This window comes from Artibeus jamaicensis, unplaced genomic scaffold (assembly GCF_021234435.1).
Source record: "Artibeus jamaicensis isolate MK-2021 breed Jamaican fruit bat unplaced genomic scaffold, CSHL_Jam_final scaffold_474, whole genome shotgun sequence".
Lineage (NCBI taxonomy): Eukaryota > Metazoa > Chordata > Mammalia > Chiroptera > Phyllostomidae > Artibeus > Artibeus jamaicensis.
This window is the reverse complement of record NW_026522046.1, coordinates 23,275,896-23,420,074: the sequence shown is the minus strand read 5'-3', so window position 1 is coordinate 23,420,074 and position 144,179 is coordinate 23,275,896.

Below are 144,179 nucleotides of genomic sequence, written 5' to 3'. Positions count from 1 at the left end.
GGAAAGGAAACTGGGACTCAAATCAAAGCAGTGGACCAGAAGGAAGAAAAAAATTACCAAACAGAAAAGGATGAAGAAACAAGAATTCAAAAAAATGAGAAGAGGCTTAGAAACCTTCAGGACATCTTTAAATGTTCCAACATCCGAATTATAGGGGCACCAGAAGGGAAAGAGAAACAGCCATGAGTGAAAAACTTATTTGAACAAATAATAAAGGAGAACTTCCTCAATCTGGCAAAGGAAATAGACTTCCAGGAAATCCAGGAAGCTCAGAGAGTTCCAAAATAGTTGGACCCAAGAAGGAACACACCAAAGCACATCATAATTATATTAGCCAAGATTAAAATGAAGGAGAGAATCCTAGAAGCAGCAAGAGGTAAGGGGACAGTCACCTACAAAGGAGTTCCCATCAGACTGTCAGCTGATTTCTCAAAAGAGACCTTACAGGCAAGAAGGGGCTGGAAAGAATATTCTAGGTCATGAAATCCAAAGGCCTACACCCAAGATTGCTCTATCCAGCAAAGCTTTCATTTAGAATGGAAGGACAGATAAAGTGCTTCTCAGATAAGATCAAATTCAAGGAGTTCATCATCACCAAGCCCTTATTACATGAAATGTAAGAAAAAGAAGATAAAAAAGATGAACGGTGAAAGGACAGCAAACGCACAGTCATTAAGAACCACACCTAAAACAAAAGCAAACTAAGAGGACAGCTAGATCAGGAGCAGAACCATAGAAATGAAGATCACATGGAGGGTTAGCAACAGGGGAGTGGGAAGAGGAGAAGGGGGAAGTAGGTACAGAAAATAAGTAGCATAGATGGTAGGTAGAAAATAGACAGGGGGGAGGGCAAGAATAGTTGGGGAATTACAGAATCTAAAGAACTTTAGACAGGTTGTCATAAACTAAAGGGGGGAAATGGTGGGGGAGGGGGTATGCAGGGCAGAGGGGAATAAAGGGGGGAATAGAACAACTGTAATGGCATAAGCAATAAAATATATTAAAAAATAAACAACACTATAAAAAACAAAAACAAAACAAAACAACAAAAAAAGAGAAATCAAACCAATCCTGGCTATTAGTGCCACTTCTTTGCAATGAATTAGCCAGTGCCTTGACTGATCAACTTCTACACAATTTCTTAGTTTACAAATATTGTAACAGACCAGTTTGTTAAGAGTCTAAAACTCTTGCAGAACACATCTAGGATAGGAGGATTCTGTGTTTGTTAAAATATCTAGGAACTTCTCATGGTAGTTGGTCTTTGAAACTTACAAAAAAATAGAGCTTGGAATGTGACAGACCAAGCCCATGATGACATGACTTCATTTTCACAAACCTGCAAGAAGCTTTACTTTTCAAACTTAACCTCGTGCTGTTTTACTATGGATCTAACTCATGGCCTACCTAATTTAAATCTCACCAACTGACTCCAGTCCACTTTTACTGAATGGCACTAAAAGTTTACAAAATAATTACACAACCCGCATGGGTATCTGGGCTCAGCAAAAAGAAACACTGAGTGACTCCCAACAAATGGTATTGGATTTGTGCATGGAAGGTTTATTGGCTGCTACCTGTAAAACAGGACAAGTGTTATAGGCATCTCAGTACCTGGTGCCTATGTTCAGTACAGTACCTGAAATCACCTGGGGCCCATTTTGATGTGCCATTTTTCCTTTCTCAAAAAACAAACCCCAAATAACCTAAAGTAAATCTTTAGGTTAGTAAAAACAAGAAAAGCTGGGGATCAATTTGAGACCCCAAAACTTAACTACTTAGAATTGTTGGCTTATCTCTTCTTTCCTAAAGTGTCCTCATTTTCTGCTTTATGAATAGTGAGGGCATGTGCTACATGGACTAGTTCACACATTGACAGAAGAGCAGGACAGTGCATTGAAGCCTAAAAAGTTCATGAGATGAGAATGGTGTAGGTATTATATTAGTTTATTTAGTCCTACAGACTTTTCTAGAATCTTTATTATTTCTAAAACATCTGGCAAACAAATAACTAAATTATTTAATATAGGCTTTTCACATTGGGAATTTGATCTATTTTCTTATTTTATTTTGAGCATTCTTTGCTCTTGTATTACAACTGAATTATACACTTTGATCATCATTCTTTTTGTTAGTATTTACTTGTATTTTAGTGCTCAAATGTATTATCTTCAGGATCTTAAATGATCCTATATGGCATCTTTTCTGTCAAATAATCCAATAAATTGTCATTCAATAAGAAAATAACAAATAATCATGACTCAACAAATAACAATACACATTTGAATTGATCTTGACCCAAGATAAAAAATGATCTAGAATAGGCTGGAGAATGACAAAAAATGGGAATTGATAACTAAAACCAATATAATTTCTAGTATCAATCTTAAAAAAATACTTAAACCAGATTTTCCTCTGCCTGTAAACATAATTCTTTTACTCTGAGTTAATAATGATGAAACTAAGCATATATCCTTCTCCTTATTTAAATAGTACTGAGACCAAGCACAAGTTAGTTCTTTCTCCAGAAAGTACTTTCTCCTGAAATATAAGACTAAAACCAACTAGCATGCTCATTAAGATCAACACCTTGCTTATCAAAGCTGCTTCAAGGTCATTGCGCTGCTGTGCCCATAAATTCAAAGCTAATATGTCATAATCTACCCTCTGTACCAGATCTGTGCACTACAAAATCTGCCTTAAACTCTCTCAACCCAAGCTCTGAAACTTTCCTATCATTTCCTAATTTCCTTCTTTTGAGATTCTACTAAGACTTAGTCATCTTGGCGTTGTAACTTATTGCAATAAGCTTAATAAACTCATCTTAGCATGACCACTATGTCTTTCTGGTGGTGTTTGAGAGAGAGAGCTTCAGTTTCTCTTACCTCTAGTTAATAGGACAGTCTTTAGGGTGTCTGAAAACCAACAGGCTTGCATAAGAAGGAAATATTCTCGATCAGATTTGCTAAATAAAGGCTGAGACACTTTGCTTCACTGAGTAATCCTACTGAGTTATTTTGTCCAGAAGAATAATTTTCAATCTTTTATTCTTCAAAATCATTTTTGCCTTTTATTCTTATAGTTGAGGTATGAAAGCTGCTTCAATCTCTCAAGGCCATACATTTCTGGATTATCTATTTCTCTTTATTTTTTTCTTCAAAGCATTACGTTTTTTCCTTCTTTTGTATGTTATATATGTATCTTAGTCTATTTAGGTTGCTATAACGAATGTCATAGACTGGTTGGCTCAAACAACAAACATTTATTGTTTATAGTTCTGGAGACTGGAAAGTCCAAGATCAATATGCTGGTTCTCTTTCTAACTTGTAGATGGCTGCTTTCTTTCTGTGTCCTTGCATGGCTGTAAACATCCAGAAATGACTCTGCCTTGTTTGGGGGGCAGTGAGAGCATTTGCTTGGTTAATGCAGAGTTGTTTTAGAGGTTAAAAAAATTAAAGATGAGTAGGGATGTTGGAATGGAGCAGAGGACCTTTAATGCTGCTAGAGTAAGCCTTATTTGAAATCCACTTAAATCGCATTGATCATTTACTGTCACTGTCTCCTTATAATTTTATTCTCTTTATGCTGCATAGATTCCGGCATTTCAAGAAGAGGTACACAGACTCTGAAAGGGGGATTAATTGGAAAGGACCTATTATATATTCATTATGCTCCTCCGATGTCAGCAGGAGTTTTCTGGGTCGTTGGTAGTTGTGCGCATAATGGCTGGAAGATTGAGTCCTAATTACTAAGACCAGCATTGCAGAGCCACCGCCAAGTACAACTTTGTTGGAACATAATATCTTTGTCTGAGGTAATTAGACATTACAGATAGGTAGGTCACTTAAAAATGTGCAGATACAACTCTGATTTTCTTTCTTCAACTAGTATAACTCTAGTATTTAGATAATGTGGCCTATCTTTTAAAATAAGAAATTGGTAATAAACTCTTTTAAGAGATGAAGTCTATTTAAATTGAGAAGGCAGTCAATTCATAATGCCCCAGTGTTCACATAGGGCTCCATCATAATAAAAAAAGTTCGTTTTATAATTTTGTATCACAGTAAGCTGAAATGTGCTGCAAAGCAATATTGTAAGCCATTTAGTGATGGTGCGGAGGACAGAAATAATGGGATTCAATCCTACGTTCTTGTGAGTGATTACTTCTCACTAAGGGTGATTTAGGATGTTCTTTGATGAGAAAAATAATCATGACTGTTCAATTGAACCTTTCCTAGAGTTGTTTACAGTAAACTCAAATTGAAAACTATTCATATTGTTACACAATTTTAATAGTGGTGTTGTCATCTTTGATTGCTCAAAGATGCTGTTGAGTTGAAACTTGCAATGATTATATGACTTATATGTAAAATATATTTTATGTATAATGGACAATCTTCACTCACCATTCACTATATATTTGCTAGGTAGTATGCTGAGAAAAATACCTTATGAAATTGAAAGAGTATTTGAGTTCTTTTTCTTTCTTACATTAATGTTCTTATTGATAAATAAAGAACCACATACTTTATGAAGCAGATTGGGACACATTTGAAAATCAAAATGACATTATCAATAATTATTTTGGAATAATATAGATTTGAAGTAGGTGCCTATTGATAAATTTACATGGATAACTACAACTGGTAAGAAAAGTGAAAAATTAGGCCTAATTTTAATTTATCATTTACTAAACATTTCTACATGTCAGGGACTCTATTAACATGCATGATCTCATTTAATTCATAGTCCATACAAGGTGGTTATTATTGTAGTCATATTTCAATGAAGATAATATGGCTTGCAGATGTTAAATAATTTCTCCAAGATTCCATGTTAGTAGGTGGCAAAGACTGATTTTAAATTTAATGCATTTATATGGATTATGGGAACTAACACTATAGGCAGTTTGACAGAAAATACATAAGTAACCCACAGTTCTATTCTATCTCTAATATCACTATTATAATTAAAAAATTATTTCTTATCTTTTTAAATGTGTGCTATTTTTCAGAATTAAGAAATTAATACCTGAGTAATAACATATTTGATTTAAAAATATAAACAGTACAGGAAAACATAAATGAAAAATAAAAGGCTCTATGACTACTTATATTTCATACCCCAAACTTTATATCCAGAAGTAATCATTTTAATAATTTTAGCATTCACTTCTTCTAGAGGTTATCTTAGTAACTTTAGAATAATATCATTCCTAATTTGTGATTAATCATTCTTCATAGCATTTTATGACTAAAAGTTATTAGTTTCTTATTTTTTTAATTTGCAAGTATATGATTTTAATTATTCTATTGATTACTTATGTAACTTTTTATAGTAAATATATACTTTCTGATTATAAAGTGATATGTAATCATTGCAAAATCAAAAAAAAACAGGTAAAACTATAGGGAAGAAGAAAAGGTCACCTGAAATCTTATATCTCTATTATACCATACATTAATATTTTAGGGGCTATATTTCATGTCATTCTTCATCATTACATTAACATACACATACATTAAAAAACAACTATATGCCTATTTTCACATAATTAGCATCACATGGACCCTAGGTTGGGTTTCCTGGGGGACCGATTCTGAGAAATGGTTTGTGTGCAGGAAATTAATTAGAGCATGAAGGAGCAAGCAAAGTGGGATGGGGCCGTGGGGGAAATTAAATTGTCGTACAGTCACCACAAAGGACTCAACCGGTCAGGAGGGAGCTGTGGAGTCCCCCATGGTGACACATTGAAATAGGAGGGCTGGGACTGTTTACCCCTTTATCAACTATTCACTGGGTCCCCGACTGACCTCTCTCAGGGAAGGAATATAATCCTGTAAAAGGAAGCACTGTTTTTTTCTTTTGCTACTTTCACTACTTCTGACACCAGAATTGTGAGTTTTTTCTACACTAAGCTATTTTCTAAGAATTGGAATAATAACTGTATTATTCCATTGCATGTTGCTTATTTACCTCTTGATTTTCATCTCTAAGCTTAGCTTTTGGTATTTTGATCTATGTTTCTGTAAACCACATTTTCCAGAGGGGTCAATGTTTGTATCTCTTTTTACCTATTTGATAAGTGTCTGAATCCAAACTCATGAGTGGAACTCCAGACCAGTATGTACAACTGCCACCTTAATAACACCACCAGCTTTGGTGCCTGATATGCACCTCAAATGTCACATATCTACTCTGAGCTCCCGAAACAGCTCAGGATATTCTCCTCTTGACAAGCCTATTTATTGTACACTTTTTTTTCACTCCCATTAATGGCAATTCCTTTCTCACAGTTTTAAAGTTTGACAATAAGATCATAAGGTAATATATTATTGGTAATCTAATATATTTCTAGATTAATGCAGAGAATGAGAAATTTTCACATTGCATTTCAAGATTTTTCTTCTGTGATTTTTATATTCAGGTCTATTGCTCATAATTCTATTGGTTTCTTTGCCTTTTATAGCCATTGATAATACTTCTTCATACAATAAGGTTATAACTCCTTTAGCTCTATTAAACATAATGATTTTTTGAAAACCATTTCTCACTGAATTAAAATGCTAATATTGTCACATATTAAATACATATGTATATATCCTTGAACGACACGGGTTTAGATTACTTAGGTCTACTTATATAGGAATATTTTTCAATAAATAAGTACAGTACTATAAATGTAATCTTCCTTATACTTTAAAAAATATATTTTATTGATTATGTCATTACAGGTGTCCCATTCCCCCCCTTAATTCCTCTCCACCCTGCACACCCCCTCCCACTCACCTTTCCTCTCTTTAGTTCATGTCCATGTGTCATAAGTTCTTTAGCTTCTACATTTTCTGCATTACTCTTGCTCTCCCCCTATTTTCTCCCCACCATGTATGCTACTTATTCTTTGTACCTTCTGCCCCCTTCTCCCCTTTCCACTCCCTTTTTGCTATCCCTGCATGTGATCTCCATTTCTATGGTTCTGCTCCTGATCTAGTTGTTTGCTTAGTTTGCTTCTGCTTTTGTTTTAGGTGCAGTTAGTAATTGTGAATTTGCTGTCATTTTACTATACATGTTTTTTATCTTCTTTTTCTTAGATAAGTCCCTTTAATATTTCATAAAATAAGGGCTTGGTAATGATGAACTACTTGAACTTGACCTTATCTGAGAAGCACTTTATCTGTCCTTCCATTCTAAATGAAAGTTTTGCTGGATAGATCAATCTTGGATGTAGGTCTTTGGTTTTCATGACTTGGAATACCTCTTACCAGCCCCTTCTTGCCTGTAAGGTCTCTTTTGAGAAATCCACTGACAGTCTGATGGGAACTTTTTTGTAGGTAACTGTCCCCTTATCTCTTGCTGCTTCTAGAATGCTCTGCATTTTAATCTTGAGTGATGTAATTATGATGTACCTTGGTGTGTTCCTTCTTGGGTCCACCTTCTTTGGGACTCTCTGAGCTTCCTGGAAGTCTATTTTCTTTGCCAGATTGGAGAAGTTCTCCTTTATTATTTGTTCAAATAACTTTTCCACTTGTTTCTCTTCCACTTCTCCTTCTTGTACCACTATAAATTAGATATTGGATCATTTAAGATGTCCTGGAGGTTTCTAAGCCTCTCCTCATTTTTTAAAATTCTTGTTTCTTTATTCTTTTCTGTTTGGTCATTTTTTCTTCCTTCTGGTTCATTCCATTGATTTTAGTCCTAGTTTCCTTCCCATAACTATTGGTTTCCTGTTCATTTTGCTTCATTTCACTTAGTGTAGCCTTAATTTTTACATCTAATTTGCCAACAAAAACCAATTCTGTGAGCATCCTGATCACCAGTGTTTCGAACTGTGCATTTGATAAGTTGGCTATCTCTTGGTCGCTTAAAAGTATTGGCTCTGGGGCTTTGATCTATTCTTCTGTTTGAGCCTTTTTTCCCCTGTTTTTGGTCTGGTCCTGCCTGCTACATAGTGAGAGGCAGAGCCTTAGGTGTTCACCAGGGCGGGGCAACCCACATCACTGGGTTGTGTTGCAGTATGTGGGGGCGGGGTCAGAGAGGGAGCAATGGTGCTTGCCCAGCTTTCTCTCAGATTTCGGTCCCCACTGCAGCTTCCCACAAGCAAATTGGGCCCTTCTGGTGCTGGCTCCCAGGTGGATGGGCTTGTGTACATTCTAGGACCCTGTGGGTCTCTCCAACGAACTCTCATGTGAGTCTGGGAGCCTCTCCCAGCATCTCAACCCGTACAAGTGTTTTAAATCTGTACTTTTAGGCTTTATTTCCTATAGCTAGGGCCCTGGGTTGCGCAGTTTGTCTCACTGCCCATTTTTTGCCTGGTTTATCTGCGTTAGCAGTCAACCAGCTGCCTTGCACATCTCACTGGGTTTGCTGGATTCCTCCTTGCACCCCGGTTGGCCAGCCACTGCCTTTTTCTGCTGGGATCCCACTCTGCCAACTGATGACTTTGCCCCTTTTACAGGTTTGGATTAATGGTTTGTTGTCAAACTTTGGTACAGTTCAATTTTCTGTCTGTTCTGGTTGTGTTTTTGTTTCTAAATCTTTGTTGTTCTTAAATTTGGTTGTGTGAGGAGGCACAATGTCTCCACCTATGCTTCCATCTTGGTCCGAAGTCCTAATTTTCTTAATGATATTTTCTTTATCTTACTTTATTGTAAGATTACAGTATGTAATGCAACCTACAAAATATGTGTTGATCAACTGTTTTTGTTATGAGTAAGGCTTATGGTCAATGGTAAGCTATAAGCAGTTAAGTTTTGCAAGAATCAAAAGTTATACACAAATTTTCATCTGTGTAGGGGGGTTGGTACCCATAACCCTTATACCATTTAAGTGTCCGCTGTATATATGTACAAGCATGTGCACACATACATACACAGATACACATACTGGTATTTGGCATTTATTTCTTGGCTCTCTCTTTGGTTTTCCTGAATTATTTGGCTATTACTAAGCTAATATGATACTGCTCTGATAGAATGGTTTAAAGTATATTTTACTACATAAGTACTATTTATCCTGCCCCAATGCTTACCCTGACTAGCTTGTTTTTCTAGTTTTCTTATCTATTTCTGACATTTAGTCTGACATATGTTGATATCATTGTCTAATTCCATAATAGCCCACGGGATTATATTTGAAATTCTATTACATTTACATATAACACAGGAGAATTAATAATTTTATATCTGATCTTACTATTAAAAACTGTATTTTTTCATTTGTTGAGATATTGCTTTATATGTTTTGATTAAATCTTTATTGCTTTTTTATATAAACCCTGCCCCTTAATTATTAAATACATTTCTAGGTATTGCATGATGATGTAAAGAATAAACTTTTTTCTTTCTAACTACATATCTAGATACTAAAAGGGAGAATACAGAGAGTTAAGTATTTTTGTATCTTTAAATTGAAGCATCCATCTAACCAAATTCCTTTATTCATTCTTTTTAAAAAATTAATTTATTTTAATTGTTGTTCAAGTATAGTGTTTTTTACTCACATTCCAGCCCACCCCCACAGTGCTCCCCACCTCCCTCCCATTTCCACTCTCTTGAGTTCTTTTCCATATGTCCTCTACACTTGTCCCCTGAAATTCCCTCCCCTCTGGTCACTGTCAGCCTGTTTTGATTTCAGTGTCTTTGGTTGTATTTTGCTTGTTCGTTTGTTTTGTTGTTTAGGTTCCTGTTAAAGGTGAGATCATATGGTATTTGTCTTTCACTGTCTGGCTTATTTCACTCAGCATAATGCTTTCCAGTTCCATTCATGCTGTTGCAAAGGGTAGGAGCTCCTTTTTTCTTTCTGCTGCATAGAATTCTATTGTGTAAATATACCATAGTTTTTTTTTTAATATTTTATTATTTATTTATCTTTAGAGGGGAAGGGAAGGAGAAAGGAGGAGAAACATCAATGTATGGTTGCCTTTTTGTGCGTCCCCTGCTGGGAACTGGCTTGCAGGGAACCGGCCTGCAACCCAGGCATGTGCCCTGACTGGGAATCGAACCGCGATTGTCTGGTTCGCAGGCCCGCGCTCAATCCACTGAGCTACACCAGCCAGGGCTAGTTTCTTGATTCATTCATTTACTGATGGGCATCTAGGTTACTTCCTACAATTGGCTATTGTAAATTGTGCTGCTATGAACATTGGGATGCATAGGTTCTTTTGGATTGGTGTTCCAGGGTTCTTAGAATATAATCCTAGCAGTGAAATTGCTGGGTCAAAAGGCAGATCAATTTTTAGTTTTCTGAGAAAACTGTTTTCCATAGTGGTTGTACCAGTCTGCAATCCTACCAACAGTGAACTAGGGTCCCCTTTTTTCCAAAACCTCTCAAACGCTTGTTTGTTGCTTTATTTATGATGGCCATTCTGACCTGTGTAAAGTGGTATCTCATTATGGTTTTAATTTGCATCTCTCTGATAGCTAGTGATATTGAGCATCTTTTCATGTGTCTCTGGATCCTCTGTATGTCCTCCTTGGAGAAGTGTCTGTTCAAGTCCTTTTCCCATTTTTTAATTGGGTTATTTGTCTTCTTAGAGTGGAGTCGTGTATGTTCTTTGTATATTTGGAGATTGAACCCTTGTCTGAAGTATCATTGGCAATTATGTTTTTCCACACAGTTGGTTGTCTTTTTATTTTAATACTGTTTTTTTAGCCATGCAGAAGCTTTTTATTTTGATGAGATCCCATTTGTTTATTCTTTCCTTTATGTCCCTTGCTATAGGGAACATATCAGTAAAAATGTTACTGTGTGAAATATCTGATTTTCCTGTCTATGTTCTCCTCTAGGACTTCATTGGTGTCATGATTTTATTGGTGTCATGACTTCATTGGTGTCACCACCTTGAATTTATTTTTGTGTATTGTGTAACTTGGTGCTGAAGTTTCATTTTTTTGCATTTAGCTGTCCAGTTCTCCCAACACCATTTGTTGGAGAGGCTATCTTTACTACATTTTATTTTGCTGCCCGTTTATCAAATATTAATTGACCATAGAGACCTGGGTTTATTTCTGGGCTCTCTGTTCTACTCCATTGATTCATGTCCTGTTTTATGCCAGTACCACACTGTTTTGATTATAGTGGCCTAGTAACACAGTTTGGTATCAGATATTGTGATCCCTCCTACTTTTCTTTTCTTTCTCAAAATTGCAGCAGCTATTTGGGCTCATTTATGGTTCCATATAAATTCTTGAAGTGTTTGTTTTATGTCTGTGGAATATGCCATTGGTTCTTTAATAGGTATTGCATTGAATCTGTAAATTGCTTTGGGTAGTATAGACATTTTGATGATGTTAATTCTTCCAATCCATGAACATGGTATATGTTTCCATTTGTTTGTATCTTACTTGATTTCTTTCTTCAGTGGTAGTTTTCTGCATACAGGTCTTTTACCTCCTTGGTTAGGTTTATTCCTAGGCATTTTATTTTTCTTGTTGCTATATCAAATGGGGTTTTTCCTAGATTTCTGCTTCTGATGATTCATTGCTAGTATACAAAAATGCCTTTGATTTATGAATATTAACTTTGTATCTGCTGTTTTGCCAAATTTATTTATTAGGTCAAGTAGTTTTTAGGTGGAGTCTATAGGATTTTCTATATATACTATCATGTCATCTGCAAACAATGACAGTTTTTTTTTCCTTTTTGATTTGTATGCCTTTTATTTCCTTTTCCTGTGTGATTGCTGTGGCTAAAACTTCTAATACTATATTAAATAGAAGTGGTGAAAGTGGACAATCTTGTCTTCTTCCTGATCTTAGTGGAAAAGCTTTTAGTTTTGCCCATTGAGTATGATGTTGGCTGTAGGTTTCTCATATATGGCCTTTATTATGTTGAGGAATGCTCCCTCTATTCCCACTTTGCTGTGTTTTTTTTTTATCATAAATGGGTGCTGTACCTCATCAAATGCTTTTTCCACATCTGTTGATATGATCATGTGCTTTTTGTCTTTGCTTTTGTTTATGTGAAATATTATATTTACTGATTTGGAAATATTGAATCATTCTTGCATCCCTGGGATGAATCCCACTTGGTCATAGTGTATGATCTTTTTAATATTAATATATTGTTGGATGCAATTTGCCAATATTTTGTTGAGGATTTTAGCATCTATGTTCATCAGCAATATTGGCCTGAAGTTTTCTTTCTTTGTTGTGTATTTATCTGGTTTTGGGACTAGGATGATGCTGGCTTCATAAATAGAGTATGGGAGTCTTTCATCATTTTGGATTTTTTGGAGTAGTCTGTGAAGGATAGGAGTTAGCTCTTCTTTAAATGCTTTGTAGAATTCTCCTGTGAAACCATTTGGTCTAGGGCTTTTGTGTGTCAGGAGTTTTTTGATTACTGCTTTAGTTTCATCTATTGTTATTGGTCTGTTCAGGCTTTCTGCCTCTTCTTCACTGAGTTTTGAAAGATTATATTTTTCTAGAAATTGTCCATTTCACCTAGGTTTTCAAATTTATTGGCATACAGTTCTTCATAGTACTTTCTTACAATCCTTTGTATTTCTGTGGTGTCGGTTATAATCTCTCCTCTTTCATTTCTGATTGTGTTTATTTGGGTCCTCTTTTTTTTTTTTCCCTGATGAGCCTGCTTAAAGGCTTGATGATTTTGTTTATCTTTTCAAAAAACCAGCTCCTGGATTCATTCATCCTTAAAATTGTGCTTTTTGTCTCTATGTCATTTAATTCTTCTCTGATCTTGGTTAGTTACTTTCTTCTACTTGCTCTGGGCTGTCTTCTACTTGCTCTCGGCTGTCTTTGTCCTTGTTGTTCCTCGAGTTCTTGTCGGTGTAGGGTTAGGTTGTTTGTTTGAAATGTTTCTATCTTTTTTTTAGGTAGGCCTGTATTGCTATGAACTTCCCTCTCAGGACTGCCTTCGCTGTGTCCCATAAGTTTTGGGTTGGCGTGAGTTCATTTTCATTTGTTTCCAGAAACTTTCTGATTTCTTCTCTAATTTCATTCTTAATACATTCATTGTTTAATAGCATGCTATTCAATCTCCATGATTTTGAGGGTTTTGGGTCTTTTCCCTTGGGTTTGGTTTCTAGTTTCAGTCCCTTGTAGTTGGAGAAAATGCTTGATATGATTTCAATTTTCTTGAATTTGTTGAGGCTTGTTTTGTGTCATATTATGTGGCCTATCTTTGAAAATGTTCCATGTGCATTTGAAAAGAATGTGTATTTAGCTTCTTTGGGATGAAAGACTACATTTAAGGTTATTATTGATAGGTACTTATTCATTGCCATTTTTGTACCTGTGTGTCTGTACCTCTCTGTCTCTATTTTACCTCTTTTGTATCTCTCTGTCTCTTTCTTTTCCTTCTTTTCCTTAGAGCAGTCTCTTTAGCATCTCTTGCAGAGCTGGTTGATGGAGGTTTATTCTTTTAGACTTTTGTCTTCAAAGCTCTTTATTTGGCCTTCTATCTTGATTGAGAGCCTTGCTGGGTAAAGTAGCCTTGGTTGCAGGCCTCTGGTTCTCATTACTTAGAATATTTCTTGCCATTCTCTTCTTGGAGTGTTTCCATTGAGAAGTCAGCAATTAACCTTATTGGGGCTCCCTTGTATGTTACTTCCTGTTTCTCCCTTGCTGCTTTTAAGATTCTCTCTTTGTCTTGGAATTTTGCCATTTTAATGCTGGTGTGTCTTAAAGTGGGCCTCTTTGGGTTCCTCTTGTTTGGGGACTCTGTTTCCTGGATTTGTGTGACTTTTTTTCTCATTAAATTGGGGAAGTTTTCCATCATTACTTTTTCAAATAGGTTTTTGTTGTTGTTTCAGTGTGTGGTTGCTTTGGTGCATCCCCTGCTGGGAACTGGCCTGCAACCCAAGCATGTGCCCTGACGAGGAATCAAACCGCGATCTTTTGGTTCACAGGCTCATGTTCAATCCACTGAGCTACACCAGCCAGGGATCAAATAAGTTTTTTATCTCTTGCTCTTCTCCTTCTCCTTCTGGTATCCCTATTATATGGATATTATTGTTCCATATTGGCTCACATTTCTCTTAATCCCTCTTCATTCTTTCGGAGCCTCTTTTCCTTTTCTTGATCTTTCTACTTTGTCCTCCAACTCACTGACTGATCTGATCTTCATCAGTCCTGTTTTTGATTCCTTCCACTGTGTTCTTCAGTTCAGAAATTGTATTATTCATTTCCTCTTGGCCTTTGTTGATAGTTTCTATTTCCTTTTTCATGTTGATATAGTTTTCAGTGAGTTCATTGTAGTTTCCTTGTAGTTTCTGGTAGCTCATTGTGAGCTCATTGAACTTCCTGATAACCAGTGCTTTGAATTCAATATCTGATAGCTGATTTGCCTCTATTTCATCTAGCATTATTTCTGAGGCTTCCTTCTTTCCTTTCATTTGGAGATTTTTTCTTTGTCTTCCCATTGTTTGTGAGATTTTTCTTGTTATCTTCAGCTTCTTAAATTGGTTCCCTGGGTCTATGGTGTGAACTTCTGTGGTAGAATACCTGTGAGATTCAATGGTGTAGTCTCCTTGATTTCCTGAGGTCACTGGTCTTGGGCTGTCATTTAAGTTGGATCTGTGTTTGTCTTTGGGTTTGATTGTTGTTGAGTCTTTCTTTGGTGGGTCCTTCCCACCAGCTGGTTAACTAAGGGTCACTCTGTCCACCACCTCTTGTATTTTGTTGTGCTGGTGAGGGCAGGTTGTGTTGAAGCTAGTTGTTCTGTGTGTACAAGGTTTTGAGGATTCTCTTTTGCTCTTGTTCAGTTGTTTGTACTGGGTAGTTTCTCCAATATTTAGTTGTATTTCCAGATAGGTCCTGGATTGAGGTTTGTGCAGTTTCCACTCCCTCCTTCACCTTCTTCTGTTGTTATCTGTTGGTGGTTCCTTTGTTTTGGGGTTTCCTCTTCCAGTGGGTATCCTGGTGTTCACCATTTCCACCTACTATTGCAGTTGCTGGTCTGGTTTTTCAGTGTCCGCTACAATTTTTGGTCTCTTATTTTCATATATGCTGGGGTGCTGTTGGCAGTTTGCTCTGTTCTTCTGTGGATTGGCTAGGTTTTTCTCCCATGTGTAAGAGGAAGTGGAATCTTCTTTCTCCTACTCTGTTGCCATCTTCCTTCTCTCCCTTTTTTCATTCTGATAGGTTTTTTCTTGTATAATTTTTGACTTTTTACACATATACATTCCTATAATCAGCAAATATAATTCTTTTTTTATTAAATTGGGTATTGATTATTTAATTTTTAGTGCATTTTCAAAACTCAAGAGCAATGCTGAGTCATTATGATGATAGAGAACATTCCTATTTGTGATTATAATAAACTGTTTTACTATTTAAAATTGTTTGCTTTTGTATTTTGGTAAACCCCTTCTAAGCAATTTCTTTCTATTATTATTTGGTTTACATTTGATTATCTGATTAACTTTCTTAAACTTCATTTTTGCATCAGTAATAAAATATTTTTATTAAAGAAAAATGTTTTTTCTTCTTTAATTTATAAGATAATGAATTATGTTGATAGATTTCCTCATTATGAACCACTCATTGATTTCTGGGGTAAACGCTGCCTCAACTCTGTGTTTGAGTTCTGCGGAGTTCCTTGGGGGAAGGCCATCTCACCTGTTATGCTCTGTATTGTCTCTTCCTCTGTTCTCCCTTCTCCAACAATTGGCAATCTGCCTTATTCCTAACTTAAAGCATTTCCAAGTTATGCTTCTGGTTGCTTGTTTTTTAATGCTATGCTCAATTCATCCTTTTAAAACATCTTTTTCTCTATCATTTATGCTAGGCATATAATTTTTTTTAGTCTTAGGCATGTAAGGAAGATAGACTTAAGTACGTAAGGGAGATGTGCTCTTTTTGTCTTCATGCATGAAAATTGTGTGGCTAGGTTTGACTCCACATCTTTTGTAGTTTGAATGACATGTACTAAGTTTATACAATATGCTGCTTTATTATTATTACAGTAGTAATTACCTATATATAGGAATAAAGATTAGAGACTGAAGTGTAATTAGTGTGAAAAGCCAAAAGAATAAGATTATAAATTTAAAAATCTGGAATGACCAGCATTATTGTACTAGTGACTGGTGTCAGAAGTGGGCATGGCAGGTATGATCTAAAATCAGAGACTTGGATCTTTCATAAGGTGTCTCCCATACATTTTCTTAGTCTAAGAACTAATTTTTGTGCCCTCATTGATAAGGGTCAAATTATTTATGCAAGGATGGGTGAGTGTGCCAATTCCAAACTTTTGAGTATGTATTTTTGTGTGTGTGTAACCAATAATGAAAATGGCTTTATGAAATAGAGAATTGTAAAAATGTTTTTAATATTATACTGTATTACATAGTATTATAGACATACTGCATATAAGGATAAAAGCAAGATCATTCAAAGCCTACCTCTATTCCTTCATTTAGCATTTGCACATCTGTAAAAAGAGCAGATCTGAAACATACAGAACAGTTAGTATGGCATATGTACATATACATATTGCCATTGACTTCTGACTAATTTGTAAGATGCCAACAACTAACATACACAGATATTATCACAGATGCTCCTTGAAACATTAACTCTGACCCCTATAGAAAGAATAAAAAATTAATTAGTAAAATTTAATCAAAATAGAATGGATAAAATTTAAGTGTAAATAAAAACTGGAGTTCAGGTAAATGCTTGATGTTAGTTAATGTATTAAGTATTTAGAATATGTATAATTCCATACTGGTTGAAGTGAATAATTTTGCCCTTTGTCCAGAAACAACCTTTTAATCTCAGTTAATTTTGTTTTATATTTTATTAGTATTTGTTAACACCTAAAACATTGCTTACAATTTACATGAAATTTTGCAGCTATGAATTACTACTCTCTAGAATTATATTAATTTTTAACCTTTTTGTTATAGGATAGTACCCCTTAAACATCTGTATCACACCAGTTTTAAACTTTAATATTTTGTTTTTACTTGACCTTCACCACATGGGGTAATTATATAAGTCTTTTCATTTCACGTGCACCTGAGGTTAGCTGTACTGGACAAAGTTGTGTCTTACTTCTGTGTATGTGTGTCTTGACATTTGATATGAGTTAATGTAGCATAAAAGTCCATAATTTTAACTTAATTAATTAAATTAAGAGTGTGGAGTATTGTATATTTGTATCAGTTTTTTAGGGCTGACATAGCAGAATAATACCAACTGCAACAACAGAAAATCAGTTTCTCACAATTCTGAAGCCAGGAAGTCAGAGATCAAGGTTTCCGCAGGCTTGATTTCTCCTGAGGCCTCTTTATGTGCCTTGTAGATGCTGCCTTCTCTCTGTCTTCACACAGTCTTCTCTCTGTGCATGTCTGTGTCCTAACTGTCTAAGGACACCAGTCATATCAAATTAGGGATCATCCAAATAACCTAATTTAACTTAATAGTTACTTCTTTAAAGGCTCTATCTCCAAATTCAGCCACATTCTAAGAAACTGGGTTTTGGGACTCCAGCATATGTGTTGTAAGGGGGATACAATTCAGCCCATAATAATTTCATTAACATCTATTAGCAAATTATTATTTATATGGGATTAAAAGTAAATCACCTAAATTTTGTCATTTTTTAAATTAAAAACATTAATAAAATCTCCTTTTGTTTAGATAAAAGTATACAACATTTAATAAAGGAAAATAGAATCTTTATGTTACCTTTTAGTTTTGAAATTTTACTGCATTATTTTTCTCATTTTCACCTACTTCCCATAAGTGGATATGCCTTTTTTTTAATTGTTAATATCTGGGAATGTAAAGTTAGAAATCTTACACTTGAAAATATGATTAGAAGAACTGAGCTTTTATATTTAAAAATGGCAACAACAATTATTCATGAATAAGTAGAAGAAAATATTTAATCAACAATTTGTATGAATAAATATTTATTTACTTTAATTTGTCAAATATATTGGCTTACTGAAAATTATCTGAAATAATTTATCAAAATTGTTAAATTTTAAAGGAAAAAATAAGAAAGTATTTGAAGTACATTTAAAATTTAAAAGTCATTTTATTATATTTAATAATTTGAAAACACTGTGGGATGTTTCTTTGGCACAGTTACATTTGAATAATAGGTATTTTTCAATTTTTAATAAAAAACATTAACAGATTTTTAAAATTCCTGTTAACTATTGTGTATACATTGTATCATTTAATATACAAAAGATATTTGTAGTGCATATTACTGCCTCTATTTCACACATGAGAAAACTGGGGCTCATTTAAAAATTTGAGAAGACAGACCTGTGTACATTACAAAGCTAGGAAGTGTCAGAACTAAGATTCCAAAGAAAGTCCTTTTGTTTTCTGCATCTGCTCCTTTAACTACCTTGCCAAAGTAGGACTATGGTTACCAGAATCCTCAGGTATTAAAAGAAAATCTCAAGGATAACCAGGCCAGATATGGGAAAATGTAGAAGCCTACTATAGTAGTATAATGTGATAAATTCTTAGAATATGGCAATTATACGAGATGTAGCAAGAGCGAGGCATGGCAAACAAGAGATTCAAGTATAGACCCATATTTACTTAGTATGTTTGAGAAGGATGTAGCCTGAGAAGACAAATCATGTTTCTGATCCCGATTAGTGTTCTGTTGTCCAAAGAACTGTAAAAGTAAGTACTTATAAAGCAATCAAATGATTGAGAAATAGTGTTCCCAACTACGGTTATTTTAAGCACATTTAAAAAATTTTCTGTCTGGACACTTGGAGTGAAAAATCATTAAAAAGAGTGAGAAAATAGTACCTAGATTCACAAAATCACTGTCAACTTTCAGCAGGTGAGAGACATTGAAAAAAAATGAGTAATGGAGTTTCATTTGTTTCCAGAGTTTCATGTGTTGTGATTGCTGTGGGTAACCATGTCTTCCCATGGAAGACATTATCTATGTGTATGTGCTCTGTAGTCTCACTAAGATTAACATCAAGGACCAAAGTAGCAGCTTTATTTACAAGTGAGTCAAGTGTCTGGGGAACCCTGCTGTGTTCTCCAGTGGCAAGGATGGGATGGAATCCAAGCTGGACGATGAAGCTAGCAAAAGCTGAATGATCATTTGCTGTGGGGAACTTCAGGTATCTCCTGGGGTTGCTGGTGGAGGACCAGGCAGGAAGGATGGCCATCAGCAGTTAGGGGTCCCCTTGAGAACAGCACCTCTTACCCAGTCCCAGAAATGCCTTGTACTGGATTTGGGTAAATTCTAATAGGAATCACACATTGACATTTCCATCTTTATACACCCTCTAACATCTTTTGTTTTACATATGATTGCTTAATCTACAGCACAAAATATCCTTCATGTTTATATAGAGCAAACATCATGATAATTTGGTAATTAATAGGACTTGTCCTTATGTTTTTAGCCTTCTTTCCTTCCTTCCTTCCTTCCTTCCTTCCTTCCTTCCTTCCTTGTAACTTCCTACTCTAGTCTTCCCCTGACATTTTTTAAATTTATAAGTTAAAAAAAACTAGATTTCTTTAACTTCTGTCCTTAGCATTCTTCTTATTCTCTAAAGAATATTTAGATCTTCAAACTGTTATACTTTATACTCTATTGCATCTTTATATCACCTGTTAGTTATTTTTTCTTGTATAAAAATATAAACTTCCTGTTTTGGTGCTTTCTCTTATATAGGAAGATTAATTTTCCATCTGTGCCTTTCCTTAAAATATCTCTGCAAAAAAATTTTTATGCCACAGTCCTCTCATTCTTTATGGATACTCTGCAGTTATGGTTGATGGGATAATAATCAAGTCCCAGCTCTTTAGGCTAGAGGGTTATTCTTTTCTTGGTAATGTTTTATTTATTAAAAAATACAGCAAGTAATAAAGGAACTGAAGAAGCTTCACAAAGTAACTAAAGGTTGTTTCCTGAAATGTTTATCATTTTATGTATGTGTACTATAACAAATAACAATCAAGAAATTATTGTCTTACATATCTATATGCATACATATGCAAATTAATAAACTACCAAGAAATTACTAATGTTTCATTAAAATATTGTCTAAACTACATTACAGCCTGCTACAAACAATATTTTGGTTTCACAACCAAATAATTAAAATTATATATAAAAATTACATGGTTGCTATCCTTTGCACTGCTATTATAATATATATACTTCCATTCTTGTAAAGCCTAAGGCATTGACTTTTATAATAAATTTGCTAGCTTATCTATCACCCAAATAGTTTCTCTTCCTTCCCCAGCTCAGCTTCTATTCCTTTCTCATCAAGCCTATCCTTTTCTTGGGTAATTTTAAAAATTGTTTATATCTATTGTTGATTTTCAGATCCTAATATAAATTTAGGAAATTCATACAAGATAATGCTGGGGATTGAAGTAGCAGTTTATAAAAAATAGATGCTACATATATTCTTTTTATTGTAGTAAAATATACACACCATAAAATTTGCTCTATTCACCATTGTTAAGTGTATAGAATGGTAGTGTTTAGTGTTAACTGTATGCACATTTCTGTAACAGATCTTCAGAACCTTTTCACCTTGCAAAATGGAAACACTCAGCCCATGAAATAGAAACTCCCATTTCTTCCTCCCCAAACTTCTGATAATCACTACCCTACTTTCTGTTTTTATGAATTTGACTGCTTTATCTCATGTAAGTTAAGTCATATATTATTTCCTTTTTTTTTGTGTGACTGGCTTATTTGACTTTACCGAATGTCCTCAAGTTTCATCCATGTGGCAGCATGTGACAGGGGGTTCTTCCTTTTTAAGTCTGAATAATATTTCGTTGTGTGCATATACCACACATTGTTTATCCATTTGTCTGTTGATGGACATTTGGGTTACTTATACCTCAAGGGTGTTTTGAATAATGCTGTTATGAATGTGGATGTGTGAATAGCTGTTTTCTTCAAGAACCTGGTTTCAGTCTGGGGGGCGGTATACACCAAGAGGTGGGATTGCTGGATCATAAGGTACTTCTATTTTTATTTTTTTTAGGAAACACCAAACTGTCTTCCATAGCAGCTGCATCATTTTACAGTCCCACCAACAATGCACGAGGCCACCCTTTCTCCATATTCTCACCAACAATTGTTATTTTCCGTTACATGTTTTCTTAAATGAGAATTTACAATGTGGAATACTCTCTCCAGGGGTTATCAAAAGGGTAACATCAAAATAACCTTTTTGAAACATTCAAGCATCAGAAATTTAATGCCTTTCCTTACCAGTGAGGAAATGGAATAGCACACTTCACATATGGGTAAGGCACAAATGAGTGTTTTGATCTTAAGGGACATGAATGTCCTTAGGTATTCCATTAAAACTCCAGTCCATGAGAAATTAACATCATGTGTCTGTTCTTATTATGTGAATTGTAATTTTCTGTGTCCCAGAACACCAAGAGAGCAAAACATCAAGAGTGAAAATCTTTAGTTAAAAACAATAAAAAAAATTATTCTAGGTTGAATGCTGAAAATCTCATGCAGCAATTAAGATTCTTAGGGTGAGAGGAGATGTTTTAGAAAACTCTTGCCCAAACCTAGGACAGTTAGTGATGTCAGATATGATAAATCTGACACCTTTTTTCCTGTTCCAAGGCAACTCTTTAAAGTGAAATAAATAGTCATGGCAGCTTATGCTGACCCATTTCTTTTATGTTTCTAAGATTTCTTTGTTCAATGCCAAAATAAAAGGAAAAGAAGTTTAATGCTTGTGATTAATGGCTATGTTGTATAAAGTTACATGGTATAATTTATGGGATACCTTCTCATGCAAACACCTCAAGGCTTTGTATAATAAAATAAAAAACATATAATATAGAACTGATACATAAATTAAAAAATCTAATATCAATGTTGTCTTGGTTAAAATAGTACAAGTTTTTCTTCATTACCCAAATATAAGCATTTACTTAATCAAAAATTTCCATCTCTAATCTGCCTTATCTATTATCTTAAATTTTCATCTCAATCTTGAGTTTTTCTTGAATTTTTTCATAGTCACAATATTAAACTCATTATATAGTCTTAACATTTTAAGCTTGTCAAAAACTTAGAACAAATATATTTAATCCACAGACATACAAACTTGGTTTAGAGAGTTTCTTTATTTTCTATTTCCATAATTTGAAGGATTTGTTGGCATATAAGACATAATTTATAGATTATAATATTTTATATACTTTTGCCTATAGAGTTAATATCTTTGTATTTAAACATTATCTTATGGTGCCATTTTAGGTTTGTATAGCAGTGTATGCTTTTTATAGAATCTTCCCCATTAATTTTATTTTAGCATCCTCACCATTATTCTACAGAGAAGGAAGGGCAACTATTATTACAGATGTATTTATGGATTAGGAAATGAAGCCAGAGGACAGTTCAGTGACCTGCCCAATGTCACTCAGTAATTTAGTGGTAAAGGCAGAGCTGGAGTTCTTGGCTCCTGACTTTGATACAGAGTGTGTCTCATTGTACAATGCAGCTCTAGAGCATCACAAAATGTGACTGATTTAGAGGAATAATTTCCAATTCTATTGATAAGGAAGTACATTATTTATCACATTCTGAAGTAAGCCTATTTAGATCAATTTCCTCTTCTCACCAAGGGCAGATGGCTTCCCATAATAATTGTAAGCACTTTTTTGGTATCCAATGTCATGGTCTAGATGACAACAAAAGCAGGACACCTGTCTTCTCTGGTCCAATGGCCTCTGCTCGTTGGGATCTTGCAGCCTTTGAAGTTGATGGAGGGGCTGTAGGACACAGAGGTATCCATGTTTTGTTTTACTGGAGCATAGAGTTCTCTTAAGAGTCAAGGGCATTGCCAGGAGTTGGGAGGGTAGCATAAGCCATTTGGATGAGATGAACCTATTCAGATAGAACTTGTGATACAAATGTTTGTAGCACAGAATTGGGACAAGTCATTCTGAGTTAATAGACTATTTTGGTAGAGTTGAGCATTGTATCTTTCATTCAATATTAACTATATCACAGATTAGAAGTGAGAAGTTGAGAATGGGAAAAAGTCGATTTCACTACTTCTGTACGTCCAGAACATACAATAACCATGCTTTCTCCTCCCTTGTATAAACTATGATTATCAAAGTCACCAGTGATACCATATTGCCAAATCTAATAATCAAATTTCAGTTCTCCTTTCACTCAACTTACCAGCAGCATTTTCTGTAGTTGATTACTCCAGCTTTCTTGAGAATTTTTCTCTCATGTGCCCTTAGGATACTGTTATCTTTTGGTTATCCTTCTATCTCAGTGTAGAGACTGTTCATTTTTATGATCTCCTGATCACTCTGATGGCTTGGGGACCAGACTTGGAAACCTGGTTTTTCTCTTTCAACACTCTATTCTCAGGTGATACCTTCTTGTGTCATGGAAGGAATCATTATTCATATGCTGTTGATTTCTAAACTTGTATCTCTAGACAGATACCTCTCATGGCAAATATAATGTGCTCAATATATGTTTGCTTAGTAACTTGTGAGATTAAAAGAATAAAGGTAATTTGAAAAATTATGTCAGTACAATCAAAATTATATCAAATCTTAGAAACCAGTAGACTGTACTATGGAAGAAAAAGACACTTTGGGTCATAGAAGTATATTATGTGAACAATAACATGAAAAAATAAACTGGCATCATGATTATCATCAACAAAGAATCGCGCAGGGACTAGTCATGATTTATTAGGAGACTAAACTATTCTCCATCATATAAAAGTGGTAAAATAAGAATGGGCTGTACAAACTGATTTGTATTGTATATCAGCAGCATTATGGCATTGCCCAGGAGATGAAACAGCTGACACTAAGGGAAGTAGTAGGGTAAAAAAGGAACCCAAATGCCAGGGGTTTTGAGTCTGTAAAGTATGTGAACTCAGATACGTTTCAGAAGTTTGGAATGCTCCCGCTGACCCACTCGTCAGAGTTCACCTACTCTACCTCTCAGTATTACCATAGTGACTGGTTGTCAGGTGAGCAGGCGAAGCAGAGTGAGCCCTTAACAATCTTCAGCCTATGACATGGGAGACCACCTAGAGATGCAAATAGAGATGGAAGCTGTCAACAGCAGTGTGACTGACTGAATGAATGCATTCGAAGAGGAGAAGGGACCTATTCCCTGCTTCCTCTCTGAGGCCTGAGAGGTTGAAAGTCCTGCCATTGAGTATTTTGTTGGGTGTATGCAGAAAGTCCTGAGGAAATTTCATGGGCCCCATGAGACTCAAAAGGGTCTAGGAGCAGTCAAGTGTTGTTCATATGATCCAAGAAGCAACCACAGTGGAGGGGCCCCTGGCCATGGCACAGGCTCATTGGTGCTGTCTGTATGACTGAAGGCTGGGAAGGAAGGCCAGTGGTTTAGGGGATGCTAGCAGGGGTCATCGTCAGAGCTTGTTTGTCTCACTGCAGACCAGCATGCATTAGATAGATCACTAATTCTGATGACTCTATAACCAATTTGCAAAACTAGGTTGATAATCTACTATATGAAATTTTTGTATGTAATTTTTGTTTCAGTTCTGTTTCTTCTGTATGGCTTTATCATTTGCAAAATTTATTTTTGTATTGCACCCTGAAATAAGATGGTGGATTAGACTATTTCACAGCTGGCAAACACAGGGCCCGCAGGCCAATCCGGCTCTCCACCTTGTTTTATCTGGCCCAACACCTTGTTTCTACCTGTTGGCAGTGCTGAGCTCTCGCTTAACTGTTAAGGAGTAGTTACATTTATACAGTCCTAAAGTTACATTTCACCCTTTGAAGGCAACTGCAAGGCTGATGTGGCCCCTGGTGAAAATGAGTTTGACACCCTCGGTCTACTTGATTTACATGGTCTTGGTCCTCACAATGCTTCCTACCTTAATTATAGAGAGGGGAGATGGTTTGCCAGATAGTTCTCAAAGAGGGAAACATGTTTTTTCAGGGTGCAATTTTTCTTCCTGTTTCCTACCAATATCCTCTGAAAACTAGGATCAGCTCTGGTTATACTTGAAAATTAATCTATTGATTATAGCTGTGCTCTGGTCCAAGGTCTCAATGGATGCCTTCTTCACAGGGAGAGCAGAGCAGATGGAAACAGTACCAGTAGTTCTAAGTGGCTGCTGCTACTTTTTGAACTAAATACTAAAAATGTTCAAGGTCATTTATTCTAGGTTATTCATTTATTGATTGACCAATCAATCTCTTTGTATTCCCTGTCACATTTTGATACACCATAAGATGTATGCCCAAGCACTTGGTATTTATGGTCAACTTCTGTAGAATTATAAAAGGGCACTTAACTCTCACTTGGATGTGGGGACATAGCTGTGTGCATCATATTTCTAATGCATGTTCACACTCCTTTCCAAAAGAAAACCTACCCAAATATTTGGACCTATGGTTTCTGCATAGGCTAATCTTGTCCTTTATCCCCCCTTAGCCCTTGTCTGTGCTTCTGCCATTAGTTTCCTTCAAAATTGTACTTTATCATTTGCCAAAGTTCACTGCACATTGGAATCACCTAAAGATCTTTAAAAACTTCTGATGCCTGGCTCACACTTAGACATTCTAATGTGATGGATAGGGGTTGGGATGTGAGCACTGAGAGTTTTAAAGCTCCCCAGATGATTCTGGCAAACACTGGGAGCGGCCATTGTACTCTCTTGCTTTATATAGGAGCAGTTACACCTAACTGGCAATAAAGAGCCAAGTGTTTCTTAACTTTTATTAGGGAAACATTATTTTCTCTAGAATTATTCTTGCTATAGTAAAGAACAGCTGAAATTCAGGTGGTGGAGGTGAGTAGTGATCGAGTTACCCAATAACTCATGGAATTGAGTCTTATAAATCCAGGGTTGAGTCTTATAAACAGCACGGGTAGTGGGTAGAAATAGGGTGCAGCTTCTAGGGAAAGGAGGAACCACTAACTCTCCCTGGGTTAGAGCTGCCTTGGAGATTCAAAGTAATATAAGATTAATTTTCATTCACGTGTTATACCCAAAAGTTGTTTTCTCAGGTACTTTGAGATGAGTTAGCATGGAAATGACTTAACTTTACAGCAGTTGATTTTTGTCAATAGTTTTCAGAAAGCAAAGACTCCCGGGAGCCCTGTGTATTTGAGACTTCATTTGGAAATTAGATGCCATACTTGTACTGGCAATCTGCTGTATCCTTTGAGATAATATACCAAATTTTCTTGCTTGAGCTTGTTATTCCCTATGCCTTTTCTCCAATCCTTAATTTCTTTGTGCCTGGGGACCACAGTTATTGAAAACAAAACAAAATATGAAACACTAGGACTTGATTGTTTTAATGAGGCTGGGCTGGTCTTGTTGGAAAAACCTAAAGGACTGCTGTTAAATTCCACTATTGATTTATGAGGACAAGTTTTCAGTTGTAATTTCAGTTCTGATTGGATGAGAATTCAAATTATGACTATGTCTTGAGAAAGTTATTAAATCAAACATATAGAAATTACTCTGAGATGTAATGCTATTCTTCTCTGTGCCAAATATGCCTGAGAAATATTTACCCATTCCTTTTAAACACGAAACAAAAGGAGTCATTGTTTGGGAGAACCAAGACAAATGGTATGTGATTACAAAGGAGGACTTTTCTTCCCACACTAATTAACTCACACATCCCTTTGAACTGGAGTGCAACCCTTTTGTGGTCTGAATTAATTTTCTTCTGAGGGTGTGGGAAGCTGCTGTTTTATCTTAAGACTAGAAAAACGATTTCTCTATTTGGCCAAGAAAGTTCAACATGACCAGAGTGGATATCTAAATAAGTAAGAATTTCTTTGTGAGTCTTTATGTGTCTTTCTTGGGAAAAGAACATGTGCCATGTTAGGAAAAATAAATGACTGATATTACTTCAGGAAAGATAAGTACAACTGCCTCTTAGTAAACCATTTTCTGGAATGCCTGATCTAAAATTGGGGTTTGGTAAGACAGAGAGCTGTCCAGACTATCCAGAACCTCATTATTCCTTATTTGGCTGTTTTTCACACTTGCGTTTTGATGTTCACTACATTAGTGAAAAATGCATGAATAAAAGTATAAGAAATTATTTCAACTCAGTCACTTTTTGAAAATAGCAATTCCATTATTTTATCTCTTTAAATAGTGATGTATTCCTCTTAATATGGAGCAGTTAACCCTGGCTTCCCAGAGTAAATTTTAGTTAATTTTCAACCCATGAATCTTAAGAATTGTTCTTCAAGTGCAGGTTTTTATGTTTTCTGTGGTGTCAGATTGTCAATATGGAAGACAACCTTCTATGTCATCAAACTTTAATGTCCGATTTCAAATTCTAACTTTTATCTTAAAAGTGAACTAAAAAGTTTGACATAAGAAAGTGATAAGTAGCCCTGGCTGGCGTAGCTCAGTGGATTGAGCGTGGGCCTGCGAACCAGACAATCGCGGTTCGATTCCCGGTCAGGGCACATGCCTGGGCTGCAGGCCAGTTCCCAGCAGGGGACACACGAAAGGCAACCATACATTGATGTTTCTCTCCCTCTCTCCTTCCCTTTCCCTCTAAAGATAAATAAATAAAATATTAAAAAAAAGAAAGTGATAAGTAACATAAATGACAAATTTCTTCCAGAGTTTGATTTTCTTCATTTACAACTATTTAAAAGTACTAACTGAAACAAAATTTAACAGAACAAATTCTGTTAAAAATAAGAAAACATTCCTAGATGGTTTAAAAAATTATTACAATGAAGTTAAAAGTATTTTTGTTTTATTTTATATACATAATTTCTATATAATACATGTATACATATATGTGAAACATGTTTATGTGTTTATATATGCAAACTAGTATTTATACATATAGCAGTTAGGCTACCCTTACAAAATACCATAAGCTGAATATCTCAGAACAAGAGAATCTTATTATCTCACAGCTCGAGGCTGGAAGTCTGAGATCAAGGTGACAGCAGGGTCGGTTCCTTCTGAGGCAGAGAGGGAGGATCTGACCGAGGCACCATCTCTAGCTTCCGGTACTTTGCTGGCCATCTTTGGCTTTCTTTCACTCGTGAAGCACCATTCTATCTCTGCCTTCATCTGTACCCGGTATTCTCCAGGTGTGTGTGTCTGTCTCTAGGCTTAACTTGCCTCCTACTTATAAAGACGTTTGGCACATTGGATCAGGGCCCATCCTAACGCCTCCACGTTAACTTGGTCACCTCGGGACAAAAGATTGCCTCAGAAACTGTGGCCGGAGATGTTTGAGTAGGGGCGTAGGGTAGTCCCAAATTAGAGCAGTTTGCCACTGGAGACATCCAGCTGTGGCTGACCCAAACTGCAGGAGGGGGAGAGTTTAACTGTCAGTAAAGATTGGAATTTTTAAAAAAGATTTTATTTATTTATATTCAGAGGGGAAGGGAAGAGAGAGGGAGAGAAATATCAATGTGTGGTTGCCTCTCATGCGTCCCCTGCTTGGAACTGGCCTGAAACCCAGGCATGTGCCCTGACTGGGAATTGAACCACAGTTGTTTGGTCCACAGGCCCGCGCTCAATCCACTGAGCTACACCGGCCAGGGCAAGATTGGAATTTTGACTATGACACGATTAATACATTTTTCATACTCGTATGAGAGTGTTTTGTGACTAAATGTGACCAGAGGACTTAAAAATGATCTAAGATTGACTGGAAAAACTTGAGGTATGGCAAAGATTGTATTGTGAAGACAGTGAAATATATAAGTCCAAATACTGAGTTTAAAAGTCGAGTGAGGGAAAATAATATGATTGTTTTTTGCCCTGGCCAGTGTGGCTCAGTTGTTTGGAGTGTCATTCTGTAAGTAAAAGGTTGCAGGTTCGATTTCTGGTCAGGGCAAGTACCTTGGATGAGGGTTCAGTTCTCAGTCCAGGCCTGTATGGGAGACAACCAATTAATGCCTCTCTCTTGCATCAATGTTTCCCTCTCTCCCTCCCTGTTTTTCTAAAAGTAATGAAGAAAATGTCCTTGGGTAAGGATAAAAATTTTTTTGTTGAGTCCTGTAGAAATCTACTTATTTAACTTTATGATTTTATTATGTAGCTTAACCATTTTATACTAAAGCCACGTTTTACTGAACACTAATAAACACAACCTGTGTCAGAACCAAAGCTAAATACTTAAGAATCATTTTCTTTAACTCTCATTAAGAAACCCACAGACATTAATAGGTATTTGTACTTTAATTCTATCTAAATAGTTGTATCACACATTGCCAAAACAATTGTTTAAATATCATTAAGCAAATATCATTTGACTTTTTTTCTCAGTTTTCAAATGTCTCAATTTTTTTATACCTATGAAATTGTTATGGTCAGATTTTTATCATCATTGATGCCATAGTCCTTAGCTGGCGACAGCCACATTAAACATGTCTAGTGATTTAAAAATAGAAAAATAAGCTCAATAGAATAAATTTTCTAAAAAATAATTTGCATTTTCGTGCTTGACAAAATAAGTATATTTTCAAGAAAAAGCAGAGGGAGTAAAAAGAGACTTTCTATTTAAAAATTCCCCAGATAAGGTTACCTTTATATTATACTGAGCTGGAGGTGTATTTCAAATTTCAGAAGTTGGGACTGGTGAAGGTCAGTATCAGTTGAAGGGATATTAGCATTTCCGATTTAGGCCAGGGTTTACTGCTAGACATCTGCTGCAATTCCAGTGATTCTGAGTTACCTGGTTTGTATGTAGTAACTTAACACCACCATAAAAACCCACAGACACTATATATATAACATCAAGAATGGGTGAGACAACATTTCTTATCTACCTTGCAAAATGACTCTGAGTTTAAATAACTTCCTATAATCATCTATAAATAACAAAATAGTAAATTGCTGTTATTTGAGGTTGGTTTGTTTTTATACAGTGGTATCCACATAAACATTCAAGTCACATATGAGTATACGTCCGGTTTAATTTTGTTGAATACCCTGGACTATACTTAGAACAAAGAATCTATTTAAGTGTATAATCTTACAGGAAAGATTTATTTTCAAAGGTCTCTGGGGACAATATGAGAGAATGCACTTTGGTAACAGAGAAGTAATTCAGTTATAACTCACTGCAGCTCTTCCTCCTGCTTACAAAGGTATCTCATTACTGCTGCTCCAAGAAGCATGAATTCAGGATTAAGGAGCCTGTGCACTCTTTCCTAGGGCTTTCTTTTGCCTGGTAACAGGATAGTCCTAACAGCCCTTATCATGTATGAAGGAATTCTTTCTCCCTGCTGCCTCTGTGCTCAGCCATTCTCTTAACTTCTCCAGTTATGACCAGAGCTTGTTGACCAACTGCATTGCTTTCTTTAAGATTTTCCTGCTTTGGTTTTTGTGCTTGTATTTCCAAATGACCTACATGTTCTGAGATTGTATGTCTGACACCTGCTGTGACTGCTGTTTGGCCTTGGCCCTCTTGCTTGTGCTGAACCAGTGAGTGTCTCAGTTCGAATTCTCCTACAAGTAGACTCTGAAAGAAGGGTTTGGTGCAGGTAGTTTACTGGGAGATGATCTCAGGAAACATTGTTTAGGAACCGTGGAGGAGATTAAATGAGGGGAGCCCATGAAAGTGACTTCTCAAGCAAATTATTACTGTAGGCAAAGGTAGCCCAATTCTTTGGGGGAATGCTGGGGACATTGTAGAACATTCTTTTGAGTACCACATTTGTGGGACAAGGGAGCTGTGTTATACATCCAACAAGCCCCACCTGGTACCAGACTAAAGGAGTTCATTTACCTATTCATATCAAAGCCCAATCAAATGTGAAAAAGAGTTTGCAGCCAAGAAAATAAGAGTTTATTAATTGAGGACTCCAAGCCTGGAGTCACAGGGGAGCTGGTTCTCACAGAGCTAGCTCTCCTCTGGCTTTCAGGGGATATGTTACCTCGGGGGAAAATCATTCATCATGATGAGTTGGGGGTGCGGGATCTGCTGATTGGTTGGGGCCAGATTAGGGAGTAGCTGAGTAGTGAAACAATTTTCAACCTTACTGATCTCATGGCATGTTATAAACTAACTACTAAAATTTTGGGTACGCCAAAAAAGATATATTTTTTGCCAATTTGACAAAAAATAGGTATAATTTTGATTCATTCACACCAAATGGCTGTTATTGTGTTGGTTGTTGTCACTTTTAAAAAATTTGACAATCTAAGGGAAAATAAGCTGGTTGCCCAGACTAAATAATCAGGTGTTGCATGTTTTAAAAATTCTTGTGGCACGCATGTTAAAAACTGGTGGATTATTATATTAGATCCTGATGCCAGCTATGGCATTGTTTTGTCTGGTTTCATGAGGATACAGTCCCAAGGGTCATTCTGCTTTCAGGGGCCTGGGGCTAAAACACAACTGAAGTCAAGATATTATCTTTAGCTAGATAGAAACTGTTTCTGTGGTCAACAGACCTGAGGCTTTGTTCTTAAGATAGTTTGATATTTACCAGAATTCGGTGTCCTAAGGCTTAATGATGAAGGGAGGGAGTGGATGCACAGAGAGAAGAAAGTGTCACATTAGAGAAGTGGAGTTTCTGTGTGGTTACACATGCAGCACTTGTTGGCTGTTCTGCAAGCATAGAACTCCCCAGAACTTCTGGCCTGCCTGGTGTAGGGGCAGAGTACACACCAGTGTCCAGCGAAAGCCATCAGGAAATGTACTTGAAGTTGAAAGGAAGGCAGGTGTGCCTGGAAATGGTGACTTCCAAGGAGATGTGCACAGGGCACTAGTAGCATTCATTATGGTGCGTACCCATTTTCTTGTGTTTAGGGTTTAGAAAGATTAGTTTCACCTTTTTCCCCCAAGGCTATTCTTCCTCTGAAATTTCTGGTATGAAAATGTTTTGAAGAGGAGATGGATCATTCTGCGTCAGAATCATTGGGCCTTCTGGAAAGGAAGGAGTCAGAACCCCAACCTCTCCTTCCCAGGGTATGATGCTAGGAAAACCTGTAAGGCTGGACTAGAGTGGCTCTGCACAAGGCTCAGATGCAAAGAAGGACAATGAGCCTCCAGAAATAAAATGGTCTTGTGCAAAATTAGCTTGAGGCAGATTCTAGGTTGATGCCTTCAGGCTCTAAACAAGAGCTTTGCAGTAAATGAAGGAGGCAGCTTTGGGCAGAAAACATAGCTTATAATGAAAGCTCCCCCCCGAGTCTGTCACTGAGGCACAAGCTGGAGCAATGGGGAGGAGTGCCTGAGCATGAGGGTGTCAACTCCTTTGAGAGCCCAAGCCTGAGAAGGGTTGGTCATCCCTAAGGAACTGTGTGTATACAATTGAACTGGACAGGCAAAACAGTTGTACCATGGTGTGACATGGGGCGGTCACAAGAAACAACAGCAGCAGTGGACTCTTGAGGACCATGTGTTCTTCTGGATTGCACGCCCCTTACCTTGCTTCTAGACTGCTCTGACCCATTTTTTCCTCTTGAATAATTTAGAGGGAGGGAGAAACTTCAAGTGAAAAATACTAGCCTTATAGCTGTTTGGTATATAATGAATTGAGTAATGAATTGGAAGAGGGTAAAGAAATATAGCCATAATTAAACTTTGAGTTTGTGTAGCAGGCTGTACTAGATAAATGAGAAAAATAATTTAGTTTTAATCCAGCGGTTTGATTATTTTATCAGGCTTGTGGTAAATTGTAACAAGTAAGTGAGATAGTAAGCTGGAATCCTGTGATGGTGTTTTATGTGAGGTATAAAAGCTTCTCTCTGTGACCTCTTGCCTGTGCCAACATTCTATAGGCATAATTAATTATAATGCAGATTCTACAATTTTGTTGTGGGATGGAGGATTTTATGAAGTACAAGGAAAATACTCAGTAAGTATCCTTTATGCGGTTTCCATGAACAATTTTGTGAAGAGTTTCAACATCTGATTCCATAAAACTCTCAGATTGAATCATCAGTAACAATAATATTCCTGACAACTCTGCATACAATAGCCCATTTCATTTCTGTACAGACAGGCACCGCTCACTTCTCTTCATTTCCTTGTTATAGACCCCTTAGTGTGAGGTTTATTAAAAAACAGACTTTTATTTTCTCTTAGATAGCATCCTGATTTTTACAAACCCTTTTAAGATGCTGGTTTTAATTTGATTTGTGTTGGTAAAAATCATATATCTATATTTTAAATAGTTGACTATAACTGAATTTGAACTTTAGCTAGAGACGTTTTGTGATTACTTTTATTTGTATTTTGAGTGTGGTTCTAAACACTTTTCTGTGACATTTATTATTCAGGTTAACTTTATTGAGGTATAATTTATAAATAACAGGCTGTTTACATTTAAATTGTGCAATTTTGTTTGCTTTGACAGTTGTGTATTGTAAAACTACCGCCACAATAAAGACACAGATCATTTTCATCACCTTAAAGTTTCCTGGTGACCCTGTGTGGTCCTCTGTGGGCCCCACCCTGCCCCAGGCCCAGGCAACCACTGACCTGCTTTCTGTTATTGTAGACTAGTTTGCATTTTCTAGAATTTTAGATAAATGGACTCATACACATACACTTATTTGTGTCGGGCCTCTTTCACACTTCCTATGACTTTTAAATAACATAGAAAATAAAATTTTAACTTTAAATGTTAAGGTCTATGAGTAAACATTGTCAATTTTAGCTGAGTACTAATAGCAAATTTATGAATATCTGCTTTGATGTACACTACTGACTTTAATTTAATCATTTGTGGGCTTAAATGAGAAGTGTTTTATCTTTAAGTATTCATATGTAAAATAGAATGAGCCTATATTTTCTCTACAAAATATAACAGTCTGTGGGAAACGTGAAATTTGAAATACAGATATTCAACTTTGCTTTTAGTTGACTTAAATGACTTCAACGAATGGACGGGTTAGGGGAACGCTATTTCTTGCAGACCGGAACGCTGACTCACGGGACATGGGCCGGGAGTTTTGTTTGTGTCATGTGTGCTTGTTTTTTACCCCAGCCACCTGTTGTGTATGTTGAATTGCTTTACATCCACTGCCAACTTGATGCCAATGGCATGGCTACTGTGTAGTTACAGATCGGCACACACTCACAGAGAGTTGACTGTCACCTGGGATGTTTTCCAATGATTTGACAGCAAAGAAGTTCTAAGTTACCCTGACAATGTTTACATTAATCAACTTCGCAAATACTTCTTGTAGTTATTTATTCAGAAAGTATAAACATCTGAATATGTAACATGACTACATGTCACATGTAGTGAATATTTGCAAATATTTAACACATTGAATTGTTCAACTTGGTAACGTGTGTGCCATCACTGGCCTCATTTCACAGAAAACACACCTGAGGCTGGGAGGCTGAGGAACTTGCCAAACGCCAAACAACTGGTGGGTGGGGAGTCAGAGTTCAGACCCAGAAGCCTGCATCATGCTCTTCTGTCATCAGGCCGGACTTCCAAGTCTCCAAGAATTATTAAGACTTGGAACTACACTCCTCTCTCCCTTGGAAGTCCTCTGTCGTTCATGCTGCATATACTCTGCCTTGACCTCTTCACGTTAGGTTCCAGCCCCTGATTATTGCTGATGTTAGCTTTCCTGTCCAACTGGGAATTCTTATATTTATAGAAATTTGACAAGAATAAATGTGTATATTGACAGGATTGAAGTGCTGATCGGTGTCTTAGAACCTGAGGTACATGATTTGGAGTTTGGTTGTTTGCAAAAATTTTATGGACATGTTTATTTTTAGCTGGGATTCAGAGAGCACCTGAAGACTGTACCTGAGATCCATCACGTCACTTTTTCATGTCAGCCTCATGTGTTCAGGATTCCTGAGAATGCCATGTTGTTAGACTTGCCATTGACCAACCGCTTGGTAATGAGCCTGATTTTGGGTTCATAGCTGTATGGGATAAACTAGAGAAGAATAATAAATGTGATTAATGGGCCTAAAGGCAGGAACTTATGAAGAAAGGACAGAGGAAATTAATTAATATACAGTGTGAGGCAATGTAGGTTTACAGTTGTTTACATGGAAAATAAAAGATAAATAATAATGTAAGAATAAACTCCGTGTTTCCCATACTCATAGCTATAAACGTACTCTTTCCCCATCTTGTTTATAGACCAGACGCAAAAGCCTTTAGGTTATTTCACAGAAATAAGGACAGCCATTTCCATTGAGGTCAAAAGGGGGGATTTTGTGGCAGAGGCATTCGGATGAAAACTTAGGAAATTTAAGAAATATAAAGCTCTAAAACAGTTTATGATGCACTGAGGTAGCACCACAGGACTACCCTGTTAAACATTGTTAAGGCAGTATTTTGTAGAGGGTGACCTTTATATAAATTTTTCCCCTTTGGCACTCAAATTTTGACTGAAATAATCAGGAAGTATCTGCTCAGTCCTGATCTTTAAAAAGAACAATTAAAGGAATTCTTTAAGTTTGGATTTTATGAAGACAAATAAAGGTTTTGTTGAGGTTGATTGAACTCATCCTCTATACGTGCGTCCCTAGGCATATTTTTACACAGAACTTGGTAAAGACAAACAGTCATTCTTGTAACCAGTTTCCAGGGCTTCCTCACTCAGGGACCAGTGATAACCCTTACTTGGAGGCTCCCCTTGGGAGACCTCAATTGTCCTACCATGGCTCTGGGGGCATCTCTTCAATGTGTCCTATGTCACCTTGCTTTACACTAATTTGCGCATCATTGCCACATTCTCATTTTAAGACTAAATAATTACAAAAAGTTTTCTTTCTGCTTATATATCCGATCCCAATCCATCTTTGTCAATTAATTGTCTTTGTTAATTTCTTTTTTCTTTGATGCCTATGCTTTCTCTCAATACATTATCCAAATTTTAACTACTTCTAATTTTTTTAAACCTCAAAATTGTTTTTGACTATTTGTTTGGTCCTGAGAGCCCTTCCTACATAGAGTTCCTTAATCTTTTAAATTTATGTCCCCATCTGATAACCATCTGTCCTTGAGGTTTTAGATTCACTTCCCTAAGGGGACGTGCTGCTCCCTTTAGCTAAATATACTTCTGAGATTTGTGGCTTGTATCCCAAAACAAAAGGTGTGTGCATAACATTACGTATAGTTATAAAATTAGATATACTTTTTCAAAGTGTTTTCCACCCCCCGAAGATTCTGATGTTTTCCTTTTTAAAAAGTCTATAAGGAAGTCTGCCCCTAATTGAACTTTTCCTCCTTTTTCCCTCATTCTCCTCCAACTCTGTGACATTATGCTTTTCTTCTTAGTGAACAGCACCATCCACTCCTTTGTGATTTCAACCAGGAACCAGAGAGCTATCCCGCCTTACTCTCAGACACAGCCTACATCTAATCCATCACCAGGCCTACAGAGTAGGTGTTGAGTACATCCAATTCTCTCCATATCTCTCACCTAAGCTGCTATCACGCCTCAGTTAGACCACAGCAGTTCCTTAACTTGTTGCTATTTATACTGTCTTATGCTGTGACGATGTACGCAGAACTGTGCAAAGTTATTCTTTGTGAAATGTAACTCTAATCTCTCCCTCTGTCTGAACCCATTCAATGGTACTCCCAATGGCTCTTAGGATATATTAAAAATTCCTCCTGTGGCCTGTATGACCTCATTACTGTCTATATCTCCAGCTACATCCTCTTCTTGTTCCTTGACTTGATCAATACTAGCCTTGCTGTCTTTCTTTTGATTCATCAGCTGTTTTGACTTTCCTTCTACCTGAGGCCCTTGGCCTCAAAATGCTTATTTTTCTTTTGCTAATTGTTACTGGTCTTTCTGGTTGGAGCTTAAATTCTCTACTTCTGTCTAAGTCAGGTTTCCCCCTTATAAGCTTCTATCATGCACTTACTGGCACAAGCTGTATGTCTTGTCTCATGTTCATTTCTCTCACGGATTTAAGGTTCTCTAAAGTCAAGGATTGTGTGCTTTTTTGCCTCTTCTGTAACTCTGGTGCCAGGCACAATATCTGGCTTGCACAGAGCATGTCCTAAATATTTGTTATATTGTCAGTGATTAAAAAAACTTCTGCTTTTATAATACTAGTAATGTATCATGCCTACTTAGAGTGGATGACAAATATAACCTAAATCCAGTAGAGGGTCTCAGATAATACACTATTACAGTTTAGCTAGGGATGGCCCTAGGAATACAACTCCTTTATGAATCTGATCTTTAGGTTAGATTTCTTTCTCAACTGTGCTTAGGAGCTTTAGTCTACCTTGTCTTTGAGTTCATGTCTTTCTTCTGAGTTTGATTTCTTTGTTTTCAAGTGCCACCTTTCATTGATTAGTGTCCATGCCTGATAAGGATGAGACACAGTGACTTTTGTCTTTTGCATCCTTGGCAACCTGGTACACAAAACATGAGAGATGAATAGATAGATATCTTTGAAAAGTTCCTTTCAGTCATTGAGTCTATGATAAACCCTGGCCTTTTGATCTTTATACAAAATAATGAAATTAATTTTAAATAGAACTGTCTTACCCATATCAAGATATCTACTTCCAACTAACTAAAGTTAGAGTTTACTTCCGGCTTCTTGTAGCTCAGTCTTAAGAACTTAAAACCAACCATAGCTATACCCACTTCTGGCTGCAACTTTATCACTTCATGCTTGAGACTTAATTCCAATTTTCTTAAGTTTCCCTCTTCTTAAATAATTGGCAGCTGTAACTGCAGAGGTGTCCTGCTTTCACTGGTTTAACTAAAGCCTTTTTTTTAAAGACTGCTTTACACAGTGCTAAAATGACCTTTATGTTTCTGTGACAGTTTTCTGTCTAATAAGAGAGCATTCTTAGGGAAAGAGGGAATCCCTTTAGATCACAAAGGCCCTTAGCTTTTTGGATATCTCTAATCCATTTCTGCCTGCCCCCTAACAACCTCTCTCCCCCTTTGTAGTTAGAGAAAAGATTTCTGCACAATGATCCTTAATTAAGATACTTCCCCTAGAAGCTGTCAGCTGCTGTCATTTAAGATGACAGAAATCTCTTTTGAAGAAAACACATATAATCATAAAAATTAAATAACATTATTTACATAGTCATAATAATTCACTAAGAAGTGTTGTTATCTTCTTTCTTAGAATCATTTAAAAGATGAATCAAGATGGATGAGTAGGATTTTAACCTGGTACACAAAACATGAGAGATGAATAGATAGATATCTTTGAAAAGTTCCCTTCAGGCGTGGAGTATCTGATAAACTTTGTCCTTTTGATTTTTATACAGAATAATGAAGACAATGACAATCGCCATTTTTTTTGATGGATCACCATATGCCAGATTCTGAACTCAATATTTTATAGTTACAATCAATTAATCCTTTTAACTAGCTTGTGTGGGCAGGGGGTACACATTACTTTTCATATTTTACAAGTGAAGGAAATAAAACTTGGAGAGAATTGTTGTCACTCTTACGCTTTCCAGATCTACTTTGGGACTGGTATGACTTTATTGCCAGAAGGCTTCAAGTGTTTTAAACAAATTATCCCAAAATTATTTTAAAAACTGTAGGAGATTGAATTTGCAGATCGAAGAATAACCTATCATATTTTTGCCCCCAAATTATGAGATAGAAGGAGCAATGGTCTGTGACTCATGACAACTGCTATCCATATCCAGCATTCGCCTTGAGATAGTGGGAGGGTTGTATTACAATTGTCAGCTTCCATTTTCTGGTTCCGGACAGTTTCTAAAGCCCTACAACTCCATGAATCTAAGATGGCTGAAGATAATTTGATTTATATTTTGAGATTGGAATATCAGAGAGAATCTTAAACTGTATACTGTCCCTAATAGGCATAACTCTAATGTGAAGCTTTTGATCATTTTCATGAGTGGCAAAATGATACTTCCCTTTAAATTTGTGCTGGCTATTTTCAGTCACGATCCACTTCTTGAGTAATGCCTCCTGCAGTTTCATAACAGCATCAGGATGCCAGTTAGAGCAACAATATTGCTGTGCTAGACGGTCATCAGTGTCAGGAGATGAGGCAGATTCCTGTGCCTCGATCGAGGTGTTTAAAATCCTATTCTGCACACACAGAAATGCTTGGAAGAATATAATGAGAAGTAATAGTAATTTTTAGATTGCCTGCCAACCCTAAAGCCATTTCTGTCCATCACAGAAATGATACAACTCTCACTTCTCACGCCTTTCTGATTTGCATAACCAACATCATCAATATCATCCACATTTTTTTTTTTTGCTTGTGTTCCACTAAAAGAGAACTTTGGTTTGTAATTCCTTAACACATTCTGGCCTAGATCTCTTCACTCCTTTTTGAAAAAATATGTCAATTACCAACTAAGCACAGAAGTCAGCAATTAAATGATACTAAATAGAAGGTTTATATATTAAGTTCAAGAATAGGCTTGGTAGTGAAATCCCTTTCTGTGCAGTTCTATGGAACCATAGAAGCCAGCCTATGGTCACTTCCTTTTCCATTTGGTTTTACTTTGCGACTCATGACACTTACAAAATTCCTACTTAACAAGTATGAGTGGAGAAAAGTAGCTGCTTTCATTCTATTTGATTTAGTATATCAATTAAAAATGCATGTAATTATTTTCTAAAGGCACACCTAATTTAAGAAATATGCTTGTATGAATTGAGATCTAAAGGTAATGAACTTACCTCACAGAGAGGGAAGGTGGGTCATCGGAGGAAAGCCAGCTGGGCTCCTAGCTGGGTCCCCTACAAATTCCTCTGTGCATTTGCCATAGTTCTCTATCTTGCTGTCAGTCATACAGACTTAGAAACTCAGTCTTGACAGTGTCTTGATGGGTTGATTCATGATGCTGTTTTCTGTCCACAAAACTCACAAGAGACCAAGGTACACAAACAGAATGTCAATCCTTTGGTTAATGAGAAATATGATTTTCAACTTAACTGTCCTTGCTCTTATCCAAGGCCAAAGCCTTCACCTGCACACCTGTCCTATTCCTTCTTACTGGCTTTAAGTACTTGGCTCCTACAATAATTTTTCTGCTTTCTCCTTCATCAATATTTCCCCTCTTTATTATTCCATCATCAATAAGCATACTGTAATATCTTCCATCTTAACAATATCATCTTTAGATATTATATTCTCCTCCAGGTATCATCCAATTTTTCTGTTTCTTTTCCCAGCAAAATGCCTCAGAAGAAGCAATATACATACTTTCTGTCTCTACTTCCTCACTTTCCATTCTCTCTTCAACCTGTTCCAAATAGGATCTCCCCTTCATCACCCTGCTAGAACAAAATAGAAAAGTGTGAAGATAAAAAGATCTAACATTGTGAAGGCATATCTTCTTCCCCAAAGGAAAACCTGTATTTAAAAAAATAATTCTCATTTCAAATTGCCTTTGAAGGTAAAAAGGTCATTACTGTTAAAAATAAAGAGCCTGGCTGAACTGTGTAGAAGTTCAGTCAAGATTTGTTCCTTAAGCTTCTTCTGTTTGCTGAGAGCTACTCGCAGAGATTCAGCTTGCTAACTGGCCAGCTGGGAAGATGTGTGAAATGCAGATATTGGTACTAGTCTTGTGACTCCCGATGCCTACAGATCTTTTCCTGGATTCAGTGACATGAAATAAACCCCACGCTTGTTTGCATAATATAAGTCTCATTGCCCCACTTCTGAAGCTGTTCCATCTTTGCCTTAGGTCAGTGATTTTAAACTTTTTTCATCTCATGGCACTTATAAACTAATTACTAAAATTCTGCAGCGTACCAAAAAATACATTTTTTTGCTGATTCGACAAAAAGAATAGGCATAATTTTAATTCATTCATGCCAGACAGCTATTGCTGTGCAGGCTGCTGTCATTTTTTTGTTTGACAGTCTAAGGGAAAAGAGGTCAGTGCCCCTGACTAAGTAGTCAGGCATTGAATGTTTCAGAATTTCTTGCAGCACACCCGTTGAAAATGCTGCCTTAGAGAAAGGCTTTCCTACAGCGTGCTGCAATAATAAAACCTTTGCTAGCATCGAGCCCAGGTCAGTCATTACCTGTTCTGTGATTTGCTCCACTCAAGGTCACCAGCAATTTTCATATTGTCAAATTCAAAGGTAAATTCTTTATTCTCATTTTATTTAACATCTTAAGAGCATTTGATATGCTTGACTCATTTCTTTTTCCCTCTGGCTTACCAAATAACCTCATTGGTCACTGTTTCTGATTTCTCTCTCTCTCTCTTTTTTACATTTTATCTGACATTTTAATTGTACATATTTGGATTTACATTTTTGGTTCATGAATGTCTGTGAAATGTGGTCATTACTATACAGACTTTGCAGACCAGTGGATCACTATAGTTGAGAGAATTGAAAATGTATACATCAAACATAATTGTCTTAAGTTTCATAGCCATTTGTATTTGAGCCAAAATATTGTATCTGGTTGTTAATTTGGAAATTTTATCAGGGATATTAGTTTTTGTAGCTGCTCTAAGAAATTGCTACATGCTTATTGACATCTAAAGATACAGATTTACTATTTTAGCCCTTAAAAAGGAAAATAAAACATGAGAATTTGACTGAACTGTAAAAAGAGATATTTACAATAAGTAAATCACAATTTTGTTATTTACTTTTGCTGATGTAATTATAAGCAAATCTGAAAATACAGAGATACTTTGTGGAAATAAAGTTAAAAAGTTCATTTTCAGGGACAAAAGCAAGAAAATTTTCCTTTGGTATGTTGAACATAGTGCCCTTCTCCAACTATGTCCAAGTCCTGATGTCTGGAATCTGTAAATATGTTACCTTACATGGCAAAAGGACTTAGAGTTGCTTTATTTTTTAATTTTCTTTCTTTAATTGTTGTTCGAGTACAGTTGTCTCCATTTTCCCCTAACCCCAGCCACCCCCACCTCCCACCCTCCATCCTACCCACCTTTGGCTTTGTCCGTGTGTCCTTTTTATGTGCTCCTTCTTGATGGTTCGCCTTCCTCTCTCCTGCCTCTACCTGGTGGTGTGCTCCTGGAATGGTACCTTGGCTTTAAAAAATACCTCTTCCTACCCTCTCTCACAAAATGATGGCCTCCAGTCTCCCAAGACTTTAAATGGAGGAATGTAGTCTTTATGCCCTCATGTCTTCCGAATTTATGTCCCCAGGTGTAACATTCTCTTTGAATTTCACATTAATCAGCAACGATCTTAGACCTAAATGTGAGAGTAAAACGAAGTAATTATGAATGACCCACACACCCAAGCCAATCATACTTACTTGTATAGTTTATGTTGTATGGGACATGGAGACACCAAAATTAAGCTGCCTAATTTTTCTGGATGAGCCCAGACCATTCCAGATTCTGATAACTTTGGTTCCTTAGAGAGCAAGAGTCCTGAGAAATATTCTGCTTGCTTGACATTTTTCTTGACAGGTGCTCATAGACTTATTGCTCATTGTTAACTGTCACTAGTCACTTGAAATAAAGTTTTGCCCTTGGTCACGCATGACTTAGGGGTGACTCAATGATAATGTGGCTAATTGAATAATTTACATTGCCACTTGAATGTTTAATAGGCACCTTATAACTTTCCTAAAAAACAAAACCCATTATTCTCTCAGTCTTCTCCCTCTCAGTAAATAGAACCATGATGAAGTCTAATTACTCAGGCCCCAGATTTACATGTGGGGCAGTTTTTTTTCTCCCTCTGCTCAGCTACAACCAATTTGACAGCAATTCTCATTAGCTTCTACCTTCAGCATATATCCTGATTATGATTACTTTTCACAATTCCCATTGCTCTTTCCTAGTCCAAGCCACTGTCTTTTCTTTCTAGGCCTACTTCTATGTTTCTTAAAACTGTGCATCACAGAATTATATCTGTGAGTCACCTGAAGATATTAAATGCAGATTCTGGTTTAGTCAGTCATGAATATGACATGAGATTCTGTGTTTCTAACAAGCTCTTAGATAATATGACTGTTGCTAGTCAGAGGACCTCACTAGAATATAAATAGTCAAGCATAAAAATTCAGATAATGATTGGACTGCGAGGAATAGAAAACAGGGCAAAGAATAGAAATAACTCTTTAATTCCCTTAAGTCTATTTTTCATTCTCTTTATAAAGTATCTTCCTATCTAACATCCTCACAACCCTCTACTTCCTTGGCTTCCCATTGTACCTTGAATAAAATTCAAGTTGCTTAATACCAGGTCTTATAAAATATGGCTTTAAACTTTTGTGATGTCTGCTCCTACTATAGCTTGCTTAGCTGTTCTATCCAAAGTGGTTTTTCTCTTCCTTGAACATTTCCAACTTTTTCTACCTCAGGGTCTTCATACTCCATAGTCTTTCTGTCTAGATTAGCATACTATTCTCCTTATTATTCAGATTTCTGGTCAAACAAAATGGTTTAAGAGAGGATATTTCTGGCTATACTATAAAAATAAATTATGTTTTATTTCTTTATTTTTTTTGAAACACAAATAATTGTCTGTGATAAGCCAAACAATGTCTAGGAACCTGTGCAAATGATACCTAACTTGGACAAAAGGGATTTTGCAGATGTGATTAAGTTATAGATCTAGACTTGGAGAGAGATTATCCTGGGTTATTTGAGTGTTCCCAGTGTAATCCCATGGGTTTGCATAAGAGGGAAGCAGAGTCAGAAAGAGGAGACATGGCAATGGAAATAGAAGTTGGAGTGATGTACTTTTTAAAAAAATTTTATTTAGTTATTTTTCAAGTACAGTTTTTTGTCTATTTCTCCCATCCCAGCCCCCTCTGCCCCATCTCCCCACCTCCCTCCAATTCCCCCCCTACCCAAGTCCTCATCCCTGTGTCCCTCATACTTGCTCCTCAAAATCCCTCCCCATTTTTCCCCTTAAATTCCCTTCCTTCTCCCTTCTGGTCGCTGCCCACTTGTTCTCTATTTCAGTGTCTTTGTTTTTATTCTGTTTGTTTGTTTGTTTTGTTGTTTAGCTTCCTGTTAAAGGTGAGATCATATGGTATTTGTCTTTCAACACCTGGCCTATTTCACTCAGCATAATGCTTTCCAGTTCCATCCATGTTGTTGCAAAGGGTAGTAGCTCCTTCTTTCTCTCTGCTGCATAGAATTCCATTGTGTATATGTACCACGATTTTTTGATCCATTCATTTACTGATGGGCACCTAGGTTGCTTCCAACTCTTGGCTATTGTAACTTGTTCTGCTATGAACATTGTGGTGCATAGGTTCTTTGAAATTGATGTTTTAGGATTCTTAGGATATAATCCTAGCAGTGGAATTGCTGGGTCAAAAAGCAGGTTGATTTTTATTTTTCTGAGAAAATTCCATACTGTTTTCCATAATGGTTGTACCAGTCTGCAATCCCATCAACAGTGAACTAAGGACCCCTTTTCCCTACAACCTCTCCAAAATTTGTTGTTTATTGCTTTGTTTATGATAGCCATCCTGACTGGTGTAAAGTGGTATCTCATTGTGGTTTTAATTTGCATCTCTCTGATGGCTAACGATATTGAGCATCTCTTCATGTGTCTCTGGATATTCTGTATGTCCTCTTTAGAGAAGTGTCTGTTCAAGTCCTTTTCCCATTTTTTAATTGGGTTCGATGTCTTCCTAGAGTGGAGTCGTGTAAGTTCTTTGTATATTTTGGAGATTAAACCTTTGTCTGAGGTATCATTGGCAAATATGTTTTCCCATACAGTTGGTTGTCTTTTTAATTTAATACTGTTTTCTTTAGCCATGCAGAAGCTTTTTATTTTGATGAGATCCCATTTGTTTATTCTTTCCTTTATATTCCTTGCTCTAGGGGACATATCGGTAAAAATGTTGCTGCGTGAAATATCTGAGATTTTCTTGCCGATGTTGTCCTCTAGGACTTTAATGGTGTCATGGCTTATATTTAGGTCTTTTATCCACCTTGAATTTATTTTGGTGTATGGTGTAAGTTGGTGCTCAAGTTTCATTTTTTTGCACGTAGCTGTCCAGTTCTCCCAACACTATTTGTTGAAGAGGCTATCTTTACTCCATTTTATGTTACTGTCCCCTTTGTTGAATATTAATTGACTGTAGAGAGTTGGGTTGATTTCTGGGCTCTGTTGTGTTCCATTGGTCTATGTGCCTGTTTTTATGCCAGTACCAGGCTGTTTTGATTACAGTGGCTTTGTAATACTTTGAAGATGATCAAAGGGGCCTGAACCAAGAAATGCTGGTTCAGGAAATGCTGACTCTAGAAGTCAGAAAAGGCAAGGAAATGGATTCTCCCAGACTCTCCAGAGGGAACAAATCTTTGCTGGTACCTTGATTTTAGTCAAGATTCATTGTGGGCTCCAGAAACTTAAGATAATAAATTTGTATTGCCTTAAGCCACTAAGTTTGTTACAAGAGCTATAGGAAACTAATACATTATTTAAAAAGTTATATGCTCTTTTACTTATATGCTAATTTATTTTAATTTTTCTGATAGTATGCAAGCTCCATGAAGGAAGGAGAATCTGTGTTATTACTTGCTGTGTCCCATGTGTTCCAAGTATTTGACACATAGTAGGCACTAAATAACTCTTGGTTAAATGAATGAATTCTTAGACTGGGTACTCATGTTAATTGACTTGGACAGTATATATATTGGTCAAGGTTTAATCAGAGAATTAGGATCACTGGGATATACATATGCACATGAATTATGCCTTATGCTATTTTAAAATTTAGTTAGGTAGTCTCTGTACTGCTCATTGTCTCTCCATCTGATCTGACGCTGGAGCTTCAAGTCCACAGGACAAGAAGTTGGGTAGGGAAGATAGATATAATCCAGGAGAGGATAAGATCAGGCTGTAGCACACAAACTTGAGTCCTTGAGGACTGATTGAAATGTCAGTTTTGTTGCTCTGACTTTGACAGTATGGGTATCCTGCAGAAATCAAGGTGCCCATATCATGTTGCTAAATATACATACCTGACCCAGGAGTTGTTGCTGCTTAAGGAGAACCAGGGAAAGTGGGATGGTTTCAGGCCTGGCTGTAGTCTCGTGCAACAACGTGAGTCAGAAGATACCTAGTAAGTACAAGTAGCAAAATGACCACTGCTTCAATTCCACCCTTCAAATACGCCATAAGAATCTTGGATTGGATGAACCACAGTAAACAGAAGATGCAGAGATGAGAATTCTTGGAAGTGTAGTTTAGCCTAGCCCATTTGGCCATTATAAAGTCACTATAGTTTATTCTTTCCTTTAAGAAGTCAGATTTGAAAAAACTTGCTTAATGACCATAATTTTATGACTAGGGATAATATATAATAAGGATATTTGATGGCATCAGATTTTGATTGTCTTTATAATTGATACATCTCCACAATGGACATGTATGCCCATCTACCTGTACATATGCTTGTATCTCTGTCATGTATACTAAGTGCTTCTGGGTCAGCATTTGCATGGTCAATGAAAGATATGCCCCTTTCACTCATCTTTTTCATTTCTTTCACTAAAAAATTCCTCTCTCCTTTAACTGTCACATTCTTTATTAAGACAAGGTAACATCTTCAAGCAAGGTTCAATCTGGTCTTATTGTTACAGGATCTATTTTGTCTCTTTAAGAGATTTTTTGAGCAAATTTGTTACATTGACTTATGCAACATCTTTGCTAACTTCTTGATATTTGAAGAATAGAAAGATACTATCCATGGCCAGAAAGAAAATATTTTGTTTTTGATAATCGAGCAAAAATGAAACTGAGAGGTTGGGGAAATCTAGTCCTTTTTTCACTCAGGTTGCCAGGTAATCCATAAATCTTGAGTATTAAGAGTGTCATCTTGAGTATTCCTCTCTCTCTCCCTTCTCCACCTTGGTTTTCTGGGTGTTTTTACTAGTAATAAAAATATGTATAAAATTTTTGTGCATAATATTCTTTGTACACAAATATCACCATATAAGTTAGGACTGGGCTGAAACAAGACAAATGGCTATGAAACCTGTCCTTCTGACATGCTTATGTTAGTTGGCATTTTTAGAGTTTCTTTCAAAATATAGCACCTCCTTGGGGCAAATAAGACATTAAAGGTAGTGATTACATTGTACCCAGTAATAACATTTTATTGTGCTCTGGACAGTAACTGGATCAAAACCTCTGGTAAGATTAATAAATAACAGTAAGTTTCTGTTTTTCCTCTTCTTCCTAAATAAAGGTGCCAGTGAAAGGACAAGTACTTCATTGGTGTTTTCTAGTCCAGTGGAAAGACTTTACACTTATGTAAAGCATGCCTTCTCTGTTTTGTTCTTCCTTAATGTCATATGCACTTATATTTTATAAAACTTGCATGTCCTGTGAAAGCGAGGGTTAAATGCCATGTGCTATAGAAGTATGCTTCTGGCTGTCTGAAAAAGGTATTACTCCAGGTGATGATTTTTATCTATAATTACATTTCCTTTTTGCTGTCATAGGGAGCCTTCTCCTTATTATAATATGTATTGCTTTAGTCACTAATCTATATAGGAAAAATCATTGTCTATAGTTTGAGGGGAGTTTTAAAAGTACTGCATCATGAAGATACTTAAAACTTTTGCCTCATTGAAAAGCACTGGATGTTTTGTGAAAAATCAATATACCGTATTCCTACCATAACCCAAAGGGAACAAAGTTATTGAGGTTTGAAATAGCTTACCCCAAATCATAATTCCACTAGCATGGGGATTTGTGAGGACTCTTTGCAGCTAACAGCTAATCATTCTATACTTGGTGAATTACTTTCATTATACAAAATAAACTTAGTCATTACACATTATAAAGAATGTTCAAATCCTTTCACTGAAAACACAATGTTATGCATGCTATTAATTTTTAAGATGCATTACCAAATGGTTCATGAATATTAAGTGAACACATTTGTTCTCCTCTTAAAAACACACACACACATTAATTTGTAGTTAGGATAGATGCTTCATCTTCACAATGTGAATCAGAAGACAGAGAATATACATGGTTCCTGTCACTTAACCACAAGGTAATTCTCCTGAAAACCTAAAGGCATTCAAAAACTTCAGCACAACTGTGATTATCTGCACTGACATCTGTGTTTCACTGTTCACAGCCCCAGTAAATTCTCAATTGCTTCTCAGCCTCTTAGCTTGCAATATGATTGGCTGCTAGTGGATGGTAGGGTGATTTATTTATGGGTCACGTGCACAGATAAATTCTGTCCATTCCAGAGATAACTTCCAAATAAAATTTGCAACCAGTCTGATGTGAGTATCATTAGGTTTGTGAGGTTCAATAGATAATGTTTGAGAGCACGTTGTCCAAATAGAAAGTTCTGTGTACAGATGTGTATTCTTTGAGAAATAGCGTTTGTAATGGATGTTGCCCAGTTAATAATAAATAAATATTGCTCAGACATCAAGTGTTTTATGCACAGAATCAGCTTTATTGTGTTATTTACTACTAAAATATAAGAACAATGACTGTCTCCATTATTTCCAAAATTTGTCTGTTCACAAACTGAGGCTTGAAAAGAGGAATGCAGATATGGTTAGCAACACTAACATAATCAAGTAAGTGACACAGCTGTATAAGCAGAGTGCTTTGAGGTCAACGAGTAGGGATGAAATCTTTACTATTGGGTGGAGGGGATAATGAAGAAATGAGTAAATGGCAAATGAGTCCATGTTATTTGAACTTCTTTTAGTTCTTAAATAGGTAAGTATTACCACTTATTCCTTTTATAACCATATAGTACCCTATATATTTGATTTACCTTGTTTATTGTTTTATGACACCCTCCCCTCCCCCGCCCTACCAGAATACAAACTTCATGGAGGCAGGGTTGTTAGGATTTTTGCTTCTTTATTCCCAGGGCCCAACAGTGTGATGGGCATTGTCCTTATTATCTGGATTGCCAGTGTCTCTAGAGTGGATTGCCCTTATTATCTATATTTACTTGGTTAAATCCTCTTTATTCAGATTTCAGCTGAAATGCTTCAGGGGTGGGGTGGTTATTTGTAGCTCCCAAATAGAGTGCCTATCACATCATGAATGCTATTAATATTTGTTGCACTGAATTTGTATTTTTATCACATTCTACGATATGGACTGTTTCTTAGAGATGTTTATTACAAGAGCAGTTACAGATCCAAGCAGAATGATGAGATAATGAGTGACTTACACTATTTGTAACTGGATCATTGAATTATCATTTGCAAATTAAAAATAACAAACGGGGGGGTACAGTGGGATGGGAGAAATAGATTAAAAAAATGTACTTGAAAAGTAACTAAATAAAATAATATAAAAAAATAAAAATAACAAAGCTCTGCTTGTTTAATGTGAATTTTACAGATGCAGAAAATACCCACTCAAGTTCTTTGCCAATGAAATGGTCATTGTTGTTTTAGGAAGCATTTGTGTACGAAGAGAAAACTTCTTGTACAAGAGATCAACTAACAACATTCCACCTATATAACTCAGGTGTAGTTCTAATCATTGAAAGGTACCAGCCATTGTAATGCCATTGTACTGGCCATTGCCTTGAGGTAGTGATTCTCAACACCTGGCTGAGTGAAGAATAGGGGGAGCTGACTGAGATATTTACTATTAGTCAAAAGGGATGTAAAGTAAAAAGGGTTGAAGTTGATCCTAGATCATAAGGAAGGATTTTGAAAACTGGCATATAGCCAGTGAAGCGCTCTCATGTGATAAATACTGCACAGGGATAAAATACCGAGAGAGATCAAGTTCCCAGCTTTTTGTGGGATTCATGTACATGTGGCTGTGTTCCAGCCAAATTGCATGTCAAAGTGTTGCATGAACAATTCCTCCCCTTCCTCCCATCTCCCTCTGCTGCACTGTGGACTATATGGACAAGATGGCACCTCCATGATGCCAAAAACATAAGGAAAGCTGCCTGGGCCCTTAACACTTTTGCAGAGAAGAGTAGCCTTGTTAACTCAGACTTGTTATATGAAAGAGAAATAATATATCTTGTTGAAAAAACTTTAATTTTGGGCCATTCTATTTCATTGGTTGAAATGATATCCTAATTAAACAAATGGTCAAACAAAAATAGTAATACATTTTTATTTTTATTTTTCTGAGAAAATTCCATACTGTTTTCCATAATGGTTGTACCAGTCTGCAATCCCACCAACAGTGAACTAAGGTCCCCTTTTCCCCACAACCTCTCCAAAATTTGTTGTTTGTTGCTTTTTTTATGATAGCCATCCTGACTGGTATAAAGTGGTATCTCATTGTGGTTTTAATTTGCATCTCTCTGATAGCTAATGAAAATCGACCTGCCTTTTGACCCAGCAATTGCACTGCTAGGATTATATCCTAAGAATCCTAAAACATCAATTTCAAATAACCTATGCAGCACAATGTTCATAATAGCGCAATTTACAATAGCCAAGAGTTGGAAGCAACCTATGTGCCTGTCAGTAAATGAATGGATCAAAAAATTGTGGGATTCAATCACACAATTCTATTACAATGGAATTCTATACAGCAAAGAGAAAGAAGGAGCTACTACCCTTTGCAACAACATGGATAGAACTGGAAAGCATTATGCTGAGTGAAATAGGCCAGGTGTTGAAAGACAAATACCATATGATCTCACCTTTAACAGGAAGCTAAATAACAAAACAAACAAGCAAGCAGAATAAAAACAAAGACACCTAAATAGAGAACAAGTGGGCAGCGACCAGAGGGGAGAGGGGAGGGATTTTAAGGGGAAAAAAAGGGGAGGGATTTGGAGGAACAAGTATGAAGGACACAGGGACAAGAACTAAGGGGGGTGGAAATGGAGGGAGGTGGGGAACATGGGGTGCGTGGGCTGGGATGGGAGAAATAGACAGAAAACTGTACTTGAAACATAACTAAATAAAATAAAAAAATAGTAATACATTTAAAACAGATTTTGATATAATCCTGGGAGAAGAGCAGAAGATGATAACCAGCTGAGAGGAACTAAAACCAGCCTCCAGAGCAGGGAGCACCTACATGAGTTTTCTAATCTCACAACCTATTGAAAAAATTGAAATGTTTCTGGTATCTCAGTGTCATTTCATTGGTTTATCCTTGCCTTTCAGAAGCCTTAACATGTTTAGGAAATAATGTTCCTTGTCTTTATCTAGATGATTGCTTTTGTTTTTTTCTTATTTTTTGATCAATTGTTCCTTTGAATGTCATTTTAAATATTGGTGATATGTTCAGAAAAACAGAAATGTTCAAAAACTAAAATATAAACCCTTGAATATCTGTGTGACAGGGGGAGAAAGATATTTCAGTTCTATAATGCAACCACACATTCTCCTTGTACAATAGTGCAAAGGGGTGAGTATTAAAAAGTTCTGGCAGAAATGATGCAGGTTCCGATTATTGAGAGGCTTAAGGATTCTCTGAGAATCAGAGATCTGGGGAGATACTCCCTGTCATGATTAATTCAAAAGAGTGTTTTTATTATCTATTGCTTTACAACAAATCACAACAGAATTTAGTGGTTACAGCCACCACCACCATGGACTAGTTCTAGTCCTTTGGGCTAGAACTGGGGGAGGACTCTGTTAATCTGTCCTTTCTGCAGATACCTCATGCACTTACAGTTAGATATATGCTGGGGCTGCCCTTATCTGAAGGTTTAACTGCAGCTGGAGGATGCAATTCCAAGGAGGTTCACTCACATGGCTAGTAAGTTGGTGCTTTCTGTGATCCAGGATGCTTTATATGTTGGCTTCTCTACATAGATGAGTGTACCCCTTTCAGGTAAGACAGTGGGCTTCCCCTGAGCAGGCAATGCAGGAGAGCATGGTGAAAGATCCAATGTTTCTTATGCTTTAGCCTCAGAAGCCACATACCAATACTCTGTTGTTGGTGACATCTGTAAGTCCTGATTTAGTGTGAGAGTGGACTTGTGTGTCTTTTTCCTTCATCAGGTTAGGGAAGTTTTCTGTTATTTTTTCTTCAAGTAGATTCTTAATCCCTTACTCTCTCTCTCTTCCTTGTGAATGTTGTTATACTTCATCTTGTCCCAAAGGTCCCTTAAACTATTTTCATTTTTTTAAATTCTTTTTTCTTATTGATGCTCTGATTGGGTGTTTTCTGCTACCTTGATTTCAAATTGCTGATTTGATCCTCTGCTTCATTCCACCTACTCTTTATTCCTTCCAGTGTATTCTTCATTTCTGACTTTAAAAAATAGTTTCTATATCCTTTTTTTAGTGCTGTTGTAGTTCTCACTAAGTTCCTTGAGCATCCTGATAACCATTTTTTTGAACTCATATCTGGTAAGTTGCTTGCCTCCATTTCATTTGGATCTTTTTCTGGAGATTTCTCTTGTTCTTTCATTTGGGGCATGTTTCTTTGTCTCCTCAGTTTGGCTGCCTCTTTGTGTTTGTTTCTAAGTACTAGGTACATTTGCTCTCTCTCTCTCTCTCTCTCTCTCTCTCTCTCTCTCTCTCTCTCAGTTTTGGTAGGGTAGCCTTGTATAATGGGCGTTCTGTGGGATCCAGTGGCTCAGTCTCCTTAATCGCCTGAGCTGGATGCTCCAGGAAAAGCCCTTTGTGTGGGTCATGTGAGCCCTCCTGTTATAATTGAGACTTGATTACTATTGGCCCATTCATGTGTGGGTTTGACCCTTAGGCTGGCTGGCTGTGAGGATTGGCCCTGACCAGAGAGCACAGGCTTCCATATAGGTACTGATAGCACTCTATCTACCTCATCAGGGTCTGGGACCTGCTGAGATCTCCCTTTGGATATACACCCTTTGGATATGCTTATTTGGTCTTGCTCTGATGTCATCTAAAGCTGGCCAGTGGGTGTATTGGTTCTGAGGTCTTTTGAGGGGGATTGTGGTGCAGTTTAATATCAGACACTGTCTATGACTGGTCCTGGGCAACCTGGTTGGACTTACAAAACAGTTTACAGTTTACAGTTTATGTAATACAGTTGTATACAGTTTATGGCTAATTCTGCTGGTCCTTGGTATGCATGGGAAAGACCAAGGTGTGCACCAGGGCTGGCTTCCACTAGCATTTAGTCTGGGGGCAGATCAGCAAAAGGCCCAACACATCCCGAGATCCTCCTCCACCTGCCTCTGTCTGCTGGCTGTCCGTGAGGCTTAGTCACTGAAAGGGTCTCTGGCAGTACTCGAGTTTCATAAGGAAGGTTCTCAGTGAGTCCCTGGGAAGGGGAGAGTAGCATTCACCAGACTGATACAGATTCAGTCTTAGTGCCAGTGCGTGAAGACACTCAGCAAAAGTCTCGGGGCATACCAAATCTAAATGCCTCCCACTGGATGCCTGCAGACCTATGTGGTGGGGAGAAAATTGTCATAGTGAGGCCAGTAGAATTTATCAGGCCCAAACTGATCAAAATTTGAGTAAAAGGAGGCCTCTGCACTGGTCTGGCATGCAAGGGAAAAATGGTCCCCTGACCCCCATCACAAAGCCACTCAACTCAGTACTTTTATGGGTCTCTATACCCTTGCCCAGACAGCTGACTCTCAGCAGGGCATGAGCTCCACAGAGTGCGGTGACAGGGAGTTGAAAGCATGGGGATATTGCTTGTCTTCAGGCTGATGCTGTAAGAAAGGGAATGCTCCACCTAAGAAAGATGGCGTCTTTACTATGGGAGAATGACTTAGCACAGGGATCCTGGTGGCTGGCCCTTCAGCTTTCTCCAGAGCCACAAACCTAAGTCTTTCCTCGAGTTACTCTAGTCTGCTTCACCCTCCCCCAACCAGAGCCCAGGGTGTGTAGCTGTATATGAGATTTTGTGCATTGGCCCTTTAAGAGGGTGCCTGTGTCTCTAGCAGAATACTGCCTGTCCCTGGAGGACAGAATCCCCACTGATTTTCACAGCAATATGTTATGTGATTTCCTGTTCCTTGCTCTGGTACTTTGGCCTAGGGAACCTGGCACAGGGTGGGGTTGAGATGCCATGATCCCCAGGGGGAAGCTTTGCAACTGAGATATCCCTCCAGGATCTCAGCCACTACCAGTGGGAGTAGGGCTAGCTTTTTACATATCTCTGCCCTTCCCACCAGTTTCAATATGGCTTCTTCTGTAAATCCTTAGTTATAAGACATCTGTTCAGCTAATGTTCAGTTGGTTATTCAGGTTGATTGTTCTATATTTTAGGTTTTTTTCCAGTTTGGTCTTGGAAAGAAGTGAGTGTAGCTTTCACCTATTCCACAACCATCTTGAATTCTCCTCCTTTTTTAAGACTTAAAAAAATGTATTGCCAAATAATTTCCTAGAAAGCATGCACTATTTGTACTTCCACCAGCAGTGTTTGGGGGCTGGGTTTTCCATGCCCTATTCAATACCAAATATTATCATCAGCAAGATATTTTTGATTTTGATTTTTGGAGGTAATTTTAAAATTATGATGCACATGAAATATTTTTCATGTTATCTTATTCACATGTATATGTCCTAATGATAGCTCCCTCTTCTTCTCCTCTTTCTTCTTTTTCTTTTTTCTTTTCCTCATAGGTGTCAGAAAAAGAATCTACCATAAGGAAACTTTTTTTTTCAGTATTTGTTACCTTCCAAGGAGAATATATGCTATGAATGTCCTTTTCCTTGCTCGGAGGTTACTGAGTATAAGGATATAAATTGAAGAAAATAATATAGACCTAAATGCCTCATCCTGAAAAAAAAAGAGACAGTGAAATATGCAATAGGTGGAAGCAGAAAAGGTAGTTACGTAGAAGGAAGAGTGACAGAGGGGAAGACTTGGGGGAAAGTGTCATAGGGAGATTGGGGACAGAAAAACAGGTGATCAGTGCATAAGGTGAAAGTTTGGGGAGAAAATTGCCTAAAGGGATAGGGTGAGCAAACATCCCTGGTTTCTCTCAACAGTTTTGCTATATGCATATTGATCCAGGGAAATTATTCATGTGCCTTCATGCAGGTGACAATATGCTTACTTCCTGGGGGGGGTTAAAGAATATTTATAAAATAGTTGATATGCTTAATCATCTTAATCCCTACAGTAATTACTTAATCATACAATCTTCAGTAAATGCTCTTTATTAGTACATTGAGGCAGTGGATCTGACTTTGGGTGCATAAAATGACAGCATCCTGCTTCAAGGAAAGCATTGCCTGTTCATGGAGAGTTTCCTTGAGGGTGGCCCTTTATAATCAACTGCTGCTCACTTTTCCAACCTTTTTATGGGCATATTTCTATATACTATTCATTGGCTACTCTAGCCATTTTGAGCTTTGTATTTTCCCAGAGCTTAGATTATTTCATGAGTCTTTTTTATGTGACCTTTTCTCTTGGAAATTCTTACTGTTGTCTTGTCTTCCTCATGAAGTTTTAATGTCTTGCTCAGGGCTCTGTTCCCTGGCATTCTTCCTTGTGATATCAGTGTTTTCCTTTATTGTAGTCCACCACATTGTTCAGTTGGTTCTCTGAATTCTGGCCTCCTGGATGTTACAATTATGTCTTGTTTGTCTTTTTATCTATCTCCTTTGAATACCACACCTAGCACAGGATCAATTAAAAAAATGATTGCTAAGCACTATAGCAGGCACTGTTAACAGATAAATTAAAAACAACGTTACTTATGGCAGCCCAGAATCTAAGGAAAGAGAAAAGTATTTGTCTATTAATTATAAAGTGCTGAATTTATACAAGTGTCTACAATTCAAGGTACAGAGATACCACAGAGGGAATTGACTAATTGATCAGGAAGAATACCTAGAACAAGTTACTTTTGGGTTGGTTTTGAAATATTTATGGGAATTTATCAAGTGAGGGAGATAGTTGCAGAGGGCATGTGCATAGACATGGAGGATTTTAAAGCTGTATGTAGATAATAAGAAGTCTAGCATATGAGGGGTGTGCGCTCAATAATCCACTCACATGCATTTATGGATACTGTTTTGTCAGGTAAATAATAAAAACAATTCTAATTGGAGGAAACATTATGAACAGAGGCATATAAAGATTCAACTTATGAGAATGTCAAGCCACACAAATTAGACAGCTGGCTTAGCTTTCAAAGTCTTCCAGTCTGAGTCCTTCATACCAAGCTAGATTTATTTCTATCCTATTCCTTATCCTTGTTTACTGTTCCTTCTTTAGCATCCTTGATGCATAGCAATAAAATAGTTTTGTATCACTTTCTTATTTAACAAGTTTTGAGAATATTATCTACTATATGTATATTTATTTAAAAAATAATTAACAGTATACTCTTACTAATATAGTATGTACCTTATAAATTATATTCAAAAGTAGAACTTAAAAAGGGTAAAATCAAAATAACCATAAAATAATTTTTTCTTAATAGATCATTTGTGCACAAAACTCATTTTTGGAAAGAAGTAGTGGTCCAGGCTATATATGAACATGTGTAGTGATGAAGAGTGAATTCCTCAGAGTTAGTTCATTCTGTAAGACTGAACAACTCTAAGTTGTTTAAAAGTTCTTGCCTCTGTTGGTATGAAAATAGTTTCTAAAGTTCTGAGGTAGGTAAATTTCCACTTACCATGAGTAGGCCATGAACTTGGTGCTTTAAACATATTATTTCTATTTTTGTAATATCTGAAAACTAGATCCTATTCCATATTATAAATGAAGATATTAAAGTAAAGAAAAGCAATTTGCCCAGTAGGAGATCAACTCTCATCTTTTAGTTGGAGTCTTATCCTCTGGATATGATATGAACGAAATGAAAATCTTATCTCTACTTGGACTGTAGCTTCTACTCGCCTCTTCTAATTCCTTGCACAATGTCATGTGCATTCAGATTTAGCTTTTGTTCAGACAGTTTCTGAACCCGAAATGCCATCTCTTCCTCCTCTCCTGATCTTTCTCATCTCTTTGGCACCAGTCAACCCTGTCTTCTTCATAAAATCATTGCACATCTCTTCTGCATGTAGGTTTCACCTACATAGTGGCCTGCAGGTGAAATAGCAACATGTAAGGTCTATATCTCATCATTTTGATTTTAATATTTAATTTATGGTAATTTCTTGCTTAAATGACTTAAAATTAGTTTATAAATTACTTTCTGGTGGGAAATAATGCTTTATAATTCTATAATTATAATTATAATTCTATGCTTGCACTAGGCATAGTTTTGGCACATCATTGACTTTTACTCATATTTTTAGATATTTTCTATTTTATTTCTATTCTGCAGGCATGATAAGTTAAGCAAAATATGGGAAAGAGGGCAAAGCATGAAAAATTACAGAAGGAAAAGGTTCTATTCATTTCAGACTCATCTCTATGTATTTTTCTTCCCCCTTATGATCAATCTTAATGTATCTTGGTTTTCCCATTTAGTCTGAAGGATCTCTCATTAGATTGACCTAGTTTTTTTATTCCTTAGGCAGTGTTTTATGTTACCTGTAAGACCTTTATCTTTATTATGTATACATTTTCTTGTATACATTTCTTAAGCACCCAGACCAATTACAAATTATTCATTATGGAAGAGGAACAGGTAATGTCTTATGTCACTAAGAAACGTGTGCCTTCTTGATCTGAACCTTATGAGTAGGCAGAATAAAAAGAGAAATGTATTTCTTGTGTACTGTTCTAGATAGAAATGGCTTTCTTGGGGACAGTTTGTGGGTTATTCTTGTTGATAAAGTGAAAAGGTATAAAACAATAGTGAGTATGGGTTAGAATGTACAGCCACCCTTTTTTTGATTTTTGTATTTTTTTGAATGAAGAGTATTATTAAAAGCACAGTGGTGTAATTAAATTTTAAGTATATTAAGGTGATTTAATATTAAAGGTGGATTAGATAGGGCCAAGTGCAATTCCCAAAGTTCTGGTTGCATATCGTCTGGGCATTCAGCATCGTCCATTCCTTTATTTGATGCTGTTGATTTTGATAGTTTCATATCAGTCACAGATATCTGTTTTCCAAAACTGACTTAAATATTCTCTTCTTTTTATAAGCTGGGGGAGGACTCATTACAACCTGTAGTTGAATATTGCTTTTATTTTTTGTTTTACTTCCTATACCTGTACATATGGTATCAATTTTATATATTTAAGAATGCCCTTAAAGCAGGTATACAGGGAAACAGATTCACAGCCTGACCAAATTACTTTGACAAAACCACCTAATTTGCTAGAGACTTTCACAACTGGAATCCAGATCTCTTGACTCCCAGTTTAAAAATTTAAAATGTTTTCTAGTTTTTTCAAGGAGAGTCAGTCTTTAAATTCAGCCAGAGGGGCATGAGGAAGATCCCATAACACAGAGAAATACAATTTTTAGGGGCGTAGAGTAGTCCCTGCAGCAATCTGTTCTCCGTGGAATGAATGTGTCACTTTACCTGGGTAAACTGGAAAAAAATGTGGTAGGTTCCCACTGCAGGACTTGCATGACAATAAAGGAGGATTGCTGCTAACAGAGAAATAGCTGCCATCCATCATCACCAGAGGAGTGAACATGATCCTTCTTAGATGAACTACGGATTTTCACCTTCCATCATCCATCTCACTAATGGTGGATACCAAGATGTGTCAGCAGATGCAGTGAGATTGGTAGATTATTAGGGATAGCTCTGTCCCTTCATGTTTCTGAAAATTTGAAAGGTCAAGTGAGGAGATTTTGACAATCTGGAGTGATAAAATATATACTTGGTGAAGAACATTTAGCTTTTGAGAGTAGATTTTTAAAAAAATCTACTCTACTCATTAGTCTCTGCCTGGACCAAATTTCTTAAGTCATACTTTTACAAAATGCTTGTTTAAAGACAAGGGGCCTCTGATACAGCCTTCTACCATCCTTCCCTGCTCCACTTTCAAACCTACAACCAGCAGATACCTGCCGCTCTGGGGAGAGTTCTGGAGGGGGCTGATTCTTCTTCCAGGCTAGGCTTAAGGGTTCCTGAGGTTGCCCACAAGACACTGTAGGGTTGGGTGCCTTTCACAGATTGGAGGCTGCACCTGGAATCCACTTGGAGGTGCCAAGTTCATCTGGGGCAAAATACATCATGGTCCACTAAGCAGAGCTCCCACCAGGAAGCTAAGCTGCCTTCTGGAGCGCTGTGTGAGTCCCAGCAGCTCTCCCAGTAAGAACTTCAGTAAGACTCAGATTCTAGGAAAGGGATTCATGCCAGGCTGGTAGGAGGCCCAAGGGTGGCTGCAGAGACAGCAAAACACCTGCTACTTCCAAACCTATTATGCACAATGGTGTGTTTCTGAGGTTGCTTCCTGATGCCAGAGAATCCCAGTGGAAGTTTTGGGAAAGCCTCTGTACCTGTTGGAACATGGTTTTTGGAACCAGCTGACTTCTGGAACTGTCTTTGGAGAACGGGTGGGAAGTGGTTACTGATGTCTCACCTGAACAGCTTGTCTTTTACAATCTGCTGTTGGGTATTATGCTGGGAGCATTCTTTTTTTAATACTGTATTTTTGTATGCCTTTTGCAAAGTGGTGTTGTTTTCCTACAAGAAAAAAAATGCCTTGGGCAGTTAAAAAAAAATAAAGACAAGGCGCCTCTGGAAAAAGGCAATCAGCTACAGGACCATAAGAGTCGCTGAAGCCCTATGATGAGAGCCAGAGTAGATTCCTTTGACTTGCTTTTCTTCTTTTAAACATATGAAAGCAATGTTTTCTGGTGCAGTGATAAGATGTTAACACATCTTATAAAGCTTTCTTATGGACTTAGCTTGGGAGACTTTAAAATCTGAGAGTTGTGTTCACTGAGTCAAGGCTAACGTTGCTGCCCTCAAAGTGTGGCATTTCAGGTCAAGTTGTGTTCCACGGAGGAGTGGCCCTGAGTCTGTGTATCAGGATCACAGCATTGTGGGATTAGTTTCCATCATATTAGCCATGGCTGTTAGTAACTAGGTAAGACAAACTGATTTTGTTTGTAAGGGCTTATTGTTTACATACTCCAATTTTTTCCCCCAAAATACATTCAATAACCATTTCCTGAGTAACTATTACATACACAAGACAGTGTTAGACATTTGGGACATATGACAATGTGGAACAGTCTTAGAATTTAGTTTAAAAATTTCTACCTGTTTGGAACATTCCTTAATAATCAAATTAGAATATACTGATTAGTTCTCAGAGTATTTAACTTATAACTTTATTGCAGACATACTTTGTTTTTTCTTATATTATAATTAGTAATTTATACATCTGTCTTCTCTGCTAGACTTCTTGAGAAAGGCCTTGCATTTTCAATAGTGTTTCCTAGTGCTTTGACTTAGTGTAATGACACAGTGAATGAAATAAATAAGTGATTATTGTCTAGTAAGAGGCACACATCCATAAATGATAGAGTTGCATTATATACAGATTTAATTTACATCATCAGACAGTGACCAGAGGGGAGAGGGAAGGGAATTTAGGGGAAAAAAGGGGAGGGATTTGGAGGAACAAGTATGAAGGACACAGGGACAAGAACTAAGGGGGGTGGAAATGGGAGGGAGGTGGGGAGCATGGGGTGGGGTGGCCTGGGATGGGAGAAATAGACAGAAAACTGTACTTGAAAAATAACTAAATAAAATTTAAAAAATAATAAATTGGGGGAATATTGTTTAAAAAATAAAAATACATAAATGTTAAAAAAAAGAGTAACTAATTTTGAGAATGTCAGAATATTTAGGTCACAAAGAAATGTTCATTCAAAGTAAGAATGTGGGCTTTTGATGTCTGTCTGGTTCTTTTATTTAATTTGAGTATTTTTTTGTATTATTAATGGAAGTAGAGTTTTGGCTGAGTAATGACTAGTATACTATATGAAGAAGATACAGTTTGTTTAGGATATCTAGCAATTTTACATATGTCTTTTTCTTTTTTACTCTAATACATAAAATTTGAATATATTTCATCCTTAAGTAATTTAACAAATTTTACATATCTTTTTTCTTCATTACTTTTGTAACAAAACTCCAGTCACTTGGAGTTTTGTGAACCATTTCAAAAATGGGTGTTTGAGCTTCAAAAAAATGTTTTAATATGTGTATCTATTTCTCTGATAGAACTAGCTTTATTCAACATGCTGTCATTTTTGTTGCATGAGATTAGTAGATGTTTAAAAAGTTGATGCAAATTTACAGAGAGTTTAGTTTTACTTTTTTTGTTTTCCTTTTCCTATCTGGTAGCCAAGTGGGAAATCAAAAATCTTATCTCATGAGATCAGTTCCCATTAAAACATGTAAGCCCATATCCACTTGAGATTCCCACAGTTTCACTATTATAGGAACTGGATTAAAAATATCTGCCACAAAGAAAAAGATAGTCTTGTTTACTTCACAGGTTAAACCTTTAAAAATAAAACCTAGGAACAAGGTAGAGATTTTTCATAATTCTAAGGAGGGTAAACACATTTAAGTTACTGTATGAGAATGGCAATAAAATACATTTATTTCCTTAGAATAACATTTATTTAAAGAAATTCTGTCATTATGTTTCTTGAGCCGACTTGTTTTGATTTGGACAGAAAGATGTGTCATGACTAGAAATAATAAATATTCATCAGATACAGTTTATTTGTATAAAATATGGGTTGAAGTGCTCTACTGCTTATAGCAATATAAGTTTTGGTTAATATTAGAGAGTGTTAGCTATAGAAATGATTAAAATCACTTCAACAAAAGAAATAAAGTAGGAACTGCTGAATAACAATATTTAACACACTAGATATGTTCTTAAGTTATGTGCAAATTGAATTTTAATTTATAGAAAATGTTGAGAATTAACTGAATAAGTTTGTATATTTATTGAAAACCTACTATATGGAAATAATAGGAATAATTGTGCTAAGGATCATATATATTTATCAGATATAGTATATTTCTATAGTGTGATTATGTGCCAAGTAAAATAATCCTACCCTTATATAAATATTTTATGTTTAATGTATGTATGTCTGAGTTCCATAAGGTAGAATATGTATATTCTACAGCTTAAACATGCTGTAGTCATATTATGTTTTCTGAAAACAATTTTTCCTAATCAAAGATCATGTGACTACATGCAGTGATCTCAATAAATAAATTTTAAAGTTTAACTCTTCAATTTAAATAGATATTTTATCAATCATATTCTTAGATTATAGGAACTATTCTTATTTCTTTCCCTTGCATTATGGGTTTTACATACTGGCTGAGAACAATATAAAAAACTGGACAGTACATTATAAAATAGCATCTAAATCTAACAAAGTTATTGTCTTTCAGTTGACATTATTACTGAGTCTTCAAAAAAACCTTTTCAATATTCCATAAGGCCAAATATTTCTGGGGAACAAGGGTAGGGAATCCCACAAACATCAACCGAATGCTTTACTTCTTTCACTGTGAATGGAGCTTTCTTGGTCTGAAGCAACATTGTTTGGTTTAACCCGACAACTAGACATCCAGCATGAGACCAGATGGTGTACCTGGCAAAGAATAGCAGGCAGAAAATTCAAATCCAGTTCCAGAATAAGTGCTCATACCAATAAGGAAAAATCCACTGTGGGGAAGGAGTCCAAAATAATCAACTTGCTGCCAAGTGGCTATCTCGTCTCCTTGGGAAATGAAAACTTATCAGGGGCTCAGAGCCGGCCACTGTTGCTGGAAAACGAGGCATTCAGTTGTGACGATAGCCAAGTCAGCACAAATGGGGGGAAGTGTGTATGTTGAGCTTATTCAGAATATCTTTATGCTGCCACAACCATCTTTTCAATGAACCTGTTGAGTAAATACCACTGGAGCTGAGCTAGAGAGACTGAGTGGCATTTCCATGTAAGAATGACTTCTCCTAATTTTTGAGGCCTCCTCTTTATTAAGAACTTTCTGCTGAATATTTGCATTGGAAAAAATATTCTTAATTGTCCTAGACTATCTGGTTAAACCACTAGTCATTGTCCTTGAACTGTTCCTCGTGTGCTCTCTTCCACTTGTGGACCTCAATGTGTACCCTGGCTGTTTGTCCACCAAGAAGGTTATCCTTCTCTGTTTCCCAGGGCTACCCCAAATGTGGCTATAAAGCCGCAGCACTCTATTTTAAACTGAAACCAGCATAGTGGGTTGAGCTTCTTTCTGTATCATAAAGTTCCATCCGTGATGAGGTTGACACAGATAACTGCTTCCCATGTGGTCATAGGAGTGATGAAGGTTGAGGCAGTGCCGACACTGCTATAGGAGTAGGCGGCCGAGAAATGGAGCCCCGTTCATGTAAACTCATGACCACATGACCTATATTTGCTGATGGGATGTCGATGAGTACGTATCATATAACACAAATGTCCGGAGTGACATAGGGAGCTTAGGCTGCAGTGCGTCATGGTGTATTATGGGCAAGGTGTTCAGTCCCTAATGCAAACCAATATAAAATCAATTAAGACTAATTTCTAGCCAAAGAAGGCAGACTTTCTCTTTAACACTTGAGTTATGAATTTCTTATTGGGGTTAATTTCCAGCAGTCTGAGCTCCTGTAGATACTCTGAGCACTGGGGGATCTGTTGGGTCATACGAGGTAAGAGAAAGATCTGCTCCCACAGAAGTTTGGACCACCTGGGAAACCACCCCTGACTGTGACCCTGCTTCAAGTCAACACTCCTGATCCCTGAGCATATGACTTTCAGCAGCACATAGAACATGGTTTATGAAGATTTTTTTCTTTAAAATTTAGTATCAGTCAAATGTCATGTCTCTTTCTTTGAGGTTAGTATTGTAAGACATAGCAACTACTCTTTAACTGCCCGCAGGCTACTGCTGTACACAGGACATTTCTTGGGGGTGACAGGTTTCTGAAATTTTCTGAGGTTGTTTTTTCAGCCACTAGCACCCATGTGTTACCATGACATTTGAAGTACGAAGTTCTTTCTGTTCATCAGGACTTAGACATATGTCATCAGTACAGTGGACAGTACGATGTTCAGTGAGATGGTGAAATCAAGGTTTTTACATTTAATTGTCACAGCGAGCCAGAGAGTTGATTTAGCTCAGAGGTAAGACAGTGAAAATGTACTATGGGCCTACCCTGTAAAACAAACTGCTTCTCCTATCCTGTGTTTATTGGGATAGCAAAAATAAAAAAATTGTCAGGCCATTATTTATGAACCAGCAGGCAAGCAGGGGCAGTATTTATTTGTTCCTCAAATGAGTCCAGATTTAAGATAACTGCTTCAGTGAGACAAATCACCTGATTGAATGTATTATAATCTTTGTCATTTAAAAGTATTTATTCATTTGGGAGTAAGTATAAAATGTTTTCCGGTTACTGAGTACATCTATTCCACCCATATACTTTGGAACCAGATAAATAATGAAAAGAGGGGTGAGAGGTGTTTTCCCAAAATGACTGCAATTATATTTCTGGCTCTATATGCTCTTTCAGAATCCCGTCCCTTGAAAGGAGTCAGATCTCCATGAGTGCTATGTGACAAAAATGACACTGCTGTTTCTAAGGATGTGTAGAAAAGGAGATAGAGCTTCCTCTTGGCTTTCTTCCTTGGGATGCTTGTGGTGGTTGGAAGACAACCACCATCTTGTAAGGAAGTTAAGCTACACCCAGCAGCCACTTGTAGATGCTCCGGCTAACAGCTCCAGCTAAAGTTCCTGCCAACAGCTCCCATCAACTGCCAGATATGAGTGAAGAAGTCTACAGATAATTAGCCTCCAGCTAATGCTGAATAGAGTAGAGATGAGTTTTCCCTGCCAAGTCCTGCCCAAGAGGCAATTTTCTGAACATGCAAATATTGTAGTAAGCCACTATGTTTTGCATAGTGGAATGGATAGGATTAGCATTCCACAGACCCACTTGAAATGTTCTCCTGTCACAACTCTATTCTTCAAAAATTCTATTCTTACTAGCAGAAGACCTTTGGGGACGGTGAGCTGAAAGCTAGTATCTAATAATATACTGACATACCTTGCTCTGTTCCTTTCCCCTGTGCATATTAAGCCTGGTTATTGGCTGTGGGTCTCTTGGAGAAAGCTTTGGAGTAGACACTTCTAATGTTATTGTAAAATATTCTCTATTTATACATTTTTCCTTATGAAAGGTACAAAGTCTGTGAACTTACTCAAGTGAACTACCCTTTTCCTGAAGTCCTACGAATCCAGTGATCAGACATCCACCCTACGCCAGGTCATCCTGATAACCGTACTGGTCCTGCTGTTTGTGTGCATAACCTTCCATTCCCTCTTCTGCTTACCAGGCACCACCTTGTCTTTGCCACCCAAAGTGTCCATTAGTTTTTGGAATAGCCCATTTTAAAAGCACCTTATCTATGCATATTCCCAACCAACAGAAAATAGTCATCTTGGTACTTTTTTAAATATATTGATGCTTTGCAGGGCAATGTCACTATCGATGCTTTCATGAAGGGCTATTCTTTTGGATCCCCATAAGGAACATGATTTGAGGTTCTTTCAGATACCTGGGAAGTAGATATTGGGCTACATATAATAAATCCACTTCAATTTTAGTAATTCCCTAAGATGTTGGGTTCCTTCTTCTACAGTATACCCAAATTTATTTTTCTTTTAATTTTATTTACTACCATGAAATTAGTTTTTACTTAGTCAACCTGGAAATATTTAGGCCAATTTTCAGTTGCTTAATTAGATTTTATAAATCTCTGCTGAATGTAGCTGTGATGAGAAATTTAGTTTATTTTAAAATAATTTTCTTTTCTTAGTATAGTATCAGAATCTACCTCCACAAATTTTTCAGTATTTTATTAATAGAAATTAGCAAAATTTGGAATTTTCTAGTGTGGCAATTTTTTTTTTTTACTTGGAACTGAACATTTCTCCTTTCTCACACCCACCCCAACAGAGTAAGTAAGCAGAGTCTGTCTGGTCTTAGATGTGCAGTTAATGGGGGTGATGGTACATGAGAATTGCTTTTTTCCCCCAAGCCAAGGGTCCTAGTTCAGGGCATTGACAGATTTTTTTTTTTTATAGGGAAGTACCATCCAGAAAAAGGGGGAGGAGAAAGTGTTTTCACTGGTAAAGGGGCACTCAGCAAGGTTTGGAAATTCAGAGTACTTTTGAGTCCTCTTGTGTGACCCCATTTTAATTTCTGGGTTTTGCTTTCTACCAGTCAGTGGTCTGAATTTTACCTAAGAGACTAGGGAAGGATGTACAATCAGATGATGTCATTTAACAAAGTTGACTTATTTGCTTACCTCATCCATGTGACTACATGGGATAAGAGCGTATCTCATGAGATGGGATAAGAGATTCTCCTGTGCTAGTGATGAAGAAAGTTTGTGCTTTTCTCACTGTACTTTGAGCTGAGAAGTTCAGATTTTGAGCTTAAAGTGTCATTTTGTGTGTGTGTGTGATTCCCTCATGTAATTAGAAGTAGACAGTTCACCCCTCAGGGTTTGTATTCTTTATGTCCTTCATACTGTTCTATGGCAGTGGTTTCTCAGTGCTCTGAAGCCAGACTTCAATTAGCTCTTTATTTCAGGTAACTGTAGTTGATAATTTAATTAAATGTTTAATCACTGTGTTTTACGGGATGTTAGAGGCTGGCCCTTACTACCTGCAAACTCCACCTGTCCATCTAACCAGTCTCAGATGGGTATCTGCAGCCATGCCTGAGGCTTATTTAGTATCTGTTAGCATTCTGAATGGAAACAAGATGAGCTACTTAAACAGAAAAAGAATTTGTTAAAATGCATCAGGTAGCTCGTGTAGTCTTTCAGAGGTGAGACCTGTAGGCTTTGCAGCTGCACAGCCAGAGAAATTGTGCAGATGTTGCTGTGAGTTCTGCTTCAGCACACAACCGCGGCTGCTGCCCTGAGAGGCAGACCCTGGCTTGCACCGCGGACATGAGGCCTCGGACCCCAGAAAGTGCATGCTGCTTCCTAAAGCCTGACTTTTCTCTCATCATTCTGAGCAGAAAGAAGATGGATTCCTTATCCTGGCTGTGTCTTCATGTTGCTTGTTTCTAAATTAAAGTTTTCTGTAGATGTATCTGATTGGCCTGGCCTATAATAGTACCAGGCCAATCAGATACATCTACTTGCAACACTGCCAGGGAAGTGAGTTCTGGCTTTTAACCTTGGTAGTAAGAAGAGAAGAAGGGGTTAATTGTCTAAGGCCGATTTCCAGCAGGCTGGTCTTCGAAAAAAGAAATTCACCTCCTTCCTGGCAGGTGATTTAGGAATTACACATTGCTCCATGGAGTCTGGAGAAAGCTCATTGCTTAAGATAATCATCCTTGGTAGAATGCTGAAAGGCTAAGTCAGGTCCAGGGTTCTGAGTAGTGAAGTATACATAAGGCTTGCATCCTTGATTATGCCAGGGCATAGACTGGTGCAGCTTAAATGCCTATGGCTTAATTACGAAGGACTTTCTTGGGCAGTTTGATGTCTGTCCTTGCTAAATCCTGGTAAAGTACCCCAGAGGGTGAAGTGCAATGGGAAAATGGCTCTCCTACTACTGTGTTTACTTAAAAAAATGCTGTCCTAGAAGGTCTAATGTATGTGATTTCTGATCCTTTGCCTCTGATTGCTGTGCAGGTTGACAAGGTTCATTATCACTATGAAAAGATAATGAGCAGCTACAGGCTTAATAAATTTCCACTGCAGAGAAATAACTATTCAACAATTTGATTTTCTTTGTGTTGAAACAAATACTAATCTTAATTATAAATTATTAGCTAGGATTATGAGATTTTATAAGTTGTATAATAAAGTTGTGATTCTGGATATCTTCAACTGAGACTTCATAATACAATTTAGGAGATAAAAGGAAATAGTGGAAATGCAAATTAAACATATAACAAGGTTCTAGCATGGTTCTCTGGTTCAAATCCAGTGTGGTCTGGCCTCACTTCTGCAGGAAACAGACCAATCTGTCATCAGTCATTTTATGGAGCCTTGTTACAAGAACTCTGAATGTGGCCACTCAGTCTAAGACAATGGTAGTGGCTGTATCATGCTGTCTCCTCTAAAAAATGAGATCGCCCTGGATGCTTTTCTCCCAATTATTGTAATACTCTGTTTCTGTCTATCCATATGTAGACATGTATAGCAGTCTAATTTGATGTTCAAGTTTTTGATGTGTTTGCTGTGGTAGAGTGAAATGAGAGAGTAGTAGAGACAGAGGCAGAAACATGTGTGAGTCGTTCACATGTTGTGTTCTTAGAGGAGTAGTTAGTTCATCCGGCTCCGCTGGGCAGTGTGTTAGCATCAGATAACCCAGATATCACCAGCTTGCCACTTAACTGCTTTCTTTTCAATGTCCGAGTGATTGGAGCTTGAGCCCGACTGCGCAGAGCCTGGGCTTGTACTTGATTCGCATTTCCAAATAACAATTGGGATTCCTGGGGTAAGCATTACATTTGGCACTCACCATTCTCATAATTTTCTTCACATTTTTATTGCAAGTGAATTCAATTCTAAATAATATATAGCATATCATTATACACATAAGCTTTAAATGGTATCATGTTATATATATACACTTTTATGCTTATTTTATGTTCAGTATTTTTTTGCAATATAATTATATATAAAATTAATTTTTACAATTTTACAATAATTCATTTTTTTCAGATGCTACAAGTGTTTATCCATTCCTCTGCTGATGTATAATTAGGTTGTTTTCAAATTTTTACTGTTATAAAAACTGCTCCTATAAACTAGTGTATTCTATTTTTGTATGTATTTATATGACTTACGACTTTCTTCTCACAGTTTATAGCATGTCCTTTCACTGTTTTTAAAAAATAGTGCTTAAGAGATCCATTTATAGGACTTCTGGTTTAATGATAGGGACATAAAGTCAGCTTTTAGCCCTTTCCTGAAAAACATGCAGGATACTGAGAAGCAGAAATGCTTTCTCTAATTCATCCAGTGAAACTAGAACAAAATTGAGCACAAACGAAGCATAGTGCAAATGGAGCCAAAGCATGGGGACTCTCAAGCAGGCGTGTGAGAAGAAGCAGAGAGAAAATACCTGCAGTTGCTGAGAGAGGATGCAAAAAATACTTCTTTTATTTGTTTATTTTTTACTCTATTTGTATTATTGACACTTTTACATATGTCTCCATTCCCCACCCACCTTTGCCCACCACCCCTGACTCTTGCCCCTCCCTCCCTCTGGTTATCACCTGTGGTCTTTGTCTATGGTTTATGCATACATGTTCTTTTAGTAATCCCTTCACCTTCTTTCATCCAGTTCCCCCCACTCCTCTCCCCTCAATAGCTCTCAGTTTGTTCTACTCATCTGTGCCTATTTCCATTTTGTTCATTAGTTTATTTTGTTCATTAGATTCCACATATAAATGAGATGATATGGTATTTATCTTTTACTTACTGGCTTATTTCACTTAGCATAATATTCTCCATGTCTATCCATGCTGTCTAAAGGGTATGAATTTCTTCTGTTTTATGGCTGCAGAGTGTTCTATTGTGTGAATGTACCACACCTTTTTTATCTACTCATTTACTGATGGTTACTTGGGTTGTTTTCAGATCGTAGTTATTGTAAATAATGCTGCTATGAACATAGGGGTGCATATATTCTTTTGAATTGGTGTTTGAAATTAGGATATATTCTCAGAAGAAGGATTGCTGGGTCAAAAGACCATTCCATTTTTAATTTTTTGAGGTAACTTTATGCTGTTTTTACAGTGGCTGCGCCAGTCTGCATTCCCACCAACAGGACACTAGGGTTACCTTTTCTCTACATCTTTTTCAGTGCTTGTTGACTGATGGTTTATTGATGGTAGACATTGCGGCAAATATGAGGTGGTATCTCATAGTTTTAATTTGAATTTCTCTGATGATTAGTGACATTGAACTTATTTTTATGCGTTGACTGGCCATCTGTATGTCCTCTTTGGAGAAATTTTTTGAAAATGAGGAGCCTACTACAAGATGCAATATCTCTTTTTAATGAGAGGAATTAGATGCATACTCTGGGTTGAGAGTTTATGCCTGAAGAAGGATTATTTATGTTTTTAGGAAATAGTCTGTCAATGGGAGGAGGAAGAAAATACACTTTGCATTCTGGGTTAAAATAAAGATTGAAAGAAGGTACACAAAACTTAGTCATTATGAAAATTTCAGCACAAAGAAATTGGCTTCTGCCCCACATCATAAATCATAAGAAAAATTAATTTCCTAAGATGTGTAATAAAAATGATTGGTCCAGGATATATTCAAAGATAGAAGGAAAAATGAGGAAAAAACAACAGTAACCTTCAATGGAAGCAAAGTATTCCATAAACATCATTCCACAGAAAAGTGTTGCTGTTGTTGCTAATGAGTAGATAGAAATTGTGGTCAAACACTTCTGAATTAAAGAATTATGTATATGAATCAGTTGAGTCTATAAGGGGAGAGCTTTAAGTAGATATTAAAGATGATGGTGAGACAACAAGAAAAAGAAGAATGATTTGGAAAAATTCAAGTAAAAGTAAAAACAGCAATCAAATAATTATAGAAATTAATAAGTTGGAAGAAGTACAATTGGAAAAGAACATAGAGGTTAAGAATAAAGAGTAAGAAAAATGTCATATAAGTAGAATGGATTGAAGAGAAAATGATGGATGTTGAAGACAATAAAAGGAAAGCAAAGAAACACAACTTGGTTCACAAAGAATGAAACAAATAATAGGACAGAAAGCTGTTTACCAGGCTTTCCAGAAATAAATGAAGATAATTAATTTACAGATTATAAAAGAACATGCTATGTTTCAGGAAAAACTGATGTAGCCCAGTAAAGATATTGAACTTTTAAAAGAACTAAAGAATTATTTGGACAGTTAGGCAAATTGACTCATTAGAGGAATAAATACCTTGCTGACTTCAGACTTTTTTATAGCAGTGATAGTTCTGGAAGACAGTGGAGTAATTTCTGTAAGTTATTCACAGAAAAAAATGGTACTAGAATTTATTGAGTCCATTTTGTTCATGTAAACATTTTTGAACACACAGAAAGACAAGTACTATTCCTGTTATAAGTCCTGATTAATTTAGATAAAGAAACTGATTCAACTAAAAGATAAATGAAATGAGGATTAATGTGGATTATTAAAAATCTACTAACTCCAAATTTAACTCTAACACATATATGAATATTATTTTTTAAATGGCAATATTATAAATTTTATATGTATTGATACATATTTCTATACATAATTCTGCATTTGAGTATTTATGTCTTTTAGTACTATATGTAGTGTTCTCTCTCCACATATATAGAAAAGGCTAAATATCTATAAAGAGAGCAAATAAATATATATAGATACATATATATTCTAGATAGGAAAACAGTAGACATTTTAATCTATTGAGAATAACAAAAAGCAGTATTATTATCATTGTTATGTAATATTGGTGTAGGAAATACAAGTAAAATATGAACTAAATTGAAGATATAAAATTTATATATATATATATATATATATATTATTGTTATTTCCAGATGGTTTGATTTTTATGCTTGGAAAACTCAAGAATATATATATAAAACTATTTCATATATATATTTATATATATATAAAACTATTTCATATATATATTTATATATATATATAAAACTATTTCAACAATAACAAAATTGAATAAGTATCAGGGTACATGCAAAATTTATTTTTATATAAGCATATGTCAATTAATTAGAAGATAATATTGAAGAAAATACTAATGTAAAATAATTTTAGCACTAGCAAGAATAAAATACTTAGGAATATGTTTAATAAGCAGTGTGTAGGATCTTGATGATGACAAGTTTTAAATACTCTAGAATGAGCCAAAATGATTGAACTGATATAATTTCAAAATAAGAACATCTAACATAGTAAAGATGTCAGTTCTCCAAAGGTAATCTATGTATTTTATGCTATTTATAAGTTCAATGCAATGAAAACAATAAAATGTAATATAGGAAGCTAACATTAATTTTAAAATAAAAAATACAGAATTACAAGAAGGAACTATCTCCTTGGAGGAACTCTCCACTAGCTGTTGATATAGTACCAGCATATGACTAGAGAGATCAATGGAATCAAATAAAAAGGGACAGAGATAGAATCAAATGCATATGATTATTTCACAAAGTGACATTTTAAACCAACAAGGTGAAAAAAAATACAATATTCAGTAAAAATTTGGGGACAAGTAGGTGATCATCTGAAAATGAGTAGAAGTTGGAGTCATATGTCATTAAATTAAATTAATACGAATGAAAGATCTATAGTAAAAACAAACCTCGCCAAAACTTGAGCAAACCATGGGAATTAAAAAAAATTAATAGATGAAAAATACCTTTCCAAATAACTCATAAAACCTGGAAAGCATAAAAAAGTGATAAATAGAACTGCATAAATTATAAAAATTCAACACAAGAAAGCTATTATGAATAAAAAATCAAGAATAAACAGGGAATGCACTTGCAATTCCTATAAAATATCACAGTATACTAATTTTCTCAGTAAAAACAAATCTCTGCACACTGATAAGAAATGACACCACAGAAAAATGAACAAAGGAAAGGCAATTTATATAAATGAAAACACAAAGTGTTCCTAAGTAAATGAAAAAAACGCTCAACCTCATTAATATTGTAATAAGAAACCTACTGACAATATTAAAGAGTTTGATAGTATCCAGTTGGTGAAAGTATTGAAAACCCAAAGCTACTATATTATGTTCAAGGAGGTGTAAATTGATATAGATTCTTTCTAAATGTAAATTTGGAATATTTATCAAAATTACTATCACAAAGATATATCTGTGCTCACATGTATACAAAAGGTTTTAAAGACTGAATCCCATCAGTATCAGAATGGTTAAATACATTGTGATAAACCATGCTACTCTGTTATATCGATTTTATTTTAATTTTGAGTTGTAAATGACAAAATTGTCAGATATTTAAAGTGTATATCATGATGATTTGATACATGCATACATTGTAAAAAGATTTCTCACCTTTCCTTCTTTATATATATATATTTATATTTATATGCATGTATATGTATTTACATATATATGTACTTCATTTTATATATATATATGTAAATTTTATGAGGGCACAAGTTCTACTCAGCCAATTACAATCATACAGTACAGTGTTATCAACTATGTTTTATATCAGATTTTCAGGGCTTAATTTGTTTTATAGTTGAAAGTTTGTAGCTTTTTATTGACCTCAACCTTTTCACTTCCCAGGCTCTTAAAATCACTTTTCTATTCTCTGTTTATATGAGTTTGACTTAAAAAACCTTTTTAGATTTCACATATTAGGTGATATCATGCACTGTTTGTATCCCTGACTTATTTCACTTAGCAGATACCTTTGAGGTCCACTCATGTTGTCATAGAAGGCAGGTTTCCTTCTTTCTCATGACTGAATAAGAGTCCATTGTGTGTGTTTATGTGTGTATATATGTACGTATATATATTCATATATATGTGTGTACTTATGTATATACACATATCTTTCTTGTTCATTCATTGATCCATTGAGGGACACTTAGCATGTTTCTGTATTTTTGCTCTTGTGTGGGGTAGTGTATAAGTGTTTTTAGTGAGGACTTATTTTAATTAATTTATATATTGATATTAAACTATCTGTAACAAATTGAAAAAAGTAAAATGCTGAATAGTGGATATATATTCGGTTAGCATTTGTAAGACAAAACAAGTAGTATGTGCATGTATGTGTACACAAAAAATGATAACATGACTTTGGAGATATTCAAGAAACTCAAAAGTTATACAAGAAAGTATATGATCTTGGAAAATTCACAAAGCAACTTACTGCATGCTTTACAAGAGGGAAATGACTTGTCTGAGAATCATTAATGGAAGACTTGATATTATATTGGATATAATTTCTTGCACTAACATTTTTGTATCACAAGTGTGAATTATCTCGTTAATGTTTATTTCAGGATAAAATTATCTTTCCCTGTCATGGGTTCATGAAGGCTTTATAAAATATTCTTAAAATTTTTTTAGATCTCTAATAAATGAAGAATTAATTTCCCTATATCCTATGAGGCAGGGATTCAATTATATTCATGTTTTCCAGTATAGATCATAATAACTTATCCTGGCACACTTTACTGAACAGTTTATTCTGTCTTTGGTGATATGAAATGCTACCCAGTTTCTACATAAACAGGAGTTAGTGTCCAAAATAATTATTTTTTTGTTAGGTATAGTAAGTTTCCACATCATATTTTCATTCAGAATTGTCTTTATTCATCTTAGTTGTTGGCTTTTCCCCTATAACTTTTAGAATAATTTTATCAAGTTTAATAAAAAATTCTTTCAGGATATTTATTAGAGTTGCTTGAATGTATACAAAAATTTGAGGGAAAATTAACTGCTTCATACATTAGAACTTCACAACTATGAACATAGTAAATCTATGTTTATATGTGTTAAATATCAATGGTCTTGTAATTTTCTCCTTTAAGTGTTATATATCTTATGTTAAATTTATTCCAAAACTCTTTAAATTAAAAAGCTTTCATTTCAAATTTTATTTTTTAACACTTGTGAAGTGTAGGAACATGTTTGCAATTTACTTGTCAATTTTCTTGGGATATTGAGAATTTATAGTATTTCTGGGTATTGATATTTTTATTTTTTCTTTTAATCCCTATAACTTTGATTAATTTTTATCTTGCTGTACAGGCCAAGACAACCTTTGATAAAATGTGAATAGACAAAGCAGAATTAAGACGGAAACTTATTTTATTCCTGACTTTAATGTAAATACTTCTAAAGCTCCATTTTAAATATGCTGTTTGCAGTTATGTTTTCCAAGGTAACCCTTATCAGGTTAAAAAAGTTTCCATATTTTTATAATTTAAAAGATTTTTTCATGAATGAATGTATAATTTTTGTTAAATGCATTTTCTCATCGATTGAGATATATATTTTTCTTCATTTAATTTAACTTGATGAATTATATTAACCAAGTTTTTAATATTAAATTATTCTTATATTTCCCAGAGAGATTTTGCTTTTTCTAAGACTTCAAAAATGTTTATATTCAAGGCACCTTATATTGGTGTTATTTTTATTAAGATAAAAAAGATGAACAGTGAAAGGACAGCAAACTCACAGTTATTAACAACCACACCTAAAACAAAAACAAACTAAGAGGACAGCTAGATCAGGAGCAGAACCATAGAAATGAAGATCACATGGAGGGTTAGCAACAGGGGAGTGGGAGGAGGAGAAGGGGGGAGAAGGTACAGAAAATAAGTAGCATAGACAGTAGATAGAAAATAGATGGGGGGGCAAGAATAGCATGGGAAATATAGAATCTAAAGAACTTGAGACACATGGTCATAAACTAAAGGGGGGAATGGTGGGGGAGGGGGTGTGCAGGGTGGAGGGGAATGAAGGGGGGAATAGAACAACTGTAATGGCATAATTAATAAAATATATTTAAAAAAGATATCATTGACATTAACATATCAGTGTCAGATGTACAGCATAATGATTCAATATTTGTGTGTTATGAAATGCTTACCAAGTAAGTCTCATTAATATCCATCACCAAACATTATTTTATTCTTTTTCTTGTGTTGAGAACTTTTAAGATCTATTTTCTTAGCAACTTTCAAACACACAATATACAGTATTATTAACTAGTCACCATGTTGTACATTGCATCCCGGACTTACTTATTTTACAACTGGAAGTTTGTACCTTTGATCCCCATATGCCCATGTTGCTCACACTCTAATCCCCTCTGGCAAATGCCAAGATGTTTTCTGTATCTAAGTCTGGGTTTTATTTGTTTTCAGATTCCACATATAAATGAGATCACACAGTATTTGTCTTTGTCTGTCTGATTTATTTCACTTAGAATAATGCCCTCAGGGTCCATCCATATTGTTGCAAATGGCAAGATTTCCTTCTTTTTATGGCTGAGTAACACTCCATTTCTCTTTACCCGTTCATCTATCTTTGGACACTTAAATTGTTTCTATCTCATAGCTATTGTAAATAATGTTGCAGTGAACATGAAGGTACATGTATCTTTTCAAATTGTTGTTTTAATTTCCTTTAGAGAAACACCCAGAGGTCTAATTGCTGAACCTGCTAGTTGTATTTCTAGTCATTAAAACATTTTTTTATTGTTGACACCATTACAAATGTCCCCCATGCCATCTGCCTTGCCCACTTCAACCCTGTCCCTACCCCCCAGCCTTCACCGCACTGTTTTCTGTTTCCACGGGCTGTGCATGTATGTGAGTGCTCCATACTGTTTTCCATAATGCCTGCATCAATTTACATTTCCACCAACAGTACACAAAAGTTTTCTTTTCTCCACACCTTCATTAACACATTGTTTCTTTTCTTTTTGATAACAAGTGTCAGGTGATATCTCATTGTGGTTTTGATTTGCATTTCCCTGATGATTTGTGATGTTGATCACCTCTTGGACATCTATATGTCTTCTGAAGGTGCGTGTTAATGATAATTTCTCAGCTTAGGGTTTCTAGGACAAGGTTAGCATATAAATCTGAACCCCCAAACCTATGTGAGGAGACTTCTCTGGTTATGATTTTCCTGTGGTATCACCTCCCTCCTTTTTTCCCTCCCTTTCTGTTTTCTTCCGCCTCTCTCCTTTTACTTATTTCCCCCCACCCCACTTTTGTCACGCAGAGCACACCGGCTCTGACAGACAAACTTACTCCTTGTCCTTTGCTTGTTGATAAATTTATTTTTCTCTATCCTTTCACTGAGTATGTGGCTCTTCGGGTTTCTCACATACACTAAGCATTCTGATTCCTCACTTCCTTCCTTCAAAACTCAAGGCGTTCAAATGCTGACATGCCAACTTTGCTCCAGTGTGCAGCTTCTATGTGTATTTGGGGCTCTGGGAATTTTCTTCTGTTTGAGCCTCACTTTTCAAAGCAGCCATTAACTAACTTCTTCCTACTTTGTTTTATTGAACTTTCTTACAAGTTCAGATTCTTTGGTATTATGTTTATTTACACACATTGCTTCGATTTTATATGAAAAGTTCTTCACTTTCATCATGTATGGGCTTAGCTCCTGGCATAAATTGTTTTAAATTAATAATTTGGTAAACTCACATAAACTGTGACCTATACAAACATCTTGGTCTTTTCCCGAAAGTATTACTGCACTCTATTAGACTATAAGTTCAAGTTGCTGCCTTATTTATCTTCTTAGAAGTGTTCATACTAATAACCATTTTGCTTTATGCCAAAGCATAAAATTGTTAGTGAGAGAATCTTTATTTGAATTAGCCTAATGTTTGTAATATACTCAGAGAGATTTACAAAGAGTTAGTTAAAGAGAATAAAACTAGTATTTTTTTCCAGCAGTTAATTTTATTTATTTATTTTCTTAAATATATTTTATTGATTATGCCATTACAGTTGTTCTATTTTTCCCCTTCGTTCCCCTCCACCCTGCACACCCCCTCCCCCACCCTTACCCCCTTTAGTTTATGACCATGTGTCTCAAGTTCTTTAGATTCTATGTTTCCCATATTAATCTTGCCCTCCCCCCATCTATTTTCTATCTACTGTCTATGCTACTTATTTTCTTTACCTTCTCCCCCCTTCTTCTTCTCCCACTCCCCTGTTGCTAACCCTCCATGTGATCTTCATTTCTATGGTTCTGCTCCTGATCTAGCTGTCCTCTTAGTTTGTTTTTGTTTTAGGTGTGGTTGTTAATAACTGTGAGTTTGCTGTCCTTTCACTGTTCATCTTTTTTATCTTCTTTTTCTTAGGTAAGTCCCTTTAATATTTTTTATAATAAGGGCTTGGTGATGATGAACTCCTTGAATTTGATCTTATCTGAGAAGCACTTTATCTGCCCTTCCATTCTAAAAGCTTTGCTCGATAGATCAATCTTGGATGTAGGTCTTTGGATTTCATGACTTGGAATACTTCTTTCCAGCCCCTTCTTTCCTATAAGGTCTCTTTTGAGAAATCTGCTGACAGTCTGATGGGAACTCCTTTGTAGGTGACTGTCCCCTTAGCCCTTGCTGCTTCTAGGATTCTCTCCTTCATTTTAATCTTGGCTAATGTAATGATGATGTGCCTTGGTGTGTTCCTTCTTGTGTTCAACTTCTTTGGGACCCTCTGAGCTTCCTGGATTTCCTGGAAGTCTACTGCCTTTGCCAGAGTGGGGAAGTTCTCCTTTATTATTTGTTCAAATAAGTTTTTCACTTGTTGCTCTTCCTCTTCCCCTTCTGGTACCCCTATAATTCGGATGTTGGAATGTTTAAAGATGTCCTGGAGGTTCCTAAGCCTCTCCTCATTTTTTTGAATTCTTGTTTCTTCATTCTTTTCTGTTCGGTCATTTTTTTCCTCTTTCTGGTCCACTCCTTTGATTTGAGTCTGTTTCCTTTCCCTTACTATTGGTTTCCTGTGCATTTCCCATCATTTCAATTAGTTTAGCCTTCATATGTTCCTCTAATTTGTGACTAAAATCAACCAGTTCTGTGAGCATCCTTATCACCAGTGTTTTGAACTGTGCATCTGAAAGTTTGGCTATTTCTTCATTGCTTAGATTTATTGGCTTTGGGGCTCTGAGTTGTTCTTGAGCCATGTTTTGATCTGTTCGTGCTTGTTAGGTATGAGGTGCAGAGCCTTAGTTTTTCACCAGGGTGGGGCCACCCTGGTGGCTGGTTTGTGATGCTATATGTGGGGGTGGGGTCAGAGAGGGACAATGGCGATTCCCTCCGCTGCTTCCTGCCGCTGGGGCCTGTACGGTCTGTCTCACCGCTTGCTCCTTCACCAGTTTATCTGGGCTCTAATGTGTGACCGTGGTCAGCCCTCAGTGAGTCCACTGCCTTGTGCCCTCAGTGGGTCTGCCCATTACTCGACACCTGGGATCCGCCTACAGCTGCCTGCGTGCCTGGGTCAGCCTGGTGGATCTTTCTTGCCCGACCCCACTCTGCTGCTGGCTCTGCCCCTCTTACCGGTTTGGCTGAAGGGTTCGTTATTGTCAGACTTCCATATAGTTTAATTTTCTGTGGTTTGGCTGTGTTTTTGTTGCTAGAACTTTGTTGTTTTTAAACTTGGTTGTGTGTGGAGGCACAGTGCTTCCACCTATACCTCCATCTTGGTGGAAGTCCTAAAACTAGTATTTCATGATGCATAATTCGCAGCTTTTGATAGCAGTGGAAAATAACATTAAATTTTAAAAAATATTTTTAATTTAACAACTATGTTGTATATCAAAGTTATTTAAATTGGATAGGAAGAAATTTACTTTTAATGTGAATTAAATGCATAATAGTAGCAAACCTATACTGCACCAACTCTCTTCAGGCATTGTTCTGAGCACTTTACATGTATACACTTATTTAATACACGTAATAGCCATCTGATGAAGCAGCTTTATTAATCATTGCACTTTAAAGCTGTGGAACTAAGGTGCAGTGAAGTGAAGTAGTTTGGCCTAAGCAGGCCACTGGTTAGAGCAGAACTGAGAGAACAAAACTCAGTTTGCAGATATCCGCAACCTAGTCTTAACCACATTAAATTGTTTCATTTTCCTTGGTGCAAAACACATTTTCCATGATTTCTGTGATTTAGACTATGTTAGAGAATGTACTGATGAGTGTACCCAGTTTGAATACCCTGTCTGTTCTTGGAGAAAGCCTATGTTTGTTCCACAGCAAGTTCATGTTCAATATTTATATGTGGTATAAGCTTTCTTAAGTCTTCAATGAAACACATATTTTCATATTTTTAAGAGCCTCATAAAATTGTTTTAAAACATGAATTGTAAGTTGGCTTATTTTTCTCAATAAGTTTGTACAAATTTCTTGGTTCATTTGGTTTTTATAAATTCTATTATTTACAGAGGATGCAGATTATCATAATATATTTTAGATTTATAGACTTAATCTTAGAATTAGAATAAACATTAGAGATTATCTTATATAAAACATTTTAATATTAATAGATGGGGAAACTGAGGCCCAGAGAAATGGCAGCACAGAGGTGAAAACCTTCATCTTCTTGATTTTGACACGGTGGAGCCATGTCTCACAAACGTACTAGGTTCTAAGTTTGGGTAGTAAGGAAAAAAGTGAAAGCTATCCTTTAAAATCCCATAGGAAAGATGTACTGTTGATTTAGTTTCTTTAAATGTTGAAACATTTGCTTACTTCTTATGGGAAGCTCCATATTATTTAGTTGACCAATTTTATTTAGGTTTTGTTAGACTAGGCTATGTATTCTAGTCTTTGTTAGAACAGGCGGTAATGAATAGGCTTAACATCTCAGTGGCTTAATACAATAAAAATTTGCATTTTGCTCACATTACAGTCCAGTGTTGGGTTGGTAGCTCTATTCAAAGTGCCATTCAGGTAACTCAGGTTGCTTTCAGCTTGTGGCCGTATTGCCTCACCATTTTGTGGCCTCTAGGCTATTCTGGCATTGTCCTCTTGGCAGAATGACAGAAGAAAGAGAGCACAGAACATCAAGGGGCTGGGGGATGTTTTAGGGGTCAGGCCTGAAATTGGCCTTCACTCCTTCCATTCTCATTGCATTATCTAGAACTCAGTCACATGGCCCTACATACATACAATAGGGTGTGGAAAATGTAGCCTTATCATCTGCTCAGAAAGATATTTAAATGATTGATGGATATGTAACCTTATCACAGCTGTCACTTAACATTTAGGGACCATGTTGTACAACAACTACATATACTTTAATGCTAGAATAAATTCTGCACCACGAGATAGTTATACTGTATTTTTTGGACCATAAGAAACATCTAGGTTTTAGAGGAGGAAAATAGGAAATAAAATTTTGAAGCAAAAAATGTGGTAAAATACTTAGTAACATAAAAACATTATTTCAGCAATATAAATGTAAAGCTAAATTCAGACTATAAGATGTACCCCCATTTTCCTCCCAAATTTAGGGGGGAAGTGCATCTTATAGTTAGAAAATACAATAATTTTAAGATAAGTAGAGGTGCTAATCATATTTTCCATTTTCCATTCACTGCAAGGCAATCTGTTTTGAGTGGAATGTATTATTACTTTTTTGATATTTATAATTATTTATTTATGTCTTTATTTTGGTTTACTGAAAAATTTGAGAAACTATTAAGGGAAGCATTAGGGAAATAATGTAGTGGTTTTATTTGCACAAACCTGGTTTATAAGAGGTTAAGATACAAATAGAACAGACAGACACAAAATAAGCTATAATATGTGAGGGCAACTTTGCCTGCAAGTCCCCCTGTCTGCCATGGATGAAAATGAAACTACCAAGACATGATCTGCTTGGGGAGGAGAGGTGGCCAATCTCTCACAGGAGAAAGACCAAGAGCCCCTTCCTCAAGGACTTTTATTAGGTTCGTAACACACGGGAATACAGGTAAAGCTCATCAATCAATGTCAGGCAGCAAGGATCAAACAATAGATAACATTTCAAAGAAATCTGAGGGCTTAATCTGAGTCAGTGTCTGTCAGGTAAGGGGGTTGCAAAAATTTTGGGAGACATACTCATTTCCTGCTTGGACCCTTAACATATGAATGAAAGCACTCTTAGCAAAGCAGACTTCACAGGACTTTACGAATTCTTTCTTATGTCTGAATCACCCTGGAGCCTGCTCTAGCCAGCAAGGGGCTGTACTGCCCTCCCCTTCATAGGTTTTTAGGCTTAAGTGCATTAGAGCCAGGAAGTGCTTCTCCCAGATGGAAATGGGGACTCAGGTTATGTCAGAATGGCTGGGGAGTGAGAGTCCATCACCCCCTCTTTGCTGCAGCCCCCCCGAGCCCTTCCTTGAGGGCCTCCCAAGTGATTGTGTCTGGCTTAGGTTGCCCCTCCTCTGAGGGGTCTTACCTGTCACTGACTTACCCACTAAGCACTGGGGACAGGGGATGAAGCAGAAGCAGCACTGCAGCCAGGGAGATAAACTTTGTTTCCTCAGTGGCTCACAGCTGCAGGTTGCTCATTCAGCCTTATCCATGGGGGTGGTTACAACTCCTGAAACCAGGCAGAGTGGTTCCCAACAATAATATAAATACAGTGGTATAGCCAAGGAGCTAGTGTTTTTCAAAGAGGCTGATTAATGATAAAACCTAGTAGTCATACTTGCTTATTCATTCATGCTCTTATATGTAATAATCTCTCTACCTGAAAAGATAATATTTATTGATTTAATTCATAGTAACCTATAATCATGAGGAAAATAATTAAATGAAAGATAACCTTGTAGTTTCAATATAAAGAGAAGACTAATAAGAGTAAAATCATTTAATTATAATTGTACCTTCTAAAAGCACAACTTTCATGAAGAAATAAAAAATAAATTTGACATAAATTTCACCTCTTTAAAAGCAGAATTGATTAAAAAGAGAGATGAGTGGCTGTTAGAAGCTTCCCCTCAACCCCAGTATGAAGAACTGAAGGGTATATTTGCATATTTTAATTCTTGGAGGTATGATCCTTTATAAAATGTTCTAAAAAATTATAGTCTGAGTAGAATGTCATACATAGGCCTAGTCTAATAATCTAGTAATTCTTTTAAAAAATCTTACATTGCTCTGTAGAAAGCATATTTGAGCTTAGATTTTCATTAACCAACTATATTACTTTATGACTGCACATATATTATTTGGATTATGCTTCTCTTTTGCTTACATCTATTACTGTTTTTATTTTCAAGATGCAAAAGCTGTGGTTCAGAGACCTCAAAGGATGTCTAGATAATCACTGAATTAAAAGGTAAAAAATTAGAACCAGACTGTAGATTTCTTGATTCTTAATGTAGTTCTTAATCTTCTATCTACCTGTCTAAAATGTGAGGGATGTTTATATTTTACCTCTAACTGTTCTTATTGCACAGTTCAATTGATGCTGATACCTTTTTCATCATATCCTTGAGTCATAACAATGAACTCACCTTCATATCTAATGGATATGTACTTATTTGTGCCTAAAGTAAGCTCCGGCCCATCTCTAAGTACTCAAAACATATACCTTGATTGGAAACAGGATGTGGAGTGTAGTAGATAACAAGTGCTTGTTGATTGAATGAAACATTATAAAATATATCAATTCAAATATTTTCACGATATAGTCATCTATATCTATATAGTCCTATCTATTAACATTGTCAGTGTAATATTTGTTTGAGAAACCAAATTTTCCTGATCTCTTTTAAAATTTAAAATATGTTTCTTAACTTAAATATCTATGGATAACAAATATGGCCAATTAAACACACGTCACTTGAGTATTAGGTAGTCATTGAATGGGTTGATGATAAAAATATAAAAACCTGCTTAAAATCTTGAGTGATGCAGGACATAAAGGTATATTTGTGCCATATCGTATATTTAATGAAATAGCATAGGCATAAGAAATGGCTCCAAAGTCACAGGCTATGAATGAATTTTTGTGTTAGAATGGTTCAAGGGTGATGGATGTTTTTGTTTCCATTTTTAATTGGTGCTTTTCTTTATGTGTATTTATTTTAATCTATATTCCTTTTACATTTGAAAATGTTTTTTTTAATACTGCTCTATGTTTTAAGGTGAAGAAAAGGCAGTTTATTTATTCTTCAATTCACATGTCTAAAACTTTAATATACAACAGATGAATAACCAGGCAAGGAAACCATCAACAAATGAAAAGAGTACCCACTACATGGGAGAACATATTTGCTAATGACACACCTAATTAGGGGTTAATGTTCAAAGTACATAGAGAACTTATACAATTCAATACCAGAAGACAAATAACCGAGTTAAAAAATGGACCAAGGAACTGAATAGACACTTCTCTGAAGAGGATACACACATGGCCAATAGGCATATGAAAAAAGGGTCAATGTCATGAATTATCAGAGAGATGCAAGTTAAAACAACTATGATACATCACCTCACACCTGTCAAAATGGCAATCATTAATAAATCAACAAATGCTGGTGAGGATATGAGGAAAAGGGAACCCTAATGCACTGTTGGTGGGAATGCAGACCAGTGCAGCCACTGAGGAAAACTATGGAATTTCTTCAGAAAATTAAAAATGCATCTGCCTTTTGAGCCAGTGATTTCCCTCCTTGGAATATATCTTAAGAAACCTGAAACACTAATTTGAAAGAATAATGCACTACTATGTTCAGAGCAGCTTTATTTACAATAGCCAAGATCTGGAAACAGCCCAAGTGCCCATCAACAGATGAGCAGGTAAATCACTTGTGGTACATTACACAAGGGAATGCTACTTGGCTGTATATCAATCAGTCAATCAATCATACCTTTTGTGACAGATAGAAGGACCTCAGGTTATTATGCTAAGTGAAATAAGCCAGAGAGATAAGACATATAGCCTATGATCTCATTTATATGTAGAATCTAATAAATGATATAAACTGATGAACAAAATAGAACCAGAGGCATGGATACATGGAACAAACTGACAGCTGTCAGAGGGGAGGTGGGTTGGGGGACTGGATGAAAGAAGATGATGGGATTAAACAAAAAACATATACAAAGAAGAAAGACATAGACACTGAGGACAGTATGGTGATAGCCAGAGTGAAAAGGGGGTGGGATAGGTTGAGGTGGATAAAGGGGAGGAAATGGGGAGGAAAAGGGACTTTGCTTCAGGCAATGGGTGCATGATGCAGTGTGCAGATGATGTTTTGGTGAATTGTATATTTGAAACATGTATGGTTTTGTGAACCAATGTCATCCCAATAAATTCAAAGTAAAATGTAGGGTGTTTTTTTTCCTTATGGATAGCTTTACTGATCCAATTTAGCAAAAAGACTAATTTTCTTTCTTTACCTCTTCTATTTCAATCCCTATTCAATGCAAGATGGTTTAGAGGTTCATTTGTCTTTTTAAATAAACTCTGGGTAATTTTATTTTCTCACTAATCTGTAAATCAACCTTGAAAAACCTTAGCAAAAACTTTAGAAAAATTCTTTGTTGTGTAAAGAGTATCTAGAAGTCATGACTTACTATTACAACATGTAATACTAGGTTTTGCCACTAACTTTAGGAAAATTTTTCTACACAGTTTAGTTTATTTTCATTTCTTTTATGTAGGGGATTCTCTACAAGAATTATTTGACCTATAGTTTCTTTTGCTCTCTTCTGGTGTCTATTTTTATGTCTTCAATTTAAACATTAAGATTCAGATGTTGTAATGTCCTCTGTGAATTCAATGTTAAACCATCTAAAATCTGATATGCTGCTATTGTATTAAGACAACTGAGTACTTCTTTTCAGGCGTGCCAGGCAAATCAATTGAGTCAAAGAAAAAAATGATATTTTCTTACACCACACCAAACATTTTTTTTGGACATATTTGTAGATGAGTTGTATTTCTCTGCTTTCATTTAAATTGAATGGTCATCCATGTATGAGAAATAAATTTGAAAGCTAACTGAATGCTCTGACCGATCTTTCCAAGTATCTTCTGCATCACCTGGACTTTAAAATTTATTCCATCACACATGATGGCTGGGTTCTCCAAATAAAGTTGGCAAGAGGTGTTTCTTTTATATTTGTGTTAATCTCAACTCACCAAGAAGGAAACTGTTTTTGTGCACTATTATTGCACTTATAAACTTACAGTTTCAGCAGTTCCTTCTTTATTCCCAAGTTCTTTTTATTATTGTTATTATTTTTACTGAATTTATTGGGATGACATTGGTTAATGAAATTATAAAGGTTGTAGGTATACAATGCAATAATACAACATCTGTATATTGTATTGTGTGCTCACCACCCCAAATCGAGTCTCCTTCTACCATTTAACCCCCCATACTTTATTCTACCTTCCTGGAACCTGCTTTCCCTCTGGTAATCACCAAACTGTTGTCTGTGTCTATGAGGGTTTTTTTTTTGGGGGGGGTGGTTGACAGGGTGCTGAGTGAAAATGGTGAAGAGATTAACCAAGTTCTTGTCCAGATACTTTCTTCCTAATAGAGATCAGTTACTGCCCTTTAAAAATCAGAGTAGGTAAATGAATTGTCAAGTAAAAGTTTATACTAAGTAGAAAAGTGAAGCTTTGATGTTTTAACAAAAAAAATCATTTTGGAAGTGATTTTGGAAATACTGTGTTTGAAGAATTACCCTTTCCTCTGCCCCCTAACGCACACACACATAACTGTGTTCTTAATCCCTCCACCTCACAGTTAATAACTGAGTTTGCTGTCCTTTCACTGTTCATATTTTTTATCTATGCATCTTAATCCCTCCACCCTTTCCCCCATTCTTCTTCTTCCTCCTCCCAGCTGATAATCCTCCAAATAATCTCCATGTCTATGATTCTGTTCCTGTTCTGCTTGTTTGCTTAGTTTGCTTTGTAGATTCAATTGTTGATTATTGTGAACTTATTGCCATTTTAATGTTCATAGTTTTGACCTTTTTCTTATATAATTCCTTTAACATTTCACATACTAATGGTTTGGTGATGATGAATTCCTTTAGTTTTAGCTTGTCTGAGAAGTGCTTTATCTTCCCTTCAAAATAATGAAAGAAAACTTCCCTAATTTGGTGAAGGAAATAGACATGCACATCCAGGAAACACAGAGAGTCCCAAAGGAGATGGATCCTAAGAGAACCACACCAAGACACATCATAATTAAAATGTCAAAGGTTAAAGATAAATAGAGAAGGTTAAATGCAATAAGAGAAAAGCAGATAGTTACCTGCAAAGGAGTTCCCACAAGATTGTCAGCTGATTTCTCAAGAGAACTTTTGCAGGCTAGAAGGGACTGGCAAGAAGTATTCAAAGTCATGAAAAGCAAGGACCTACAACCTAGATTACTTTATTCACTCTCTTTTAAAAATATATAAAAATTATTTTATTGTAGTAAGGACATTCAACATAAGATATATACCCCGTTAACAAGTTTTTGAGTGTATAATAGGTTATTCTGGACTATAACTACAATGTTGTACAGTGATCTCTAGAATTTATGCATCTTGCTTAACTGTGAAATTTTTTTCCTGTTGATTAGTAAGTTTCTAATTTCACCTCACTCCCAGCCTCTGGCAACCCCCATTGACTTTTTCTGAGCCTGTGATTTTGACTATTTTACGTACCTCATATAAGTCAAGTCATGCAATATTTTTCTGTGAGTGGCTATTTCACTTCATATAATGTTCTCAAGATTCTTCCAAAATGCAGTACATACATATAGTGGGATACTATTGAGCCTTAAAGAAAAAAGGAAGTTCTGGAATATGTGACAACGTGGTTCACTATCTTTATATAACAGTATTTACTTACACATTATATTTTTACTTGCATATGAACAGGGCGCATATTTCCCCCCCAAGTACTGAACTGCATTGACCCACCTCAGCGTCCTGTGTATTTTTTACCCTGTCGTTGTGTTGAAAGATGAAATTGAGCTTAGTAGTTGTGTTATTTCTAAGGATAGAGAAAATGTACATGTCATAATAAAATTTGAGGTTTGCCATATTGTAGCATTTTCCTGTAAAGTAAGACTATTAAAAACACATAGTCAAGTGTATAAAGTTTTTTTAAAATTTATTAAATGAAACTGGCATCTTAGAAGATTATATATATAGTTTTCAGTTATTGAACATTAAAAATAGAAATATTGACCCAATAGGATATAAAAAGCCAACTTTCTAATGAGAAATAAAATAGCAGACGCTGTTACAATAAATTATCTAATTAATCTAATATTAAGTTGATTTTATAAAATTAATCTTGATGCAACTTTTAAATTGCATGTAATTATAATTACCTTTTGACTCTTAAAATCCGCCTTATCATTATAAATCTATCTTTACATATATGAGTCTAGCTCTTTTAATATTTTGTGTGACTGGAAGAGTTACCTTCATTCCATAAAAACTAGTGACTCTCTTCCAAACATTTGGGTTCGGCCATAGTATTTACCTTCAAATCGGCTTGTCAAAATATTGCAGGAAAAGCAATTATATTGAATTTCTATCTGTAACAATAAAAAAATAGCACGCCATTATTACACATTTTCTACCATTAAGCTCTCTATTATATTTTGTTTCAATGGTTTCCATTTTTCTGAAACATTTTTCTAAGAACTTCAAGAGAATACATGAAAATAACATTATAGTTTACCTTTCAATTTTTGGTGTTATAAAAGAAATTGACTCAAGGTCTTAAATTTCACTCTAATCTGTAGGTAATTAAAGCATGTTTCCTATCATGAAGCTAAGCTATAACACTTTCATAGTGTTATAAATTTGATGATAGGATAGGATAAGGAGAGAATTTAAGGAAGGAAGAGAGAGCAATTGCTCCATTTCATTCTGAAATTTAAAAAATCCAATTTTTGTATTTTGAAAATCTCAAACTTTAAAAAAAGTTGCAAGTACAAAGAACTTGTCTCCTGGAGCATTTGAGCGAAGTTGCTAACAGGTGTTTTATCCTCCCCAAATAGTTGTGTATTTTGCAAAACATTTTTCCACATATTGCAATAAAATCATCACAGTCAGAATAATAGCTTTGATACATGATACCACCTAATTCTCAGACCCTGTTCAACTTTCAGTAATCATCCCAACACTATCTTTTATAACAAAATGATGTAGCCCAGAACAAGTGTATAATTCTTTGATACATCATCTTTCTATTACATTGTGACCTTGGTACTTTTGAAGTGTATAGCCAGTTATTTTGTACCATGTCCTGAATTTTGGGTTTGTCTGACTTTGCGTCATAATTAGATGCTGGCTATACCTTTGGCAGGAGTACTTTTAGATGTGATACTGTAGTTTTTTCATTGCATCTATCAAGTGTGCACAATTTCATTTTGTCCAACTACCAATTATATTCACTTTGATCATTTGCTCACAGTGGCATCTGCCAGACTGCTCCTCTGTAAAATTAGTCCCCTCCTTTGCAATTAATATATATTTTGTAGTTAGGTACTTTGCAGCTCTTCAGGGTGGGACAAAAGTAGGTTTATACTCATTTGTATGGAAAAATAATACAATAATTAATAACTAACAATACAAGAATAAACTGTGTTTTATGTACATGTTATTGTAAACCTATTTTGCTCCATGCTGCGTATATAGTATATGTAGGTGCTATATATATTTACATATACATATGTATATATCTTCTCATCAAGTTCTCAAATGATTTCCTATTTTTATCCAGATGTTTATAATCTGTTATCATCATATATTTTGTGATAAAAATTTACCCAATTTGGCCAATGGAAGCTCCTTCAAGTTGGAATTTTTGGGTACTTTTGACACGTCCCTATAATTTCTGGAGTACTTTACTGCTTTTTGGCACAACACACTAGTTCTTTTTTTTTTTTTTAAGATTTATTTATTTATCATTAGAGGGGAAGGGAAGGAGAGAGGGAGAGAAATAATCAATGTATGGTTGCCTCTTGTGTGTCCCTTGCTGGGAACTGGCCTGCAACCCAGGCATGTGCCCTGACTGGGAATTGAACTGCAATACTCTGGTTCACAGGCCCATGCTCTATCCACTGAGCTACACCAGCCAGGCTACACTAGTTCTTTTTGTATTTGCTACATTCCAACCTTGGCATCAGTCTTATTCCTGAGGGTCTCTCATTGCTTTTAGTTGAAAATGGCATTTAAATACCAAGATATTTATTGCTTTTGGAGTATCATTGCTGACAGAGCTGGATAGTGAAGAATAAACACACATGCATACATTATATGCTTGCACACATATGCACACAGACATACATACACATATTTAAACCTGTATTTTCCTCTATATTACTGTATATTAACAGCCCCAAGTCCCCACCAATATATCCAATTCCAATTTTACACTGAAGGGCTTATTCTAAATATCTCTTTTTCTATATTTGTAACTGTCTTTTCCAACAAAGAGAACCTTGTTTTCATTATGTTTAATACCTTGACTAATTGGATTGACCTTGCGTGTAACCCATCTCTGGTCTCCACCATTATACCCTCCTGTGGACAGATCCCTCTCCACCAGCTGTGATGCTAGAGGGCCATCCCAACCAGCCTGTGCTCTGACACTCACCGCCAGTTCACCCCTCCCACTTTAATTAAGTGCCTTTCTCACCATGTTTTGGCTCTGACACCTCGAGACTTTTTTGGATATTCTCTTCAGTCTTTTAAATGAAGTACTCGGCCACCCTCCTGGGCAAAATCCTTCCTTTGGCCCTTTTGGGCTCTGACAGTCCACTCTGAGGCTCTGACTAGAATTGTAAACCCTGCTTCATGTCACTGTGACCACAGCCCTCCCCCAGCTCCCTCCCCCTCCTCTCTGGGCGGGTGTCTGCTTTGCTTGGCCCCATCTAGTGGCCTGGCTTTACGTTCTTTCTGAAGGAAAATAAGGAAGAAAAGGAAAAGGCTTGCATTGTTTTTATTTTACTTATACATGTTTAGTATATTTCCTTTTCCCAGTGGAAGCCTTGGAATATTTACAAGAAAATAAGCAATTGTGGAACCTTCTGCTATGTAATTGCAATATAGTGCTTTTTTTATATAGTCGGTATATCATTTGAAAAGAAACAAAATTAAACAAAAGACCTCCTATTGTATCAGGAACCACCTTTTCCCCTGAAAATGATGCACAAATAGTATACAATTGACATCAAGTACAAACTTGATGTTTGACTTTAATCTTACTTTGGTCTTCAAAAATTTCTAAACTGTCCCATGTCAAGTCATCCATCTCAACAAAGGTACTAATAAGGAAATTTGAGAAAGAAGAAAAAAACTTTTCAAAGTAGCCCAAACAAATAACAAAATACACTTAGATCCTTACAATTTCACAAGATTAGAAGAGAATCATATGTATAACTCCCAGTCTTTTATTCTCTAACTGTGAACTTGAGTTTGTCCATTGGATTTAATATTAAAATGCAGAAGGAAATGAGAGGACTTTAAAATACAGTTAAAATATTCAGGAAAAGGTAACTAAAAATTAAACAACTAATACTAAAAATAATTGCATATCACAAACAAGATTTAACAAGTGTTAGATAAATCTTGATTGAAAATGTCTTTGCTAGTCATTAGTTCTTGATAGTTTTAATAATATATTTGTGCATTCATGAATACACTTAAAGTTTTTCATGGCTGTTGAGTTTCATGTACCTGAACTTCAAAATAAAATGAAGGCCTGAGTCAACTTTGTTGTCAGTGACTCTAAGAGTTACCATAGCAACTCTACCATGTGATATATGTGGCTGATCTTGAAGTATATGTGATTTCCTCCTGGAGTCCCCTTTGTTTTTTTATTTATCTCCTCTAAGTCTAAAAGCATGTTGTAAAAATTATTTTAATTTTCATGAAGATAAAAATAGCAGGTACAGATTGTTACTTTAAGATGCTATTGTATTTTTCAGTAAATTATAAACTGTCATTTTTTTCATTTCAGTGATTATAATTTCTAAGATCAGTGGATTTCCGGCATATATGTGGTTGTGTTCTTATGATGGGATATTATCTGCATTGTATAATTTAGATTCTGGTTGCTTTGGCAACAAAATGCTTGCTTTAAATTTAGAAACTCATTTATTTTCTGTCACTTTATCCTTTACTGTTAAGGAGAAAAGCTGTTTTCTGTTAAACAAAAAATAAAAAGAGATACAATTATACCGGGTGAATCGACAGGATTTGCTCTTTGTTCCAGTTTAAGCTAAGGGGAGAAGGAACGGCGAATTCTGGCAGAAATTAAAAGACTCTCATTCAGAGGTAGGCTCTGCACTAGAGAAGTGAATACAGTGAGAAACCAAATGGCATGGGAATTTGATGAGTGGCATCTATTAAACTTGCTTTAACAGAGTGGAGCTTCAAGAATATATGGAAGTGGCCTAGAGGGGCCTTTGTTACTGTTTCCTCATAGAAAAAAGTTAGTCTTTGCAGGAATCTCTCACTTCTGAAAGCACAGTTTTCAAACTGTTAAAGGCGCTAGCTGGCCAGCTCAGTTGGTTAGAGCATTTATCACGATAAACCAGGATTGTGGGTTGTGGGTTTCATCCCTGGTCGTGGCACATAAAAGCAACAACCAATGAATGTATAAACAAGTGCAACAATGAAATGATGTTTCTCTGTCTCTCACATCAGTGAATAAAAATAATTTAAAAAAATGGTCTTGTACAAACAGATAACCTACATGGATAAAAATTTTATTTAACTTGTTAGTGAGGTAACAAGCATGATGACAAGAATTGATTTGAAGATGCTTTGAGGAACTGGGATTTAGAGTCAGTGAGGAAAGGAATGGTAAAATAAGGTTTATATCCAAAGGAAAATGCAACCATAAACATGGGAGTTATTTTCTCTACCAGGCAAGGGAAAAAGATCACCCCTTATCAGTTTCATATAAACTAACTCCTGACTTTATAGGGTTGTAAAATGCTTAGGCCTGAATCACTTATGGGTAGTATGTAACACAATGTTATATATCTTCAAAAGAGTAAAAATAATTAAGGTAGGTTATTAAAAGTACTCTATTATAATATTATGAAAGTATTGTCTTCATTCTGCCTTATTTCCAGCTTTTGGATAATTTTTCCTGTAATGTTATTTTTATGACTTAATGCTTTCAAATATGAAATGTAGTTGAATGTGTCACTTGGAGAAACAGGTTATAACAAAAATAAAAATAATGTTGAAGTTCTTAGATCTTTTGGAAGATCTCTCAGGTATTGGAGAGCAATCATAGTCTCACGTCATAAGATGGATAGATTCCACTTTATCCTTACTTTCTAAGGCTTCTTCTACAGAACCTCTCATAGTAGATCAGTTTGCTTTGGCTACCGTATAGTCATAGAACTTGAATACAAAATCTGGAAGAGATATTAGCAAATACCTGTTTACTTTAGAAAACTGAGGTCCAGAAATTTGCAAATTGCCTAAGATCTCATAACAAGTTGGTGACTAAATGGTTATCTCCTAATAACTAGCAATACATCATTCTCCTATTAACTCATTTATCAATTTTAATACCATAAATAAATGCCCTGTGAAACATGCACCTCCTAGGGAACTAACAGAGTAATTGAGCAGAATGGTGATCTTAGAACAAAATAGCCTCAGTGTATAGTTCTATTTATTTCCAAATTTGAATTGTCTGCTTCCAGTAGTTTCTAAAGACAATGGTGGATTTCTTAGCAGAAATCCATGGTCGTTTAGATACAATCTTTTTCACTACAGGTGCCTTCAAAAGAGGAATTTTCCTGTGCATTTGGGGTAATAATAAATACTCATATGTTAAAATATTTGAGTATTTATTGATTATAATGATAAATAGTCATGTTAAGAATAGCTAAAGGTGACAGTTTTGAATTTCTAGCAGCCATCTATTGCACGGAAGGATAGATGGTAGAAAGCACAAAAAAGATAACTGAATACATTCCAAGGTGGGAGGGGATGATGGGAGAGAAAAGGGAAGGGTTGTCAGGAACATGTGTAAAGGACACATGGACAAAGCTGAAGAGGGGTAAGATTTAGTGTGGGAGGTGGGGATGGCTGGCATAAGGAGGATTGATGGGGGAAAAATGGAGACAACTGTACTTGAACAACAATAAGCAATAAAATAAATAAATAAATATGAAAAATTACAACATAAAAGTCACTATTTTTAGGAAAAAATGAAATTTTCTTTATCTTAATATTTTGGCTCCTGTTAGATGATAGATATAAGCCAAAGTTATTATTTCATAATCCCACAGCTTTAAAATTCTACAACTGTAGGTTCAAATTACTGTATTTAATTAGAAATAAGATAGCACATTTGTGTTACATGATGCATGTGCTCAAAAGCATGTATACATTATACTGAAGACAAAGTGCAATGAGTGTCACAGTACATTGTATAAATCAAATGAGTCTGACTTTAAGTTCCCATTTCATCGGGTTGATGACAAATTCCATCCCAGTTACTACTGGGCGTCTCTCTCTCCCCTGCTCCAACTCCAGGCTTTGTGGCTGTTGGGGGAGGGTGTAATGCCGAGTGAGGTATTTCAGTCACTGCGGGTTTGATGATCAAATGTTGTCTCATGAAGGTAACATTGCTGAGACTGAAGTTTTTGTATCTAACATTCAGTCTCCCTAGTATTTGCTTTTGAGATGCAGCCAGTTCTCATCTCTAGGAAGGCAGAAGCTTGGTGTGATATTGTACTTCCAAAACAATCTTCTTTCCTTAATCTAGGGACTGTCTAAACACTTCTCTTCACCTCAGGTGCAATAGGGTGCATTTCTTCCCTCTCTGGGATAATCTGGTATACTTCCCTTAATAAACCTAGGTTTCCCAAAACAAAAGAATAGAGACTGTCTTTCAGACAGCTAAAGAGTTTAAACCTGGCTAATTTTTAAAATTGGAAGAGAAGAAAGAAATATAAGGAGAAGCACTCAATAAATTACTCAATAAATCACCTTTCCATAATAACTTTAAAAATATCTAAAACTCAAAAATATTTTAGAGTATTTAAACTCAAAGAATATTTAAAACCAAAGAATATTAATGTAGAATATTGATGTTACTATAGCAAAACAGGAGTCATAGATTAGTCTTTCTTTTTTTCCCCTTTTTTTCCTTCCTTTCTTCCTTCCTTTCTTTATTTCTTTCTTTCCTCTCTTTCTCTCTTTTTCCACCAAAACTAATTTATTCACTTTTAAAAATCATTTTAATTTTTAAATTATAATTGACAAACAATATTATATTAGTTTCAACTGTACACCCCAGTGATTAGACATTGTATATATAGCTTACTAAGTGATCATCCCAATAAGTCTCGTACTTATCCAACACCATCCATAGTTATTACAATATTATTGACTACATTCCCTATGCTGTACTTTACATCTTCATGACTATTTTGTTATACTCCTTAGTCCTTTCATTTTTCCCCCATCCCCGTAACCCCCTTCTATCAGGCAGCCATCAAAATGTTCTCTGTATGTATGAGTCTAATTCTTTCCTGCTTATTTGTTTTGAATTTTTTAGATTCAATTGTTGCTAAATATGTACTTATTGCCACCAAATTATTAATATTTTTGATGGTCTTCTTCCTAAAGAAGATCCTTTAACATTTCATATAATACTAATTTGGTGGTGTGAAACTCCTTTAGCTTTTTCTTGTCTGGAAAGCTCTTTACATCTTTATGTGTCCTTTGATTCTACGTGATGACTTTACTGGATCTTGGTTGCAGATCCTTGCTTTTCATCACTTTGAATATTTCTTGCCACTCCCTTCTGGCCTGAAAAGTTTCTGCTGAGAAATCAGCTGACAATTTTATGGGAGTTCCCTTGTAAGTAACTAACTGCTTTTCTTTTGCTGCTCTTAAGAATATCTCTTTGTCTTTAACATTTTACATTTTAATTATGATGTGTCTTGGTGAGGGCCTTTTTGTGTTTATCTTGTTTGGGGCTCTCTGTACTTCCTGGATTTGCATGTCTATTTCCTTCACTGGGTTAAGAAAGTTTTTTTTCAAATAGTTTTTAATTTCTTGCTCTCTCTCTTCACCTTCTGGCACCCCTATGATGCAAATGTTGGACACCTGAGTTGTCCTAGAGTCTCTGTACACTATCTCTATTTTTATAGATTTGTTTTTCTTTTTACTTTTCTGACAGGTGTGTTTTGCTTCCTTATATTTCAAATTACTAATTTGATTTTCAACTCCATCTGCTCTATTGTTGATTTCCTGTAATTATTTTTTATTACAGTTAGTATATCCTTCACTTATGACATTTTGATATTTCTATTTTTTAAAGATTTTATTTATTTATTTTTAGAGAGAGGGGAAAGGAAGGAGAAAGAGAGGGAGAGAAACATCAATGTGTGTTTACCTCTCGCACACCCCCTACTAGAGACCTGGCCCACAGCCCAGACATGTGCTCTGACTGGGAATCAAACCAATAACCCTTTGGTTCACAGGCCTGCACTCAGTCCACTGACCTATACCAGCCAGGGCTATTTTTTTTTTGTGCTTCTGAAGTTCTTACTAAGTTCCTTGGGCATCCTTATAACCATTGTTTTGAACTCTGTATCTGGTAGTTTGTTTGCCTCCATTTCATTTCATTCTTTTTTTGGAGATTTCTCCTATAATTTCATTTGGAATCTATTTCTATGTTTCCACATTTTGAGTTCTTCTTGTGTTTGTTTCTATTTATTAAATAGAACTGTTGTGTCTCCTAAACTTGGTAAAGTGGCCTGTGCAGTAGGTGTCCTGTAGGGCCCAGTGATGTAGCCTCCCTAGTTACCTGAGCTGCTCCAGGTGCACCCCTGTGTGAACTGTGTGCATTATCCTTTTGTGGTTTAGCCTTTATGGCTGTTGGCATCACTGGGAGAAATTAACCCTCAGGCCGATTGGTTAGGGGAACCAGATGCAACTATAGCAGAGGAGCTACAGTGTTGGAATCAACCCTACAAAGCGTACTTGCTTTAGTGGGGATTTGTTGCTCCTGAGTCTGTGCTTTTACTGTGCACCTCATAGTGGTGGTAGAATTGTAATACAGCATGGTCTGAAGCTGTCCACTAGGTCCACTGGCTCTTAGGCCTCCCAGGAGGTACAGGGTCAGCCACCACCTGTGCCCTACTTGGGACACCTGGCACAAGCTACAGAGTGATCTGCAAAGTGCTACTACTTGTGCTGGGCTTAGAGGGGCCCAGGAGAAGCCAAGCTGTGAACAAAGGCTAGGTGCCACTAGTGCCAGGCCTGGGGTCACTTAGTAACAGGTATGGGTTACACACAGGCCAGATGCTGCTTGTTTGAAAGATTTTAGAAAAGTCCATAGCATGAGGCAACAAAGATTATTTCTATGGACATGCCACTGGAAACAGCTTGTGTGAGCCCTCAAATTTGGTTGGGCAGGGTCTCAGGGAATCACCAGGGTGGAGCAAACCCTGTGCACTAGGTTGATGGAGACTCAGATATGGTACCTGCCTGCTGTTTCTGTTGAGGGAGGGCTCATCAAAGGAACAATGGCCTCTGGCAGTACTTTTTTCTGGGAGAAAGCTGCCTTCCCTTGCTCTTGCTTTTGCTCTGATGCCAGACAATTCGGTTCCTCCCTGTACAGCCCTGGTGCTTTTTGAGGTGCTATCAGAGTGCTGGAGCTCAGAGGAAGTGAGTCAGAGGCAGCCCTTTAAGAGGAACTGCCTGGGACTTTAGAAGTACACTCTGTCTCATTCAGGCTTAATTCTCATTGGTTTTTATAGGCAGAAATTATGGGGCCTTCTCTTCCTGGCACTGGAACCCTAGGCTTGGGTGCCTGGTGTGGGACTGAGATGCCTTGGATCTCAGAGTGGATCTCTGCAGCTGAGATTGCCCATTTTTACCTGACCCTTGTAGGTGTGGGACCAGTCTGTTTCATGTCTCTGCCTTTCTACTAATTTTGATGTGGCTTCTTTAATTCCCTAGTTGTAGAACTTCTATTCAGCCAGCTTTCAGGAGATTCTGAATGATGGTTATCCTGTAGTTTAGTTGTAATTTGTATATGGCTGTGGGAGGATATGAGTACCATGTTTACCTATGCCGCCATCTTGACCAGAAGGTTTCAAAAATAATATAAATTAGTAATACCCAAATAACTCAGGAATTAATTTACACTACTGTCAAAACTTTGACATGGAAGAAAATTTCAGTGCTTACCTTCTTTCTGAGTGCTATACCTTTGTATGATTTTACTACCTTTATCTTATTCATTGAGCATGATTATGTTTTGACCATGCTAAAATGGTAAAGGATGATTTTGATTATGTCTTTACATTATTGACTTATACCTTCTGGGTCCCATCATTATTTCAGAAAATTGGAGTATTTCTATGCTTGAGATATGGGAAGAAAACCCAAATCCCCTTAAAATATTTATGGACAATTTTTACTCTATCTATCCAGCTTTTCATATTTATCCAAGAGGTTGCCTCAAAGCCTCTTCCCACTATAAACAGCTGTTTTATTTTAGCTTTATTTTTCATAATTTTATCCAAATATGGCAGAACCAACTCCTCTGTCTTTGTCACCTGTCTTTTTATGTCTTTCTTTACCTGATACAGGAAGTCAAGATATATTTGACCTAAGTTTCCTTTATCTTTCCTAAAGCTGCCTGTAAAATCATCTAGTTTTACTGCTTATATTCACCTCACTTCTTTTTGCATTCAATCTTTACATAAATTACTTTTAAAAACAAGTTTATATGACAGTTTTTACTCTGTTGCAACATTAAAACTGGGTGATAAAGAACTCTGTGCTAGAATGTTTACATATTATAGAATTTCTGCATATGAACACCAAAGAGAAATGAGCTGGTTTTCAACTGATGTATTATAATCAGCAAATCATCTGCATCCCTCTATCATGAAAGATAAATTTTAATATATTCTTGAAAACATTTTAGCAATATTATTACCGAAGAATGGGGAAAATTGTGTTTGTATGTGAAATTATTTTATGCAAGCAATGAGGTTCTTCTATACTGAAATACTTAGTTTATTTAAATATTGGCTTCATGTCCATTTTCTGGTTTGCATTTAATAAACTCTATAGAGATGTTCTAATTATACTGGAATTAAAGAACTGATCTGCACTGATTCACATTTAGACCTATGCTAAGCTCTTCATTTTCTTAATTAGAATCAGACCTTGTATTTTAACTGAGATTTTTAGGTACCTTGATTTTCAGCCTCAAGTTCCATTTCTCCTTTAAGGATTTTTACTTACTCTGTACTGCTTCCAAAACTGATTCTTGGAGGTTTTGACTTCTATTTCTTTGCACACTAAAAAAAATCAAGCTTCTCCATTTCTCTTTTTGAAGTATTACCCATCTTTTATAATTCAACTGGCATTCTGTTTCCATCCAGCATCTCAGTATCTCAGCCGGGATGCCAGCTCTACCCCTTTGAATCCTTACAGCATTTTTGGTTTCTCTTCTGTGCTCACTTAGTTTGAAGTTATTTGAGTACAAGTAATATCTCTGTCAATAGATTATAAGAGTCTTGATGGAATAGACAGTCTATTATGTATTTTGGAACAGATCTTATTCCAGTTCTATGATTATAATAGTCATTCAGTATTTATTTGTTGACTATAGCTATTGCCTTTAAGAGTATTTGTAGTCTAATAGGAGACCCAAATACATAATCAAAACAAGGATAAATAAAAGTGGGTTAAGACTGAATGGAAAAAAGTTTTCTACTATTTCTTAGAATGATAGCAGCTTTTGCCATTTATCTATATTCTGTTGACGTTGACTTTTTTCCTCATATTTTTCCTACCTTAGGAAAGAAGTATATTGAAAAGGTCAAGGGCAAGGAGTCAATGTCTTATTATCAGCGTCTAAATGATATCAGTATGTGCTCATGGAAATATTTTCAGGAATATAACATCTCCAGGTTAGTAGGGACTTCAATGGCAAAATTTGTGCACTCTAATTAAGTTATTAACTGAATGTGTTGAGAAGTGATCATTTAAAACAAGATTTCAAAAATACCATAGTTTTTTCCACAAGAGAGAGTTTTTACCTAGAGATCATGGATCTTTGATCACAGGGTAGTAAATGTTCCATCCAGGAAGATGGATTGACTAAGCATAGAAATGTGCCATTTACTTGTCTTTCTATGTGCTCTGGCACAGCTACCACATTTCAAGCTGAATGTGGCATATTTTTAGGAGGTTCAAGGGTAAACCTTCCTGTGGATGATCATATACAGGCAGGTGGGCAGATGGCTTATTGGATGAGTATCACAGTGGTTGTTTTTTGTTTTGATGTGTTAGGGAAAGGCTTTGAATATAAACTGCCATCAGCCAAAAGTTAGAAAAGCTTCATTTTCACATTTATTCTCTGTGATTTTCTTAGTTGACAGTGAGCTCACAGTGCTGAACTCACTCTTGCTAGCATATAATTTTCTTCTTCAATACTAAATTCCATTGGGTTGAGGATGAACAGGTGGAAACAATTATTTCTATTTGTAAAATGTTTTACAACTCAAAAGGGGAAATATTTTTAAAAGCATTTTTTTCTGTTATTTTCAAAATCCTGGCAAGTTAGGAAAGGCAGGGAGAGCTACTTCTTTTATATATCAAGAAATTGAAGCCCAGACACTTATGTGAACTGTTTAAGATAAGAACCATCAGGTGAAAAAAATGGGAAGGGAACCACCAACATGGACACATTTTTATTCCTTCCTGCTTACACTAGAACATAAACTGCACCAGGACAGAAATCATATCTAACTTTTTTTCCCCTCCCATTTTTCCCCCTTAAATTCCCTCCCCTCTTCCCTCTGGTCACTGTCCCCCTGTTCTCTATTTCAGTGTATTTGTTTTTATTTTGCTTGCTTGTCTGTTTTGTCGTTTAGCTTCCTGTTAAAGGTGAGATCATATGGTATTTGTCTTTCAACACCTGGATTATTTCACTCAGCATAATGCTTTCCAGTTCCATCCATGTTGTTGCAAAGGTGTAACTAACTTTTTAAGATGTGGTACCAGCAACCCTGATTTTTAATAGTTGTGTATTGAATTAATGAATAAATTAATTCTTACCCACTATTTAAAATGTCTGGACAGAATTAACCATTTATTCGTATTTGTTCCACATACAATATTTTCCTCTCATTTTCTTCCTCTATTTCTTCCCACCTTCCTCCTTCCCTCCCACCCACCCTTTCTCTTCCTTCCTCTCTCTTTTCCCTTCCCTCCTTTGCTTCTCTCTCTCTACTTCGTTCATTCTTTCTTACACTTTATTTTTAAAGACAAGAGCTTAATTTCTGAGTGCCCCAAATTTAGCACAGCATCACATACAAAATGTATTTAATGTTAATTAAACTAGGAAGCAAAGAAATCTTGTAACATGCTCATTGTGCTTCACACTGGAAAATACTGTGTCCTAAGCAAATTTAATTTCTAATCATCTGCATTTATTTAATAACTGTCACTCCTTCTGTAGAGTGTGCTGCCACAGATTTCAGAGCTCTTTATTATAAACTGACACAGATGACATTGGGATGGATGCTACTTTAACAGCAACATCCCGAAGGTCATCGAGGCGCCCTTTCCCCACACATCCTTCTCTGCTTTCTCTTCCAGAAACTCAGGTGGGTTTCTGCCCCTTGGATCATCTCTCAGATCAGTATCCAGTGGCCTGAGAGGGTGAAACAATCTGCCCATCCTGTGGCTATAATATTTGCTAGAGAACTATTCAAAGGACACCATGAGCTGTGACAAACCAAATCTTATTTAGGAAAGTAATTATGACTCATCTTGTTGGTGATTGTTAAGTATTGAAACAATCTTCCTTTTGACATTTGTTTTTTCTCTGAATTCCTAAGGTAACTTATTGTCTTCACCACACATTTAGCATTTATTTGCTGCTTTAAAAGTCATTTAACTTTTCCCACATTTTCTTTTTTGTTGTTCTTCTCAATTGTAATTTAGTTAGAAGCAGAAACAGTATCCTCGACAGTGGAGGAAATGAAATAGATTGGGAAAATAAGGCATTTTAGGTCACAGGTAGCATTAAATTCTGTTTTCTCCAATGACCAGTTGCTTGAATTTATGCATGTTATTATTTTCAAGTAAGAAAAATAATTTAAATCCTACAAGATTTTTGTGTGATTCAACTATCTATTTTAAATTTAAAGATGACCTCAAAACAAAGGGGAAGTACATCTCTAAATAACTTGCTCCTGTGTGTGTGTGTGTTAATTTCTATATGAGCAACAACTAGTTTGCAATCATGAGGAAGGGAAAGGTGACCTCACATGAATGAAATCATAGAAACTATGGAGGTGAGTCTCTGATCTTCCATGGTACCTGGTCCATACAGAAAAGCAAAGCAGTGATAAGTTTTATAATTTCAGGAGAGGTGAAGATGTGGAACATGTCCAGACCAGTATTTGAGTAATGCCTCTCTTGGTGAAAAGCCAGCTTACACCAGAACAGGGCAGCCCATGGTAATCCTGATGGTGGTCACTGTAGTGGGGACACACGTGGGGGAGGCAGAAGAAGCTCTGCAGGTAGCCTGGGAAGGAGGTGGTGACATGAAGAAGTCTCTGGAACAGCCAGAAGAGCTCTTGAAGCCACCCACCTGTTCATAAGGGAATATTCTGTTAGTAAACAACAGAAGAAAATGACCAAGGGTAAATTGAATGCAGAATATTTTTTCACATAATAAAAATTTCATAGTAGGCAGTCAAGGGTTGGTGCAGAAGTTCGAAGTGTCGCCAGGTAACTAAGTATCATCTGTCTTTCCAACCAGACCTTCCTGGTGGGTTTTCTTTTTTCCTTTGGTTTCAGGATGACTTTTGAGCCTGTAGACCTTGCATTAAGGTTCTGGAAAGGTAGAATGTAGAAATGCCAAATTCGTTCTTCTCCAAATGACTCCCCTCTCCGCCCCTCTTCTCTTCTCTTCTCTCCCCCCATTCCCTCCCTACCCCCCCTTCCCCCCTCTCCCCTCCCCTCCCCTCCCCTCACCTTCCCTCCACTCCCTCCCCTCCCCCTCCTCTCCTCTCCTCTCCTCTCTTCTGTCTTGATTCAGGAAGGAAAGACCTTTTTAGATACATTCACTTAGAAACTGCCCAGGACTGTCATGTGACTACTCTTGAGTGAAAATAAAATTAAATGTTTAGCTTTCCAGGCTCTCTAAGACAGGGCTGCAAGAGAGACACTGGTGGAAACAAGTGCACCATTTTGCCACACAGCCCAAACGTCACTGATCTTCACAGAACACAGCACTACATGTGAGCTGATGTGGGTAAAAGTAAGTTTCTACTCGTGGTACTGGTATAAAATGCAAAATGAAAAAAAATATTTTCATTGCCATCAGAACTATTTTACCTGCATACATCCTTTGATTTGCTGATTAATGACTCAGTAGATGTTCTTCCTCTTTTTCTATGGTTTAAGGCATAAAACCGCTGATACAGTACCTTCTACATGGCAAATATTCAAAAAATACCAGCTGTCCTTTTCTTTATTATTATGATCCTGATATCCTAATCTATTTAGTGTTCTTGTGGTGACTAATAACACAAGCACACTAAATTAGGGAAAAGTGAGGTTACCCCTGTTTTATCTTTACAAATCCTTTCTTTTTCCATCTCTGCTTCACTATGGACCAGCTTTCTCTGCACATTGATTTCTAACCTGGTTTCCAACCAGGTTTCTATTGCATGACGCTTTCCTAGGATGTAGTTTAAATCATATCAGTACAATAAAACTAATACGATCTTTTTCATCTTCATGTATAATATGAATGTGAACATTTTTAAAAGCACGAAGTTTTATACAAATGTCTGTTAGGTGTTCTGCCTGCCTCTCACTACCTGTTCTTCTTCTCCTCCTAGAAACAACCTCTATTGTTAGTTGGGTGTATTGTCAATGAGGTAAAAGTCAATAAGGTGTGTAGCACTTCACTATCCCTTGTAATCAAGGCTCAGCCACAGGACAAATTTGAGCCAAAGAGTTTTCAGTGAGCATACTGTGTGACTTTTGGAACAATCTCCTTAAAGAAAAGAGGAGGGCCCTCTGAGACCTGGAATAAGGATATGGTACCTGGAGTTCTGGCACCCATTTTGGACTAAGGAAATGGAGTCTTCACCTAAGGGGTGTGGGAAAGAGACCTGGCAGGGAAGACAGTTGCTGAGGAACTGGTGGAGCTCCGATTTCAGATCATATTTATAAAATAAAAGGGTATTGTTATTTAAGTCCAGCTGGAAATTCTCATTACCAATCAGACTGACAGCCTAATAAGTAGTAGCGAAATTATAGGATGGTCAGCATCTAAACTCTGAAGCTGGAGAGTTTTTCTCTGAGGCAGGAGCAGCTGGTGTTATTGCAATCGGACATTGATAGTGATGAGTGGTGTATAATGATAGTTTAAGACAAGATGCTCCAGCACAGTGAAAAGAAATTCTCTAAATGTGAATCTGTTGGCACAAAAATAAAAACTTATAAACTCAACCTGTATGGCTGAGTGAAAAGAAGTTAAAAATCTTGGCCTGTCATTAATCCTAGAGACAAACCATCAAGTTAGGACTGGTTGAGTATCGGATACTTTATTTTTAGATATGTTTATCTAGCACCATCACCATAATTGTAGAAGTAACATATAATTTAGAAAAGATTGGATTCTTGTATTTCTTATTCATTAAGGCTTATGTAATTTAAATATGTATTTTGCATAAAACACTTTGCATAAATACCTTTATTTTTAAATCCTCTAAAGCTTTATATCTTAAACATAAAATTTTTTTTATAAAAAAATAACAAAAAGAAGTAACATTTTGAAATGTAGTAGTCAAGTGTGTTTTAAATGTGTCAAAATATTATTTTATTTTTAATTGAACTGACATATTCTTCAACCACTGACTTGAAAGTTTCTACAGCTCCACATCTCGGGGGTTTCTTTATATTTACACATGCACGATATAGTTATTAAATATATACATAAGGGTGCAAGGAAAGGCTTGACTTGTGAAAATACTATTAAGTTATTTTTCATAAGCTTCTTGATTCATGATCACCTTGGCCGAACTACTTAAGAATATTTCAGTGTTTCGGGAGGAAGGACCCCACGACTGATATCCTGTTCGAGTCCCCCATGTGGGACTTGAGCATCATGCTGGCACTAATAACTGCAGACGTGCTATTTATTAAGAAGGAATATAAACATTTTACTGCCAGGAATATTGTATTTTGCTTTTATTATTCAGGGAATGTCTGTGTGTGTGTGTGTGTGTGTGTGTGTGTGTGTGTGTGTGTGTGTAATGGTTGTCTTGTTCTCTCTACAATAATATGTGGCTCTAATTGTTTCATTTAATAAATATTTATTGAGCACTCACAATGAATTGGACAGTATCCCAGGTGCTCAAGGTAGAGTAATGCACAAAATAAAATGATCACTGCTATGGAATTGACAGAAAAGCATGATTTTTGTGAAAACAGTCATAAATCTACCAGTTTAAGCTATGTAAAGTGACTTCAGTCTATTCCTCAGTATTTGTGATCCAATAAAATTGTGCTGAATAAAGTGTTCAATAAATGAATAAAGGGCTCATTTGCAACTCTGACTATATAATTAACCCCTGAGCAACAAGACAAAAACATTTTAAATGGGTTTGGTTAGAATGAGATAATCAGATATATCTGGTTAAAAATAAGAGAAATTCAATTCATACTAAAAGACAAAAGAGATTTGGTCAGATTCCAACCAAGTAAACAGTGGAAGATGGCAGCTTGGCCCAAGGCAGGGTTAATAATAAAAATAAGTAACTATCTGAGTGGTACAGAGGCTGTCCAGCTAGTAGTATGGAGGTGTACTCAATCAGATTAGAACTGAGCCACCAACACTTGGTGAGCAGTACTGAATATTAGTTAGTTAGCCCAGTCTCTAGTGATGAGTGGACATAGGGCCGTAGAGTTTGATGGGACTGTTTTTCCTCTTACCTTTCCTTTTTTCTTTGTTCTCTAATTCTTCCCCCGTTGAAGACAGGCTCAATCCCTATAGCTACTGATGAATGAAGAAGTTCACATATAAAAATTATCATTGGCCCTGGCTGGTGTGGCTCAGTGGATTGAGTGCAGGCCTGTGAAGCAAAGGGTCGCCGGTTCGATTCCCAGTCAGGACGCATGCCTGGGTTGAGGGCCAGGTCCCCAGTGGGGGACACATGAGAAGCAAGCACACATTGATGTTTCTCTCTCTCTTTTTCTCCTTCCTGTCCCCTCTCTCTAAAAATAAATAAATATATTTTAAAAAATTATCATTGGATAGAGACTGATTTTCATTTTTTAAATGAATTTATTGGGTTGACATTGATTAATAACATTATATAAATTTCAAGTGTATAATTCTATAATGCATCATCTGTATATTACATTGTGTATTCATTACCCAGAGTCTAGTCTGCTTCTATCACCATATATTTGATGCCCTTTACCCTCTTTATTCTTCCCTAACCCCCTTCCATTTTGGCAACCATCATACTGTTGTCTGTGTCAATGAGTTTGTTTGCTTATTTTGTTTGTTCATTTGTTGCTTTCAGTTATATCTCCCACATGTGAGTGAAATCATATATTCATGACTTTTTCTAAGTTATTTAACTTAGCATGATATTCTCAAGATCCATCCCTGTTGTTGCTAACGGCAGTAATTCATCTTTTCTTATGGCTGAGCAGTATTCTATTGCATAAAAGTGCCACGTCTTCTTTATCTATCTATCAAGTGATACTTCAGTGGTTTCCATGTTTTGGTCACAGTGAATGATGCTGCAGTGAACACAAGGATGTGTATATCTTGGCAAATAAATGTTTTCAAACTTTTCAGGCAGATGTGCTGAAGAGGGTTCGCTAGGTCATATGGTAGCTCTATTCTTAATGTTTTGAGGAAACTCCATACTGTTTTCTGTAGCAGCTGTACCCGTTTACATTCCCACCATCAGTGTAACAGGGTTCCTGTTCCTCCGCAACCTCTCCAACACTTGTTTCTTGTCTTATTGATAATAGCTTCCCCAGCAGGTATAAGGTGGTATCTCATTGTGATTTTGATTTGTATTTCTCTTATAGCTAGTGAGATTGATTACCTTTCATATATCTGTTGGCCATTTGTATGTCTTCATGGGAAAAGTGTTCAAGTCCTCTGTCATTCTTTGATCAGATTTTTGTTGTTGCTGTTGAGTTATGAGTTGTTTATGTATTTTGGATATTAGCTACTTATAGGGGGTATTGTTTGAAAATATCTTCTCCCATTTGGTTGGTTGCCTTTTTGTTTTGTTGGTGAATTATTTTGCTGTGAAGAAGCTTTACTGAAATACAAGATGCAAAATAATAAAATACATAGAAGAAAATTTTAGTGAAAATTTCCAGGAAAGGAAGTTTTGCTGAGCAGATGAAATAATAGGTGTCCATCACAATAAGTTTGCCATTAAAATTTTGATAATATGTTTTTCCAAAATATAAAAACTCTTTGCTTTAAAGAAGAGATATAAGAATAAAAATATTTGCTCTAGGAAATAGTTTATTTTGGCAGAAACAAACTTCATATCCGTTTGCTCCCCTGTACTTCCCAGCCTCCTTTGCAGTTATTTGGGCCATGTGACTAGTTTGGACTAGTGGGTTGCATATAAACATGTTTGTGTGACTCTGGGCTAAGTCATTTATAATCTAGGTACCACCTTCTCCATCTCTCTTGTCCCTTCTCTTGTCACGGGGATTCTGGAGTCCATGCTTTCCATATGGTATAGCTTCAGACTGGAAGAAGGCCACCTGTTGTATGTTGTTAGGCTGTACAATGGCAGCAGACTTCTACTTAAGTCTCTGAAATTCTGGGTTTTTCTATTGTGGTACCTCTCATTAAGTACCCTAACAAATAAACCTGTTTTAATTATGCTTTATTTGAAAAAAATGGGGACTTTGGACTTATGAAAATATAAATTAAAATCTACACTCTGTCATATAGTGTGGTGTGATCTTAGGCTAGTTCTTTAGTTTATTTGAGCTTTGATTTTCTTCTCAGAAAGATGAGGATGATAATGCTGCCTATATCATAAGGTTGCTGTAAACATTAGAAAAATTATGTATGTAGAAATCTTGCTAGGTGCCCACTATAATTATAGCTAGCATTTACATGAACCAAGCACAAAGAGGTAAATTATTTACTTATATTGACATATTTATCACTTAAAACAACCTTATGTTGTAGGCATTAGTATCATCACCCCCCATTTTAACTGAGGCACAGTGAGGTAGAGTTACCCTAGGTGATGCAGCGAAGTTTTGATGCTCAGCAGTGGGGTACCAGAGTTGGCTGTCTGGCTTCCTCTTACGGAAAATTTTAAAACTAAGTAATATTGATTCCTTGAGTATGGGTGAGGTAGAGATATAGGAAGGAAAGTAATTTTGGAATAAAATCCACATTTGAATCTTGCTTCTAGCATGTACTAAGTTACTCAAACTTTTTAGCCTCAGCTTCTTTATTTATAAAGTATCTAATATCAAAATTGTACTCATCTGACTAAGGGTTCATTGTAGTTATATATGATATATATAAAGAACCAGAAACATTCAATGTTAACAGTAGATGTTGCTTCCCTTCCTCTAGTTATTTTCTCATTATTGTAGTAAAAATACAGAATGCATCGGCTTTTCCCTGGAAGAATCTATCACATTAAGAAAAAATTCATGTATGGACTTTTACTGATTAAATACACATGTGTTAATATATAATGCTCATACCATTTCTGTTACAATCCTTACTCCATCCATGTTGTTGCATGTCTAAGCAGCCCTTTGGTTACTTTAACTAGTCAGCAGAAATACAAAAAATGCTAGAAACAATGAAAAGGAGGCAGCTTTCTATGATGGACAAGTAGTTCTTGAAGTAAAGTGCCTCCCTTTCTTGTCTCTGTGTTCTTGTTCTTTTATAGGATATGTGATTTTCTTTATAAAATGTGATACTGTTGCTTCAGTACTAAAAATATGATATAAACAAAAATTTAAGCTAGAAGGAATGTTCTACATTTTCTGGCCTAATGTAGCTAGCACAGGTGAGGAACAGGCCCAGCAACTTAATAATTGCCTAAGAAGCGACAGCTAGTTCTCACTCTAGCAACTCCCAGACTTTCTCTAGTCCTCTGATCCTCCAGAACAAAATTTCCCCTAAATTAGTAGCTATTTTAAGTGCTTCTTATGGGTAAACAAGGTGTTTTAAAGGTTAGAAATTTGTATATTTTAAGAGGGTGGAAGTCAAAGGCACCATACGGAATAATCATCCTACAGACTAGTTCAATATATTATCAAAATGCGTTAAATGCTGAAAAGGAGGCCTTCATTCAATACATGCATATAATGTGAAGCCAATCATCATTGCCTGTGTCTTTCATGGAGGCTGGAAAATTTTCTGTTCTAATCTCCAGTCCTTTAATTCTACCTTCTTATTTTACAGTAGTAGTTTTTAGTATTAACAGCTATATTGAGGTACTTTAATAGCACCCTCCGGTCAAAATGTCTAAGAATTCTTTCCTTCCAAAAACAGGTTCCCTTTGATCTGTCCTGCTTCCTTTTATCTGTCAATAAGATCTCATTGTTCTAGCTACCCCAGCTGGAAACCACAGTGCTGTCTTCCATGGCTCTCTCCTGCAGCTGTATTTAATTAGTCAATACATCTTACAAGTTTTCACCATTCCTAATTCCCCTATTATGTTAACCATATTCTCCCTGGATTCACTGCCCTTAGTAACATTTTCTTTCTTGCAAGTCATCTGAAAACCTCCTTACAAATTGATCTTTCTCTTTTTTAATAATTATAAAACTTTTGGTCTCTTCTTGCTGTTTTTTAACAGAGATTTTCAATGTATGCATGAAAAGCAGTTTTCTAGGTTGTGGACCCAACTTCTCTTTCTCCTTTTACCTTTTCTTTTTTTTTCTTCTTGGGCACTAAATTTTTACTTCTACACATTGTTCTATTCATTAGTCTTTGAAATTTATGATGCATTCCTAGCTCTAGACCCTTGCTCAGTTTGTTATTTAGAAAGATATTATTCCCTGTCTTTCTTTTCTGTCCTATCCTTGATATTTAGCTTAAATTCTGCCTTTTTGAAAAAATGTTTCTCAATGATTTCTGCACATGCTGATTCCTCTTCCTTGTATACCGCTTGGATATTTGAAATATATTCTATACGTGGGCTCTTAATTTGATATTTTTAAATTATTTTAATTATTCAACAGACATTTAGCCTATCTATTCCTCATGGGTAGGGTATTTATAAAAGCTACTATTACAGACTTAGGTCTTGCTATAGCAAATGCTACAAAATATAGAGGTGGGCAAATGTAGGCTTACGCTTATAATACAAATAAATAATACAATAAATAATAAGTAATAATATAAGAATAAAATGTGTTTTGCATATGCTCAACTGTAAACCTACTTTGCCAAACTCTATATGCATTGAACTTTCTAAAAAGTAAACAAAATAAAACAAGAAAGCAGAAATCATAATTTAACTAATTAAACTGATAGAATGAGAGGTTCTGTATCAAAACAAAAGGTTTTAGAACTCAGGGCAATTGTAAATTGAGGGTACCATTTTATCTCAACATTTTATGAGAACCCTCAATTCACTGGACACTTTTCTTGGTGCTGAGGATAGGCAGTAAATTAGAAACACTGTCCTTGATATAAATGAACAATATGGGAGGAAGGAAGCTATGAAGCTTCTGACTGCAAAACTGAGTTTGTGGGGGGTGGAGGTAGGTGGCAGGGTGAGGTCACACAGCAGGCTGGCAGAGGGAGAAGGTATTTTCCTTTCGGAAGGTAGTCAGCCCAGGTTCGACTTGGTTTCAGTAGGGAGCAAAATGATGCTGGGTGTGGTATTGCATTGATCTTTATCAAACTCTGAGCTAGGCCTGTAGCTGATGCCAGCAAGCATGGTTTTCCATGGTTCATGACAACCAATGATTTAAAATGAATAAAAATCCCCTAAGTTCTGCTGTAAGATGATAATAAGAATAACAAACAAAGAAAGCTTTCATTAGGTTTGTTGTGTTTGCCCATAGAAAATTTGGAATAGTAGCTTTTACAAAAATCCTTCCCCAAGGAATTGACGGGCCATCTATTGAATAATTAAGATAATTTAAAGAAAAATAAGTGCCAAACATATACCCAAACTGTGGCCATGTTTCTGCATATTATTGCTAATACAGAAATGTATAACCTCAGCTGCCAAAAACAAGTGAGAATGGCAAGCATAGGGGGACCAAGCACAGCATATGGGCCATAGCTGTGTCCCAGAGAATGACCTTCCTTGCTATGCTCCTCTTTGTTGCCTGGGAGTTAAAGGTCTCCAGCAACTTGTGGCAATGAATAATTAGCAGCAAAAGAACATTTACTCATTTTGCATATTTGCTGTCTTAAGCAAATTACAAGAATCACCCCAGTCTAAAATTCTAAGAGCAAATTTATCATATTAATGGAGGCAAGTATTTAATACCAGTAGTGATTGATTAAGCAAATAATGATAATAACAAGAATAACAGTATGCTGATGTAGTGGTCATTTAGTTTTATAATAAAACTTTTATAATATAGACAACTAAATTTATCCCATCTAGGATTAGGACTCTTTAATACCTGTAAGAGAATTAATATATTTTTAATCCCTAATTGCATTCCTCCCTCATCTGGAGATTCATTTGTTTGTTTTCTTACTTTTCTCCTATACCTTTGCTTAATTTAGTTTGATCCAGTATTTTTTTGTTCAGTTTTCTGCTCCTCTTGTGAGGCAATTGCATTTGGTACCAAAGCCTTAAACGCCACCTATTTGCTAATACCATTCCAATTTATATGTCCAGCTCTTATTTCATTACTGAACTCTATAAAGTCATATTTCAAGCTGCATTCTAGACATCTCCAGAAGAATGATTTCTTTCATCCAGAAATATTCTTTTTCCCAAGGACCACTCTGTCAAATGGCCCAAGACATCAGGCCGAACCTTTTCGTACTCCTCTCAGGGCTGTTAGCATCCTGCCTCTGCTCATGTCTCTTCACCCCTAGGGCTATAGTCCTAGTCACGCCACCACCATCTCTCATCTGGATTTTGCCATAGTGTCTTACCAGCTCTCTCTGTTTCTTTCACGGCCTGGCTGCAATTCCTTCTTCCTATAGCTGCCAGATGTAGCTTTAAAAATGTTTAATAGATTATATAATTTGTTTCCTTAGAATTCCCAAATAGCTTCTGTTTATATTTGAAATATAAACTCCTTATCATGACCCAAAAGTCCTTCTATGATCTGGCCCCTGCCTTTCTGCTCCTTTTATCAACTCTCCCCCAAGCTATGTTTTAGCCACACTGGCCTTTCTGTTCTTGGAATAAACATAATTATTCTTTAAGGTTTTTGTGCTTCCTACCTCTCTCTGCAATCCTTAGCCTCTTCTCTCCATCTTTCTGTGAATGGCTTCTTCTAGATATTCATGGCTCAGCACAAATGCTACCTTACCCAAGAAGAGTTTCTGACCATGTAATCTTAAGTAGTCTCATTCCTCCCAGTCACCTTCTTTGTCTTTACTCAATTTAATTTTCTTTATGGGATTTAATATTTAAAACCACCTTGTTTATTTATGCTTTTATTTATTTGTCTGTATTTTCTTATATAAAACAATTCTTCATAAACTTTTTCACATGATACACAGCTAAAAAGTAATACAATTGATTCTTCTTATTCATGGTGGTTATGTTCTATAAAGTCTCTGTGAATGCTGAATTAGTGAATGCTAACCCATTGCTCCTACAGAAAATACAGTGTTAGGTTCCTACCAGCCTCCATTTCCAGCATTCTTATCAACCTGTTAATAATCTTATTTTATGTAAATTTTGCTTAATACACTTTATTTAATATATATAGTTAATTTAGAACATTGAGCTCATGGCCAACAGCACTATAATTCATGCCCAAATGAGGTCTTTCTAATATGTTTTTCCTCTGTAAAGTATATGGCAGTTAGGAACATTAGATAGTACTATGACATTGTGCTTGTTGGCCACATTAAATAGCACATCACCAACCAAAAGCAGAAGGGTGTGAAAGATGTGACACTGAGTAGATCATAGAAAGGACACTTATTTACAGGATGAGCTGAAATACAAAAGCAGACTGTCATCTTGTTCAACCACGGCTATAATGTTCATAAGAGGTGATTCAAAATGTTTACTGCCCCATACATGTCTGTGAATGACCAAAGGAAAGCTGGGAATATTGACTTTGCTATTATAGGTAAAATTAAGAGTAGGAAAATTTGCAAATACAGAATTACTGAATAATTAAGATCCACTGTATTTGCATGGCATAGAAAGATAAATTGACTTGTGGTTTGCCTGCCTATTAACATCAGGTAGAGATGTCATGTACACAATTGGATACACGACTCTAGAGTTCAGTTTTCCAGATTCCTCTCTCCTTGTCTTAGCCGTACAAAAGACTGAGAGGATTAATCTTTGGCACAAGTCTAGCTATTGGTGTACCCCATCCTCAGGAGACCTGCCCTGTCTTCTTCACTACTGTAACCCTACTGTGCAGGCTAAAGCCCAGCATGTAGTATTTGTTGAATAGATAGGATGGGGCCGGGTTCTCATTCTGTCATATCGAAATGAAAATAAGAAAGAAAGAGAACATTTTTGTATGTATTGCATTTTCCAACAAAATTGAGGCAGTTGAAAATAAAAATATTGATGGGATAAGTCAAATTTTTAATACTAAATGAAAGACAAAGGCCAAGACAGGAAGAAGGAACTCTGTCTGTCTGTTTATCCATCTGTCTGTCTGTCTGTCTATCTTTCCATTTTTATAGCAGACTGGTAAAGGTTCAATTTATCTTACTTTCATTCTCTAATGGCTTTGATTTCTCAGAGCTAAAGGACAAGAAATTATTTTTTCTTAATAAATCATATTGATTTATTTCATATATTCTTTTATTTTTGTTTTATCAAATTCATGCTTCTATAGTATGTTGTTTTATATTACTTTGAAAAGAGGGGTAGACATATGTAGATTAGTAGAAAAAGAATATAACCTATCTGCACCAAGAAAAAGTAGTTTAGCATGAACAACACTACAGTTCCTGGTAGCTAAGATAAAGAGAGAAATACAGTGGATGGCATGGCTTTCATTGTTTGGAGGCAGTGAACATTCAATGTACAAGGAGAGGAAGTTTTACTGAAATCTTTTCCCTGAATGAAATTTACTCTTCGGCTCTTTAAATATGGAAACTTCAGTATCTTGTAACAAATTGAGGGAATAATGCCAATATGCATTGAATTTTACTAATTGCCACATAATTTACTTAATTTCTTTCAGTCCTCATTTAATCTTTACAATAAATCTGTGAAGTATATATTAGTACTCTCTCCAATGTAAAAATGAAAATAAAAGATTTTAGGCAGATCTTTATTGGTCTTTACTGAATATTGGGAACATAATTTTAAGACTCACAGAACTGTCTCTGTAGTTCTGTAGTTTTATAGAGACAGTTCTGTGAGAAGCCAGAGTGATATAGTCAAGGCATATAGCTTGCTGAGCGTTGTTAAACTGTGGAGTTATAGCTTGAAAATGATTTCTAGTATTTTCCAAAGAAAATACTCTTCTATCTGTCCATGCCAGGCAGCAGCAGAAATAGTTTCATTGGTATTAAGCCTGCATTAAAGATACTAATGGCAGTGGAACTTATCTTTATAAGAAGGGTTAGACCTCACCATTCAGAATTGGTGTCAACTTGAGTGGGCGATCCTAAAATATCACTCCATTGAAAGCAGATGATTCATGGATGTGCTAAAAAGCATTTAGGAATCCTTTTCATCCAACTCACTTTTAAAGGCTGTTAAATTTTGCCATCACCGATATGCTGTGGAGCTGACCATGCTGAGGTGCATGTGCCCTAGGGTAGAATTGAAATTGAAGTGGACGTGACTTGAGACACTTGGTACTGATGTTCCAGGGAGCCTGCACAAAGAGAAAAAAATGAATTGTTTTCTGTTATCGGAATGTCAGAGACACAGAGCCTGGTGGATTGAAAGGCTATTCTGAGTAAAATAGAATTCTCTGTGTGTTTAGAACTCCTTCACTTCTTCCTTTCCTTTCCTAGGGAATTTTCAGGAGCCATCTATGAAGCCCAACAACAGGGATCCCAGGAAGCCTGAAATGCAATGCGTAGGATCTGTAGTGGTGGTGGGTGTTCACTCTCTGCTTTGCAGTGCGGTGCAAGCGTCATGCCGTGCAAGCGTCATGCAGCACAAAAGAGCACAGACTCTGGTGCACTGCAGTCCTGGGAGAGAAGCTTAGTTCTGGCAGCAATGGGCAAGTCGTCAGAGCCTCAGCCTTTTCATCTATAAAATGGAGATCTAATATCTTCCTCAAATACTTATGTGGGAGCCTATCAAGCAATGTGCCTTCAGATTCTGTCACATCACAGGCATTCAACCAATGGTAGCGAAATTCTACCTTCCTCACTGAAAGGTCTGTACTAATTACCGTGAGTGTATGGCCTTCCTTTCCATAGACTTGAGGTTTTTGTATCAGAGGTAGCTTTACTGTACTCTGAAACACTGGTTCTCATCTGGGTAGTTTTAGTTTGAGCTATGACCTAATCATCGGAATTGTAATGCGAGATGAGTTTAATGTAGCTCAGGTTGAAAAGGAAAGGTCTAAAAGATTGTGATGGGGGTCTCCTGCTTATTATCTAATGCATACTTATTCTTTTTTATGCCAAAGTTTTGTACTCAAAGGGCCATGGTATTTTGCTTTCACGTGCAAAGTCATAACTTCTACCAAAGCTCCTACTTGGTTCCATTCCAGCCAAAGGTCATTGGGTGAAATAATTGGTTCAGTCTTTGTTGGGGTCAGGGAACTGACAAGACCCCACGAGGTATACTTTACTTCATGTAAAGCACAGGCCGTACGTCATGGTGAAGGCAAAATAAAAGATATACAGCCCTCTTAAATATAAATTCCTCAAACAGATAAAACAGAAGGAGATACTGAAACAAGGCCAAGAGACTTGGGGAATAAAGAAAATTTACTGAAGCCAAAGAATTGCATAATAATCTTTAAGAGATTACCAAGAATAAGCCAGATCCTGTATTTGCTTAAGGAAATCATCAGGCTTGGGGGAAAAGATATGCATATATTGCAGCATGGATTTTACATATATCAAGAAATAAAGTGGCATATTAAAAAGTTCACAGATTTTTCTGAAGTCTTTTAGATGTAGTGCACTTGAAAAGAAAGTTTCTGTGACTCACTGAGTCATCTGCATATTAACAGGCAGCCTGAATTTCAAATTTCAGGTTCATAGTGACAGATTCATTCTAGAGGGTACTTACTATAATGCAGGAGTGCGGTTGCACTTTGATGAATGGATGGAGACCTCACAGGAGTGACAAATGCCTCCTCACAATGAATTTGTCTGATCGATTCATATTAGAAATTGGGATAAGTGGTGTGAGTGAAGTTTGTAGGATGCCTGAATATCATGAGGTAGCAAGTCATTGAATTAAAGTCACTGAATTAAAAACAATGGCCAGCTAATCTTTCCCAATATCTCTTATAATATTTCTCCTATAACCATTAGAAAATTTTGGTTAAAAGCAGGCTTGCAAAATGAAAGGTCATTGTAAAATTGAAGAAAGTTCTTTTCTGATTTTTATTTAAGTGTTTATTTTCAAGTTCGCCTGGCTATATCCATGTTGTTAGGACCATTTTATCATAAGAATTTTACCACATCCAAAGATTTGTAATCCAGACTATTATTGCCTTCCTTTAGGTTTTCTCAACACTAGAGGGACATACAAGACATTTGGGGACAAAAATAAGTAATACAATCATAATAAAAATATTCTACAAATGTATCTGAAATGTGCATGTATGTGTATGTATGTATATATATATATGTATGTGTATGTCTCTATATATAGGTGTATAGATACACACACACATATATAGGGGTACCTCTATGTATATAGAGGTGTGTGTACACACACACACACACAGAGAAAGAGAGAGAAAGAGAAGAACTTTGAAGGACCTTCATATACTCCTGTTTCAAATAGCCGTGGGATTCCCTACTTTGTAGATGCAACTAGGATGAGACTCTCAAAGACAGACCATCCATGAACACTTGGGAATAATTTCTATGGGGCTGTCTTGAGGCTGAGAGTGAAGCTAGTTGAAACAATTATGGAGATAGAAGTTCTTCAGGCCCTGCTCACTTACAGAAGCTTGGGCAGTTTCCTTAGTTTCTCAGTGAAATTCATTCCATTTTTAAGTAATGAGATTAGAAAGTCATTCTTTTTTTCACTGCAGCATTGTCGTAGCAGCTGAAAACGGGAAACAAGCAAAATGATTACCAGTAAGGCACTATTTAAATAAATAGGGTATGTTTATTTAAACATACCTTTCAGTGGAGTGGTCAACATCTGGTAAACAGAATGAGTAGATTCATCTGCACATGTTAATATGCAAAGCTGCCCAAATATAGAGTTAAATAAAAATAGCAAACTGCGGAACAATGTGAATATGGTGTCATTCATAATATAAACATTAAAAATTTTAGAGAGACGCATGAAATGCGTGTTCACTGCTTGTCTCTGGGGAGTAACTGCGGAGGTGAGAGGAGCTCCGTTGTTTAATTTTACATCTTTCTGGTAGTCTGACTTTAAAACCATACACATAAAATATTTTGAAAGAAAAACCGAGTAAAAAGGGGGAAAGTTGTTTTTACTGTTGAAGAAAATATTCATTCTATGGATTCAAATTTTAACAAGCATCTAAAGAGTTTTAATTCATAAATGTAATCCTTATTTGCTTAGAAGTAATATTTGTAAGGGCAGAGATTATGTTTTTGGTCCACCAAGATCAAGTATAGTGTTTTGATTCTAATAGATTTTAGTCAATACTACTTTAATTCATTGAGATTGCCATGGCCTAGTGAGCATCATTTCTTCAAATATTTGCCTAGCGATACAGGGTTGAAATAATTTGTCCAGTCTGATCTATGGTGATAATCAACCCTATTTTCACATGGGAAATAAAGTGGGTTTCAAATGCTCATTTATTAATACTGAGTTTATTTTTGTGCATTTTTGGCGTCTCTAATTACAGTGCTCATATATCGCTGTCACAAATGTAAAAGGCAACATCAATTGACATGCATTCCGACAAGCTATTTGCAACCCTCCAATCTTGAAGTCAGACTCAATTGCATAATTACTCTAAAGATAAGCCTGCCTTTAAAATGCTCTAATCAGTCAGTCAATAAACTGAAAACTACTTCTGATTTTCACACATTGAAAAAAGAAAAGCTTCTTAAATGACTAATGTATAGCCATAGGGCGGAAGGCAGAATATGTGTGTTTCAGGACATTTGACCTCTTTTTTCAGCTAGGTAATAGGGACAGCATCTGTTTGTCGGGGCATCCTGCCATTGGCAAGCGATCTTCCAGGTTAATTACCGGATGATGTGCAGCCCGTCAGTAACTTGATGGTGCTTCATTATAAGAGCTTCAAGTGGACAGATGTGTCCCTTAAGGAAGCAGGCAAGTGCAGGGAGAACTTCGTTGTAGACTGACAAGAACGCAGATCTCTTTTTCAGATGGAATTGCTAGATGAGCTGAAATGTTAACGGTTCAGATTCTTGAGTGTGTAATACTGACAATCAATCATTTGATGAACATGGGAAAAATAATAATAGTGATATTAACCTTTCTATTAATTTGAACATCAAAACATCACCACCTTGAACATTTCCCCCCAAGGAGCATTCCAGAGGTAACACATTGAAAAGAAAAGAGAGATGAAATATTAAATATACAGCATTGGTTTAAGTACACCTTAGAGAATATACAGCATTTCCACAGCAATAGATTTTAACTGTAATTCCACTCAGTAATATTATTATTACCATCAGCTGTTTGCCAGTAGCTGCAGGCATAATTTTCCTTTTTTACTGCTCACTGGACCCAAGCCTACACAATTTAGTGTAGTTGGCCGTGGCATCTCTCACTTTCTTAAAACACAGGGCTTTCCAATTTCCAAAAGTGTTTATGGTATCAGAGTAATTTGAAACAGGTGGTTAAGCCTCATGCCTATGCTGTGCAACAGAAGGTTTATATATTTTTCATTATATATTAAGACAGACCACGGCACTTATAATGACCATCTGCCACCAGATGTGTGCTGTGTGCTGAATGTAGGAGAAATCCGATTTTTCACCGCAGATTCCTTTAAAAGTGATAGGAGGCATTCTCCCATCTTCTGAATCCTCATTGTTTTGGGTAAAAGCAAAAGAAGTATTGTTTTGTTTCTTTTCCCACAGAATGTCATCAGTGAGAGATCATTAGAATATTATGTGGTGCTCCTGTGTGGTTTTGTTTAAAAAGTCATAAGCTCAAATGAGAGAATGTGTAGTCTACAGACTTTTCCCAGAGATATACTATTTTAGCCTATATATTCCCTTCTTTGTTTCACAGCACTAAGAAGTCTGGGTCTTAAGCACTAATTCTCTTTGCAAGAATTGTAGTTGCCAGTGTAATGTCCATAGAGACCAGGGAGGTAATGTGAGTTAGTGAATCTGGAAGGATAGCAGTTGTGGCAACTTGGAGAGAGCATTGCCTGTCCAGAGGGAGCACTAAGTAGATCTGCTGACGACCTGTGCAGAAACGCAGGCCTGGAATTGTCAGATCTATCCATCACATGCAATAAGCTGGAAATCTGGATTTGGGCATGCTCACTCCTAATATTTAAATATCGACATTGCATTTAAAAAAATTAAAACACAGTGTGGACCAAAATTATATCCAGTGTGAATTCTGTCAGTTTGGAAACTTTTGCTGAGACTAAATATCTACTGATCCAAATAGGTCTTTTGAAGTTAGTAAAATATTCTCCCCTTGGTTCATACATATGTTTTGCTATGGCAAAATTTTTCCAACTACATTCTATCTTATCAATATCTTCATAATGATGGTGGTATCGATGCAGTTAATGTTTACCTTGCTGCCAAGCAAGTAGACTTTGATATCATGTTCACATTCACTCTTTCATAAAGTCCCACACTGGGATTTGGCATAGCTAGGAGATGGGGGGAAAATAGACAAAGCAGACTACAGGTAGTCCTGGAACTACAGGGCAGGGGTACTGCTCAGGAATTTTGGAGACCGCAAAAAATATTTTAAAAATTATCAGGTAAAATAATAATTTATTTTTTACACCACATATTTATTAGGTACCTACTATGTGTTAGGCACTCTGCTGTTTATTAGCCAAAGATTTTTCTGAGCGCCTGCTATGTACCAGGCATTATTCTGGGAACCGAAAAATATAACAGTGAGAAAAAAGATCATAATCTTAGTGTTTCTAATGGGGCTGTGGTTGACAAACAGTTGGTAAAATAAATAAATTATATGTTATGTTCTAGGTGATAAGGACTATGAAAAAAATACAGCAGAGAAGGATCTAAGAGGAATACAAGAGCAGGTAGAAGTTCATAGATTGTGCCACATTTGTACTTGACCAACTGGGTTGTGGCATTGTCACTGCTGAGATAGGAAGAGATCAAGGATGTTATGAGTTGGATAATTATTAAACATTCATGAGAGATGTTAAGTAGGCTGTTGGATTTCAAGGGAAATTACAAACTAGAGCTATAAATTTGGGAGTGACCAGATGGTATTTAAAACCATGCGAGTACAGGGAAACAAGTATAGTGAGAAAGGAGAGGAATTCCAAGGATTGACTTCTGTGCCTTTACAAAGTATTTACAAAATATTTTTATAAAGTACTCATAATGATTTAGCAGTCACCAGATAAAAATGACCCACAAACAAGATGGAGAAAGAAGCAGCAATGGAGGTAGTTGAAAACCTCAGAAAACTTGGGCCCTCTGAAGTGTCAAATTCAGCTTGGGGATATTTCATGAAGTTCAGACTCCAACATTCCACCCCGAAACACACTCTGGGTGATTCTGATGCACATGTTCACCAAACACGGTTTATCAAACATTGAGTAGGTAAATGATTCTGGGAGTGAGATGGCCTGTCCAGATGGTTCAGTGACAGGAAATGCAGGACGAGGAGCTGAAGGAGAGGTGAGGGCCTTGAAGCTCAGGAAAACAAGATTTACCAGGCAGCGGCTTACCAAGGCTGGGCAGAATCAATGGCATGGCTGATTTGAAGAAAACTTCAAATTAAGTTTTAAGATTCAAATTCAAATTTAAGTTTAAGATGGACCCTTTATCTATCTCAGGTATTGGGAGAGACAGCTCAGCCTACACATGGGATTGAGTAATTGCACATGCCAAGGTTGAGCCTATAGGACTAAGGGTCATACAGACTATGCTGCAGAATTTGTATCCCAGATTAATATGGGGCTGATCCCAAATCAATAGAACAACAATCAAACTGGGTGCTCTATGAGCCTGACAGTCTGCTCAAACTGGTTTATACATGGGCTGACGGGTGTGAAGGAAATGTTGAACCTTTTTCATCCATGCTGCCCAGCTCTTAGCACAGTGTCTCACACTTTGCACGGTCAGAGTTGGCGTCTGCCAAGTGCATTAAAGCAGACCCAGACAAATAGAAATGGACATGTAATGCATTTATTGGGGATAAGTCACTCTTACATATGTCAGTACAGATATTTTTGTATATTTCATAAATCATTAATTTTTTGTCTAATGAATAGATATGGTTAAACTATTCTGAAAGAATGCTGCAATTTAATTTTTAGCTATGTTTTTAAAATTTATCAATAACTCCTTGCAGAAATGGTTAGTTATTGGGGCAATGTCAACTCCAACAGCAAATCCTTGACAGGTCTTTGATAATAGCTGGCTTCTCCATCCACTTCAGTGTCACCTTGGGCTAGAAGCCCGCTTAGCCTGAGGCAGGGGAAACTTTTGTAGAAAAAAAAACGTAATTAATGAGCCTGATGTTCATGCAGACACCAGGGAACCATGTCCTGCGTTGCCCCTCCCACGACTTCTCAGATTTGATATTTTATAATTCTAAAATAGAAACACTTTTTTTCCCCCTCAGCTTCAGGCCTTGTACATGATTTGCAGTTCTGAGCCTTTTGTGGAATAATGACAGTTTTTGCTCTTCTGCTTAGAGAATATAGTTCAGCGCATAGAACAACTCTGTGTTCCATTTCCCAACAGAGCGCTCCTTGTTTCATGCAGGGGTGAAGGGTGTTTGGTGAAGGATCTGCTCCCTGGCTCTCTTCCCTTCTTCTCAGAGGCTTCCCTCTCAGAAGGTTTCTTTTTATACGTTTGACAGATCATTTTCCTAATTACTAAATAAAGAATTTTGTCAACTACACTAGATTCTATATTCTGAGTTCTTATGCGTTTAATGTATAATACCTGCTGTCTTAATCTTAATTTTGCCCTTCTATCCAACAGAGGTCCTCTATAACCACACTTTTGCTTTCTGCATTCTTGAAATTCTGTTTCATAAAGAGACAGTAGTTTTTGTAATCAGAAATGACTTTGTATGAGCGGACGACATAAGAATTAGTCCTCACTCAAACTTCCCACCTCACTCAATGCTGGTGTCGCTGGCCCATTGTTCCAAAATCTTTGAATGTCAATCTGTTGTTACAACTTAGGACAATACAACAAGGAATGAAAATTAAATAATTATAGAGTAAAATTACAGTTTTATAGGAGTTATGGGATTAAGCACATGAAGGTTTTATCGGCAAATTACTTAAATCAAAACAAAGCTATTGACAGGCAAGGATGTGGAAGTTAAACCAGATGACAGTGAGGTAAAAACTGACAAGGATGAGAACAAGATAATTATTTTAAGAGAGAATGATTTGACTCTGAAAAGAGGCCCTTGGGAAAATTAATGAAGCCCTTGAATATCTCTGTGAAACTGATGTTATTTATGATTATGCTAAGAAAATTAAGAGTGAAGGGGAATTCTGTGGTGCTACCAATTTGGAACAAACTCAGCTCTGCCCCATTGTCGGTACATTCTTGGTTCATTTAGAAATCTGGGATAGTTTAAATTATAATATAATTTTAAAAACACAAGATAAAAATTAACAAGCTGTCTTTCTCAGTGCCAATTACCCTTACCAAAGACTTTCTGTGCATATTAACCTTTTTTTCACTATTTTGCTGCTCACTGGTTCTATTGCCCTTCCTCCCTGCTGTCCTTATCAAGTGTGTAAAATCAATTTATATATATATATTTTTTTAACTCCATATTTCTAAAATATTATAATTTCAAATTTTAAAGTTTTTTTAGGGATGGAGGCCCAGGGACTCTCTTGTTTCCCTGTGACAATGGGCAGGCAGGTGGGAGGTAGGGCCAGTGGGGCCTTTTGCTGCTGGGAGGGAGTCTAAACTGGGTTAGCAAGAGCACCTGTGAAAGGGGACTTAGAGGAGGCCAAGGCGACTGGTGCAGGTGTGTCCCAGGTGAGTTTAGACACATACGGGCTTCTGCCAGAGTGAAAGGAGGCAGTGGGGTCCTGAAAACCATGGTCTGAGCGTGCACATTAGCACTGTGTTCAACACCCAGAGAAGTGGCTAGGTCAAGGCACCCCTTTAACCCAGCCTGGATACAATGTATTTTTCCTCCAGAAAAGAACCCCTCTTGCCCAAGCTTATTATTTTGGGGGGTTCCATCTCTTCATATGCTGCTAAGCTTTTTTTTTGATATCTGATTATATTTACTTGCTAATCTCATAAACTCTCATTTTTTTTCAGTTCATAGGTAGAATCTCTCAGAGAGGACAGTGTCTGTCTCCTGGCAATCTGTTTGCAGTGTTTTTCTTTAGCATCCTCATTCTCTTAGCCAAAAGATTAGCAGATTCTCTGATCTCTACCTTATTTTTCTTAGTATGTCATTTTTTTCAGCAATAGGCTGACCTTTGCGTTGCAGGACACGTGGAGTGACAAGACCCTGAATCTTGGGTGCTTTTGTCCTTGGTTTCTTACGTTCCCTGTTTAAGGGCCTTTTCACAACCTAGTGCTGAACATCATTTTCTTTAGAGAGATTGAATAGTTTCTGCTAGCTCTTTTGTGTCCCAGGTGACGAGACACAATAAAATGTAATCAATGAGAAAATTATTCATGAGATATTTTACATTCTTTTTTAAATATTAAGACTTTGAAATCAGGTGTGAGTGTTACACTTAGAGCACATCTCAGTTTAAAATATGGATATTTTAAGTGCTCAAGAGCTTCATGTTCAATGCCACACTGGCCTCAGTGTGGGCAAAAGGATTTTCTGGAAAGGGGAGGTGGTGGAGACACTGAAAGTGATTACAGCCCTTGCCAAAGGTCAGTCAGGAGGAGATGAGCCCTTGTACTAAATAAAGCCCAGGCAGTGGGGTTAATGAAGAGGAGACAGAATCATCAGGTGTTTATGGGTTGATGAAATACAGTGGAGAAGAACATGCACTTCTAAGACATGCTACTTAGAATCTTGGCTTTATCCTTTAACAACTACTCAGTCCATATATCCCTCACTGAGTCAAATATAATACAAATATAGTAATAGTAATGTGCCTACAGGGTATGTATTGAGGTTGTAAAAATTAAATGAGGACTGGTAAAACAGTTTGCTATTTGGGCCCAAACCTACTCTTCCACTGGCAATGACCACGGGCTTTGCTTCATTTCTGAAGTGCTCTCTTGGAAAACTCTGTTTCCTTCCGTGATGCCTTGCAGTTGAAAGAGTGGGCTAGTTTTTGTTGTGTTGTTATTCATGATCACAGAAACCAGAAAGGTAAATCCCAAGGAGCTAAAAATGGTATGGAAGCCCATTATAGTAGTTAATCTTACTTTTAAAACTTGGGTTCAAAGGCGTGCATTTTATTTCTTTTGTTTCCCAACACAGAGTTATTTATTAAATGTTTTTTTTAATCTACCCATTTTTACTGTTAAGTTCACTCTTTAATTTGTACTGACTTTAGCTACTACTATTCTCTAGTTTTCATACCCAAGGTTCCAGTGTGAGCTACAATATTCATTAATTAAGCCAATGAAACATTCCCAATTATGAAACTTCATGCTAGGTATTGGGTAGAGGTGACACACAAGTAGGGAACCAGGGAATGATGAGTAACTTAAGAGTGATGTATTCATATATTACTGTGAGAATGTAATCGAAGGAGAGATTGAGTCCCCCCGCAGAAGTGCAGGAGGTAACGATGGTGATAAAACTTCATGGAGGAGATGGCTGTGTTGGACACTGAAGGATTAGTAGAATCTAACAAGTAGATGGATCAAAAAGTAAATAGAAGACTTGAGGTAGGAAATCCTGTTAAATTCATCAATCAATGAATATAGAGTGAGGATCAAGGTGAGATGAGTCTGGGAAGAAAGGGCAGAAGCTGCTACTTGAAATACCTTGGACATTATTTAGTGGGTTGTTGAAAGCCAATATACTCTGTGCTGATCCACTGAGTTATTTATGGTGCTGCTCTATTTACATGACATGTCCTTATAATTCCAACTTGTGTGGAGAATCTTAGAAGAATACATGTCTCTTATTAATGATTGGGAAAAGGATGAAAAGGAAAGCCAAAAAATTATATCAAGCTTGTCCAGTAATTTACATCTAGCCTTGTCACCAATTTGATTATTTGGTTTATACAGAATGGGCATTTGGGTTGGACCAAGAAGATAAATCTGACAGGGATAGATGTTCACTCTTGTATTTAGTTTGTAAAAGTTAGTTGTGCAGTGCAGGAGAGGTTAGGCAGGAGGCCATGAAAAAGGAAAATTTATCTGACCCTCGGCTAGATAAGGAATGATGTGAGTGCCAGAAACAACGAGCACACATACCATTCAAGCTGCAGCGAAGGTGGGGCATTAACTGAAGTGAGTACTAGCAAATTATTTGATGAAAAAATCCAAAATTCATAAAAGAATCTTTGTTTACACATATGCACAATAGTTGTAGTGATATGTGTAGGTAAAGGTACAGAACTCTTTAATGCCTGATTTATAGTTAGGCCTGCTGAGGAGGAGAGGTATGTGGGTCATGAAAAAAATTTTTTTACATGTGAAAAGTCCTAAGCTTCGGTGTGTAATTTTAAGCAAAACACCCCTGTTTCCTCTGGGGATGCCCTACGGTTAAAAAAGTTGATTAGCTTTGGTTGTGTTTTTATTCGTGATCACAGAAACTGGAAAGATACACCTTAATGAGGTAAAAATGGATATAGGAGCCTCCTGTAAAATACCTAGCCTATCTCCCTCAGAGGATTGTTGGGAGAATTCCAAGCTCATAGAAACATTTAAAATACTGTGATGCTCAGAAAGGTACAAGAGTTTCTGATTAATAAGAGGCTGCTCATGGCTCCCCTCCTGCATCTCTGTTAGCTTTCGGTATTTTATAAAGAGCCCTGGGGGTCAGATTGCTGAATACTCCCTTGCTTTTTGTGAACATCGCACCCATACTTGTTAATGTTGCTTGCAAATAAATATGTAGTGTTTTCTCAAAATGGACTTCAGTTTACCTGCGTAAGGACAATGCAGGATGGTTGTAGAAAAATGCAGATGTCTTCAGACTTGCCGAATCAGAATTTCTAGGAGGTGGGACCCAGCGATCTGTATTTTCAACAAAGTATCCAATGGTTCTCAATTTTGTTCCCACCTCCAGGGGACATTTGGCAATGTTTGCAGACATTTTTAGTTGTCACAGCTGGAGCAGGGGCGTAGATGCTGCTGGGACATGGGCAGAGGCCCCAAGTGTTGCCAAAGGAGTCAATGCACAGGGCAGCCCTCCACAACCAAGAATCATCCAGCCCCAAAGGTCAACAGCACTGAGGTTGAAACATCCTGTTAATAAACAGAAGAATTTAGCAGCTGCTTTTCTAGCAGGTACCATCTATCTTTGGCACTGACCCACAGTGGTTTCTTTCATTTATTCATTCAGTATTCATCCATTCAGCCACACATTTATTTTCAAAACTCTTTAAATGGCCTTTACTGAGAATGTAGGAGATGTAGAATTTTAATTCTTAAATGTAATTCTGGGACTGAGATTAATTACTGTGCACTTATTTCTGGATTCTGTTTATTTTGAGTATTGTTAAATTAAAAGTAATTCTTCAACTGAGAGCATAATAACGAAGATGAGATATCCAGCTAGTTCTTCTTTTCACACATTAAAAAAAACTTTCTGAATTTGTATGGCTGGAGAGGGTGACCTGGCTTTATGAAGAGTGAAATTTGTGGAATTAAAAAAAAATGTGTTAAAGTTCCTTTAAGCTCAAGGGCATAGAGACATTGCTGATGGGATTGGGACAGGAAGAGATGGGCCATACAGATCTTTGAGAACTTGCTTTTGCACACAAAGAACAATGACTTGTCATTAGCAGTTCATTGTTTGGATGCCAATGCTGCTGCTGAGGTGGTTGTGGAGACAGAGCCTGTCTTCACTCTGGTACAAGGAACGTTTTCTTCCCTCACACTATTGACTTGCTAAGAAGTCTGTTTTATATCATGATGGTATAAGGTAAAATCTACTCGGCACTTCTAAAATATCACAGATTCTTAAGAGTTATGACAAACAAAACACAGCACCTATAATTACTCACTTTGCTTTCATTAAGCAAAAGGATTAGTGTAATGTAAGAATCACTCTTAACTTATGACATATATAAATGTGAATTCAAATTTAATTTCATAAGGTATCTCCAACAGATGTTCTCTCTCCTAATGATTTCTATGGCGACTTTCAGTTTTGAATAGCCTTGAATCTCTAATGAAATTTTTTCCAAGTAATCAGATGGAAGGGAAGCACTAAAGTATACTTGGAAATAGAAATTGAAATCGTTTTGGCTCCACGTATCAGGTTTAGCAAGGTTAGCAGTTGCCCCAGTTACTGATTGCTGCTATTAGATAGTCCCTTTGTGCAAAGACAGCCAGTTATTGATTTTTGAATTTGAATTTCTTTGGAAATAATTGATTGCTGTTATTGTAGATCCTTATCTCAGCTTATGAAAATCCAGTGTAATGGGAATCACCTGCTTCTCTGATGCCTGCCTAATGTTTTGCTTAATTTATTTATCTCCGCTACCCTAGAAACTGTTAGGATGTACCATTAGTGGAACACATAAAACTGAGTGTTCTGTTGTGTGTTGATGTGTAACAATATATTTCAGCTAATGTTAATGATGGCTTGATTTACCTTAATCCATTTCAAAGTTTTAGTTTCTGGCATCTTCATTCTGTTTTTTATATTCATAATTTTTTACTTAAGGCACTACTCAGACAAACAAGCATATGCATAGTTCGCCAACTAAAATGTAAATGGGGTACATATTCAGCAGCATGGGAGAACTAATTGCTTTCATTGGACTTCTGTTTGTCATTTCATTGAACCGTTAAAGAAGCATCCTGTACACTAATTGTGAAAGTTTGCAATTTGATTGCGACTGGGCCTTCAGTGTAGATGCCAGGCACATAAAATGTACACATTTATGGAAATGCCATTAAATTGATTTTTTCCATGGCATTCTGTTTCATTCCCAACTTGGGGTACTACAATTCAATGCAATTCCAATGCTAACAATGCACAGTTACTGTCAGACTCCAGATTTCAGGGCACAGTCCCTAACGGGATACTTTTACTTTAGTCTCCAACCCATCCACACCTCTAACCAACTGGCCACTGATTAGGGAGTTCCCACACCTCTGCAGGTTTAACAATTCACTAGACGAATTCAGAGAACTTAAGAAAGCACTATACTTAAAGCTTTATCATATAGCATACACATAGAGTGAGGTCCGAGAGGATCTTGAATACTGAGGGTCTATGCCCTCTCCCTGTGGAGTTGGGGTGATTCATTCTCCCAGCATATATCAGTGTGTTCATCAACCAGGAAGTACCCCAGAGTTTCATTATGTAAAGGTGACTGATGAGTCATTGATCACGTAATTGAACTCAGTCTGCAGCCTGCCTGCCCTCCTAGACATTAAGGGCACTGAAATTCCCAATCCTGTGACCATACCTCGGTCTTCTTGGTGACCAGCCTCATCTTGAAAGCTATCTAGGGGCCCAAATGAATCACTTTATTAGTGTAACTAAGACTCTCATCACCCTGGAACTTAAGACAGAAGCTAGACAAAGTCTTCATTATACCACACACTGTAATTCTGTAAATTAATAAGTAAATAAATTTGCATCAGTAAAAATCAAATGTATGCTATGTACTAGGTGCTATTTTAGTAATCAACAAATGAAGCCAAACAAACCAACCTGTATGAAACTGTAAAACTCCTAGGAGAAAACTTAGATGACTTTGGGTGTGGTTTTTGAATACAATATAAAAGGCACCATCCAAGAAAAAAAGAACTGATAAACTAGACTTAATTAAAATTTTCTGTTTTGTCAAGAGAATGAAGAGGTAACCTACAGACTGTGAGAAAATGTTTTCAAAAGCATATCTCACAAAGGATATTATTCAAATATATAAAGACCCTTTAAGAAGCTCAACAGTTAGAAAATAACACAATTAAAAAGTGGGCCAAATACCTTACAAACATCTCAACAAAGAAGGTATACAGGCAGCAAGTAAGCACATAAAACAATTCTTCACATGATATATTATCAGGGAAACAAAAACTAAAACAATGGGATACCACTACACACCTATGAGAATGGCCAAGTTCCCAAATACAACATCAAGTGCTGGAAAGGATTTGGAGTAACAGGAACAATCATTCAATCTCAGTGGCAGTACAAAATAGTACATCCACTTTGGAAGAGAGTTTGGCAGCTCCTTGCAAAACTGAACACAGTCTTAACATGCAATCCAGCAATCCTACTCCTTGGTATTTACCCAAATGAATCAAAAATTTATGTCCACAAGAAAACCCACAGACAGATGTTTATAACAGCTTTATACAATATTTAATTGCACTAACTTGGAAACAACAGGATGTCCTTCAGTAGGTGAATGGATAAAAATAATGAATCCAAACAATGAATATCATTCAGCACAAAAAAGAAATGAGCTACCAAGCGGTAAAAAGACATGGAGGAAACTGACATGCATGTCGCTGAGTGAAAGATGTCAATCTTAAAATGTTACATTGTGTGTGAATCCAACCAGGTGGTATTCTGGAATAGACAAAATGGTGGTAAAATATCACTGGTTGTCAGGATTGGGGGAGGGAGGTAAATAGGCAAAGCACAGAGGATTTTTAGGGCAGTGAAAATACTCTGTATAACATTATATTGATGGATAGCTGTCATACATTTCTCAAAACCCATAGATACACAACAGCACGAGTGAAATGATAAACTTTGTGTGATCATGATGTGTCAGCATAGGTTCATCACTTCTGGTGGGGGATGTTGAAAACAGGGGAGGCTACGCATGTATTGGAGAAGTGGGGGTACTTGGGAAATCTTTGTCACTTTCAATTTTCTGTGGATCTAAAACTTTTCTTAAAAAAAGCTTTATTAAAAAAAATCTACCTGTACGTGTTCATTATATAGCAGAGGTGCCAGCAGGGAGGGCACAGGTAATAACTAACTAAATAAATAGTTAACAGAGACTATTTTGAAGCCTAGCTAGAGCGGTGGAGAATTAATAATGGGAGAGGCCAGGCAGCACCAGGGCTGGGGGCTGCTATCTTCAATAAGGTAGTCTCTTTGAGAAGCTTCCTTTTATGATTTGAAGGCAGCAAGTGAAAGAGTATGGGGAGAGCTGGGAGAAGGACTGTTACAAGCAAAGGGAATGGACTATGCAAAAACTCCGAGGCAGGGACACGATCAAACGTTTCAGTGAGAGTAAGTAATCAGATATCCCAAATAGCTTTTTGAAATGTTGACTGACTTTGTATAAAGGTTACAGTAAACATTTAGGATAAAATCAATATGACATAAAATACTGTGCAGATGCCAATGCTAACAATGGAAGAAAGAGCTCTTATTTTTGTGTGTAAAGCCACCTAGGCTAAACCAGTGACCGCAGAGGAATAACAAACAAAAGTTTATCTCAGAAGCCTTTTGCTTTGGGGGCTGTTCAGGCTTTGGGTTATTCATCTTTGCTTTGCTGTGGCAATAACTCTTGAATACGGGTTTTATGTGTTGAATTGTCAAGATTTAAAAGCTTTGAGAAGAAAATGCCTGAAAAATAAGTTGTTGTTATAATTGCCATGAATCTGGTCAAATTTGGGAATTACTTTCTAAATATCCATTCTAGAAAAATAGAAAAACAAGGTTGGATCAGAAATGATTAAGGTATTTCCATAGTCCATAGTGCCATTCTGGGGAATTAGTCCAGTTTACTGGCTATTTCTTTAACTATTTTCTCGTCAGTGGAAGTAAAATGATATAACTCAAATATATGCATGATTATTTTTAGGTTTTAACTAGCCCTGCATGACACATGTGAATTTGAAATGTGTGGGGTTAGTGAAGTATTGAGGGAACTTACCACATTAGCAAATTTCCCCTCCCATCTGTCATCCTTTGTACAGAATTAAAATCTATTCCTTTATTTTGTCACCACAGTTTATGCAGTTTGATTCCCATTGCTACACATAAGCATTTCAACACAGTTTCTTCCTACAAAGTACATATGACTTCACTGTGGCTCATGATCACTATTCTCACTACTAGTTCAACATGCTGAACAAAATTTGCACATTACATACATGTTTAAAGCTGCTATAGCCAGCAAGTAAAATCAGGAATTTTTTGAATTTTGCTTTGAAAGGTTTTTAATAATTGTAGCATTTGCACATTCCTTTAAAGATGAGTCAGAAAGGATGTTTTCATTTCTGGCAAATAAGTGAATTTTGAAAATCATTAGGAAAAATATCAGAGTGAAACATTTTTTAAAACGGGTGGAACAGGATCTAACAAATGTTATTCTGGTGAAAAAATAAGAGTATGACTGACTTTGTTTTTGGCTTCAAGGTCAGTTCAAAATTGGTTTCCAAAATGATATAAACTTGAATTTCTCTTGGAAACAGTTTAGAATATCCTATAACTAATATTCTAAAAGATATCAGTCTTTCAAGAATGGATATTCTGATGTTTTATCAAAATTATTACACATTGTTTTATAGTCAGAATTAGTTTTCCTCACCATGACATTAAAGGTATATTTCACAAAGATATTTGCAATTATCAAGTATACTTTTGGTAAGTATATTTAAAAATGGCTATTTAGTCTATGGACAATAGATTAATCAGAGGAGTTCTCATATGATAGTAAATTATTTGAAGACAGTTCAAATTTTTAAACAGTGTGTATATAATTATGTACTTAGCAGAAATGTTTCTTATTTGTGGAACTGTTTAACTTCAATCACTGAATGCCAGTCACCATCACTTTGAAGTGTATCACTTCTTACTTGATTTTTTAAGGGGTATATGATGTATTTATTCAACCACATATTTGGGTTATTAAACCTCAGACCAAGAGTTTTATTTGAAGAGTTTTTTAAAAAATATTTTATTTATTTATCTTTAGAGGGGAAGGGAAAGAGAGAGGGAGAGAAATATCAATGGTATGGTTGCTTCTCGTGTGTTCCCTGCTGGGAATTGGCCTGCAACCCAGGCACGTACCCTGACTGAGAATCAAATCTCGATCTTTTGGTTCGCAGGCCTGTGCTCAATCCACTGAGCTACACCAGCCAGGGCTGAAGAGCTTTTTCAACAGCTTGCTTTCATATACTTCTCAGTTAGGCAGGTTGGTTTTGTGTCTGCTCTGTGCCAGATGGTATACCAGGTGGTGTATGGGAAAAAAAAAACAAACCATGTTCAAAGTGCATTAAATTCATTGAAGAAATTTTCATTAAATTTATGAAATAAGATTAGGACATGCTCCACTGTAGTGTGGTGTCAATAAGTGTCATCTGCCTTATGAGTGTACTTCTGTGGGCACTGAAGAAGGGAGAGAAGATATCTGATTTGAAATATTGGGAAAGGCCTCAGGCTAACCTTGATGCATGAACCATGTCCTGATGAACTTTACACATCTGGGGGAGCATTATAGGTGACTAAGTGGAATTGGGAGAATATAAGATGCATTTGGAGAAACTGTGACTGGGTCGCTGAGATAAGAGCTTAAGACCCTGGGGATACTGTAAAGGTTAGGGCTACTAGGGTTGTTTAGCCAGTGTTGTGCAGTGCCCTGCAATTTAAGCATGGAAGAATTAGGTATTGTGGAGAACTGAAGTTTTGGTGGCATTCAAGTTGTGCTTTGAAGAGATAAATCTGGTAACAAGATATATAGGAACAAGGAGAGACTAAAGGCAAAGAACAATCTCAGAGGGGAGTTCGGAATTAATGTACTTCTTGACAAAGATGCTGGCTGTCACAACAAGTTTCAAAGCTGAACTAATCTGTCAAACTGGACATAAAAGATAATAAGAAGCAAATGCATAGGTTTAGAGAAAGCAATGGATCAGTGTATCTTGATCTGCTCCTTTCATCACTTTTGAGACTATACTTGCATATGGAGTGCTTATAAAAAAGACACTTGAGAAGAACTTCTGGTTTGCAGGCCAATTGTAAGAGTCTTAGAAGTTGCTGCTTTAACCTAACAACAAGTAAAAAGCTGAACAAGTAATAATCAACAATTCCTCTCAGATTTATAAGAAAAGTGAGGTTACAAGGCAAACTACTGCGCCCCAGTTGGAGAGAAAAACAGGTAGATACAGAGTCATAATGTATTGGGGCAGAAATTCCGAAATAGAAACCTTATAGGAACTACTGCTACTAAGGTAGGAGGTCCTTAAACAGGAATACATGAATTGCTGGAGGCTTAGAGTGGACACGTTGACACTTAAAAACTCTGGAGGAACTCAGTCATAGGGAAACCACTACACTTTTGAGAGCTTTACCTCAAGGAGCTCTACCAGGCCCTCATGGTGATTACTGGAGAAAATCCTCTCATGCTACCAGTGGATGGAGGGGAAAAGGAACCGTTCTGAAATACAGCAGAACATTCTGTTCTTCTTAACACGGTCTGCCCTTAGGAGAAACTGTTGTACCAGAGCATAAGTACCTTGGGAAAGGGAAATGGCCAGCTCCAGCCCTCTCTAGCCATGCTGTTTAATTTCCTGGCAGTGGGGACGGGTGTGAGAAGATCCAGTAAATTTCATAGCCTAGGGGCATGGGCTCACCAGGAGGCTAGGACTGAATTACAGGACTACAGAAATCTCCTCCCCAAATCCCACACCACCACGTTATTGAAGGCCTGTTTACAGCTGCTGCATTTGCCCAGTACATCACGTCTACCTTTCAACAACTACAAAAATATCAGGCATAGTAAAAGGTAAAATACACAGGTTGAAGAGACAGAACAAACATCAGTGTTGAAATGGACCAGAAACTAAACAGTGACAACAAAGTCACGATAGATATATTAAGAGATTTAGTGAAAAAGGGAAACAACAATAAAGGCAGATAATTTCCTTCTGCCTTTAATCATGTTCTGATTAAAGGCAGAAGAAAATTATAAAAAGAGTCAAAAAGAAATGCTAGAGATAAAAACAAAACAAAACAAAAAAAACAGAAGAAAAGAATGCCTTTGATAGGCTTATTAGTAGACAGATTGTAGCTGAGGAAATCTCTGAGCCTGAGAATATGACAATAGACACTTCCAAAATTGGAAAGCAGAGAAAAAAAGACAGAATAAGAACAGAATATTCAAGGACTGCGAGACAACTGCAAAAGTTTGTAACAGCATGCTCAACGGGAATACCAGAAGAAGAAAAAAGAAAGAAAGGAACGGAAGCAATATTGAAAACAATAATGACTGAGAATTTTGCCCAAATTAGTATGAGACACCAAAACAGATCTAGGAAGCTCAGAGAAAGTTAAAGAGGAAAAAAAAATGGCCCCCTTAAACAAAAACCTACAACTAAGCATACATGTCCTAGTTAAACTTCAGAAAATCAAAAATAAAATCTTGAAATGGTCAGAAGAAAAAAAACCTACCTTATCTTGAGAAGAGAGAAAATTATACCTGATTCTCCTAGGAAACTTTGTAAGCAGAAAGAGAATGGAATGAAATATTTAAATTGTTGAGGGAAAAGAACAACCCCATTAACCTAAAATTCTGAATTCTGCAAAACTCTTTTTCAGAAATGAAGAAGAAGCAGGGTTGCTGAGACAACAAAAGCTGAGAGGATTTGTTGCCAGTAGACCAGCCTTGCAAGCACTATTAAAAGATCTTCATAGTAAAAGAAAATTATATTGATCATTAACTTGGATTCAAATAAAGAATGGAAGAATATTGAAGAACAAATAGATAAAAATTACACATAAATCAAGGTTGCTTTCTTATATATAGCAATTATCCAGTAGAATTTGAAATTAAAAACACATTGTCACATTACTATCCCCAGAATGAAATACTTCAATATAATTCCTTTTTAAATATATTTAATTGATTATGTTATTACAGTTCTCCCATAATTTTTCCCCTTTATTCCCCTCCAGCCTGTACACCCCTCCCACCATCATTTCCCCAGTTTAGTTCATATCCATGGATGGGTCATACACATAAATTCATTCTTAATCTCCCTCTGTCTATTTTGTATGTACCAATTATGCTTCATATTCTCTGTATCTTTTCCCCCATTCTCCTCACCAGCCCCTCCTCATTGATAACCTTCCATGTGATCTCCATTTCTGTGAATCTGTTCCTGTTCTAGTTGTTTGCTTAGTTTTTTTAAGGTTAGATTGTTAATAGTTGTGAGTTTGTTGTCATTTTACTGTTCATATTTTGATCATCTTCTTTTCTTAGATAAGTCCCTTTAACATTTCATATAATAAGGGCTCGGTGATGATGAACTCCTCTAACTTGGCCTTATCTGGGGTGAGTATAGATCTGATGAAAGATATCAAAACAAACTTAGAAAATGGAGTCTACGTTTTATGTTTATGAATATGAAGACTCAATATTGTCAAGATGTCAGTTCTTTCCAATTTAATCTACAGATTAAATCCCAATCAAAATCTCAGCAAGTTATTTTGTAGGTCACAATAGATGGATTCTAAAGTTTAAATGGAGAAGCCAAAAACTTGGAACAGGCAACACAATATTGAAGAAGAACAAAGTTGGAGACAGATACTACTTGATTTCAATATTTACTACAAAGGTACAGAAATCAAGACAGTGTAGCATTGATGAAAAAAAGAAAAAGATCAATGAATTAGAGTAGAGAGCCCATAAATAGACCCAAGTAAGTATAGTCAACTGATCTTTGGCAAAGGAGCAAAGGAGCAAAGGTAATAAAATGGAGCAAAGATAGTCTTTTCAACAAATAATTCTGAAACAATGAAACATCTATGTGCCACCCCCCAAAAAAAAACTAGACTTTATACCCTTCACAAAAATTAACACAAAATGAATCATAGGCTTAAGTGCAAAATGGAAAACTATAAAACTAATAGAAGATAACATAGGATAATCTTAAATGGCCTTGAATAGGAGATGACCTTTGATATAACACCAAAGGTGAAATCCATGAAGGAAATAATTGATACCCTGGACTTCATTAAAAATGAAAACTTATGCTCCGTGAAAGACGGTTTCAAGAAAATTTGTAAGTAAGCCACGTACTATGAAAAAATATTTTGCAAAAGACACATCTATAAAGGATATTATCCAAATGTATACAAAGAATTCTTAAAACTCAACAATAAGAAAACAAACAACCTGATAAGAAATGGGCAAAAGGCTTGAACAAACATCTTACCTGTAAAGATACACAGAGGGCTAGTAAGCATATGAAAAGATGCTCCATATAGTTTTTCTTCAGAAAAATGCAAATTAACATGACAATGAGCTCCCACTATATACCTATGAAAATGGCCAAAATTCCAGACAGAACACCAAAAACTAGAGAGGATGTGAAGCAACAGGAACTCTCATTCATTCTCGGTGGGAGGGCAAAATAGTGCATCCACTTTGGAAGACAGTTTGGCAGCTTCTTAACTAAATGTAGTCTTACCCAAATGAATTTAAAAAGTATGTTCGCATAAAAACCTACACACAGATGTTTATAGCACCTTTATGTTTAATTGCTACAACTTGGAGACAACAATGTGTCCTTTAGTAGGTGAATGCCTGAAAAGCGGTGGTATATGCAGACTATGAAATATTATTCAGTGTTAAAAATAAATGAGCTATCAAGCCATGAAGATACTTGGAGGAACCTTGAATGAATATTACAAACTGAAAGAAGTCATTTTGAAAAGATACTGTATGTATGTATAAGAAGCCAATCTCAAAAGGCTATGTACTACATACTCACAGGTGTGGAGACAGTAAAAAGACTGGTGGTCACCAGGGGTTAGCAGAAAGGGAGAGTTGAATAGGTGGAGCACAGAGGATTTTTAGGGCATTGAAAGTGTTTTGGTTGATAATGTAATGGTGGACATATAGCATTTTACACTTATTAAAATCTGCAGAATGTGGAACACCAAGAGTGAACTCCACTATAAACTATAGACTCTGGGTGATGATGGTGTGTTAATGTATACTGAATAATTGTAACTTGTACCACTGCGGTGGGTTTATGTATGTGTATGGGCAGGGGGTATATTGGAATTCTGCACTTTTTTTAAGGATTTTATTTTATTTAGTTTTAGAGAGACGGGAATGGAGAAGGAAAGAGAGGGAGAGAAACATCAATATGTGGTTGCCTGTCTCACAGCTTCTACCTGGACCTGGCCCGCAATGCAGGCATGTGCCCTGGCTGGGAATTGAACCAGTGACCCTTTGGTTTGTAGGCCAGTGCTCAATCCACTGGGTACACCAGCCAGGGCAGAATTCTGTACTTTTCAATTTATTTTGCTGTGAACCTAAAATTTCTCTTGGAACTGAAATTTATGAACTAAAAAAATAGATACGACACTGAAAATGGATGCTTTCCTGAGCGGATATGCAGCTTTGCAGGTTGGGTGTTAGTTCATTCCTAACTGGAGCAGTTGCCATGGACACCTGAGACTTTTCTAGGAGTTTCACAGACAGAAGGTGGCTATGCTTTGAGGTCACTGTGTCTACAGTTACATCGTGTAAGCTTTTGTTTTCTTTGAATGGGCCTGAGTGCAGTTTATGCTGCTGGTTGAGAATTCACTGTATGGAGTCTCAAACCTGGAGACTGGGTTTATTCCTTTTTATTCTATTTTTGATAAAATTAGTAGGAGGGGAAAACTGATGGAACATTTTTGACAGCTTGCTCTATAAATGGTGAGTAAGCATATATTATGGGTGAAGAGGAGGATAAAAAAGGATATAGATTATGCTGGCCTTTAAAGCTTTACAGTTTTTTTTCTCTTCAAATATCTGGTTTTACTGTTTTGAATAAATTAATTATAGAATATGATGTTTTGTGAGACTTTTCCTACTTTCCAGGAAGTCTAACTAAAGCTGAAATTAGAGGAAAAATTCTCTTGTGCTGGAAATTCTAAGGGAAGGTACCAATGAAATACAGTATTTGGGTCCTAAATGGGAAGAAAATTTCTTTTTATTCTCTGCCTGGGTGAATACTGAGCTAAAATATATGTCAGCCAAACCTGGTACTATTCCCTGATTTTGTGAGAGAGCCAGCTATGGGTTCCCTGCAGTTAGACGGCATTTGTAAACTTAAAGATTAGCTCCATTGTATAAATTTCTAAAGGCAGGAGAATTAAAGAGGTTTTCCAGCAGGCCTTGCAACTTAACATGCCAAGAGGTGGGGGAAATCTCATCTCTTCTCAATTCTCCAGAACCTCAGCAGCCATAGAAGAGGACCTCTAAGTACCCAAGGGCTCCCCCTTTGGGAAGTATAGGAGGTTAGAAAATGGGTCTTGGGCTTCCCAACACATGGGTGACAAGGAGTCACTGTCTCAACCTGGAGAAAGCATTTAAGGTATAGCCCACTGGTAGGAGGCCAGAGGAGGTCCAGCTGTCCCTCCCTGGAAAATCCTCAGCAGCGAAGGGGCATGGAGTGAAGCTGAACGTGGCCTTGAGAAACAAAGGCACACCACTAAGGCAGATTGAATAAACCAGACCAAATAGATCCAACTTGCCACCACTTACGTCCATATAATAATATCCTGGGTCTCCTTTTCCTCCTTATGGAACTTCACACAGGAACCTAGGTCCTGGAAAAAATGGGAAAGGCAGGCTTTACCCATACTACTCTGGGCAGACAAGGCCACAGCTATAAATTACACTGGAAATAAAAGGTTAAGCTACTGGTTACTTTTTATAACTGATGTCTGCTAAGCTTTCACTTAATTAAAATAAAGTGTTATTGACTACCAGCAGTTATTAAAAGCACATAATATAAATATCTTCTCATATTGATTGCTCCTCTTTGTTGTTTAGAAAGAGCACCAGATTATTACCAGATAATTTATTCTCTGATAATTCTCTTAATAAGGAAATAAACTTCAGGAAGTGCTTTTAAAAGACATTATGGCTGAAAAGTGTTAGTGAAAAAAGCTATAGACTTAAACAGCTTTTTCATTCCTTTGGATTTTATGTTTTTAATAATAGATTGAATAGTTAGTTGCCTGCTTGACAAGTTTATTGTCCTTATCCAGTTGCCAAGCGAGAAACATTTCCAAACTGACAGCAGGTATTAAAAATACTTACAAGTGATTCCAGCCAGGAAGAAGTCATAAAACTTGAGAAGGAGTGTTGGCTGGGCTTTGCTCCGTTAGCCAGGCTTTTCCTCAGAGCCCTGGGCCCCCAGTGGCTGCCAGTGGAGATGGCAGACATTTCAAGGTGAAAGCATTAATTTTTAACTGAAACTCTCAGGCTTCTCCTCAAACAAAACAGACCATTTTTCTTCGATATGAATATTTGAAGCTGATTCATTAATTAATCTGGATTAAGAACAAAGAAAGTAACAGCGGCTCCATGTTTCTCTGAAAATGTCCAAAGTTCTCAAAAAAGCAGCTCTGTTGGGACTTACTACGTTCATGTTTTTTAAGTGTATATGTTGTTAGAGTCCCTGAAGGTATTGGAAGGCATTGGTTAAGATTTCTTTGTAATGCAGATGACTAGCAATTTTTCTATCATTGTTAAGGGGTAGGTTTTTTTTTAAAGACCCTGGTTTCGGTTTGCTGAAATTTGCATATCAGGGTTGTGAATTCAATTGACCTGTAGGGTCTGGGGAGATAATGTTAATATGTAAATCAAAAAGAGGGTTGCAGCCATAAGGTGTATGATATCCGTCGTGAACAGGTCAGGGCCATCCTCACCTCAATGCATGTTCAATTTTACGTGACACAGGCAAGGCAAAGAAAACACTTGCAGGGGTGTCCAACCTTTTGGTGTTGTTGGGCCAACACTGTAGGAATTGTTTTGGCTCACATATTAAATACATTGTGACACATACTCACACACAAAAAATCTTATAATGTTTTAAGTAATTTACGGTTTTGTGCTGGGCTGCATTCCTAGACACCTTGAGTCTCATGAAGCCCAAGGGTGGCGGGTTGGATACTCCTGGTTAGGTGGATAAGCCACCAGTTTGAACTAGTGGTTGAAAACACACCCTATCTCCCCAGAGTATGAAAGGAAATGCGTTTAAACAAGAAAAAAGGTTCTTAAGTATTGGCCTACTGGGGAAAATTATGTTTTTTACTTTAAAATAGGTACATTCCTGACTTGAAAGCATTGTTTGGTCTTGGCCAAGGGCTTTGAACTTTTTTTGGAGTTACAGCACCCTGTAATTGGGTTTATTTTAGAACTCCTGGACTTTGCATTGAACAGTACTATATGGAATATTTTTACATTAATATGGAAAGATACACTTATTTTATGTTGTTTTTAAATGGAAAAACAAGTGAATTTTGGTTAAAAATTGTGAAGACACATTCGTCTCTGCTCCTTTGGAAATTCCTCTAAAGTAAGTACATTTTCAAAAGTACAGGCCCACAAGAGCAGAGGAAATGGCTGGGGACAGAACTGGGTAATCACTGCCAAGATTTAGGTAAATATTTTGTAGATAGAAAGTAGACAGTTTGATGGGAAGGGAAGAGGCCAGATCTAAGGACATAACAGAGGATAGCTAGCAATGCCAGTTGATTTACATGTCAAAACCTTGACATTAGAAATTCAAAGAGCAGAGTCTCTAGATAATGGAGGTGAAGGGAGATGAGAACTGGGAAGTTATTTGGAAGGGTTAAGAGGGCCAGTTACAGTCCCTGGATAACTTTTCCTATTCCACACAGGACATAGTTATTAGCTCAGTCCTGTCCAAAGAAAATGGGCTTTTTATTTTCTGGAATTATCATACTCTGGACTCTGGGACACGAGACACATAGGGAGAGGTTGACGTGCTGAGCTACAACTGGTGTTCAGCTTCGAAGATGCTGGCAGTTGGAGAAATATCCCAGGCAGCAGACTGAAAGTTTGGGAAACCTAAATCCTCTCGAAGAGATATACAGATAGTGAGATTTTGGAGATGCGGACTAACCATGTAGCAATGTCAAGTTCGGCAGTCTCAATAGTCTCTAGTTCATTCTATTAAAACTAAATATAAACATGTGTTTGTAATTTAAAGATTTTAAGCAAGTGGAAAAGTAGAGAAAATGACATAACACATACCCATGAATATTAGCAAAATTTTAAAAAGATGCTAGTATTGGCCATGTTAGCTTCAGAGCCTCCCCTTTTAGAAAAAGCAATTAGATGCAGATAAAGTGGTACCTTTATGCCTTCATTCTCAGCTCTTCCCTCTCACTCTAGGAGTAGTTGCTTTCCTGACATTGTCCTTCATTATTCCCATGCAAGTCTGTCTATTTTTACTATACATAAGTCTCCATAAATAATATATATTATTGCTTTGTGTGTATAAAAATATCTGTAAATGATATTATCATTGTGTTTCTTGGATTAACCCAATTAATTATAATGAAATAGTTTAATGATGCATATATGAGTTAGGAATATGTTCAATTATGAATATTTTAATAAATAAGATGATATGAATTATTAATACACATTTAGCTGTGAACACATGTGAATATGATATATACATTATTAATATATATTCAGTTATGATGAATTGGGATTAATCCAGAAAATACAAATGATAATATCATTTATAGGTGTTTTAAATTCACCAAACAATAATGTTATTGATAAAGAGGAATATAAGACATGTTTTGCTGGATTTGGCTTTGTGCTCATGAATGAGGTTGCCTTATAATTTCTTTTCCATGCTGTCTTTATCTGTTCTTGTATCCGCATTTCATTAGCCTCAGTAGTTAGATTTATTTTTTTATTTATTTTCCTAGTATTTGTAGCAAATTACAAAATATACTGGTTTTATGGTCTTTAAATCTTTCAAATTACTTGTTTATAAAACCATCTGGATCCCATGAATTATGTATATGAGTATTTATTTATGTGTATATATAAAATTTTAAGTGAAAATTAGATTTTCTTATAATGTTTAATAATTTATTAACATTTTAATTTTTTCTCTTGTCAGTTTTGGTGAGTTATACCTTAAAGAAAAGTATATGTGTTATTTAAGTTTTCAAATTTAATATTTTAAAATAGGTTAATAAACTAATGATTAAAATCTCATTTTATTCATTATAATTTTATTAACCTATTTTAAGATATGAAATGTTAAAGAGACTTTTCTAAGAAAAAGAAGATGGTTAAAAATATGAACAGTAAAATGACAACAAACTCATAACTATCAACAACTGAACCTAAAAAAAATGAAAACAAAAACAAACTAAGCAAACAGCTAGAGCAGGAACAGAGTCACAGAAATGGAGATTACATGGAGGGTTATCAGTCTGGGGGCAGGGGATGTACAGGGAATAAGAAGCATAAATGGTGGGTACAAAAGAGACAGGGGTAGGTTATGAATGGTACAGGAAATGGAGAAGCCAAAGAACTTATATGTATGATCCATGGATATGAACTAAGGTGGGGAAATGCTGGAGCACAGAGGGTACAGGGTAGAGGGGGGCAAAGGCGAGAAAAAAATGGGACAACTGTAAGAGCATAATCAATAAAATATGGTTTAAAATAACAAAATGTCTTACATATACTTACATGTACGTATTTTTGTGCCTTCTCACTTTTTCCTTTGATCAATTTTATGAAGTTTGTCTACTTAACTAATGTATTAGTTTCTTTGTCTTCTATTTTATTGATTTGTTTTCTTAACTTTATTATTTCTTCTTTTGCTTTATTTGACTTAAACATTTAAAAATTTTGAAACCTTCTGAATTCCTGATGGATGCATTTAAGTTTATAAATTTCCTTCTAAATGTTGTTTTTAGTTGCAACCCACAGATTTTGGTATTAACATTTATTATTATTCAGTTTTTAAATTTTGTCCAAATTGTACTTTGATATTTACATAATTAACATAGTTTTTAGTCTTTATGCTAATAGAGCTAACATATCTACTTATCATATCACATATTGTATATGCATAAGAAAGTTTAAATTATAAGATAAAATAAATATTAAAGAATAGTCCTTTGATCTAAATGAAAAGGAACAGAGTTCCTTTCCACTAATGGAAAGCAATTGACATACTTAAATACTACAACTTTATTTTTTTTAAGATTTTTTTGGTTTGATAATTAAGATATCAAAATAGAAGAAAAGAAAAAACTGTTTTTTCCCTCAAGTATTTCCTTTTAGTATATTTAATGAAAGTATATATCATGTTGTGTGATGTATTAAAACTCACATTTTTAGTCATAAATGTAGAACCGGTTCTACATTTTACAATAGCACTAACCAAAGGCGCTGACTGCCCAGTCTAACCTCCCCAGGTTATGCCATTATGCAGGTTTTGGGGAAGCTTAACATGATGTGAACAACCTAGAAGGAATCTACCTTATAAAAAGACCCCTGGTCTTCATTTCTCTACAGTGTGTGAATATTTTTATGAATATTGTTTCACATATTTCCATATGATCTCATGTGACTGATATAAAGATCAGAATAAAAACATAAAAATACTGTAATAGGCCACACAGTAGTTTCAGTAATTGCTGTTTTTCTCTTATGCATCCGACCCTCTTTCTTAATCACCTTTGTTGAAAACTTCTCTATTCCAAATCTCAGTGTTGGATTTTCTCACATTTATCCTTAGCCCTCTCCCCCCACCCCCCATTCTCTTTGGTCTCCCTGGGTTTTCTCATCTATTTACATGAGTTGATGTCTGTCTAAGAGGATGGTTTCCAAGTTTCTGTCTCTACTTACCTCCCCTCCCATCTGAACTTGGATGACTTTCAAGTACCTCAGACTCCTCATCCTCAAACTGGACTAATGACCCTCTCTCAGTGTTTTCTTCCTCAGGGTGTTGAAGCACCATCCATCCAATTGCTCAGGCCAGAACTTGAAATCCATTCTTAGCAACTTGCCCCATGTGTGTAAGAAACTATCAAACTGAAGTGAATTCAAACTTCAAAGTGTCAAAGCTTTGCTAACTAATGTTTTCATGTCTTATTTGTATTTTCCATCTCCACTGGAGATCTCCAGTTCAAGCCAATGTCACCTCTCTCTGTCACTCTGCCATTGTCCCCTAAGTGCTTCCCATTAGACCATACTCTTACCTTTTGCCAATTCATTGTTCCGTTATTTTACAAAGTGATATGTAAATGCACCTTCTATAACTACTTATCTTAAATTTGTTAAATCATTGCCTTTGAGGATACACTTCCTAAAATCACTATTAACTTTTGAAGTAGATACTGATGTTCTTCAGCAGATTGTGTCTCTTGACTTTCAGGTGGTCAGTGATATCTTTGTGATGACAAAAGTTATACATTTATCACAACTTTCTTAGGAAATGGAAATTTGGTACTTAAGTTTTTAATAGATGCATTCCTCTTTTGGCTCACTGCTTTTCAGATGGTTTACTGAGAAATAAAAATGAAATCGCCAATATGAAATAAATAAATAAT